This window comes from Mesoplodon mirus (assembly GCF_964341445.2).
Source record: "Mesoplodon mirus genome assembly, chromosome: 5".
Classification (NCBI taxonomy): domain Eukaryota; kingdom Metazoa; phylum Chordata; class Mammalia; order Artiodactyla; family Ziphiidae; genus Mesoplodon; species Mesoplodon mirus.
The window spans coordinates 148,297,152-148,441,330 of NC_138980.1; the positions used below are offsets into that span (position 1 = coordinate 148,297,152).

General features: G+C 39.6%; 5 protein-coding genes across 11 annotated transcripts; 4 read left to right on the top strand and 1 right to left on the bottom strand.

The window, feature by feature from the left end:
• Positions 1-4,686: 4,686 nt before the first annotated feature.
• On the top strand, positions 4,687-33,433 carry PAIP1 (poly(A) binding protein interacting protein 1). Of its 2 annotated transcripts, none has more exons than XM_082623132.1 (11): positions 4,687-5,099; positions 5,676-5,845; positions 12,454-12,639; positions 16,080-16,192; positions 19,914-20,025; positions 21,667-21,792; positions 22,941-23,047; positions 25,944-26,061; positions 26,815-26,869; positions 31,477-31,570; positions 33,024-33,433. In XM_082623132.1, exons 1-11 carry the CDS (start codon positions 4,826-4,828, stop codon positions 33,115-33,117), a joined length of 1,449 nt encoding a protein of 482 aa, XP_082479258.1. In that variant the 5' UTR covers positions 4,687-4,825; the 3' UTR covers positions 33,118-33,433. The 2 variants fall into 2 exon arrangements, with proteins under 2 accessions (XP_082479258.1, XP_082479259.1); XM_082623133.1 differs by having other exon boundaries at positions 4,687-4,853; positions 33,024-33,404.
• A 5,416-nt stretch (positions 33,434-38,849) lies between these two features.
• On the top strand, positions 38,850-72,576 carry LOC309804778 (uncharacterized protein C5orf34 homolog). Of its 2 annotated transcripts, none has more exons than XM_082622358.1 (13): positions 38,850-39,199; positions 42,731-42,964; positions 43,117-43,206; positions 48,088-48,731; positions 50,822-50,923; positions 54,023-54,146; positions 59,616-59,707; positions 61,309-61,378; positions 62,036-62,206; positions 62,640-62,734; positions 64,091-64,189; positions 67,224-67,264; positions 72,258-72,576. In XM_082622358.1, the coding sequence occupies exons 2-13, from the start codon at positions 42,770-42,772 to the stop codon at positions 72,449-72,451; spliced, it is 1,917 nt and encodes a 638-aa protein (XP_082478484.1). In that variant the 5' UTR covers positions 38,850-39,199; positions 42,731-42,769; the 3' UTR covers positions 72,452-72,576. The 2 variants fall into 2 exon arrangements, with proteins under 2 accessions (XP_082478484.1, XP_082478485.1); XM_082622359.1 differs by having other exon boundaries at positions 38,850-39,050.
• Positions 72,577-74,322: 1,746 nt separating this feature from the next.
• TMEM267 (transmembrane protein 267) lies at positions 74,323-102,945 on the top strand. 5 transcript variants are annotated; one of them, XM_082622377.1, is made up of 3 exons: positions 74,323-74,448; positions 85,691-86,078; positions 102,033-102,945. In XM_082622377.1, the coding sequence occupies exons 2-3, from the start codon at positions 85,767-85,769 to the stop codon at positions 102,366-102,368; spliced, it is 648 nt and encodes a 215-aa protein (XP_082478503.1). In that variant the 5' UTR covers positions 74,323-74,448; positions 85,691-85,766; the 3' UTR covers positions 102,369-102,945. The 5 variants fall into 5 exon arrangements, with proteins under 5 accessions (XP_082478503.1, XP_082478502.1, XP_082478505.1 ...); XM_082622376.1 differs by lacking the exon at positions 74,323-74,448 and adding an exon at positions 74,781-74,832; XM_082622379.1 differs by lacking the exon at positions 74,323-74,448 and adding an exon at positions 75,688-77,517.
• On the bottom strand, positions 80,462-82,301 carry LOC309804241 (kinetochore protein Spc25-like). Its single transcript, XM_082621474.1, has one exon. The coding sequence runs from the start codon at positions 81,771-81,773 to the stop codon at positions 81,093-81,095; it is 681 nt and encodes a 226-aa protein (XP_082477600.1). The 5' UTR covers positions 81,774-82,301; the 3' UTR covers positions 80,462-81,092.
• A 16,478-nt stretch (positions 102,946-119,423) lies between the features above and the next one.
• Positions 119,424-140,908, top strand: CCL28 (C-C motif chemokine ligand 28). The gene is made up of 3 exons (XM_082622381.1): positions 119,424-119,488; positions 134,493-134,619; positions 140,368-140,908. Exons 1-3 carry the CDS (start codon positions 119,425-119,427, stop codon positions 140,558-140,560), a joined length of 384 nt encoding a protein of 127 aa, XP_082478507.1. The 5' UTR covers position 119,424; the 3' UTR covers positions 140,561-140,908.
• Positions 140,909-144,179: the final 3,271 nt, after the last annotated feature.

Consider the following 144,179-nt stretch of genomic DNA (forward strand, 5'->3'; position numbering starts at 1 on the left):
CCAGATAGTCAAATTATAGTCAGAAGATGGCTTGGTGAAGGAGGGTGTGGTTCCCAGAGGCGGTTGTTCATTCAGCTCTGTAATGACCTCGAACAGCACACAGCTGCCTAAGTGACTTCGGGGCTCAAACTCAGGGAATGGGTGTGCTTTCCTGGATTCTTTAGAATCCTACTTTTATTTGACATCTCCACACAGTTTGACACTCTTGGGCTTTCCCTCTTTAATCTTCTATTCCTCGCTGTCTTCTCTCAGTTTTTGTCCTATGTAAACAGAGTAAACAGATTCCTCTTCTTCAACCTAGCCATTCAGTTTGATGCTTCTCTTTCCTCTTCTGCCTCTATATACTTTTTCCTAAGTTATCTCATTTCTTCCTGTGGCTTCAGCTATCAAATCTCTAACTCTAGGCAACATCCCTCTGAACTCCAAGTCCATGACTTAACTGTTGACTGAACAATTCCACTTGGACGCTCTGGGTGCCAAGTGAAATGTACAAAATGGAATTAGTACGAGGCCCCTGTTTGGTGAGAGTGTGCTTTCCTCTGGTTTTCTCACTCTTTGGGACTGAGGCACCAAAGCCAGAAACCTGGGAGTCATCCTTATCTCTGGCCTCTCATTAATGCTTTATACACATCTGTCAGCTTCTTTAACACCTCTTGCATTTGGTCCTTCTCACCAACCCCACAACCATTACCTTAGTAGCCATTATCACTTCTCACCGGAATTTCTGCTACAGCCATCAAACAGGCCTTCCTGCTTCTAGTTTCATACACTTCACAGCTACTAATCTCACACCTCTGAGGATCCTCACACCTAGAACAGTGTCTGGCATTTAGTAGACGTGCAATAAATATTTCCTGAAGGAACAAATAAATGAATTCCTATCCTCATGGAGTTATAGTCCAGCTAAGAGATCAACATTAAACCAATGTGTGCACTAGATGTTGGGGAAATCCCAGGCAGTTTCCTGGCTTTTGAAGATGGATTGGAGCCCTGATCCAGATGGGAGTCAAGTGCTGACTGGCTGGGGCTACATTTCATAGCAGGCCCAAGAGACTAGGAGAGGAAGATAATTCACACAAATGAGACCCAAGAGAACAAACACATCAGCTAATTCTTCTCTCTGTTAATGAGGCCCCCATTAATTTAAAATGATATATAAGTTGCCATGATGATTTGGGCAGGGAAAAGTGAACAGAATTAGCTAGGAAAGAGTTGGGAGTGATGGAATAAAATGAAATAAGGCTTATTTTTAAAACTTTTTACTTGGAGACAATTGTACATTTACAGCAGTTGTAAGAAACAATACAGAGAGATTTCATTTCCCCTTTACCCAGTTCCCTCTGATGGTAATATCTTACATAACTGTGCATTACTATAATACAATATCACATCCAGGAAACTGACAACATACAATACACCCACCTTAGTTTTACATGCACTCATTTGTGTATGTGTGTGTGCACACATGTAGTTAGTTCTATGCAGTTTAATCACATGTATAGATTCGTGTGATCACCACCAGTTAAGACCGGAATAGTTCCATCGCAAGGATTCTTCATAGTACCTACTTTTAATAGCTGCACCTACTTCTCTCCAAACTCCACCCCCTCCTTAATCCCTGGTAACCACTAAATTGTTCTCCATCTTTATAATTTTGTCACCTTTATAATTTTGTCATGTATAAATGGAATCATACAATAACCTTTCGAGATTACTTTCTTTTAACTCAGCATAATTCCCTTGAGAGCCATCAAAGCTGCATTTATCAGTGGTTTTCTTGCTGAGTAGTATTTTATGGTATGAATACTACAGTTAAACCATTCACCCGTTAAAGAATTTATGTTGTTCCCCATTTGGGCTATTATGAACAAACCTGTTATAAAAATTGGGGTACAGATTTTTGTGTGAACATAAATCTTCATTTCTCTAAAATAAATGCCTAATTTGGGCTGCTTTAACAAAAATACCACAGACTGGGTGGAAGCACATCACTTAGCTGGTTTCACAGGTTCACAGCTGGAGAGGATCTTCGCCACTTTATAATAAGGATTGCCTTTTCTCCGTGGTCCAAAAACATCTTCATTTCTGTCTGATACCTCATCAGAATCAGCTTTAGTGTCCATATTTCTAACAACATTCTGTACATGATTATTTGTATACTCCAAGAAGATGGAAGCTTTCTCTACAGCTCTCCTCTTTCCCTTTCTCAGCCCTGACCAGCATTACCATTAACAACCCCTTCATGGCAATGTCGACTTTTTCTAGCACGCCTCAAAAACCACTACCAGCCTATACCCATTAACCAGCTCAAAAGCCTCTTCCACATTTTTAAGGTATTTGTTACAGCTGCACCCCACTTCTGAGCATCAGATTCTTTCTTAGGGTTCTTCAGAGAAAGAGAACTAATATATATAATATATATATATAATATATATATATTATATATATATTATATACATATATGATTTACTATGAGGAATTGGCTTATGTGCTCAAGGAGGCTGCGAAGTTCCATGATTTAATGTCTGCAAGCTGGAAACCCAGGAAAGCTAGTAGTGTAGTTCTAGTCTGAATCTGAAGGCCTGAGAATCAGAGCAACAGTGTAAAAAAATCCATCCATGTTGTCCGCAAGTCCACTTTTCATATGTCATGAGAATAGGGCTAAAGTTATATAACAGTTAATAGGGAGAGGCAAAGGACAAGATCTCAATTATCTAACTTATCTAACAAAAGGGACTGTAAGGATACCCTGATGTCACCATGGATGCAGAATAGCTTCATCCTCAGATAAGAAAGTCTTAGGTAAGGAAAAGGAGTTAGCCATCATAAAAGTTCTAAGGGGAAATAAAGGGTGGTGAATGCAAACAAAAGCCTGGGACAGGACTGGAGCATCTGCTTTAGTGGCACATATAGGATAACTGCTGTTGAGCGTACAGTTTGTGGGGCTTTCCTATGCAACAGAAAAGACTGGGCAAGAAGTGACTGACGACTACCTAAAAAAATGGATTTTTATGTTATTGGCATTACCTCATCTAATTTTTAAATTGTCATCTTGTCTTGTCTTTGTAATATATGCTCAGTGCTACAACATACTTGCTTTATACATGAGGAAACTGAGGCCCAGAGAAGCTAAATCCCTTACTTACCCAAGACCGCACAGGCATTAAGGGTCTAGGCCAGGATCCAAACCAAAGCTCTGGCCTACTTTGAACCCTACATTCTTTCTCAACACCAAGGAACCACACTTTTTGCTGGCTTCCTTCCCTGACTTCATTATTTTTGCCAACAATCAACAGCATGAATCATTTATTCACGATTGCCTTCATTAGAGCCATTTTCCTCTTTCATTTGGGTGAAGATGTCAGTGTTTTCTTCATTAGCAAGAAGAGAAAATGGTTAAAAAGAGTTTTCTTAACTGAAATGATTCTCAAGATGACAATGGTGAAAAACATTAAGGCTTGCTTAAAATACAGGGTTACCATTAATTTGTGGAGATGTTTCAATCTAACAATAAAGAAATCATTTCCCCCCCTCCTTTTCATTACTTATATTCATCCTTCATTTGGCTTTAGCACCGTCAGGACTGATTAAAACAATAATTTACACGTAAATAATGTCTAGAACTTTGTTGTGCAATGCGGTAGCCACTAGCCACAGGGGGCTACTGAGCACCTGAAATGTGCCTAATCCCAAGTGAGATATGCAGAAAATGTAAAATACACTTTGGATTTTGATTAGTATGAAAAAAGAGAAACTCTCATTAATATCTTTATATTAATTACATGTTGGAATGATACCATTTGGGATCTACTGGGTTAAGTAAACTATATTATGAAAATTAATTTCACCTGTTTCTTTTCACTCGCGTAATGTGCCTTCTAGAAAATTTATAATTACATAAGTGGCTTGCATTTGTGGTTCGCATTATATTTTGATTGGACAGCACTGGTAGAAGATGAAAAGGAGGAGAGTTTCATTGAAAGGTAGGGTATTTTCTTAAAATTTCTGGAGGGGAAGAGAAAAGGGAAGAGAGTAAAGCTTGGTCACAGTGTGACCTGCTGTGATAAATATCTACAGTGAATTGAGATGGGCCGGGGTGGGGGGCATTTTTGATTCTGTTCCTACTCTCCTCCCTGCGGCTAACGTAGCAGGTGGCAGAGCAGCTTCCAGAGCCCCCTTCCCAACCAGTCCTCCGGTCTCGCCGGCGCCGGGTCATTGAACACACCTGCGCGCCCACGGAGGTGCGCGTCCGCGAACTCTGGCTCTGGCTCCACGCCCCCTCCTCTCGTATTTTTATTTTCCTGGCATCAACCATCACTGTCTGACTTCTCTCCATAGAACCTCGTGTAGGCCGGGCCCGCCAGGGGTAAGCGCCCCCCTCTGCCCCGAGCCCGGCCCCGGGAACCGACATGCCCTCGCCCGACCCGAGGCGAGCAGGGCTGTCCAGCGTTCTAGCTACCCCTCTCCCGGCGGCCGGCAGGACCGCGGCTGCCGGCCCGCCGCGAACGGGGCCTCCGGGCCGCGGGGGGCCGCTGTGACCCGCCTTCGCCCCCGACGCGCCGAAGGCGGGGGAGCTGGGTTTTGGGGGAGAATCAGAAAGCGGAGGGTAGCCGTGGGGGCCGGGCGCTCCGGTGCGGCGGCTTTGGCGGGTGCTCCAGCTGCCGTCCGCTCCGCCGAAGCGCGGAGGAGCCGAGCAGGGGCCCGCCGCCCTCCTCCTCCATGAGGCCCCAGTGAGCTCGGCGGCGAGAGCCGGCCTGCGACGCCTCTCCCGGCGTCCTCTTCCGAGCGCAGCGGCGGTGGCCCCCGCAGGAGGAGGAGGAGGAGCATGTCGGACGGTTTCGATCGGGCCCCAGGTGCTGGTCGGGGCCGGAGCCGGGGCCTGGGCCTGGGCCGCGGAGGGGGCGGGCCTGAGGGCGGCGGTTTCCCAAGCGGAGCTGGGCCTGCTGAGCGGCCGCGGCACCCGCCGCCGCCGCAGCCCAAAGCCCCGGGCTTCCTGCAGCCGCCGCCGCTGCGCCAGCCCAGGACGGCCCCGCCGCCAGGGGCCCAGTGCGAGGTCCCCGCCGGCCCCCAGAGGCCTCCCCGGCCCGGGGCGCTCCCAGGTACGGAGCCGCTCTAGGGGACCCCGTCCTCCTGGGCCAAACGCTTCCCCACGGCCCTCCGCGCGCGCGCGCGGGCGGCGCTCTGTCTCCTCTTTCCTCCCGGTTCCCCGAAAGCATTCCCCGAGGGGCCCGGTTGTTACGGGGTGGGGACGCGCCCGGAACGGGGTTTGGAAGGTGGCCGCTGGAATCCTTTGTGCGCCCGGGCTGGGGGAGGGGTCCGGTGCGCGGTCTCCCGAGTTCTGTTGTCCCGGGAGGAAGTAAAAATCGCCTCCCCCTCCCCAGTCCCCGAGAGGGAGGCCTTAGGCGGGCAACCATTTCTTTTTAACCGGCTTTAAAAAATAAAATTAAATTAAAAAGTGTTTATTCAGGAAACAGGTCTGTTCATAAATGAGCTAAAGCAAGTCTATTGTTCCTTTTTGTAGGCTCTCTGCGCATATCCTGGCGATAACCTTAAATTTCGTGAGGGTTCTTGTTTGACTTAAAAACCATCCCTGCTCAGACGGCTTCTCAGTGTACAGTAAGTTGTTATACAAGGGAATGAATGCATCTAACACCGATATTTTTTTCCTTTCTCAGAACAAACGAGGCCCCTGAGAGCTCCACCTAGTTCGCAGGATAATAGCCCACAGCAGAATTCGGAGTCAACAATGGCTAAACCCCAGGTGGTTGCAGCTCCTGTGTTAATGTCTAAACTGTCTGTGAACGCCCCTGAATTTTACCCATCAAGTTATTCTTCTAATTATACAGTAAGTACACTTTTATTGCAACCCTAGGTTAATATTATTGGAATAATATGGTTATTGCATCATTTATCAGGATACTGGTGTGCTTTCTGTACCACACATAAAACATTTTATGAATTTATTGAAATCATGAAACAAAATTGATTCAAGAATGTATTTCGTAGTTATTAAATTCAAGATATCATAATGTAAGCTTGAGAGCAGACAGTCTTGTCTATTTTGTTCACTGCTGTATTTCCAGCATCTATAGACTGTCTCTAGGCTAATAAATTTAAGGTGGTCAAGGACATCTTCAGTCTATAAAACTAAAGTCCGTGTCCTGACTTTATGGACAACCTATAGAATAGTGGCCTGGCAAAGTTAATTTTTGATTTTAGCAGGACAGCTGAATACTCATTGGTAGCTTTAGGGTAAATTATCAGTGGTTTTGCTGCAGACTAATTCAGGTAGGTTTTTGAATGTTGAGAAATACACATCTGGGCTCTGTTATGTTAAAATAGAAGTGTTTCTGGTTCTAATGAACAGTTATGTAAAAATGTAGGGAGTTTCGATGAAGTGTTTTAAACTTTTGATAAAGTGTTTTAAACTTTCAGAGTCATCTTTGTCAATAATGTAAGAATTTTAGAAATCGATCACGCTTAAATGGCAGGAAAAAATGCCAAGCACGATTGGGATATATAGAAAAGAATTTGTTGTGATATGTAAATGCATAGTAATTAATTGTAGATCAGTAGGGCAGGGACCATTCTGGATTGAAGAAATGATAATACTTCAGCATAAGTCCTATTTTTCCTGGCTTCATTTTTTGACATGTAATATACAGGATAGTGTACATTAAGTTATCAACATCCCCAAAGCCCGCTCTGTCCCCTTCTAATCATTACTGCTCTCCAAAGGTAACCGCTATTTTGCTTGAACAATAGTTTTGCCTCTGTTCAAAGTTCATATAAATGGAGTCATATAAAATATATTTTTCTTTCATTCAATATCAAAATTAATCCATATTGTAGCATGTAATTGGAGGTGACTAATTCTCATAACATTCCATTGTGAATATTTGTCTGTTGATGGGCACTTGGGTAGCTTTCACGTTTGGGCTTTTACGATTAGGGCTGCTATTCTTGTCCATGCCTTGGTGAACATTTGCCCTTGTTTCTGTTTGGTATATACCTAGGAGTGGAGTTGTTGGGACTTAAGTTAGCCAGCTTTAGTAGAGACTGCCAAATATTTTTCCAAAGAGACTGTTCCAATGTATGAGTTGAGTACTGTTTGGTTTCCAGTTGCTTTAATTCCTGGTCAGCACTAGGTATTTGCTATTTAAGTTTAACCGTTCTGGTGGATGGGTGTTAGTTTTTTAATTTGAATGTACCTGATCAACTAATGGTGGCACACCTTTTTTTGTTACTTTTGGGGCGAGAATGGGGCGACTTGACTTTCATATTTGATAGAAAGCATGGGAAAGCTTTATTCCATATTTTAGAAACTTCATGCATCTTAGACTGCATTAAGAAGAACTTTGGGGCTGGAGAGGGGAAAATATAGGCATGGTAGGAAGAGCAATTGATTTGGGGTGGAATGGGCCATCAATCAGGTAAAGTAGAAATGAGAGCAGCTGGATTCTTGCCCCAAAACTGTATTTGGCTTAGAGAAGACAGGAACCATTGGAGAGCTGTGAGTAGTTGACTAACTCTTAAGGATACTTACCTTAAGAACCACAAATGGTTCCTCATTTGTTTGTCTTCGTATTGATTTGGGCTATCTTATGGTGGGAGGGATGCAATTTTTTTTTTTTTGCAGTTCTTTACCAGCTAGTTTTATACATAGTTCAAGTGATTCCTGAGAGCAGTGTGTTGAGCCATGTTAGTCCACCTCCTTTGAGCCACGGCAGTCTTTTAGGCGCTCCTTGGTCTCCTCAGCTCCTGCTGCACTCATTTTGCCAGAAAAGATTGCAAACTGGAAGCCTGTGGCTCACGTGTACCCTGCAGGTGTGTCTTTTCTGGCCCTGAGTTTTTTTAAAAGGGGCTTTATAATTTACCAGTACTTAAATTAGATATTGCAAATCTGAATTTTTTGGTTTCTCTTGAAATCCATAAGATCTGGCCATACTGGACTGCTGTTTTGATAGAGCAGAGTTGGCTGGAGCTGAATAGAGGCAGCCCCTTTACATGGAATGTGTAAGCTCTAATTTGCTCACTGGCGTACTTCATTTGCCTGTAATCCACCTGGATTCTAGGCATTCAAGCTTGCTACCCCTGCCCTGATATATTTTCGGGCCTTACCCTTTTACCCTCTGTCAAAGCTAGGAGTTGTTCTCAATCCAGTTAGTCACAGAACAGCAAAATCCTTGTTTTTCCTGAGTCTTGGGATAAAATCTGGTTATGAGAGAAACTTTTCCTTGTAGTAACCATAATCCAAAGTCACTCACTCATTAAGAAATAGTTGAGGGCCTCCCTGTGGCGCAGTGGTTAAGAATCTGCCTGCCAATGCAGGGGATGCGGGTTTGAGCCCTGGTCCGGGAAGATGCGCGGAGCAACTAAGCCCGTGCTCCACAACTACTGAGCCTGCGCTCCAGAGCCCGTGAGCCACAACTACTGAGCCCGCGTGCCTAGAGCCCGTGCTGGTAAACAAAGAGAAGCCTCCACAATGAGAAGCCCACGCACTGCAACGAAGAGTAATCCCCGCTCGCCGCAACTAGAGAAAGCCTGCATGCAGCAATGAAGACCCAACGCAGCCAAAAATAAAATAAAATAAAATAAAAAGAAGTCGAATGCTTGCCACGAGTCAAGGGCTGGGGATACAGCCGTGGATAAAATGGACAAAAATTCTTGTCTTTGTAGAGCCTCTATTCTAGTGGTCTTCTAGCTGGGTTTCCAGAAATTCTTTGAGTCTGCTTTTGTTATACACATGAGAAGCTATTGCCTGGTATCATTGAGCTGGATCTGCTCTCAAGAATGCACGCTTTTTAACTTTTTTCTGATAGTCTTTTGCTGTGTTTTCATAACCCTTTTAAAACTCCAAGCCCTTTTATCTTCAATCCTTCCTCTAATCCCACTGCTAGGATTTTACTGCTTAACATGCCTTCTTACCAATGAGTTGTTGTATCCATCTATTCCTGGCCATTGCATCTTCTCAGGTAAGCCATTACATCTTGAATATTTAATCACGGTTCACTTATGAGAACCAAAAATTCCACATAGGAGTTGATAAAGCATTTATTAAGAGACAACCCCCCCACCCCACCCCCACGTGCACAAAAAAATCCCAGCTTTTGCTAAGAACATCCTCCTTCAACTTACTGCCCAGTTTTTCTTCTGCCTTTCGATAGTGATGTTCTCCAAAATGAAAAATTACTCACTGCTGGCACTACTTTACTTCTCACTGACCGTTCAGACCTCTGCAGACTGATCCTCTTAATTGTACTGATACTATTTTTGTGACAGATGCTGATGTTGTTTGGCTTTTAAAATCTATCGTCCTCTTAAACCTCATCTAAATAGACTTTGTTGACCACAGTATGATCTGTAAGGTTTAATTCCCAGTGTGGGTCCTGTTCTAGGTACCAAGGGTACCTTTTCAGTCTTTCAGGATTTCCTCCTTTTTATAAAAACTGAATATTTAAGATACTAATTTTCTCAGTTGTTTTCTCTGTGTGCACAGTTCTGATTCTTAAGACTCTGCAACCATCATTCTCTCAGATTTTAACCAATGAAATTATTCTGTAGCATTTGCTATTATGAGCACCTCTCCTCATTTACCTTTTCCTTTGGCTTCTGTGGCAGTACTTCATCCTCCCGACTCTGAGACCATTCCTCCTTCCCTCAGACTGCAGGCTCTGAGGTTCTGTCTTCTGTCTGTTTTATTACCTCCCTTAGTGATAATAGAATCCCCTAGAATCTGACCATCACCAACCTGCCTGTTGATAACTCTGGAATCTAATTCTTCAGGCTTGTGTCTCCATTTGTCTTGACCTCTTCTGAGGATCTCACATTCAAACTCAAGAACGAAAAAGAATTTATCTTTTGCAAACCTCTTCTTATACTTTTATATTCTAACTAGCTGCTCAGGCTAAAAGCTTGTGGTGTATTGACTCACTTTCCTCTTTCACACTCTTGCCCGCTTTCAATCAAGTTAACTGAAATAGTCTCGACTGTTCCACCTAAGTGTTCATTTCCTTTTATCCCCACTGCTTTGGATTAGGTTCTCATCTCTTGACAGTGTATTCAAAGTACCTACTGGGGGGCTTCCCTGGTGGCGCAGTGGCTGAGAGTCTGCCTGCCAATGCAGGGGACACGGGTTCGTGCCCCGGTCCGGGAAGATCCCACATGCCGCGGAGCCCCTGGGCCGTGAGCCATGGCCGCTGAGCCTGTGCGTCCGGAGCCTGTGCTCCGCAAAGGGAGAGGCCACAACAGTGAGAGGCCCATGTACCGCAAAAAAAAAAAAAAAAGGTACCTACTGGGAAGTGAGTTTTCTTTTTTGTTGTTGTTTTGTTTTTTGGGGTTTTTTTAAATTAATAGACTATTTTTTAGAGCAGCTTTAGATTCACAGCGCAGCTGATTGGAGAGTACAGAGAGTTCCCATATACCCCTATCCCCCCATATGTACCACCTCCCCCCAAAGTGAGTTTTCTAGTTGCTGTCCCTCCTAACCTCTTGTCACAGAACTCTTTCTAAGAAAAATAAAACTTAAATATTCCTCTGCTTGGAAGCCATTTGACTTCACATTGAAGACTGAAGAAATGTATACTTTAAAGAATCTGCGACTAGAGAACTAATACAAGCTTTAATTCAAACACATTGGAGTGCTCATCTGTTCAGAATACTCTGTCTCCCTTTTTGCTTGAAACAACAGGCCCTGAATCCCCTTTTTAGCTTTTTTCAGAACAGCTCTACTTTCCTCTTTTACTTTCACACTTCAGATTCTCTTAAAAGAGTTATGCTTATTTGGGGAAAAAAAAGACTGAAATCAGTGTTCTAAACTGCATTTTGCCACAATGAATGACGTTTGCTAGGAACAGTTAGGAAATCAGTGCCATCAACTGGGACCTGTAGACTTCCTGCTTTTCATTGTCATTAATAGTAGGATACTACAAATCTGTAAAACTCTAAACTGTATATCAGAAACTTAAACTAGTTTTTAATTGTAAAACTCACACATGTTTGTGGTTAACATTAAGTAATTATTTAATATACACACATTTATAATGCTTAGCTGCTTTCACAATTTCATAATAAGGGGTCCGTATTTATAACATAAATGTTTCCTCACTCCAGATGTAACTACTATTATCCCTTGTCTATCTTCCCAGAAATTTTTATTGGCTGTAAGTCTCTCTAAAAATTAAATAATACTAAAATATGGTTCTGTGTTCTTTTAATTAAAAGGTTGGGAACTACTTAAAGGTGATAGTGGTATATTTTTTAAAAAATTTTATTGGAGTATAGTTAATTTACAATGTTGTGTTAGTTTCAGCAAAGTGAATCAGTTATACATATATCCACTCTTTTTTAGATTCTTTTCCCATATAGGTCATTACAGAGTATTGAGTAGAGTTCCTTTTGCTATACAGTAGGTCCTTATTAGTTATCTTTTTTATATACAGTAGTGTGTATATGTCAGTCCCATTCTCCCAGTTTATCCCTTCTCCCTCCTTTCCCCCCGGTAGCCATAAGTTTGTTTTCTACATCTGTGACTCCATTTCTGTTTTGTAAATAAGTTCATTTGTGTCATTTTTTTAGATTCCACATGTAAGTGATATCATATGATCTTTGTCTTTCTCTGTCTGACTGACTTCACTTAGTATGATAATCTCTAGGTCCATCCATGTTGCTGCAAATAGCATTATTTCATTCTTTTTTATGACTGAGTAATATTCCATTGTATATAAGTACCACATCTTCTTTATCCATTCATCTGTCGATGGACATTTAGGTTGCTTCCGTACCTTGGCTATTGTAAAATAATGTTGCTATGAACATTGGGGTGATAGTGATAGATATTAATTGGAAACTGTTGCTACTATCAAGATTGGCTGGAAACTTGGACATAGAAAGTCTCCTACCACTGTACACTATGATATTTTATAGTCACTTAACTGTATATTTATTTCCATGTCCTTGGGGATTGACAGATGACAAACTTCTTTTTTCAATATAGAAATTGTCAAATGTCTACAAGGATAGAGAGTGGTGAAATGAATGCCCATGGCCTCAATAGTTAGCTACAGGTGGCCATTCTTGTTTCTATATCTCTGGTCCCTCTCCCTCTCCCATTTTGAAACAAATCCTGGATATTATTGTATCTATAAATATTAATTTTGATCTTGGTATTATAATGAAATATTGGTTTAAACTTTATTTCTCAGCCATCTTGTAAATCTACCAGAGGTGAGAAGACAATTCTCTACCCAGCTAGATGAAGCCCTTCTATTATAACATTTTGGCTATTGGGCAAGGAAGAAGTGGACTTAACTTTTTGAAGAAAATAACACATTTTATCAGGTTAAGGATTCTTAAAAATATAATTTGAGCTAGAGACATCCCAACTCAAAGCTGCTTCATGTTTTTTTTAGCCAGTTTCATGGATTAATTTTTTTTTAACCTTTTGATCTATAGGAATCCTATGAGGATGGTTGTGAGGATTTTCCCACTTTGTCAGAATATGTTCAGGATTTTTTGAATCATCTTACAGAGCAGCCTGGCAGTTTTGAAACTGAAATTGAACAGTTTGCAGAGACACTGAATGGCTGGGTTACAACAGATGATGCTTTGCAAGAACTTGTGGAACTCATCTATCAACAGGTAGGTTGGCTAATAGCATGGGGCAATCACTGGATAGCTTCCTTGCTGCCCGAAGGTGGTGGCTGCTCCTTGAGGAGGGCCAGGTACGTGTTCACCAGCCTCCACACTCCTTGACTCTTTATGGTTCATGAGAGCTTTTAAGTCTCTGTTGTACAGAATTTCTGTAGTTAGGGATCCAGGACTAGAGCCAGACTGCAAATTTTCCTGTGTAGCCAAGGCTCTGTACAGGCAGTTGGAAGGAGCTTTGGACATTTCTGAGGACACTACATGAGTATTATGCCTTTTATCCAAACCCCTGTTTTATAAGGATCTGCCATTATTGGAGTAGGGGAGAAAAAAAGTCATGGGAGAACTTTTTTGCCTCATAAATGATTCTTTTTTTTTTTTTTTTTAAAAAAAGGACCACAAAACACCTTGATTTGAGTCTTAACATTTCTGCTTGTCTTTAAAAATTTCAAGGATTTACATCTCAATTCCTTTAAAAAATCTAATGTCAATCTAGGTTGTTCACACAAAGTTTAGTTTTAATTCTAGCATATTGGTCATTGACACATTAATGCTATTTTAAGGGGGAAAAAATAGACAACACTCAATTCTGAAGACAAATTTGAGGTCAGTGAGGAGACTGGCCAAAAACAGAGTAGGAGATAAATGCCACCAAAGGTTGTATTTCTGTTTCAGTCATTGCTGAAAGAGCAGTTCAAACTTGAAATATATGTAAGGGTGACTTATGATAGCAGGTTGTTTTTTTTGTGTGTTTTCTTAATCCTACCTAGTGTTTCATTTGACTACTTTTCCAGTTTGTTCTGGATTGTTACTGGACCCCAGTATTACCTGGCCAACTCTTAGATTTCTGAAAATGCCTGAGGTTTTAAGAAGATAGATCTGCTCTATTTGTCCTGATTCCTACTTTTGCCATCTAAATGGATTAAAAAGGAATGTTAGATAAGAAAATGGAAGAATTTTACTTTTTTCTTTTTGCTTTTCTGGCTCTATTTAGTTTCAGCTCTTCAATAGGCTGCTTGATTATAGTTCTTATATCAGAATTATATTATTATAGTTCTTATTATGCTCGTATTATATCAGGGTTGGTTAGAAGGGCTCTAACCTAACAAACTACAATTTCTGTGATTGTCTCAAAGCCAATGCTTCAAATATGTACTTAGTATTATTTTAAGTTCTAACATTCTATGGTCAGTGATATAGATTTACCAACAGTTCTTAAGTTTCATTGAGGGAGTTTAATCATAGCAACTAACGAGAGGAGACCTATTGTTTAAAAAAAAAAAAAAGGCAGATTAAACGTACATATTCAGTTTTGATTCCTCACCAAATACTACTAAAATGACAGTGTGGGGATTTTAGAACACCAAAAGCCCATAAGGACTTATACGGTGAAAGGAGATAGAAGTACCCATTTTGGAGACTAGAACGCAGATGGGTGAGTGGTAACTGACCTGGCGGATTTTTTAAAAAGTTGAATTCCAAGCCAGTGGGGAAAGTCGAGAATCGCCCTGATTTATGATGCAGCATCTCCAAAAAGGTTCTAGGATAAGGATGGAATGAGGCTAAAAAGACTGCTTGAAAATCTAAAAAAATTAGACTGTCTAGATCTTTTTGCACTGAGTAACCAGTTTGAAGTTTTATCATAATCCTTCTTGAAGTTACTGAAGGAGGTACTCCACCAAAAGGATGATTTAAGGATGAAGACATGGGAACTAGGACACAGGGAGTTTTACAGGAGAGGCTAAGTGAATCATCCAGATGGTGGTGAAGGGAGATCCCAAGATAGTAGCCATGCACATAGTAGGCCTAGACGTACAAGGCTTCACTGGAATCGGGCAGAATGCTCCAGGAAAGACTTCCCTGGAGCACACTCCCTTATGTTTGAAGATATTAAGAAGAACAAACTAATGAGAAGTCAGTGAGCAATATATTTAAAAAGTAGAAAATTTAAGTCTAGGGAAAACAAGGTTGTGCAAGAGAGGAGAAATCAGCATAATACATGGTACAGCTGTAAAGGGAACACAAAACTAATTTTAAAAATCACGGTGTATCTACAGTTATACCACAGTGGAATGAAGTAAGGTTAAACAGGGTGAAAAGTAAATGCTCATCTTCCTTCGTGGGGAGCTAGTAAGAAATGGCTAAACTCAAATCATGGAGCATGGAGATACGGAGGTTAAAACCTTTTCAGCTGGAAGAATTGAAAGTGGTTGTCTATGGAAGTAAAATTGTGGTATAGCAGGGAAGCAGGAAACTTTAATGACCAGCCTTGTTGTCTTTAAATTTACTTTAAATTTTAAAAGTAAAGGAAAACAGGCAATGCCAATAATGGGAAAAGTATAAATTTTGAATTTCAAGTCTTTTGGGGTACCAGATACACATACATGAATGTCAGGAGAAATCAGTCTTTCTTCCTTGCTGAGAAATGTACAGAGTCCTGTGTAAGCAAGGAAATAATTAGAAATAAAAAGTTCTAACTATAAAGTACTTACGCCATGCCAGGCAATGCTAAACACTTGACCTGTAGTTAACTCATTTAATCCTCAGTGGTTGCAAGGTATTGCTCTTATCCCCATTTTATACGTAGCTTAACAGAGGTTAAATGACTTGTCTAAGGTTGCACATGAGTAACTAGACCCAACATAGGATTGGAGGGGCATCAGGCCATTTGTTAGATCTAGACTCTGGTTAACTACTACCTTTGTGAGATTGGCCAAGTCCCTTAACCTCGTAATGTGTGTGTTCTATTGTTCTTTAAAAACTGCAGTGAAAGTTAAACTTCCTGAGTACTTCTTTGGCTGTGTCACACAGTCTTTGATACTCAGTGTTTTTCCACTATCTTCTTATTAAAAATAGCTTATTTCTTTTGATTTCCTCTTTTATTACCCCAAGTGTTTGGAGTGTTGTTGAAGTGTTAGTCTTTTGCATCAGGTACCATTAATTATCCCTTTAGGAATCAAGAAACTGAAGCTCAGGGAGGTTTAGAGATACCAGGGTCACAGAACAGGCCTGGGATTCTTGTTCTGGACTGCTAGATGCCAAAGTTGGTGCCATCCTATTCCTGAGAAATGCCACAGATCATTAGTTTGGCAAATATACTTCATAATTGGCACTATGCAGCTGGGTACATGTACATATTTTGTGCAAAAATTAGTTGGTGTAAAGAGAGATTTATCTCTTTGCTTTCTGCTAACCTCGGGTAAATGGTGGGGAGAGCTTACCTTAATGTTTTTCTTTGTACTTATTCTGGTTCTTGGTGTAAGGTTGGGAGGGAGAGTTAATATCCTTATGCTTAACAATTACAAATGACTTGTACATTTTTCTGTACAGTTTTGGGGGCAGGAATGTTTTTCCTCTTTAGAATATTGCTGTTAAGTGTTTGCATTAATAACTTGATGTGTCTGTGTCATATAAAACTTTTTTCTTTTTGAAAGGCCACATCTATCCCAAATTTCTCTTACATGGGAGCTCGCCTCTGTAATTACCTGTCCCATCATCTGACAATTAGCCCACAGAGTGGCAACTTCCGCCAATTGCTACTTCAAAGGTTAGTGTGTATATGAAATTAAAGGAGAACTACTTCTAAATGTACTAGAATTTGACCATTCTTCTTTGCTTTCTTTATAGAAAGTTGCAGGGGAGAATAGAGCAAACCATTCTCTTTTTTTTCTGTCTTTTTTTAATTAATTAATTTATTGTTTTTGGCTGCATTGGTTCTTCGTTGCTGTGCAGGGGCTTTCTCTAGTTGCAGTGAGCAGGGGCTACTCTTTGTTGTGGTGCACAGGCTTCTCATTGCGGTGGCTTCTCTTGTTGTGGAGCACAGGCTCTAGGCACGCAGGCTTCAGTAGTTGTGGCTCGCGGGCTCTAGAGCACAGGCTCAGTAGTTGTGGTGCACAGGCTTAGTTGCTCCGTGACGTGGGATCTTCCTGGACCAGGGCTCGAACCCGTGTCCCTTGCATTGGCAGGTGGATTCTTAACCACTGTGCCACCAGGGAAGCCTGGCAGGTGGATTCTTAACTGCTGCGCCACCGGGAAAGTCCAGGGCAGACCATTCTTATTTGTATAGTATTAAGTTTATAGTCATATATATGCCTTTTTCTTATGATGGTGTCTGCCTTCGGTTTTGTGCCTAGAAAGGCCTTTTCCTTTTCCAAGATCTTAAAAATGGTTACTTTACATATTTTTTAGTACTTTTGTACTTTTGGCTTGAGTAAGGATCTAATTTCATTTATTGCCACATGTTTAACCAACTTTTCCCATACCACTTTTTTGAATGATCCATTCCTTATTAGAACTGGTGCCTTTATCACACTACATACATCCTTATATTTGCGTTGATTCTGGACTTTCATTCTATTCCATTCATTACTTGTTCTCTTCCTGTTTTATTACCAGGCTATTAAAAAACTCTCTCATTTTTTCACAACTAGTCTAGTTAGTTCCCCATTTGTGTGTGTGTGTGTGTGTAGTCTTCTTTGCTATTCTTGCATGCTTATTTTCTCTGAACTTTAGAATCAGCATGTGAAATTACACAAATGTTGTTGTTATTTATTTATGTTTTGGGATGACATTGAATTAATGAGCTAATGTAGGGAAGTGAATTTTCTTATAATCTGAGTTCTTTTATTCAATAACAAGCTTGTCTTTGAGTTTATTAGAGTTTGCCTGTTAGTTCTTTAAAGATACTTTTAATGGTTGCAAAGTATTCCATCGTGTGGTTAAACTGCACTGGAACAGAATAAAGACTCCAAAAGTACACTCCAGAGACACTTGAAAATTAAGCTTTTAACAAAGGTGACACTTCAGATACATAAATAAAAGACAAATTGTGCTGCTGACATAACTGGCTAGTTGTTTGGGGGGAAAAAAAACAAAGATGGGTTCCTGTCTCATTCTTTACACCAAAATATATTTCAAATATAAAATTGAAACAGTAAATACTAGGGGAAAAAATGACAAACAAAAATATTAGGTTGGTAAAGCCTTTTTAAGCAAGACATGATACCTACAGGCCCTAAAACAAGAGATTAAACTTAATTTCATATAGATTATAATATTGGAGGGGTCATAAATTTATAAGAAGTGAAGTAAAAATAGGGACATTTGTAACACATGGCAGTGAGCTCATTTATTTAATAAGAAAAGAGGGGCCTCTTAGGAATGAGTAAGAAAAAGGCCAGAAATATTTCTATTTTTAGTAGAAGTATTTGGAATGACTCTGGATAGGTGCAGTTTGGAAAAATATAAATGACAAAGTTACAGAAATATCTAACCTTACCTAATAATTAAAGTACAAATTACAGCTTTTGGAAAGACGTGAAAGTTGGCACTTTGAGGAGGTAGGATGGTAGAAAGGCTTGCTTATCCTCCCTTGTGCTGCTCACCCTGGCTCTGCCTTACAGTTACCTGGAGACTTAAAATGGGGCTAAGCCCCGAGTCTTGGAAACTCTGATATAATTAGACTGAAGGAGAGCGTGGGCATGGTTTATAAATCTCCCCAAGTGATTCTACTGTGTAGTCATGGTTGAGACTCACTCTTCTGGCTCTTTTGACTCTGTATCCCCTGTGTGTGCTTCTCTAGTACTAGGATACTGTCAAAGCTATCAACATGGAAAAACACTAATCATATAACAAGTGAAAAGGTCATAATTCTGTTAACTTAAAAATGTAGAATACTTTGAAACAGATAGAAGTTACCTTCACAGCAGTTATTTTTGGGCTGCAGTGTCTTTATTCTTTATATTTTTCTGTTTTAACCTTTTTGAAATAGCCATGTATTGCTTTTATAAGTGAAAATCTTTAACTTAAAGTTTTAGAGTCTTTCCTCTCACCTAGATAATCAACCCTGTACAAGGGTAGGGATTTGCATTTGTACATACATTAACATATATTAATATATAATCTAATAGTAATGGCGTTGATAAAACAAAAAGGTCATTTCATCGAAGCTCTTACCTGAAAAGTCATAAAAGGAAAGACAGAAAGGAAAGCAGCCAACAAGGTGCCTGGATAACTGCATTGGCATTAATTAACTGATCCTTTCCATTATTAACTAGTGTTCTATTTATAGATATCCCAACTTTTTTTCTGATGAGGAATTAACTTAATATGTATGAGAAGGTAACCAGTATCTTTCCATGTCTGACTCAAACAGCAGATGTTGCTCATTTAATATAGCTTGTAAGCATTGGCACATTAATCTAAGCTGGGTTTACATACATAAACTGAACCAAGGTAAATTCTTGGACAAGAAATGACTTTTTTCTTTAGGTTCTTTTTGAAAATTTTTTTAAATTGGTACCTCAGGTATGAAAGCCATTAAGCCTTCATAAGCTGCTCCCTTGGTCTTTAATAGGAGAACTATCAAAATCATTTTTATAAAACACATGACTTTTCTAGAATGTTCTTACACCTTATCAATAAAAATTTTTAAATCTTCAACACCAAAATGGTGAACATTAAAAGTACATTTTAAAAATCCATTTTAGTAACAGTAGCTGACACCATAATTCATTGGTATAGACAATGACAGGCTTATTGTGATTATTTTAGATAATAAGAACTATGTAAGCTCTAAGGTGAATGCACCAAGTCAGGGAGAAATCAAACAAGGGAAAATAAATTGACTCCTTTAGTCTCTATTAGAAACAAAGACCCAAACAAAGACCAGATTAATTGCCTTCTATGTTTCTGTGTGGTTTCAATTGGGGACTTCTCTTACTTCACTTCCCTGATTTGTATAATAGAAGTTCTAAGAATAATGGGCTTAATAAGAATTCATTTTCAGCTTAGTTGGATGTCGTCTGTATTTATATATATATATTTTAAAGCTTTGTTCAAAGTTTGTATTTCAGCAGGAGCAGAATATTTTAGAGATACTTCGCATGAAAACAGTGCTCTCTTAAAAAGCCTATGAGACAATAAATAAGGTGAGGCAGTGAGGTTTTTTGTTTTGTTTTTAGTGCCAATATACCACGAACCTCATGAAATCTATGTAGCTGTAACTTGTTACAATTTGTTCTAGTAATAGGTTTATTTTCAACTATTCTTATCAGTTTCTTAAAACTAGGAATCTTTGTATGAAAAGATAATACATATTCTGATCGCTACAATAGACAGGAACACTTTTTATTACAGAAAATCAGAGTGTTGGTGCATTGTACTTGCCTCTGTACTGCTTGTGAACAACCAAACTGACAAATGGTCATCTTGTTTGACTATTTAAAAAACAAAGCAATGTGAGATTACAAAAGGTATGTCTTTATTAGATGTCGGACTGAATATGAAGTTAAAGATCAAGCTGCAAAAGGGGATGAAGTGACTCGAAAACGATTCCATGCATTTGTACTCTTTCTGGGAGAACTTTATCTTAACCTGGAGGTGAGGAGAAATTTTTCTTCTTAGTACTGACAATGCCTGAGAATATAAATTGATCTCAATAAGGGATTTGTGTTTACTCTTTTATAACATTAAGAGTGAAATGGGAGATAAAGAAAATAGTCTCAGTACCTACTCATGGTAGTATCTGTCCTCAAATGGAACATATGTACCATTTTGTCTTCCTGTTCATGGGCAGTGTTGGGAGATAGTTACTAAGCATTTTAAAGTCTTATGTACTTTTGGAAAGCCATGATTTACATGTGATTTCAAGCTTTTGGAGTACAGACAGTCACACCTTTTTGAATCCTTGTATCATAAATATTAGCACATTTAGTATGTTGACTTTCAGATGGTGACCCAAAAGCAGCTTGCCTACAGAGCATAAAACTTTGAAGAGGGGAGAGACTAGAGTTTCTGTGTTTTTTGTTTGTTTGTTTTTCACCTAATTCACCTACAGTAGTTCTTTTTGGTCCTATTTTATATATTAATCTTCTATATAGAATGTATTTATGCAAAGTCTACAGCTAAATTGGTAGTATACTTGAGTATATGCTTGTTGGTAGGCAACATAAGTGCTGAATATTACTTTGTAATGGATTTACTTGATTTTTTTTTTTGACTAGTTAGTCCCAGATATCGGTATACCTTCTTAAACTCTGATTTGAGGACTTAGTATTGTAAATACCACTGAAAAGACACATGAATCCACCGTCAAATGTACATCTCAGTCAGTGCATCTAAAAGGTCTTTGTCCAGTCTCGTGCCTAATTTACTATCCCTTTTTACCACAGATGGCCTTAATTTTTAAAAAAAATCTCATGCCTTAATCTTTCTCAGTTTATTTTTGTATAAGCCAAATAAGAGCACCAATATAAAATGTACCTTAAATGAATTGTCACTTTAAGAACGCTGTTGAACTTCCTATGTAGAAGTCATGATGATATGTGTGGTGGGAGTTATAAAGATAAGGCATGGCTCCTGAACCTACAGTTCTTCAAGCCAGAGAGCTGAGGTACATATTCTATTCTGATGCAAGTTAGAGTATTTTTAAATAGTATAAAAAGCAGAAAAAAGCTCTGTGTTCCCAAAAAGGTGTTAATAGGCTAGAGACTGCTTTATGAAGCAGTAATATTAAAGGAGGCTTAAATTATCCTGACCATATGTTTTTTTTATATATATAAATTTATTTATTTATTTTGGGCTGTGTTGGGTCTTTGTTGCTGTGCGTGGGCTTTCTCTAGTTGCGGCGAGCGGGGGCTAGTCTTCGTTGTGGTGCGTGGGCTTCTCATTGTCGTGGCTTCTCTTGTTGCAGAGCACAGGCTCTAGGCGTGCGGGCTTCAGTAGCTGTGGTACGTGGGCTCAGTGGTTGTGGCTTGCGGGCTCTAGAGCACAGGCTCAGTAGTTGTGGAGCACGAGCTTAGTTGCTCCACGGCATGTGGGATCTTCCCCAGCCAGGGCTCGAACCTGTGTCCCTTGCATTGGCAGGCAGATTCTTAACCACTGCGCCACCAGGGAAGACCCTGACCATATGTTTTGTATTGTTTAACTTAAAACAGTTATTTTGCCAGCACTTTGTTAGACCACTTGTATATCTGTGTTATATTTTGGCATAGTTGCTTTTCATTTTCTTTTCCCCAAAAGATCAAAGGAACAAATGGACAGGTTACAAGGGCAGACATTCTTCAGGTCGGTCTTCGGGAGTTGCTGAATGCCCTCTTTTCTAATCCTATGGATGACAACTTAATTTGTGCAGTAAAATTATTGAAGGTAGGTTTTAATTATTTTTTTCTTAAAATGTAACTGTTTCATCCCTTTAGTGTATAATTTAAAGGAAGGAAAGTACATATAATACACAAATAGATCCAAGAGTAAGTTATTTAAGTTAAATATTGACATTTTACTTTACTCTTGAATTTAATATTGGAAAGGCAATATATACTTATTGTTTAATATAAGAAGCAAAATTTAAAAGTGAAAAATGGAAGTCCTTCACTCTACCCCATACGTCAAGTCCCTTTCCTTCCCTTCCTCTGTCTGCATGTGTGCTCTCGTAAGATCTTACTCGTTGTGGCTTGCTTTTTTACCACCAAATGAAGATCTTGGATTTTTGCATGGCGCTTTCTTCAGTAGCTTCCCAGTGTTCCATTGTTTATCCATTCCATCCTTGAATAGTTATTTTCAGTTTAGCCACTGTGGCACTGTCAGTAATCTTTCACTGTATCTTTATATATGCAGTTGTTTATGTAACTTAAATTCTTACCTATAGATTTGGTGGCTCAGTGAGCATGTATACCTTAATTTGATAAGTAATGCCAAATTTCCCTTCCAAATGCTGAACCAGAGTGTGTTCCCACCAACAGTGAATGAGTATATCTCTTTTCCTATATCCTTATCAGTGATGGATAGAATCAATCCTAGGTTTTATTTTGTCATCGTGATGAGTAAAAACAAAAAGCTCATTTTAATTTGCATTTCTGTGACTAAAATCACTAGTGAATTAAAGCCTTTTTTTGTTTGTAAGCCATTTTTTTAGTTTCTGTGAATTACCTGCTTATATCTTTAACTCATTTTTTCCTGATTGTGTTTTTTAAATTCTGAGTTTCTATACTTGTTGGATGTTGCATATTTCAAAAAGTGATATGTTGATTAAAATTTTATAGCCTTGGTCATATAGCAAACATGCCTTACAGTCATTGGTGTATAAAGCCTATGATTAAACTTCTGCTATAGTTCATTCCTTTTCCCTGTCAAGAAAAAGTATAGCGATTCCTGAATATTAGATGGTAGAAAATAATTAGGAATATTTAACTTGCTAAATTCATCTTGTTTAAAGAATGCTTGAACTGCTACTAATATCTTTTTAGAATTTCTGTACTTTATTGAATTCTTTATTTTACTGATACTTGCTTTTTTAGTTGACAGGGTCAGTTTTAGAAGATGCCTGGAAGGAAAAAGGAAAGACTGATATGGAAGAAGTTATTCAGAGAATTGAAAATGTTGTCCTAGACGCAAATTGCAGCAGGTAAGAAAAGAAGTAATATAGATAACCAGTAGATCTCAATTCCTTGCTTTTTCTTTGGGGTTGTTTTTAATCTGTTGTGCTTCATCAGAATACTCTTTATAGATCTACAGAAATTTTTTTTTTTTACCTATGGCTTCTGCTCACCTAGGCACTTTTCTTCAATTATGCTTATGAATGGAAGAAGTTAAGATATTCCTGTGGGAATATGAGCCCATTAAAAAATAAAATGATTAATACTTTTAAGCTCAATAAATATTTGGGTAAAGTACTACTATAAGTCCAGTTGGAGGTATAAAAGTGTTATTAGCAGGATCGCACTGCCTTTAAGAACCATATATAGCCACAGTTACATGGAATAAATTTCAAGCCTGTCTTAAAAAAAAAAAAAAAAAAGACAGCAGGAGCCAGGCAGTGGGGCGCGAGCATGTAGACTTCACCTCAGTGCGTAAGAGAGCACTTCAGACCCTCTGGACAGTGCTGGGTGCCGTTGACCAAGTGTGGCTCTCAGAGGCGAGGACTGGCTCCTCAGTGGGTGGCAGTGAGGGGTCTGGCCTCAGTAAAGCAGAAACCGCTGCCAAGCACAGCGAGGCCCAGTGCAGATCTGAAGGCGCTCCTCTGAAGTCCCACTGCCTCCAGTGGAGCCCAGCCGTCCCTTCCACAGCAACATCGGTGAGAATCGAAGGCATGGAGAACTCACTGGAGATTGGCTACCCTCCTGTGAGAGTCTGAAGGATACTATTACCAGAGCTCTGCCCTTTTGGAAGGAAGAAATAGTTTTCCAGATCAAGGAGGGGAAAGGGCCATTAGCTGTAGCCCATGGCACCAGCCTCCAGGGGCATTGTCAGGCAGAGGGGGTCTCTGAAGAGGTTGTCATGGAGCTGAGCCTGCTGACTATGAATTGGACGAGAACATGAAGCCCATCAAGCCTGTGCAGTTCCTGGGGGACTGAGGAGACTGTGTGTAAAGCCATGGATGCTGTGGCTGCCCAGGGCAAGGCCAAGAGGGAGGGCGAGCAGCAGACAAACTACTCCCAAGGACACCCTCCCTGCCCATCCCATTCCTCTGCACTTCTCCCCTACACGTATCAAACTGACCACATCTGTAAGTTGTAGCTCCAGATGGGGACCAGTGGCTCCCAATTTCCTATTAGCCATTTTTTTCTCTTGCACCCACTCCCTTCATGCAGTCTAGTCAGAATGGCACCTCTGGGGCAGGGTTGTCGGTCCAAGCAAGGGAAGACTTGTCCAAGAGGGTGGACAGGAAGTAATTCAGGGGGGTTTGCTAATGCTTTGTCTATTACTAAGGACCTGCTTGAGTAAGGGATTGGGGGGAACCATGTTAAGGCGTGACCAATGAGGGAAAACAAGAGGCCTATTTATGTTCCCAGGGGCTGGTCCTGTATTATTCTGTGGTCAGGTGACTGGGTGGCTGTAGTCATTCCAGTGGAGAATGAGTGTAATATGCGTGGCAGTTCAAACAAATATTTCCTCCCTGGCTCCAGAAGATTGGGATCAATCCTGGATGTTTATGTGTTGTATTTACTTTTACAAAAAAGTATATAATTTTTTTAGCATCTTTATTGGAGTATAATTGCTTTACAATGGTGTGTTAGTTTCTGCTGTATTACAAAGTGAGTCAGCTATACGTATACATATACCCCCATAACCCCTCCCTCTTGCATCTCCCTCCCACCCTCCCTATCCCACCCCTCTAGGTGGTCACAAAGCACCGAGCTGATCTCCCTGTGCTATGCAGCTGCTTCCCACTAGCTATCTATTATTTTACATTTAGTAGTGTGTATATGTCAGTGTTACTTCTCACTTCATCCCAGCTCACCCTCCCCCCTCCCCCCTCCCCATGTCCTCAAGTCCATTCTTTACGTCTGCGTCTTTATTCCTGCCCTGCCCCTGGGTTCATCAGAACTTTTTTTTTCTTTTTTTTTTTTTTTAGGTTCCACATATATGTGTTAGCATATGGTATTTGTTTTTCTCTTTCTGACTTACTTCACTCTGTATGACAGACTCTAGGTCCATCCACCCCACTACAAATAACTCAGTTTCGTTTCTTTTTATGTCCGAGTAATATTCCATTGTATATATGTGCCACATCTTCTTTATCCATTCATCTGTCGACGGACACTTAGGTTGCTTCCATGTCCTGGCTATTGTAAATAGAGCTGCAGTGAACACTGTGGTACACGACTCTTTTTGAATTATGGTTTTCTCAGGGTATATGCCCAGTAGTGGGATTGCTGGGTCATATGGTAGTTCTATTTTTAGTTTTTTAAGGAACCTCCATACTGTTCTCCATAGTGGCTGTATCAATTTACATTCCCACCAGCAGTGCAGGAGGGTTCCTTTTTCTCCACACTTCTCCAGCATTTATTGTTTGTAGATTAAAAAATTATATAATTAAAAAAAACCTTCTGGGGTTTCTGATGACTGTTGAAATATTCCCACGTGTGGTCATCAGAAAATAAGCCATTCCTTACACCAACATGGGATAAGCTCCTTGACTTCTAAGGTGTAGGAGTTCATCCTCTCATGTGTGTTAGAATCCCTCCGCTGCCTTATTATTTTATGGCAGTGAAATGCCTCTTGATCACGTCCAAGTGTGTCTTTCACTGTGCCAGATTTCTGAATCATGTTCCAGTTGCTTGGCCTGCCACTTGGGCCCAGTACGCACTTGAGCATAACTGTACTAAATCCTTTTTTCCAGATCAGTATAGTAAAGGAGTGATGTATATTTTTTTAAAAAGATAAATTTGTGTTATTATAGGAAATGTCTAGAATATCAAAGCATGTTAAATTTTTGAAACAACGTTTTAGGCATCTGTGATATATTAGAGCACAGTAACACTTGCTCATTTTAACTCATTTTCAACTTTTGTCTGCAGAGATGTAAAACAGATGCTCTTGAAGCTTGTAGAACTCCGGTCAAGTAACTGGGGTAGAGTCCATGCAACTTCAACATACAGGGAAGCAACACCTGAAAATGATCCTAATTATTTTATGGTATGCCAGTGTTTGCATTTTAAATTTGGTTATTGCTTGAATTCAATTTTGGCAATTTGTAGATAAGTTACATAAACTTATCTCAGAATGTAATACCTAATAACTCTTTTCACTGGCTTAGAGTCACATGGCAGCCATGGAAGGAATCCTCAGTGAAAGGGTAGACTAGACAAAGAGCCATTCAATGGCAAGGGAAATGAATAAGGCTTGACTTGGACTTGGGTTAGTGTAGGGATTCCTCAAAGCAGTTTTTCCAGAGAATTCATGATCAAAGGCCTGCATTTCAAACTTTTACTTGGCATTTTGTAGTAAAGTAAATTAAGAAAATGAAAATGGTTACCAGGCCAGTGATGCCCTGAACCTCTCGACAGGATCAAACAGAAAGAAACTATGGAGGAATGCTCTTACAATCCAGTCTTGGAAATACTTAAAGAAAAAAATGGTTGCAGGGGGTGGGAACCACAACTAAAAATCAGCTGACACTAAATCACAGTGCACGATGCACCAAGTCACCAAGGGTGTGACAGGCGGCAGACGGTGGGGTTAGACCCACAAGAACTTGAGATAATAGAATAGTTATCTGAAGACCATAGACTTTCCCAGTGAAATGAAAATGGCTGCTAGGAATTTAGTTTTTTGTTTGTTTTTGTATTATCAGGTACAGATGAATGAAATCAGCCATGCTCAATTAATGTGCTTTAAAAAATCAATTCTGAAATGATAACATGTTTTAATCGCTCTGATTCCTCCTAGAATGAGCCAACATTTTATACATCTGATGGTGTTCCTTTCACTGCAGCTGATCCAGGTATGTTGTCTCAGTCATTTTCCGACCATTTTTTGGTAAGATAGTAAATTACAGAAAACCATACCCTCACGGGCACAAAGTTGTAGCTTTTTTGTGTGTGTGCTTTTTTTTTTTTTTTTTTTTGCGGTATGTGGGCCTTTCACTGTTGTGGCCTCTCCTGTTGCGGAGCACAGGCTCCAGACGTGCAGGCCCAGTGGCCATGGCTCACAGGCCCAACCGCTCCGCGGCATGTAGGATCTTCCCGGACCGGGGCACGAACCCATGTCCCCTGCATCGGCAGACGGACTCTCAACCACTGCGCCACCAGGGAAGCCCAAGTTGTAGCTTTTTGAAGAGTTCACATCATTCTAAAATATAGGGTAAAGGTTTGTCTCACTAGAATATTCTTATAGTTACCACTTGGAACCATTTCACGTCGAACATTTGATTCAGTATATAGTGTCTTGTCACCCTAACAATGAAGGATTGGAAGAATCCCTCAGTTAAATGCAAGCATTTTTATTTTATATTTCCTCTAATATTTTGTTTTTATACTCTAAACTTTCAGGTAGTTAAAGCGGAAGGGAAAGATGGTTGTAGTTCACTATATGGTCAGCAACTTTCATTGGTACAGGTTAATACTTGCAGATACTAAGAATTGTGGATCTTATTAATATTTGGTGGGTCAGTTAATTAAAATCTAAATCTCTGCACACTTCCCTTCCCAGAAAAGAGCCGTTTATAGAATGAGTGCTTTAATTGTGATAAACAGAACTGCACTGTGAGCAAGAGAACATTTCCCCACTTTGAACAAACTTACAACCAGCTTATCAGAATTTTCCCATTTGTTTCCTCTGGATAGCAGGCACTGACTGTCCTATGCCTCTAGCACAAAGGGGTAGGAAGAAGAACTGCTTAACTTTTCAATTTTAAATTATGAAATATTCAAATATATAAAAACACACAGAAAAGGGCATATTGATTCACTGTCAAGATTGAACCAATTTCACTTATCAATGTATACTTTGGGTCTTTTCAAAGAAATAAAACCCTTTATAGATAGTAATAACCATTCTCTGTTTCTATAATTGATACCTCACCTTCAAGTCCAGTCCTTCCATAACTTACCCCCCCAGAGGTAATTACTGTCCTGACATTGGTGTCCTTGTGCTGTCTTTTTACTTCATATATGGCTGTAAATGATAGGTATTACCATGCACAGCAGTATTAACCTAAATGGTGCCTTATTGTGCACATCTTTTTGCAACTTATTTTTTATTCAGTATTTTTCGTATTCATGTTGATTGATATATATGTAGCTTTAGTTCATTCATTTTAAATGCCAAATAATAACCTACTCAGAGTAGACCACAGTTTATAGATCCCCTCCCACTTGTGGATGGTTGGTTGGTTCACACTTGTTACTACCCACAGTGCTGTGCAAACATCTTTAAGAATCTTTGTGCACATGCAGGAATTTCTTTAGGGTAACCAAGTAGAATTGTTACATTATAGGCTATATGCATCTTCAGCTTCACTAAATGTTGCTAAACTGCTTTCCATCATGATTATACCACTTAATATTCCCACCAGCAACATGTGAAAGTTCCTATTTCCCATTGTTGGCAACACTTATTGTTACCAGACCTATTTTTCTGTCAGTCTGATTGTATGGAATTGTAAACTTTTATTTCCCTACTAGTGGTAGTGAATTTCTTTTCATGTTTCTATTGACCTCTTGATTTCTTTGTTTGAGAATCACCTGTTTGTGTCCTTTGCCTGTATTTCTGTTGGATCATTTGTCTTTCTTACTGATTTGTTAATTACTTACATGACCTGGAAAGTGATCCTTAGTTTCTCCCAGTATGTGCTGTCTTTCCATTTCATGTGTTGTCACATAGAAGCTTTGAGTGTTAAAGTCTTGTTTGTGCTCTCTGTGACTTAAGTTTCCTTACTATGATCAAATTCCATTGTCTTCTAAGCCTTGTTGCTTTTTATATTTAGGTGTTTAATCCATCTGGCTAGTTTTTATATGTGGTAAATGGTAGGACTTAAATATTCTGTAGTTACTCATCTCAGCAACAGGTCATCCTTCCTCTCTTGGACAAAACATCCCTCTGTGTACCATGTAACTCCCTATAGATTTGTGTCTTATTCCTGTGTCCATGAATGTGGATCTTTCTTCTTGTTTGTCTTGACACCAATACTGCATTCTTAATTATTCTTACCTACTGTAAATCTTGCTGTGTCTGGTGAGACAAATTTTCCTTCTTCCCTTATTCTTTGACGCTACCTTGACTCATTTTGGTTCTTCGATCTTCATCTTTGTTCAATCTGTTTTTCCTACTTATTTCTAGTGACTATTTTATTTACAGAAATTCAGTTTGGTTTTCAAACTGAATTTTGTTTCTGCATTTTGTTCAAAGTATCTTGATCTTAAAGTTTTGAGTCCTTTTCTTCTCATCATTCTAAACATGCTTATTTTTGCTTCATATTTTTGTTTTCTTTTAATTCTAACCCTACTGTTATTTCTAATTGTCATACACAAAATGATTTATGTTGTGATCTTTTTTTTCAATCTCATATTTAACTGTCTTTCTTAAACTTTTTTTGTGGAAGTGATTTCAAACTTACAGTAAGATTATAAAAGTAAAAACGGTGCAAAGAACATCCATCTACCTTTTACTCAGATGTACCTTCAACAGTTTACTCCATTTATCGTTTGTTCTCTCCACACTCACTTTTTTTCTAAATCGTTTGAAGTTAAGTTGCATATTCTATGGCCCTTCACGACTGCTCCAGCGTTTTAACTGCCTGTTTGTTTTTGTTTTTGAAAACTTGTGGCTTGGATTGTAGGAGCATCTCTCCAAATGGGGGGTTTATATTTGCTTGTGCCAGGAGCCACAGGGGTAATACTGGCTTGGAACAAGTTTCTATTTTCTTGTCGTAGGGATTCTTTACGTGGATAATAGAATTTGAAGTGCAGGCCCATTGTTAAAAATTCTCTGGGGAACCAGTTTCTTCAGAGTACTTCTGTCCTCACTCCAAACCCAGGCAGAGACAACCAAGCTTCTTTGCCATCTCCCTTTGCCACCGAGGTGTTTTTCATTTTTCCTTGGTTCACCTTTTGCTTGCAATACCAGTTCTTTGAATGTTCAGCCTTTGTGTTGGTGAGATGGACTTGGGGCATGAATTCCATCTCTCTGTTTCACATGGACTCAAGGCCTTGCTTTCTGACCTTCTGTGGGTTTTAAAATTGAAGCCCTTTGTTCATAAGACCACCTGGCCTGTCAGCCTCCCAGCTGCAGTAGTTATGTATGGCTTTCAGTTCCCTTCTCGTTTCTGTCATCTGGTGACTTGATTTTGTGTGTGTGTGTGTGTGTGAACTCATTCGTACATTTAAAAGAATGTTTTATCTGTTGCCTTAAGTATTTGTTGCAGGAAGGTTTTATAGTTCAAATTGTCTCCAAATTGCCAAGATTGGGTATCAAAATATCACTAGCCCTTTAAGCTAGAATTAGAGTTTTATGGAGACTGACAATCTTGGAAAAACATGGTCTCTATCGAATTAAATGTAATTACATCATCCTCTCGAAATTTGAGGTAGCTGTTGTTCACAAGAAACTAATTATAAGATAACTAGTTTTAATATACACTGACCCATTTTATTATTCAGAGGTAAGGACTTCATACACACATGCTAATCTTAAAAGATACTCGGTAACTCTGCTTAAGACAGTTGGCCAATGGAGAGCTATAATATCACCTGTTATTGCCTTAGAAGAGCCCAAGCAAGGGAAAGCTAGTATAGCTGAAACATTTATCAGGTATCTACGTTCCAGCTGTCTCTAAGGAGAGAGAAGAAAAGAAAATCTCCTGTGCTCAGAACATTTGCTAGGTTAGCCTCCTCTGATTGAGAAACTTCAAGCAATGATGGCTCTTACCTACTAGCCAGGTAGCTCACTTTAGCTCCTTGGGAAGGCTTAATGGGGGAGCCAGAAACTAGGAGGTTTGATTGAAATCCCTCCTTGTGGAAGGAAAAACAGTAGTATGGAAGAAACATGTTCTTCCCCAACAAGTTAGGACAATATCTTGTCTGATGGAAAGAAGCAGCAGAGAATGTAAACAGCATTCACACTGGGTGTGAAATGTACTCTGTTATGTTCATAGTGGCTTTGATTTCCATCTTACATTTAGAGGAATATTAAATATACAGTTGACCCCTGAACAACACAGGTTTGAACTGCACAGGTCTGTTTATATGTGGATTTTTTCACTAAATATGTGCTACAGTACTTACACAGGGTTGGTTGAATCGCAAATACAAAGGAAACGTGTGTAAGGAGGGCGGACTAAGTTATATGTGGATTTTCGATTGTGTGGAGGGTCAGTGACCCTCAAGGGCCAACTGTATAATTTATGAGCATATTTTGGGGGTGGGGAGAGATAAAGCAAGCCAATTAGAATATAAGTTTTGTAAAAGATATTCTTAAATATGTAATTGGAACCTTACTGTTATTTAAATGTATCTGCTTAAATGAAAAGCCATAATATTAAAAAAAATTTTAGGGATAACTGGCCATTTCATATGAATATTTTTCAGCATTAAAATTTTTTATTTTTTGTAGATTACCAAGAGAAATATCAAGAGTTACTTGAAAGAGAAGACTTTTTTCCAGATTATGAAGAAAATGGAACAGATTTATCAGGGGGTGGTGATCCGTAAGTTCTGTTTAGCTGCTTTCTTTTTTGGGTTTTTTGGGGTTTTTTGGTTTTTTGGGGAGGGGGTTGTTTTGCTTTGTTTGGCCATGCCACGTGGCTTGCCAGCATGATCTTAGTTCCCCAACCAGGGATTGAACCCGGCCCCCCTGCAGTGGAAGTGTGGAGTCCTAACCACTGGACTGCCAGGGAATTCTCATCTTAGCTGTTTTCTTTGTGAAATTTCTGTGGCCACAGTTTGTAGATGGAGTTTAGACTAGAAAAGATGATGAAAGAATGTGCATTTTGATTTAATGGTGTTAGAGTGGTATATATGTAGTAGTTATTTACCAAAAATTTTCAGAAAATCATATTAGAGAAAACACTATGGTTCTGAAAATTAAATATAGTTAAGGTGGAAAAACTATTAATGTAGCATATTCAAACAATTAGTTTTTATAAAATAAAAACTATTATTATACCTAAGACTTTAAATAAGTAACTCTAATGGTGTAAGATCTTAGGTAAGTTCTGTGCCTGTTTCTCCATCTATTAAATAGGAATAGTAGACCCCTCCTTGAGTTTTTTTTGAGAACTAAATGAGATACATAAATACTTGAAACAGCCCCCTGGCACGTAGTAAAAAAGGCTCAAAGCTTAGCTGTTAAACGATTAAAATTAAAACCAGATAATTATATAAAAATGTTTGGACTGATATATATAAATTATAAATTATAGTCCTGTTCTCATCTCTCAATCTTCATCTGCCATTCTTTGTAATAAAATAAACTTTTACTGTATTACTCATTTATCGTTAGATTGTACTGCATTTTGTATATGGAAGGACCAAGAACTTGTGAGGTTTAGTTCCAGTTCTGTTCACAATTCATGTGAATTTGGACAGGCTTCTTGGATTCTCCTCTTCATAAGTGGAGGGTGGAAATAAATTAAGTCTGTGATTTCAGTTTTTCTTATCCCATCTCATGTGTTGTAGGTTTAAAAAAAAAATGAACCACCTTTATTCTGTCTCTAAGTAGTAACATTTTAATTATAAGTCAGTGTAAGATTTTTTAATGTTAACATACTTTTATGTACTAGTTTAATAGAAAAAAATTACAGGGATGTGCTTCCAAGCACAGTTAGGAGGATTCAGCCCTGCCGAGAGTATACTACTGGAAATTAAAGTTGTCCTTGGCATTGAATTTCAGGTTATCCTCTAAAGTTTTGTTTGGTAAGCATTATATTCTCTTTGCCTTAATGAACTTGTGGCATTTCAACGTATGGCCTTGTACTAGAAATGGGGGAAGAAGGAGAAAGACCCATCAGCAATTGGTAGGATTGGCAAGAGAGTTTTGTCACATGTTGGTAGAAAGGGTCATGGGAGGTGGGGAGACACATACTTACTTTCATGGCGTAGTATCTTAGACATTTTCTGAATTAAAAAACATTAAACTTGTCATATATGCTTCTTTCACAGATACTTGGATGATATTGATGATGAGATGGACCCAGAGATAGAAGAAGCTTATGAAAAGTTTTGTTTGGAATCAGAGCGTAAGCGAAAACAGTAAAATTAAATTTCAGCATATCAATTTTATAAAGCAGTTTAGGTTATGGTGATTTAGCAGAACACAGGAAAGCAAGAAAATGTGTCACACTTATACCAAATTAAGGATGTTGAGTTATGTTACTAATGTATGCAACTTTAATTTTGTTTAACACTCTCTGCCAAAATAAACTTTATTCCCTATAACTTAAAATGTGTATATATATATAATAGTTTATTATGTACAGTTAATTCCACTGTTTTGGCTGCAATAAAATCGATTTTGAAAAAAATGAAAAATGTCGAAAGTAAATTTTGCTAGCTGGTTAGAAGCTTATCCTTTAAATTCTACTTTTCTTGAGGGAAAAATTCTTAGTCTGGAAATACATATTACTGCAAAATGTAGCATCCTTTTTTAGATATGAGTATTATAGCTTTCACTTAGTTTTACATTTAGTGTCTCAATGAATTGAGTTTCAAATATGAATCAGAATCATGAATATCTTTAGCACTGAAGTCTTAGAATATATCATTAACAACTGATTTACATATCCAGATGCTATTTGAGACCAAGGGCTTTTAAAATGGCATAAAACAAAAAGACTAAGAACTCCCAAGTAAACAACCAAGATTCTTCACTGAGGATTTATTGCAATTCTAGAATTGTTTTTTTCCACCTAACCTCACTACCCTAAAGCCTGGAACATTATTCTGCTTTATTTATATGACTTTCTCATTTTTGTTTTGTAGCATGAGTTGCATTGACTTTTTTACTAGAGAATTTTACTAGATCTTTGTCACTCAAGTTTTCATCTGCTTTATAATTGCTATACCTTGAGAATCACTTTTCTAATACTTTTATTACTATAATGTGGTACCACCTCAGCCCTACCTAATTAATATTTTTACCAATGTCAAAAATCTTTTTCCAACTAACTAAAACTTAATGTACAAAAGGATTGCTTGTAAATATGCATGTAAATAATTTTGTTAATAACCCACTGTTTTACATTTGGTACATCTGTGTCTGCCTATACAATCAGCTTTCTCACTTTTCTGCCTGTTTGTTTGGTCTGGATTAAAATTAGACTTTAAAAATAAAATTTAAATAGTTTTGTTTCCTCTAAGTTTTTGGAGTGGTATCCTGGTATTTTAAAGAGTTTCTGTTGAACTTTTTTACATGACATCATAAAGTTCAGATTTGAAATCAGAGAAACTATACTAGGATAGAAGATATTCTTTGAACAAGAGTTTCAATAACATATACATCTACTCGGAAAAAACCAGCAATTATAAAACATTAAAACTCTTTAGCGTCCTTTTTGTAAAAGGGAAATATATATGTAATTGGGGTTTTTGGAAATTGTAATAGTCAGAATTCTTCTTTTCAGAATGGCTCCTAACATGGTGGCTAGTACTTTAATCTGCAGTTCTCTAAAGATTGTGCTCACTGTAAGTCTGAGGGATAGGGGGGAGAGGTGTAGGGAAGGGGCCCAACATTAGACTGGGGCCAAGAATATGCTAACTGAATATACTTTAAACTTTGTCCAGTTGCTCTGTGCATAACCACCCAGTTTTATCTGCTAGCTCATTGTCACCAACTACTGTTGTACTCAAAACAGCTACCAACAAGATCAATATGTTCCAATTACTAGTGCTACTTAAGTAACCATCCAAACTTAGTGTCTTCAAACAATAAGCGTTTTATTATGCTCATGCTTCTGTGACTCAGGAATTTGGACAGGGTACAATAGGGGTGGCATTTCTCTATCCTGCAGTGTTTCGAGGCCTCAGCTGGGAAAACTAAGGACGAGGGGTGGCCCCAACAGCTGGTGGCTCTAATCATCTGGAGTCGTCTTCACTCACATGGCTGATGACCGGGCTGAGATGACTTGAAGCCATCACTTGACCAGACCCACCTACACAAGGCCTGTCCACATGGCTTGGGCTTCTTGCAACATGGCAGCTGGGTGTTGAGGGGGCATTGCAAAAAACCTGGAAGACGCTGCCTTGGGAGCTGCATGCAGCATTACTTCTGCTACAGTGTCTTCGTTCTAAGTGAGACGCTTGCTATAAAGCTGTATCAGATAGGAGGCCTTCAAAGAATGTGTGGACATGCTTTAAAACTGCAACGGTACATACTGAAAGGAAGAGTTGGCCGTGTGCCACGATAGTTGGCCTTTAGGATTGCCGTATCTTCAACAGAAATATGGATCAGTAAGTCTTTTGTAACAGGGACTATTAGTACAAATCTTTAATGAGCAAGGACACAAAGGTGCCAGTGAGTGTTAGTCTTGTGTCTGGTAACAAAGTGCAAATATTAGTCTGAACCTGGCAGTTGTGTCATCAACTCAGACCCTCTGTATTGTCAGTGCTCTTCAGCCAAAGACTACCAGGACCACACCTGTACCTGAATGTGCTGGGTTTAGTATACTTGTTGTCCTGAGGCAGAATATACCATGGGGAACTGTGGGGTATGTCAGTAAGAGGGTGTTCAACAGAACATAGCATTTGGGCTTTGGTCGGATAATTTGGGAGAGGGCCTAAGAAACTGGAGGTACACTCTAGCTTGGATGCTGTCAGAAAGCAGGGGCAATTCTATGATTAGGTTATTTCATTCAATCTTACCTATAGGGAGGACAGTAGAGTATGGATTAAGTTGTAATTTGTTTAATAAAAAAATCGTCACATTTATTGAGAGAGGATGCTTGGTGTAAAAGAGTAAAAACTGTCCAGGACTGAAGGACTGAAAATTAGCTCATACTGAAAAAGAAGGAAGTAGCCCTGCCTATTAATCAGTCTGGGAGGACAGACACAGGTAAAGCCAGCTGCAAATTTAACAGGAAACATTTTTCCCCAAGTCATGACCACCTCTTTGTGTGACCACTGCTCTGTTAACAATGATGCCTCCAGACCTGCTTTGCTATCCTCACCCATCTTCTACTGGGGATACCCAGTTGCTAAACTGCACTCACCTCATGATAACAGCCAGTCCCTCAGTTAAACCCTGCTTCGAATCCTGTGCAGAAACAGCATCCAACCAGGAAGTGGTCTCTCTTCCCTTTGAGCTTCCTCAGAATTCTTCAGCAGGAACCCAAACCTTACAACGATGTCGCCCTCCTCCCCCTGTGGAGAGCACCATTTGTGTTTCCTCTGAAGTGTGCTTCCTTGCTTACATGTCAAATGTTTTGTCAGACTACAGGCTTGAGCCTGGTGGTCTTTGGCTGACCAGACTTTAGCAGATGTAAATAATTTAAGGTCATGTATGCTACTGCTGTATTGTGTAAGCCTAGCAAAATGCCAGCCCTGGAGGAACTGGACACTGCTGCTGCATCCAAGCATCTGGAGGTCATGTTTCTGGTAGGTTTGTACTGCTATAAATTCATAGTCACCACCTTCATTTAGGCTGTCAGTGCTGCCTGTAATCATACTATTTCTTCATTCTCTTGTTTAATTCAAACCCTCTACTCTGCCCCTTTATTCCCTAAAGACTTGCTTCACTGGAAAAAAAAGCCACCAGACAAATGTACACAAATGCATCTGCATGTACATCATCCCTCCTCTTCCTGTATAAGAAGTATCCCTCCACCTATTAAAAACCAGTTATTCAACATGTGCTTGGATCCCACGCCCTCTCACTCTCATGAACTCTATTGTTACTTGGTCTGTAATTTTTAAAAAAATCTTTCTCCATCGGCCCTTTGCATGAGCTGTTGAACATGCCATTCCTCTCATCAAAAGAAATCTGGCCCTTACATTTCTCTCCAATTACAGTCCTATCTTTGCTTCCTAGTCAGACTTCTCAAGTGTTTTCCCATTTTTTTCCATTTCCTTACCCATTTGCTCTTCAAACCCACTATAGCTTCTGCCACCACTATATACAACAGACCTCATTAGTCAATAATGACGTCCATGTCATTAAGTTGAATAAACACTTCATTCTTTAGCTTGTTCTCTAGGCAAGACACCAAAATTCAATACACCCAGGCATCTAGAATACAATAGCTTGCTTTCTAGCTTTTGTGCTGTTTCTCAGTGTTTGGGGGGATTCTTTTCCCTTACCTAATCTGTAAGAACTGGTGTTCCTCAAAGCTCAGTCTTAAGCATTCTTTTCTCATGTCACAATATCCTTGGATTATTTCATCTTTTCCTGAAGCTTCAGTTAGCATCTATCAATCACCATTGACCTCCATATTTATTTCTAATCTCCTGATTCTAGACCTTTACTAACTTGTTTCCACTGGGAGGTCTCACAAAATTTGTCATACTGTTCCCTAAATTTACTCTTCTTACATTCCCCTCTCATTGATGGCACTGACACCTACTCACTTTCCCCAATCAGAAACCCCTGGAATTGTTTTTAACTCCTACTCTTAAATCATCCCCAAGACCAAAGAGTTGATCTCCTAAATATTTCTTGGAGCTATGCTCTCCATTCTCACCGTCCAGTCTTGAGTCTGAACTGCCGTCATCTCTCCTGTTGCTCTTTCAAAAGCCTTTTCCTGGACTCCACACGTCTGTTCTCATATCCTACAGTCCACTCTATTCAGCAGTTCCAGGAATTTTTCTAAAGTACAAAAAGCACCACAAAACCCCTCTGTGGTAGACAGAATTTATATATAGGAGGTTCTTATACACTGGAGGGGGAAAAGGTGGGAGCTGGATAGGACCTAAGTTAGCACTGTGTAATAAAACTGATGTTACAGATCAGTGAAAACACGGCTGTCTGAGGATGCCCTTATTACGCTACGTAAGATTGAGGTCAGTTTGCATATCAGACTTTTAAAAATGGAGATGAGTTTAAGGAGCTATATTTCAATCCCTTAGTGCTGCCACCTTTTGCTTAAAGCCCTTGTAATAGTTTACCACTGCTATTAAGATAAAGTCCGTAATTCATAAATCTGTATACCTCTATAGCCCAATTTCAGGCTTCTCTCCCCTAAGAAGAGCCTCTCTCTTCTCTTTAATCATTCTTAAACCAAACTGGCTTTTTTTTTTTCAGCCCTTTTAAGGGGCCAGATCTTTCCTTTGGGCCTCAGAGCCTTAACACAAGGCTGTTACCTCTGCTTGAAACACTTTTCCCCTCTACTTGGCTAACACCTACCTAGCCTTTGGATTTCAGTGAAAATATTTCTTCAGTCTAGGTTAGGTCTGCCCACTATATACTCCCACAGACCTCTGTATTTTATCTTAGGAACACTTATCACAACTGTGGTCAAATTATTGTCCAGTCGTTTCTTTCCAGTTAATCTCTAGACCCCATCCTCAACCCTGGGTCTCATTCACTGCTTTATCCTGAGCACGCCCAGCACATAAAAGGCTCTCCATAAATACTTGTTTTAATGGAAATAAATAAATATAGCAGACGCATCCACTTGCCATTGTAGAAAAAGATTTAAAAGGTGCAGAGAACTGTTGAAAGACATTTTCTGATACCAAACTAGGAAAAGAAGGTCTCTATCTTTGCCCAATTTTTTTAACGGCTTTATTGACGTATAATTGCTTAGATTATTTAAATAAGCATTACTCCACTAAATTACACCTCTGTAGCTATCTCAGATAGACCATCAGAATGCGAGTCCCAACCACGTTTGAAACAACCAGGTCAGACCAGTTCCTTGTGGGGTACCGGAAGTAAAAACCGGAGAGGAGCGGACCAGCTTCCGGACTGGGAGCCCCGCCTCCCCTACTTCCGGTCCCGCCCCCATGAGAGCGGAGGGCGAGGTCAGGTCGGGACTTCCGGTCTTCATTTGTAAAGTGGGGCGGCTTTTCTAGGGTGCGGGAAAGTTTGAATCGCAGCTGTTTGCCTTCGCTTTCTCTCCGGGGTCAGAGCTGTCGCTGCTGCTGCCGCTGCTCCTCCGCTCCTCGGACTCGACGAAAGACCGCCAAATACTCTCCCTGTGGCCTTACTCTTCTCGGTTATGATTGTTTTCTTTCATCGCGAAACATAACTTGCTGGTAATTTGTTAAACTCAAGACAAATTCCTCGAGAAGCAGTCGTGGGCAGGCGCAGACGTTTCTACTCCGACCATTTTGGCAAATTAAAAGCACAAGGGCCGTTGATTGTCCTCATTAACACGACTTTTCAGCTCAGAACTGCTTGCTGTGTGAGTTTAAGACGTTGGTTGTTGTTTTGATGAGGCTTTTTCTGTAACTAGATAGCGCATTTTGAAAAATGAGGTTCCCGTTTATGTCAAGAACAAACTTGTGGCTTTTTGATCGTTAAATATACTCGGACGTAATGTGCTGGGTAGTGAAAACACAAACAGGAATAAGACAGTAGAGATGAGGCTGGAAATTTAGGTTGGAGCTGGATTATTTTTTTTATGATGCCAGGAACTTTAGACACTTCTACTGTTTCTTGTGTGTGCTTGATTGTTTAAATAATCTAAACAACAATTATATCCCAATAAGCTGTTAAAAAAAAAAAAAGAAAACTTGGCTAAAGATAAAGACCTTTTTCCAATTGTTATCAGAAAATGTTTTCCAACTGTGTATCTGCACTTGATTTTTTCAGAAATAGCAAGTTGATATCATACATATATATGATACGTATAGCTGCAATATAAATGTATTTATTGCTATGAATATTTATTGCCGTTTAACAAGTATGTAGACAAGTGATGTAAAGCAGTTGGTATGGTCGGGTTGTGTAAAGTTACTTGTGAGGGCAGTACTGGAAATGGATTGGAGAGGGGAAAAATTGGAAAAAGTTCCCAGACAGTTTACAGGAATGGAGGGGAAAGTTGAGGCCTGAAATAGGAAAAGGAGGAGCCAGATTTATGGGAGAGACTGACAAAATCAACAGGACTTGTTACTTGGATGTAAAGGGAAACACTGAGAAATCAAATATTGCTAACATTGAGATGCCATTAACTCAAATTGCAAATTCAGGAGGAGCAAGAATTTTAAAATTCACTTATATATTCTTATATATTACTTATATATTTATCATTTCAAAAAATTTATTGCATCCTTATTATTGGTCAAGTATTGTTTTAGATGCTAGGGATAGAACTGTGAATAAGACAGATGAGGGCCCTGCTCTGATTGAGTTTATGTCCTAGTGGGAAAAGACTAAAAGCAAGTAAATAAATAGAATAGTTTTGATAGTAATAGATATTATGAAGAAAAACGATGAAATGGATAAAAAGTGATTGGGAGATGGTTGGGAACAACTTTAACTGGTCAAGTTAGGCCTTTGAGGAAGTTAGATATTTGTGCTGAGATATTAATGGTGCCAAAGAACCAGCCATGGAAAGGCTGGTGAGCCAGGGAAAGGACATGCTAGGCGGAAGGAACAGTGCAAAGGTTCTGACATGCAATACAGCTTCCTTAAAAAAACATTAAAAAGGCCAATGTAGCTAAGTTGTCCTGAACAAGGAGGAGAGGGTTAGGAGATGACACTGGAGAGGTAGAAGATGACATTGGAGAGATAGATGGGGGCAGGTTGTATGGCTTTTATAGGCTGTGGTTAAGAATTTGAGTTTTGGGCTTCCCTGGTGGTGCAGTGGTTAAGAATCCACCTGCCAATGCAGGGGACATGGGTTCGAGCCCTGGTTCGGGAAGATCCCACATGCCAAGGAGCAACTAAGCCCATGCACTGCAACTACTGAGCCTGTGCTCTAGAGCCCGTGAGCCGCAATTACTGAGCCGGTGTGCCACAACTGCTGAAGCCCGTGCTCCTAGAGCCTGTGCTCTGCAACAAGAGAAGCCACCGCAATGAGAAGCCTGCGCACCACAACGAAGAGTAACCCCCGCTCGCTGCAACTAGAGAAAGCCCGTGCACACCAAAGAAGACCCAATGCAGCCAAAAATAAATAAATAAAATAAATTAATTTTTAAAAAAAGAATTCGGGTTTTATCTAAGTGCAAATGTTGGGTTGTAAGTCAAGAAGGGTAAGATCTCATTTATTTTAAAAGGTCCCTCTAGCTACTGTTTGTAGACTGGCCTCCAGGGAGTTAAGAGTGAAAGTGAATTAGGGGGTGTTACAGAAGTCTGCTTTTGGTGGGAGTGATTAAGTTCCATTTTAGTCATGTGGAGTTTGATGTATCTGTGGAACAGGGACATGAAGAGAGGTCCTGCAGGCAACTGGAAGCTCTGGAGAGAGGTCAGGTAGATTTGGAAGTTCTCTAGAGGAAGAAAATGATTAAAGTTGTGTGAATCTTCTCAGGAGAGATCATTTAATATTGGTTTAATATTTACTTATATGCTGACATATTCTGCAAAAGATTATAGGCTATATCATATGTAGCTAATTATATACATTGAAAAGGGGTACGATTTTTTTTAAAAAGCAAGGGTGGGCATAAAAGCAACATGAGTGTATCTAGTAAGAGGAGATGAAATGGGGACTAAATAAGGTCAGGTGCTGATGAATCCTTGATTTGAGAGAATGGTGAAGAAAAGGAATGATTAAACTAAAAAAAAGCAATAGATATAGAGGGGGTGGTGGAGGAGGGACCATGGCGCACCCCCCACCCTTTTTTTTTTAAATAAAAGGCAGAGGAAAAGGAAGTTTGGTGCAAGGGAAGATAGACAACATTGTCACACGTTGACCAGTTTAGTAGGGTGAAGACTGAAGTCATTGGGTATAGGAAGATACTGGTGACCGCTGTGAAACAATTTCAGTAGAAAGGTGGAGGAGAAAGCTGGATTGCAATTCATCAAAGATTGTTGGGAGAGAAAGCTGACACTGAGTGGATACTATACCTGAGAAGTTTATTGGTAGGAAATAGAGGTAAACTGGGGAAAGTGGTATCTATGGAAAGTTTTTTTTTCTGACAGGTGAAACTTTATCACCTGAGTAACAGAAGGAGATGATGTCCTAGAAGGGGATGGAGTTAGTTTTAGAAAGAATCATAAAATTTACTGAGCTCCTACAAGGCAACATTCACACTCCTGGCACTGTCATACATGTTGTCTCATGTAATCCCCACAACGATCCTGTTTCCCCCATTTTACAAATAAGGAAACAACCAACCCAGCCAACCTGTGGTTTATAGCTATGAGCTAGTGGACTTGGAACCCAGCCCTCCATTCCCCTTGCGTCATACCTATATGGAAAGTGTAAGTGAAAATACAGAGACATTTCAGAGGTAAAGAAGAGGAAATTGAATTCAATGAAATAAGGATGAATCTAAGACACTAGGTGGTTAATTAGCTTTCTGAGTCGTGACATGGATCTACTTCCTTAATGCCAGGCTAGGGGCAAGAATCCAGGTGTTCTTTTCCCTTAGGCCTAATAGTTACTTTTGGCCTGCCTTTTACATGTCCTACAAATGATTTGCTGTATTCTTTTTGCAAAGATGGAATTTGCTTGTTGTTTGAAATGAGATACCGAGCATACAGTTTTCAGAAGTTAAACTTCAGAAGTAAAGCTACTAAAATGATAAGAGCATTTATAACTTGGTGGGCCATCTCCCTCTCAGTTATCTTCCACAATGAAGTAGAGCCCTTGGGGTTAATGAAGGCATTCAGATCACATAAGCGTGTATAGCAAGATAATCACTTTTCATTCAACAAAAGTAAATGCAATGGCAATTTTGTGTTTTGCTTATGTTCATCCACTTATTTTGATAGAACTTTTGTACATGAAGAGAACTATTTGGTGCTACTGTATTTCTTATTTCCTCAGCCTTTGCCTTGGAAGGATATTTTAGCCATAGTCACAATAATGGCGGCTGAAGTGCAAATAGTACTTTATGAAGATGACTCAGTGCAAGTACAATATGTTGATGGTTCCAGATTGCAGCTTTCTCCCTGTGGCTCTGAATTTTTATTTGAAAAAGCACCTCCTATTTCAGCACATCCTTTACAACAACCAGAAAGAATTCGCCAAAGGACACACTTTGTTATTAGCACGTACCGAGTAAGTAAAGATGACACAAAAACTACTCTTTTTAATACTAAAATATCGTTCAGGTGGCCAGAATATGGAAAGTAGTTAGTATTCCAGATTACTGTCATTCTAAGTTGATTTTCAAATCATTTTTTAAAACTACTTTGTATTTCTTTTTGTAGGAGCAGCTACAGCGAGCCCTGGATTTCCGTAACTCCTTTGCTACTTGCCCTTTTTTATCTGAAAGCATCATACCTTCTGAAAGGAAAAAGGTAATATTTTTTAAACTTCATTTTTAAAACAAATATTTGAGGACAAGTAATTACAAACAGGTAGTTTAATATTTAGTCTTTTTCTTCATGACACTTTGAGCATAGACATGTTGCTATAGAACACATAGGCCTATATATTTCCACAGACTAGGGTGTTTTGATATTTTGTACATTGAGACACAGAAGTTATATAGTTTATCTCTCTGCCTTTTTTTTTTCCTTTAACATCTTTATTGGAGTATAATTGCTTTACAATGTTGTGTTAGTTTCTGCCGTATAACAAAGTGAATCAGCTATACATATACATATATCCCCATATCCCCTCCCTCTTGCGTCTCCCTACCACCCTCCCTATCCCACCCCTCTAGGTGGTTGTAAAGCACCGAGCTGATCCCCCTGTGCTATGCAGCTGCTTCCCAGTAGCTATCTGTTTTACGTTTGGTAGTGTATATATGTCCATGCCGCTCTCTCACTTCGTCCCAGCTTACCGTTCCCCCTCCCTGCATCCTCAGGTCCATTCTCTATGTCTGTGTCTTCATTCCTGTCCTGCCCTAGGTTCTTCAGAACCATTTATATGTGTTAGCATATATATGTGTTAGATTCTATATATATTCCATATATATGTGTTAGCATATGGTATTTATTTTTCTCTTTCTGACTTCACTCTATATGACCGACTCTAGGTCCATCCACCCCACTACAGACAACTCAATTTTGTTTCTTTTTATGCCTGAGTAATAATATTCCATTGTATATATGTACCACATCTTCTTTATCCATTCGTCTGTCGATGGACACTTAGGTTGCTTCCATGTCCTGGCTATTGTAAATAGTGCTGCCATGAACCTTGGGGTACATGACTCTTTTTTTAAATTAATTTATATATTTAATTTATTTTATTTTTGGCTGCATTGGGTCTTCGTTGCTGCGTGCGGACTTTCTCTAGTTGTGGCAAGTGGGGGCTACTTGTTGTTGCGGTGTGCAGGCTTCTCATTGCAGTGGCTTCTCTTGTGGAGCATGGGCTCTAGGTGCATGGGCTTCAGTAGTTGTGGCATGCAGGCTCAGTAGTTGTGGCTCACGGGCTCTAGAGCACAGGCTCAGTAGTTATGGCACACGGGCTTAGTTGCTCCACGGCATGTGGGATCTTCCTGGACCAGGGCTTGAACCCGTGTCCCCTGTGTTGGCAGGCGGATTCTTAACCACTGCGCCACCAGGGAAGCCCACGTGACTCTTTTTGAATTATGGTTTTCTCAGGGTATATGCCCAGTAGTGGGATTGCTGGGTCATATGGTAGTTGTATTTTTAGTTTTTTAAGGAACCTCCATACTGTTCTCCATAGTGGCTGTATCAATTTACATTCCCACCAACAGTGCAAGAGGGTTCCCTTTTCTCCACACCCTCTCCAGCATTTATTGTTTGTAGATTTTTTGATGACTCTCTGCCTTTTTTTTTGTAGAAGAGGATTATACTCAGAACTTTACAGATTGGTGACTTTTTGATTCTCAGAGGTGTCAAAATTAACAAATTTTGTGGCCATTTTAAGTAGCTTATGTGTAGTTATTTGTTAATGTGTAGTAGAGATGTGTAATTATTTACGGGTATACACATTTTATTCTTTCATTCTATTTTGAACTTTTAGGAGTAATAATAACCATCATTTCTTGAGGGTTTACTATGTGCCAAGAACTAGGAATAGTATTAAAAATATTTAATAACACCAGTATGGCATGGGTACCTGTTGATCAAAGTGGATGTCCAAACAATCAAAACCAGGTGTATTGGCTACCTGCCAAACCCCTTTTTACAGGTGAGGGAACTAAATCTCAGAGAGTTTACCTAATATGTCCATGAAATTTTTCTAAGTGGAAAAGTCAGTATCTGAACCCAGTCTATCTGACTCTGAAGACTGTGTCTCTTAAGTACTTTCTGCTACAGTCATGATGCTTGCCTGCTTACTGAGTAATTTTCTGTTGTATTGTCTCATGGCAAAGGAGTCAAGAAAAATTGTAAGCTAATAACTTAGTTTACAAGGCCGTTTTTTTCCATTGTATCTTTTTTTTTTTTTTTTCCTGTCTGCATTGGGTCTTTGTTGCTGCACGCGGGCTTTCTCTAGTTGCGGTGAGCGGGGGCTACTGTTTGTTGCGGTGCACAGGCTTCTCATTGCGGTGGCTTCTCTTGTTGGGGAGCACGGGCTCTAGGCGCATGGGCTTCAGTAGTTGCGGCACGTGGCCTCAGTATTTGCAGTGCATGGGCTCTAGGGCATGCGGGCTTCAGTAGTTGTGGCGCACAGTAGTTGTGGCGCACGGGCTTCAGTAGTTGTTGCACACAGGCTCTACAGCGCAGGCTCAATAGTTGTGGCGCACAGGCTTAGTTGCTCCACGGCATGTGGGATATTCCCGGACCAGGGATCAAACCTGTGTCCCCTGTATTGGCAGGTGGATTCTTAACCACTGAGCCACCAAGGAAGTCCATCCACTGTATCTTTTGAGTGGTTACGTAGTATTCATTGAAACTACGTAACTCGCTGCTGATGCTGCAGTAGGATCATTAGGTTGTCTAATTCTAGAAAAAAGAATTGTCTGAACCATCCTTATAAAGCAGCTTTGCCATCAATGAATACTGCCCTTAACTTTTTAATAATTTTTTTAATTGAAGTATAGTTGATTTACAATGTCATGCCAATCTGCTGTACAGCAAAGTGACTCAGTTATACACATATAGACATTCTTTTTTTTTTTTTTTTTTTTTTTGCGGTACGTGGGCCTCTCACTGTTGTGGCCTCTCCCATTGCAGAGCACAGGCTCCGAACGTGCAGGCTCAGCGGCCATGACTCACGGGCCCAGCCACTCCGCGGCATGTGGGATCTTCCCGGACTGGGGCACGAACCCTTGTCCCCTGCATTGGCAGGCGGACTCTGAACCACTGCGCCACCAGGGAAGCCCGACATTCTTTTTTTTTAATATTCTTTTCCATTACGGTTTATCCCAGGAGATTGGATATAGTTCCCTGTGCTATACAGTAGACCTTGTTTATCCATTCTAAATGCAATAGTTTGCATCTACCAACCCCAAATTCCCAGTCCATCCCTCTCCCTTCCCCCCCCCACCCCCTTGGCAACCACAAGTCTGATCTCTATGTCTGTGAGTCTGTTTCTGTTTTGTAGATAGGTTCTTGTGCCACATTTTGTTTATTTATATTTATTTATTTATTTGTTTTATTTTTGGCTGCGTTGGGTCTTCATTGCTGCATACGGGCTTTCTCTAGTTGCAGTGAGCAGGGGCTACTCTTCGTTGTGGTGCATGGGCATCTCATTGTGGTGGCTTCTCTTGTTGCGGAGCACGGGCCCTAGGCATGCGGGCTTCAGTAGTTGTGGCGTACGGGCTTAGTTGCTCCGTGGCATGTGGGATCTTTCCAGACCAGGGCTCAAACCCGTGTCCCCTGCGTTGGCAGGTGGATTCTTAACCACTGCGCCACCTGGGAAGCCCTGTGCCACATTTTAGATTCCACATATATGTGATATCATATGGTATTTGTCTTTCCCTTTCTGACTTACTTCACTTAGTACGGTAATCTCTAGTTGTATCCATGTTGCTGCAAATGGTATGAATACTTCCCTTAATTTTAGCACACTAATATCTGTACACATAGATAGCACTGTAAATTTACGAGGCTTTCTTGACAGTAGTTTTCGTAAATCTAAGGTTTTATATAAATGGAAGGTGAAATGTGTAGTTTGGCAAGCCTAACTGATTAAAAGACTGTTATGTGACACTTGCCGTTTTTATCTTATATGAAAAGATGCAACAGGCACTGTTACCTATCATGAATCTGTTTGCTGTTGGTCCAGATCAGTTTACCTTTGAGTAATTCGATTTTTTTTTTTTTTTTTTTTTTTATGGCTGTGTTGGGTCTTCGTTTCTGTGCGAGGGCTTTCTCTAGTTGTGGCAAGTGGGGGCCACTCCTCATCGCGGTGCGCGGGCCTCTCACTATCGCGGCCTCTCTTGTTGCGGAGCACAGGCTCCAGACGCGCAGGCTCAGTAAATGTGGCTCATGGGGCCAGCTGCTCCGTGGCATGTGGGATCTTCCCAGACCAGGGCTCGAACCCGTGTGTCCTGCATTGGCAGGCGGACTCTCAACCACTGCGCCACCAGGGAAGCTCCAGTAATTCGATTTTTTAAAAAATATTACCCTTTAAGGCACCCGGAATTTATTTTAGTGTGTGCTGTACCTGGTGCTATGTAGGAAGAGTACCTTATACATGTTATCCTATTTAGTCCATGTGATAATCCTTTGAGATAGCATTTCCCAAATGCTGTTCAATAATTTCTGTACCATTTATTAAATATGTAATTCTCCCTTTCCCCCCTTGTTTTGAAAAACTTATGTTATCATATGTAACATTTTGAGATACGGTTGAGTCTGTTTCTGTGTTCTCTGAATTGTTCTGTCAGTGATTTTTATGCTGGTTCCATACCATTTAGGTTATGATTGCTTTTCATACTGGTGTTCCCTCATTTATATTTTTCAGAATAGACTTTTGGGGAGGGGCTGCAAATCTATTTATCTCTGATTCATTGTACACTTTAAATCAAAATACGTTTAACATTAAATATAACCAAGATGATTTTCCTTTTTCTTCTTTTCTGTCCTTTTTGTCAGAGAGTGTGTGTGTGTGTGTTTTATGTCTACTTTTCTAAGAAATAATCTTAACAGTATCAAGTGTTCTCTGGAAAACCATATATAGGCTGACATTTTTCATTCTTTCTAGGTAGTAGAACACACAACTTTAAGAGCTTTCTTAAGTAATATGTAAGTATCAAATGTATGGAAAAATTGGACTGTTAACAGAAAATACCATCCCTTTTTCTCCCGTCAACTCAGCATATATTCACTGACATCTCAGAAGTCAGATGGCCCGGTCTTGATACTGATGATGGCATGATATGTATGCAGAGTGGCACCGTGAAGATATCATCTTTAGATGGTCACGCATACCTTTGCCTGCCCAAATCTCAGCATGAATTTACAGTACATTTTTTGTGTAAAGTAAGCCAGAAGCCAGACTCATCTATAGTACTGTCAGAAAAAATTAATAAAGCCAAAAAGGACAAACTAGTTGAAAAAGCTGGCAAAATCTGTACATATGGAAGTTTATCAGGACAGAGACTGAAGAATAAAGAAAATGACCTTTATTATCAGATCACGAAACCCAAAGAACCTTTAGAGAAGAGTTGTGTAAATGGAACTGAAGTGAGGGAGGCACTGTCTTCACCTGGGACAAAAGACACATGTGTATACACGTGGGTGAAGCAGTGCTGGTCTGTGGCCTCCTGTCCAGAGCAATGGGAATATCCTTTGTCTTTAGCACTTCGTTTTCATAATAAAATCAGCAATATATCTGGAACTGATGCAGATATCACCCAGAAGAGAATTTTAACTTCTGACGTTTCTGAGGAAAGAGGAAAAGAAGTTTCTATTCTTCCCAGGGCCCTGTTACTAAGCTGTCCTGTCCCACACCTGCACAGGTAATGGAAGAATGACTTATTTGTCCTAATGCTTTTGTCAGAACCAGACCTTACCTAAGGATCATATTTCTTTCTGAATCATCTGATACCATGCATAAGGAAAGTTCAGTTGATCTAAAACTTTGCTTGTAACGGATAGTAAATAATGTCCCCAGCTAATGTGTTGCTTATATTTCTTACTTTACATCCATGCATTGGATGTTGGTGGAAGGCTGACTACACTAGGTACTTTGTTAAGCATGGAGACTGTAGAGATGATTAAGAGTCCCTGCTTTCTAAGAGCTTAGAGTCTAGTAAGGGTCACTATCACTGAAAAGATTGTTAAAGTGTGGTAAGTGACGGCACAGAGCTCTGTGGGAGCGAGCCCTGGGAAGCATCCACTGCTGCTTAGTGGAACCTGTTAGCTCTTTTGCTGGAGCATGGACCTGACAAGTGTGTGATCATGGGTTCTTTCTTTCATACATAGCCTCAGAGGACACCCTTGTCTTTGGTTAACTGACTGTAAATATGTCCGTCTTCAACAGGGATAGAGATGGAGAGGCTTCTGGATGGCTAGGTACAAACCTTTTACCTTCACTAAGAAATGAATAGCCTAATGGTTATAGATTTGTAACATGAACTCTGTATAAGTAGTGTAGTAATAATGATAATAGCTAACACAGAGCACTTACTTTGTGCCAGGCATGGTTATACTTTACCTATTTTGTCCTCATAGCAACCCCATGAGGTAGGTACTATTATCAGCCCCATTTTGTAGAGGAACTTGAGACACAGAAATGTTAAATAACCCAAGCACAGTCTCACACCTAGTGCTTGTAGAATTGGGATATGATCCCAGGTAGTCTGAGTACATATTTGTTATTGGAAACAAAAAATGGGAATGATTTTTAGCCTTGTCATGATTATGTAGTTAGAATTGGGAATTCCAGTATTATAAAGTACACATCAAAAGAGATTTATGCTTCTAAATTAACAGTTTTTCAATAACTGGCCCCTGGCCTTGATTGAAATCCATTATCCTCAGGCATGGCTTAACAGGCCTTCCGTTACATGGTCTCTTCGTGGGTCTGTAATCATCACCACTCTTGCCCTTGCTTTCTCTACTCTTGCTAAACTGGACTTCTTGCGGTCCATAGAATTCTCGCCCAAGCTTTCTTTTACCACGGCACCTACTCTTTCCATGCCAGGAACACTCCCTTTATCTCTCTCAGCTCGCTAACTTATGCTCATTTCCAGGTCTTAGCATAAATAAGCCTTTCTTCCTTAGGGTCATTATTCTGAAGTCCCTAGATTAGATTAGGCTCTATACAATCCCATAGCATACAGTAATTCTCTTTCCTTTATGTTCAGTATCTACTACTTTATGTCCCTGCTAGATAGAATCTCCATTGAGGCCAGGGACCATGTCTGCTTTCTTGGGTGTCATATCCATAGTGTGTATTGCACAGTGCCTGGCTCACCATAGATATTTCAGTAAATATTTATTCTTTGAATCCTAAATTTTAAAGGTTAGTGAAACTTAATTTATGTATTTATGCTGAGATTCAATAATGAGATTATTAGAAATACTAAGAAAAATACATGGAAAAATAAGATTACAGTTGACTCTTGGACAACACGGATTTGAACTGTGTGGGTCCACTTATACGCAGGGTTTTTTTAATAAATATAGTGCTTGTATTTTTATTTTTCAGATGTTTAAATGAACTAAGTATGGGGGGAAAGTTTGTGTTCGATTAGAGATCACAATTTGGGGAATCAACAGAACTAGGGTTTGAGTCCTGATTTTATCCAAACTGTTTCAGCTTCCTGCCCTTGGGTGAGTCATTTATAAACTCCTTTGTTTTTGAGGCAGAGATAACAGTACTCGGTTTTCTACTGCACTGGGGTTAGTGCCCCCAACCCCCATGTTGTTCAAGGGTCAACTGTAGTTTTAAATTTCATTAATGCACTTGCATATTAATTTTTACTTTTCTTTGATCTAATGACTTCGAGAAATAAATCTTACTACAGTAGCACTGTTCTGTTCACTTCTAAAGGTAATTATGTTAGGCAACCAGAATTAATAGCTTGTATTTTGTCCTTCACAGGTGGAATTTTTGTGATTCACTTTCACAGAGACAGTTTGGTGAAGAAGAATATTCCTATCCTGAACTAGTGAAAGTGGTTTGGTTCAAGGGTATTACCTATAGGTAAGGCACTTGTGTTGCATTCGGAGCTATTTAGCAATGTCACAGAGGGTATAGGACTAGCCTTGTGGATAGACTCCCCCGTGAGTACAGTTTTGCCTGGGGCCACCATTCTCCTGTGTTTGGCCCTGAGTTTTACAGATCTCTATGTGTACTAATAAAATTTAATTTAAATTAAATTTAATTAAAACTGAATAAAATTTAATTAATAATTTTATTAGTCCACATAGATGTCTTGTGACTAATTCACATTAACCGTATTCACAAGATTTTTGTGACAACTCCAAAGCCAATGAGGGATTAGTTTTGCTTGTGAATGAAGTGTTTTGCCAGTTATTTAGGATACCCCTTCCAAGCAATAGGGGATCTAGTCATCTGAATTAGTCACATCAGAAGGATGCCTGTTGATCATGGAATTAGAGGAGAAGTTAGCTAGCCTAGGAGAGATTTCAGCCACCATTCATGCCACAAATATTCACTGAATGTCTCCTCTGTGTCTGAACTATTCTATTGAATTATCCCTATTCTACCACAAAGTACACCTCTCTAGTGACTAGTGTTTACTTTTATTTTAAAAAATTTTTTGTTGAAGTATAGTTGATTTACAATGTTGTATTAGGTTCAGGTGTACAGCAAAGTGATTCAGTTATACATATATATGTATGTGTGTGTGTATGTATATACATATATTCTTTTTCAGATTCTTTTCCCTTATAGATTATTACACAATATTGAGTATAGTTCTCTGTGCTACAGTAGGTCCCTGTTGGTTATCTATTTTATATATAGTAGTGTGTATATGTTAATCCCAAACTCCCAATTTATCCCTCCTCCCCTTTCCCCTTTGGTAACCACAAGTTTGTTTTCTATGTCTGTGGGTCTATTTCCGTTTTACAAATAAGTTCATTTGTTTTGTTTTGTTTTGTTTTTTAAGATTCCACATGTAAGTGATATCATACAATACTTGTCTTTCTCTGTCTGGCTTACTTCACTTAGCATGATAATCTCTGGGTCCATCCATGTTGCTGCAAATGGCATTATTTCATTCTTTTTTAAGGCCAAGTGGTATTCCATTGTATATTATACCACATCTTCTTTATCCATTCATCTGTCAATGGACATTTAGGTTGCTTCTGTGTCTTGGCTATTGTAAATAGTGCTGCTATGAACATTGGGGTGCATGTATCTTTTCGAATTAGAGATTTCATCTTTTCTGGATATGTACCCAGGAGTGGGACTGCTGGATCATATGATAACTCTATTTTTAGTTTTTTAAGGAACCTCCATACTCTTCTCCATAGTGGCTACACCAATTTACATTCCCACCAACAGTGTAGGAGGGTTCCCTTTTCTCCACATCCTCACCAACATTTGTTATTTGTGATCTTTTTGATGATGGCCATTCTGACTGGTGTGAGGTGATACCTCATCGTAGTTTTGATTTGCATTTCTCTAATAATTAGCAACATTGAGCAGTTTTTCATGTTCCTGTTGGCCATCTGTATGTCTTCTTTGGAGAAATGTCTATTTAGATCTTCTGCCCAGTTTTTAATTGGGTTGTTTGTTTTTTTGATATTGAGCTGTATGAGCTGTTTATATATTTTGGAAATTAATCCCTGGTCAGTAGCATCATTTGCAGATATATTCTACCGGTCCATAGGTTGCCTTTTCGTTTTGTTTATGGTTTCCTTTGCTGTGCAAAAGCTTTTAAGTTTAATTAGGTTTAGAGAAACTTAGAGAAATTAAAGAAACAATTCCACTTACCATCACATCAAAAAGAATGAAATACCTAGGAATAAACCTACCTAAGGAGACAAAAGACCTGTACTCTGAAAACTGTAAGACACTGATGAAAGAAATTGAAGACGACACAAACAGGTGGAAAGATATACCGTGTTCTTAGATTGGAAACATCGACATTGTTAAAATGACTGTACTACCCAAGGCAATCTACAGATTCATTGCAATCCCTATCAAATTACCAATGGCATTTTTCATAGAACTTGAACAAAAAAATCTTAAAATTTGTATGGAGACACAAAAGACCCCAAATAGCCAAAGTAATCTTGAGAAAGAAAAATGGAGCTGGAAGAATCAGGCTCCCTGACTTCAGACTATACTACAAAGCTACAGTAATCAGAGTAGTATGGTACTGGCACAAAAACAGACATATAGATCAATGGAATAGGATAGAAAGTGCAGAAATAAATCCACGCACCTCTGGTCAATTAATCTATGACAAAGGAGGCAAGACTATACAATGGAGAAAAAACAGTCTCTTCAATAAGTGGTGCTGGGAAGACTGGAGAGCTACATGTAAAAGAATGAAATTAGAACATTCTCTAACACTATATACAAAAATAAACTCAAAATGGATTAAAGACTTAAATGTAATACTGGGAACCATAAAACTCCTAGAGGAAAATATGGGCAGAACACTCCAAAGAGTGTTCAAAAGATAAGTTGCAGCAATATCTTTTTGGATCTGTCTCCTAGAGTAATGGAAATAAAAACAAAAATAAACAAATGAGACCTAAACCCACCCCCTTCTGACAATATGTTCTTCATATACGTTTCGATAAAATTGACTTGGCTTAAGTTTTTATAAATTATATACCCAATACCTTGACTGTACTTGGCTGCTCCAGGTACAGTCACCTTCTCTTAGGGGTGGCTCCTCTTACACATGGCTAACCTCATCCATCAGGTATTGATTCTACTAGTTTCATTTTTACAGAATAATATTATTTTTAGGTTCTGGAGTTGCCATATTTAACTCCTATGCAGTGGGCATTGCTTTGATGACTATAATGTACCAGCCACTGTGAGTGGCAGTGGGATACCAGGATGATAAGACAAGATGCCTGACTTCTAGATGTTGAGCTTAGTTGAAATAGATACATTAACCAATTCTGGGTGTTCTGTTTATTTTTTGCAAAAAAATTAATTTAGCTGGTTGATGTGCAGAGTATGAAATTATCCATTTTTTTAGATAGGCAAAAAAAACCTTCATACTACCTTTTTTTTTAATATGATTGCCATCATCTATATGTTAATCTCAATGAGAAAAATATTTTTTTAATGATTATTTCTTTTCCTTAGACTTACCCACAAAAATATGAACTCAATAGAGGTTTATCCTGGAGATGGATCTGTTTTCAAATCAGAAGGAGCTTATTTGGGAAACTATTTTACATATTATTCCATTCAAGAAGGATCAGAAGAGGTAAGTTGACAACGAGGTCTCAGCTCAAGAAGATTTTTAGTACATAGCTGTTTCTAAATAATTCTGAATATATATATATATATATGGGAAATTTGATCTTTTATAAAATTTCTTGCTACTACTTCTTAGTCTAGAGAATTAATATAATCTTACTGCCAGCATTGGCACAGTAATTACTAACTGCCTTATTTTTGCTGTATTCTCATCCAGTATTCTGTCATCCATTTGCCTAAGCAGTTTGTGTTTAAATCAGAAGTTAAATTTCTTCTGTCATAGAATTTATCAATAGGAAACACTGAAACCAGCAATATTATTTTGAATCAGTATACTTCTTTGAATTAATATTTGCATATTAAAAAGCACATTCTTTTCTCTCCACATACAGTTGCTTGCATATTTAAAACACCTCTTAACTCCTAAATCTTCATATACAATTAGAACACTGAACAGGATTGTTCTGTTGTTGAAAACAGTGAAACATAACATGATCTATTTAATATATCAGACCAAAATGTAATCATGTGGAAATTTTGTTAATAGTCTAAATTTGCTTGTTCCCAGTCTGATACTTGAAATCCACCCTTTTATAGGGATTACTATAGTATCACACAGCTTTGCTTTGCAGGATGGAACATAATACGTTTTTTTTCTCTATTACAGAGTATTTGAGTGATAAGATTATCAGGGTTGCTAGGAAGGAGACTTAAAACTAGAGCAGTTTTTTTTTAACTAGGGAAAATTTCAAACATATGCAAAAGCAGAAAGACTAGCGTAACAGACCTTCATGTACCCATTACCCAGCTTGTTCCATCTATACTTCCCACTGCCCCCTCCACTCCCTATTTATTTTTAAGTAAGTCCCAAGTATCATTTTATTCATAAATATTTTAGTATATATTAGAGCAGATTCCCTGCTGAAGTCTATTTGTAGGAAAGTATTTATTCAATAAATATTAATTGAACATTCGTAGGCAGGCACTCTGTTAAGCACTGGGTAAAGATGAAGCGTTCTTGCAGTCAAGAGTTCACAGTCTAGTAGTCAGTCAGGCAGGCAAACAGGCAAATGAGATGAAAGCATGACCAGTAGTGTGTGTGTGTGTGTGTGTGCGTGCACGCACATGTGTAGTGCATGAGATGATTCAGTAAACAGGCAAATAGAGTGGGTATGCATATACATCCACACTACTGACTGCTATGTATCGAGAGTTCAAAAAACTATAAGGCAAATACGGAACATCTTCCTGGAGCTTCAGTTCTACTCAAAGGTGTCATCGGGAGGGGGTGATAATTTTTATACTGAAGCAAACATATCACATGTGCTTTGGAGATAAAACTTCCAGACAAGTTAGTTGTGCCTTTGTGGTGGACTGCTTTGGGCTTTACACACTCAGACCCCAGTGAGCAACACATTCATTCTCCTCTGTCTACTTGAGTGAAAAGATTTAGAAACAATTGGCTTTCTTTTGGGAGTAAAATTGTTTGCTCCTTACTTTAACCCATATTCCAAAATAAATTCCAGGTGGATTAAAGGGCTAAATGTAAGAAACCAAACTTTATATGTATTAAAAGAAAATAGAAGGACAGTGTTTATAGTGTTGTGATAGGGAAGGCCTTCTTAAGTACAATACAAAAAAACAGAAGGCATAAAGAAAAGTTTGATCAGCTTGAAATTTTTAAATGTATGTTAAAGTTTAAATATTTAACTTCTGTTAAATTAGATAAAGTAAAAAAGACAAAGGCCTGGAAGAAAATATTGTACACTATAAATCATTAATAAAAAGACCAAAAAAAAAACCTAATAGAAAAATGAGCAAAGGATAAGAATGAGTATGCCATATAACCCATAGTATTTGAAAACATGTTCAACTTTACTACTTGCATCAAAGAAATGCAGATTAAAATAACAATGATATAATATTTTTCACTCATCAAATTGTCAAAAGGTTGATAATATCTACTGCCAGCAAGTGTATGGGGAAAAGGGGTGCTTTCATAGTGTTGATTGGAGTGTAAATTGATTCATGAAGGCCAACTTGATAATATGAAGTAAAATTGGCTAGAAATTCTGCTTCTAAGGTATCTATCCTAGAAAAATATGAGCACACATATACAAAGAAGCATGGCCAAGGATGTGGACTGTGGTCTTGTTTGTAGTAGCGAAAAACTGGAAGCAATCTAAATGTTCATCAGTAGAAAATGGTGAAATAAGCTGTGGTGATCGGGTCGTGGGAATGTTAGAAGCAGTTTAAAAGAATGAGGAAGATGTAGACGCATAGAAAGACAGATATTGAAAGATCTCCAAAATGCTGTTGAGTGAAAAAAAAGTTGCATGAGAAGATGTACAGTGATATCTTCTGTGTAAAGAACAAAAAACAAACCCCAAACCCAATTATATCACTGTATATAATACATGTGTAAATGCACAGGGAAAGATCTGGGCAGATAAAAACTAAACTGAAGTGGTTACTTTGGGGGAGGAATCTGGGATTTTGTGAGGGAGGAAGAGTTGGGAGGGACTGAAATCTTATATTTTTGAACTCTTGCCCCCCCCCAAAAAAGTAGTAATGTATCATTGCTTGTATAATTAAAAATTTAAAGAGGAAAGATTGACAGGGACTGACAGTGTAAGTGCTTCCATAGAGATAAACACTTGGTGCTTTGGGTCCACATAAGGAAGGGTACCTGACCCTGTTTGGGAGGCTCCAGGAAAGCCTTCTGGAGAAAGACATGGCAGGAGGAGTTATGCAAGAGAGGGTTGGATGTTAGAGGAGCATATAGCTAAGGGAACACTGTTCTTGCTCAACTCTTTGCATGGCTGGCCTTTTGTCATTAGAATTTCTATTTAAATGTCACCTCCTCAAGGAAGCTTTTCCTGACTATCCAGATTAAAGAAGCTACCCATGACACTCCCTATCAAGGTACCCTCCTCTTTTTTTCTTCTTGGCATTTAGTACTTTGTGACATTTTCATATTGATCAATGTTTGTTTACTAACTAACCCACCTAGAGGTAAGCCTTGTCTTGTTCAACACACTATTTTGCTAGTGCATAGAACAGTAGATAAATGTCATCTAACTGGAGGCAAGAGTCTGGGGCCAGTATGGAATGTTGAAGGAAATGAAAATGCTGTGGTAGGCTGTAGTAGACTAAAACAGAGGTAGAATGGTGGGGGAAATGTCCACAGAAGAGATTAGACCAAGTTGAGCCAGTTCATTAATGGAGCATGAGAAACCCTATTGCTTTTGGAGAGCCACTGCAGGATCTAAGTAGGGAAGTGACATCATATTTTTGTTAGGTCGTTTCAGAGGAAGATGAACTGAGATGGGGAAGCACTGGCACTTCAAGCTGTAGAACCAGTTAGAAGACATGTATAGTAGTGCAGAGAAGGAAGTATGAGGGCCAGGCAGTGGTAATGAGAATGGAAAGATAAGAATGGACCCAAGAAATATTAAGGAGACAGAGCTAATGACTGAACGGGATAGTGGGGATGAGGAAGGAGTTGAAAATGATGCCAAGTTATGGAATTAATCAGTGAGTGGTGGTACCAGGCACTGGATTAAACCAAAAATTTTTTAAACCTAAACTGTATTGATGATGGCATTTTTTTAACTTACCAAGAGATTTCCAGAAAAGATTTAAATTCTATTATAGTTCAGTCCCATCTGCCTGATAGTAATTGAAAGAAACTCTTAATTGTAAGATGCATCTTTATTTCAGAGAGGTTAAATTGTGAAAAATAAGCATTTTAGAATTGATGAAATTAGGCAGTGGAAAAAGACAAGAACCTTCGAGGGACTCAGTATCCAATAGAGAAAGACATAAATAATTAAGGTGCGATATTTTGAGTGCCTACCATGTGACTTAGCCCACTGTGCTAATAAATGCTGAGGATACAGAGGTCAGCAAAACAGATTCAGCCCCTACCTTCACGAAGCTCCATTCTAGCAGAGAAGACCAACATTAAGTATAAAACATTAAATTGAAATTGTAATGGAAACCAAGAAGCAGGAATAGAGGTTTTCTGTGCTTGTAGACATAACTAGGGGATTTCACCTAGCGTATGGAACCTCCTTAATGACTTCCCTGATGCTGAAGGAAAAGTAGGAGTTAGTCAGACAAAGGGAGGTGATGGAGGGAGGGAGCTGAGTTCTAGGAAGAGGGAATAACATGTAATGATTGACATACCAGAGGTAAATATGAAGTAGGAGAGAGGGGAAAAAAAATGCAGATTTTGAAGGGAAGGTAATTTCATTTTGACATGTTGAAGTTGAAATGTCTTTGTGATATCCGGTAGAGATTTAGATATTCAAGTCTACAGTCCAGGATAAAAGAGGAGAGACTATTTTTTGAGTACCATACTATAGACTAAATTCTGTCCCAACTGCTTTATATATGTATTATTTCATTAATCCTCGGGACAATCTGGATGGTAGGTAGTATCCCCATTTCATAGGTTGTAGGCACTGAAACTTAACACAAGTTTGTATAACCTGCCCATCATTATAGTAGTGAAAGGCACACCTGTGATTTGAATCCAGCTCCGACTTTGAAGCTTATTTTCTCTCACTGATGGTAGAGTATGGGCAACACTCTCTTGTGGTTCAATTCAGACCTCTACTACTACTTAGCCCTCAAGCTTCAGCTTCCTTATCTAAAAAATAGACATTAATAGTTCATATCTCTCAGGATTATTTTGAGGAGTAAATGAGATAATCCTTTGTAAACTACATAGCATAGCACCTAGCACATAGTATCATCTGTTTAATAAATGTTAGTTGTTGCTGTTTTGATATTTATTATGAACACAGTTTTGGACCCTCCTGGGATTACCCAGGAAGAAACCAGGAAATAAGAAGAGAAGGCTGGAGACAGAGTCCTGGTAAACACTAGCATGAAAGAGTCTGAGAAAGAGGAAATTCAGAGGGAATAACAAAACAATATTTTTTTCTAATTCAAGAAGTTGAGCTTGTAAATAATAATATTGTCTTACACAAACTAGCAATTGTTCTTCCATTAATAAAATATAACAAAATGATATAGTCATTCAATTAAAATAGTAATTAAAACAGTTTTTTAAGCCTATTTAGCTGCCTTCTTTTTTTTTTTTTTTTTCTGTCTAAAGGGAAAAAGGGGCTTATGGTAGGTTTCCTGTTAATGCACAGGGAAATTAGTTTGTTAATTTGAGTACAGCCAAGATTTAAATTGAGCAGTAAGTTATAGGCTATTAGAATGTAATTTTTGAGTAGGATAACTTTTGATAGGAGGAATTCTAGACTTTTAAAAAAAAAGGGAAAATGGAAAAGCATCATAAAATACCTTCTAAAGTTACCTTTTATGAGCTGTTGATTAACTTAAGATAACTGCTTGCCTTTTCACTGTATAAATACATATTTTAAGGAAAAAAATAGCAAAGTAATAATGGCCAAAATTTATTATTGAATCTTTTTAAAATTTTTAAACTAATTTTCAGAGAGAAGAGAAAACTTATTCAGTAAATAACCTTCCTCCAGATAGACCAGGAAGTCCATTTTCTGTTTGTTCTCTAATTAAACAGGCAACCAGGTAAGTGCTTCACGTTCAACTGAATCAAGTGTTATGTGTCTGAGAAACTTGATACATTTTCTAGTGGTTAGGATAAGATTAAGAATTGGCGGGTACAGTGGAAATGTCTTTAGTAAAATCTGTCAACTTTTCTGGTCTCATCATTTATAAAATAAAGTGATCACAATGTCATTATAAGAGTACTTCTTGGCACTTCCCTGGTGGTCCAGTGGCTACCACACTCCCAATGCAGGGGGGCCCAGGTTCGATCCCTGGTCAGGGAACTAGATCCCACGTGTTGCAACTAAGAGTTCGCATGCCACAACTAAAAGGTCCTGCATGCCGCAGCTAAAGATCCCACATACCACAACGAAAATCCCTTGTGCCACAACTAAGACCCGGCACAGCCAAATAAATAAATAAAGATTAAAACAACAACAACAGCAACAACAAAATCCCAATTATTTAAAAAAAAAAGTACTTCTGGCTTTGAAATTTGAAGTTAAATATGGAGAAACATCCGCATATGGCAAGCAACTGCTGGAAGGAAGGAAGTGCCCTTTCTCTAGGTACGTGTGGCATCATTATTGTTCCTTGTAATCAAGTTGAAGATTTGATGATACATTTGAATTTTCATACTTCTTTATTATCCTAGGAGTAATAACGATTTCTGAGAATGAACAGAAGGTGAACTGTAGTTTGGTTCTTTGGTTCATATGTTTTTTAATTCATTAATCAGTCTGTGGCACCGAGAGGAATGAAAGTGGATTGTTGAATTAAATTATTTGTTTTATAAACTTATGTTTAAGCAACTTCTTTTTTTTTAAATATATTTTGCGTGTATTTGTTTATATTTCACCTCCAGAAATTGATTGGTTTTAGGTGCTTCTTTTTGGGTTTTTTTTGTTGTTTTTTTTTTAAGATGTTGGGGGTAGGAGTTTTATTAATTAATTTATTTATTTTTGCTGTGTTGGATCTTCGTTTCTGTGCGGGGGCTATCTCCAGTTGTGGCAAGCGGGGGCCACTCTTCATCACGGTGCGCGGGCCTCTCACTATCACGGCCTCTCTTGTTGAGTAGCACAGGCTCCAGACGCGCAGGATCAGTAGTTGTGGCTCACGGGCCTAGTTGCTCCACGGCATGTGGGATCCTCCCAGACCAGGGCTCGAACCCGTGTCCCCTGCATTAGTAGGCAGATTCTCAACCACTGTGCCACCAGGGAAGCCCTAAGCAACTTCTAAAGTAGATTTGAAGGAGCAGAACTGGTCATTTGATTTTCTAGGGACAGTTGATTCACATCCCCACCACTCTTAGACTATGCTAAACCTTTCAGGTGCTGTGAATCTGTCACTTCTTAAAAAGGAGCAAATTCTGAAAATCCTCTCCATTTGGAGTCATTTCATTGCTAAAAATTAGAGGAATAACCTTAACTATGTAAGATTAGCACAAAGGGAAGCAACAGTAGTAGTTCCCTTCTAGGGGCTTAAGGAAGAAAGAGGTCCAAACGTATTTTTGTGGAAATGAGTTACTTGCCTAAAGTGTTGTATAGCAGTGAGAATGGGTTGCTAGAATTGGAAAATGACATTATTTACAAATGGTTAAGTAGTATTTTTCTTGTTCACAGAATTCTTCAGCATTGTGCCAAGATGAAGCTTTCTTTAAGCCATAACTATCATATATGCTGCTGGAAAATGGTATCTTAAATTATTTTAAAGCAAGATATTTTTAATTGTTTTATTATTTGTATACATACATATAAGTTCAAATTACTTTCATCTAAGTCATGCGAGAAAGTCTTTGTAATATTAATACTGGTTTATTTAAAAAATCCATTTAATAGATAAACACTGAAAAATTGGGCTTTTATGTTATACTTTTACTGTATATAGTTTGTTTTTTCTTTTTTCTTAGAGGGGGAGGGCAGGGGAATTGATTGGATTTGAAGTATGTGAAAAATAGTTATTTTGAAACATATTACAGTATTCATTCTATTTCCATAACTGTAAAAGTAAATTTTTTTTAATGCTGACTTGGAGGAAGTGATTCTCAGACATTGATTTCTGTATCTATACTGCTTTGATTATAAACCTATATGTTGCTGTAGTTCCTAATCTTTGTCTATTTTCTATGTAAAGTTCAGCAGAATGGTGACTTTCCAAAGGTATTAGTACTTAATCTGCTTACAATAGACTCTTTTGGGTAGCCACTTCTGGAAAAGTCAAAACATCCATAAGGGTTCTACAATATTCGACTTCTGAATGAGAATCTGAAGTTGCCTCAGTGTTCATTAATCATTTCAGTCTTATTAGTGGATAACTCTCTTTCCTGCTATTTATATTTTCTGGTTTTAGGTACCTGGGATAAATGATAGCAATATACTGCCTTTGCTTTTGAGAGAATCATTCATACCCAACGTGGGAAGATTTCTTGCATACTCTGATGACAAAGTACATGCTGTCTTTTTAGATGGCATTACTCTAACCCTGAATTGGAATTTCAGCTCTCTTATTGAAAAGAGACAGGTAATTATACTTCAGACTGAAATCTATTATTTACTTATTTATTTTTAATCTGTGGAAATAGTACAAAGAAAATGAAGTACCACAGTATCTCTATTTTTTGAAGTATAAAATCCGTCAAGAGGCTTTACTGATCTCATTGGATTTCCTAGCAGAAATCAGAAAGGTGTGACAAATCATCATTTTTATAAAGGTAACTCATTATAGAGAGAGGGACTAGTATTTTGTTCTTTTGATAACTATCTATATAAGGGTGGTGGTTGAATAATACCCATATCCCATGTAAAATAAAACTTTTAAGTTAGTCAAAATAAAGTTTTAATGATTCATCTACTTCTTTTTTTTTTTTTTTACTGAAAATTAATTAAAAAGAAGGTGTTGTTTTTCAGTTCTAGAATACTTCTAGAAAACTTACCTTTCCTCCTTGCTTCTTAAGGTAAATCGAGGTCTCAATTTAGGTTGGTGTAAGTTAACTTTTCCTGATGGACGAAATCAGTTAATTCAGATTCAACACCCTGGACCATATGAAAGGTACTGGAAAGCAATTAAAAAAATAATTTCATGTTAGTAAACAACTTCCTTTTAGACAGAGAGGAAGAATAAAAACATTATTTAAATGTTGTATATATTTTTAGTTTTTCCATGTGGAAAATGTGCATAAAGTCATTTCAGTGGGTTTTAGTAGCTGCAGTGTTTTTGTTTTTGTTTTTGTTTTTTTGGCCACACCGCGTGGCTTGTGGGATCTTAGTTCCCCGACTGGGGATCGAACTCGCGCCCCCTGTAGTGGAAGCGCAGAGTCTTAACCACTGGACCTCCAGGGAATTCCTCAGCAGTTTTCAGGGTTTACAGTTATATTGGTCTCTAGCATAACTAAATAGATCAGGTCAGCTTTAATCATTTCCATTTGTATTCTAGTGATTTTTCAAAAGAAATGTGTTATAGATATAACTGGCTTGCTGTGGAGGTTGGACTGTGGTCAGCTGTGTTAACCAGTTAACTAATTAATCCCCTAACCAATTTAAACTAAGGCTTACAGCCACAAATAACTAAATTTATGTATATTTCTGTAAAGTGAAATAAAACAAACTAGCTAATGATTTTTCTTAAAATGGAGAAGATTCTTGAAATCAGCTTTTTATGAATATGCTTTTTCTCTTTTGGCTTATGTAATTTGTTATAATAATCATTCTCCTTGTGATGTTCTTGACATGTTAGTGATTTTACTTGAGGATGTTCACAAAACAGTTGCTTTTCTTACCTCTTGAATTTATTTTTCTGTTGGGATTTATTGCATTTTGGTTTAAATGCTTCAACATTCATTGCTAGTTTGAATAATTTGCCTCAAAAGATAGTGTCTATTTAGCAAACATTAACTATTTATTTCAGCCAGTCACTCCAAATCATTCATTTTACTGAACTTGATACTTGTTTTGTGTGTTTGATGAGTTATATGTAATTCTGGATGTGTGTGTGTGCATTAATAGGTGTGTTCTGGTTTAAATTTTAGAAAGCAAATGCTCACTTAGTCTTGTGTGTAAAGACATTTTCATGATAAAATTTAATGAAATTCATTTTACTTTGAAAAACTAAAAGGAGAATTTAGACATTAGAACTTTGAATGAAATCCAAGTGTTAACCTGTGTTCTGATTCTTAAATCTCATCTTTATTAATCATATATGTGAGTAAATCATTTTATTCCTGATGAATGAGAAAAACTTGCTTTTTCTTTTTCCAATGAAAACGATTTAAAAACTTGCCCTACTTTAGAATTTTTTCTTCATTCTTTTTTCCCAAACCGTCTTAATGATTTTTCCAATTTTTAAATGCTTTTATAAATATTCTACAAGTTTGTTTTTCAAATATCTGTCTTAATGTATTCAATCTAGATATGTGACAACAGTAATATCATGGTGCAGAAGACTGACCCAGACTAGTCAGAAAGAAATGCCTACGCAGCCTTCATCTTCTGTTCCGGAAGAAAACTGGTATTTGTATTTATTTTAAACTTAATCTGTGTAGAAGAGCCAAGTAATCCTCAAAAATTAAAATGTTAAAAGGTAAACTGACTCTTTTTCCCAAAAAAACTTTCTCTTAGTTAAATATATTTAACTCCTATGATCTTTTGATAGCTTAAATCTTGAAAGTAATTTATCTTTAATTGGATATCTCATTTATTACATCTCATCATAGTATATTTCATCTGAAGATGTGAAAACTTCATATCAAAATGGGTGACTCTTTTAGTGTAATAAATTCATCCTGAAAACTTTATGGAAAAATTTAGAGTATATATATATATTTTTTATCTTAGTAATATTAAAGGAAATAAAATGTTGACTAACATAACAAGCTTTCAGAAAAAGTTGATTTTTAAATAATTTCTATTATATTAATTGCCTCCCCCAAATTAATTGATAATCAACAAATAAAGCAAGATTTCAGTCCCTCCTGCGTTCCTTTCAGTGTGTAGGGGACTAGAACTGGGCTCCGAAGGAATATTTAGGGAAATTAAGACATTTTAGGGAGGAAGCAAGGGCAGAGGTAAAAAAGGGTATTTTGGCTTGTGGAGATAGTAAGAAGTTAATTTTTATGCAGCAGACACTTACCTGCTTGGGTGTAGTGTGACTTTGATGGATAGGAATAGACCTTGTAATCAATAGAGGAATTCAGACTTCATAGAATTACAAGTTCCTATATGGAAAAATGACAGGAAGAAAGAGCCTTAGGAAGGTTAGTGTCACTGCAAGAGTATAATCTGATTATATTGGAAAAGAAGGATATCAGGAACAATTTAGGAAGCTTTAAATTAAAGTAAGTTGTAAGAGGACTTACCTGGTGGTCCAGCTGTTAAGACTCCGAACTCTCAATGCAGGGGGCCCAGATTGGATCCCTGGTCAGGGAACTAGATCCCACATGCCGTAACTAAGAGCCCACATGCTGCAACTAAAGATCCTGCGTGCCGCAACTAAGACCTGGCACAGCCAAATAAATAAATAAAAAGAATAAGCTGTAAGGTGTCTTAGTGCATGGTGCATGATGAAAAATATATATAAACAGTAAGCTTGATTCTTATCACCTTTTCCTAAGTTACTTAGAGAAAGGTACAATCAAATCAGTAGATGTTATTTGAATATCCAGATATCTTAAGGATTCAGCTTTCCAGGTCCCTCTCTTCAGCTACAGTTTGGGAGCAGAAAAGTTGCCTTAATAGCTAGCAAAAAACATAGTTGGGAAGAAAGGGAAATTGTACATGGCTATAAAACTGGTTACTTCATCATTGCTCAGCTGGCAAAGTTTGTAAAATGCTAGCCTTTTTATATGAAAGCTTAGAGGAGGATAACTGTCAAGACAAACTGAGAAGTGAGGGGGTAAGAGAAGTACAGATTGGTGAAAGCAACTATGGGTGGAAGCAATGCGGAGCGGAGGGGAGACAAAGGAATTGAGTGGGGAGGAGAGATACAGCACTTGAACAGCTCCATTCCCCTCTCAAAGCCTAAGACATCTCCACAAGAATCAGATGATTCTTGTTTTCTTGTCAAAGTGGATAGGTTGAAGGGAGAGAAGAGATCGCATACTAAACAGCTACCTAAATTGTATTTCAGCTATAAACATAATATACAGCTACCTAAATTGTATTTCAATATTTTATTTCCAACTCACCTTATATTATTAGCTTACTCGTTCAACTTTTTAGTAGGAATGCTTGTCAAAAAATAGTACAGGAGATATTTCATAAGACGTTGGTTTATCATATGAGTGACAGCATTAAAGGTAGTTTGTATGGTTCTGGGTGTACCCAGAAAATGTGTCTCATGTTTAAAAAAGGCAGGGGGAGTGTGTTTTGCAATGATGAAGAGTCGGCGGGTTTTGGAGTAAGTCACATCCAGGTTTTTAGTACAGATGCTTAAAATGATGAAAGATCTCTTTTATTCTCCGTTCATAGGCTAGAGTACAAGGAAAGAGTGCAGGCTGATGAGGTGCATGTGGTCCATTGCGTATGGTCCCTTGTCTGCCAGTAAAGCAGACAAGTCGTATACCCTATTGTGAGCTGTGAAAAGACTTTTCTAGTGACTTGACTAAAGAGATGTTCTAGCATGAATGTCCTCATTATTTTTGCAGAGCTAGTCCAGTTACACTATTTTCTAGTTGTGTGCCACTGCTCATATTTCATCTAGTGATGAGGGAAAACACAAAGAGCACACACACATAAGAGGTTCTGCTGGATTTGTGTACATTTAGCCTTCTATCCCACACCAGTTGCCCCAATATCTGTTTCTGTGGAACATGGTAAGGGCTAATGTTCATATATTAACCCTTCAAGTCAAAAAGAGAATGTTTAGCATACTGTGCTTAAGCAAACAATGAAATGATTAGGTAGTCTATTCCAGAGAAATTTAATAGAAAGTAGTTATTATGTTTTGACACCTAATTCAGTCATATAAAAAGTTGGCCCTGGAGACCATCCATTCCCTAAGAGTTCCATATAAATGAGGTCTTACTATATGTGTAAGATCCCTTCTCCTCCAAAGAAACTATCTAGGTATGAAGATCAGAAAATTAAATAGTTCAAGAGAAAGCATTACAAAGAAGTTTATGATTAATTAACATACTGCTGTAGGAATTCAAAGAAGAGAGTATTTCTTTCATAGAAGTGATGAGATTTTAGTAGGTTTTTAAAGTTTTAGTAAACCTTGAGGAGGAAAGTAGAAGATATGCCACATCAGTACTGAGTTGTAGCAGGAAGGCCCATTACCTTCAAACCTCAATACTTAATTCAAAAGTCCTGGAGGTGGAGGACTTTTATTCACTTGCCTTACTCATGAAAGGCACTCAGTAAGCATCAGTTGAGTCAAGGTGATTTGTTGCTCAATAAAGCCAATATAAAGAGAATTCTTAACCTCTAGGTTCTTATGTCAAAAATTCTAATCTTTATGAAAAAAAAATTAAGTATGCTCATTTGAAATATTGTGGATATAAAAGAATCAGACAACTAGCATGAGTTTTTTTTTTTTTGCACAGGTCTGTGGCTTCTGAACTTGAAAAGATACAGAAGTTTAACTGTATCCTTTAAACAGAATCTATTGTCCTGCGTAATTTTTCCCTTTCCATTGTAGGCTTAATTCATGACTCTGTACTTTATATTAATCCATTACTTATATATTACAGAGCTTTATTGAATAATATTTAAGATTGTAATTTAAGATGTATCTTGTTTATAGGAGGTACATCATGTTAGCATTTGTACTTTTCATTGGGTTTAACTCAGCAAAGGACAGTGAACTAGGGTTAAGATATCCTATGGAGACTTTCACACTTATATAATTATATTCTAAATTATAACTGAGAACTATCTCTGACTTCTTTCTTTTGTAAAATTTGTAGGATTTTTATATACTATTATTTGTAAAAAATTTCAGCTTTATTGAGATATAATTGAAAAAATTATAAGATACTTAAATAGTATATCATAGTGACCTGACACACATACACATTGTGAAAGGATCACCCTATCTTGTTAATTAACACATATATCACTTTACATATCTATCTTCCTCCTCTCCTCTATCTCACCACCCCTCCCGGGGGAGGTGGTGGTCTGATTTCCACCCTCCCAACAAACCTCAGTCATACAACACAGTGTTATCAACTACAGTCACCATGTTATACATTAGATCCTCAGACCTTATTCATCTTATAGCTGAAAGTTCATATGCTTTTACCAACCTCTCCCTCTTTCCCCACCCCCAGCCCCTGGCAACTACCAGTCTACATTCTGTTTCCATGAGTTTGACTTTTTAAAAAATTCCACATATGAGTGACACCATGTAGTATTTGTCTTTCTCTGTCTAGCTTAGTTCACTTAGCAAAATGCCCTCAAGGTCCATCTGTGTTGTTGCAAATGGCAGAATTTCCTTCTTTCTCATGGCTGAGTAGTGTTCCATTGTGTGTATGTATATGTACCACATCTTCTTTATCCATTCATCCAACAGTGGACACTTAGGTTGTCTCCATATCTTGGCTATTGTGAAAAATGCTGCAGTGAACGTAAGAGTACAGCTATCTCTTCAACAGACTGTTTTCATTTCTTTTGTTTTGTTTTGGTTTGGGTTTTTTTGCGGTATGTTGGCCTCTCACTGTTGTGGCCTCTCCCGTTGCGGAGCACAGGCTCCGGACACGCAGGTTCAGCGGCCATGGCTCACCGGCCCAGCCACTCCGCAGCATGTGGGATCTTCCCGGACCGGGGCATGAACCCATGTCCCCTGCATTGGCAGGCAGAGTCTCAACCACTGTGCCACCAGGGAAGCCCCAACTGTTTTCTTTTCTTTTGGATATATACCCAGAAGTAAGATTGCTGGATCCTATGGTAGTTCTATTTGTAATTTTTTGAGGAAACTTCCATACTGTTTTCCACAGTGGCTGTACTAATTTATATTTCTACCAAGGTACACAAGGGTTCTCTTCTCTCCATATCCTTACCAACACTTGCTATGTCTTTTTTTTTTTTTTTTTTTTTTGCAGTATGCGGGCCTCTCACTGCTGTGGCCTCTTCCATTGCAGAGCACAGGCTCTGGACGCGCAGGCTCAGCAGGCTCAGTGGCCGTGGCTCACGGGTCCAGCCGCTCCGCGGCATGTGGGATCTTCCCGGACCGGGGCACAAACCCATGTCCCCTGCATTGGCAGGCGGACCCTCAACCACTGCGCCACCAGGGAAGCCCTGTCTTTTTTTTTTTTTTTTTTCTGTACGCGGGCCTCTCACTGTTGTGGCCTCTCCCATTGCGGAGCACAGGCTCCCGACGCGCAGGCTCAGTGGCCATGGCTCACGGGCCCAGCCGCTCCGCGGCATGCAGGATCTTCCCAGACCGGGGCACGAACCCGTGTCCCCCTGCATCGGCAGGTGGACTCTCAACCACTGCGCCACCAGGGAAGCCCCAACCTGTCTTAATTTTTTGATGATAGCCATTCTAATAGGTGTGAGGTGATAACTCATTGGTTTTGATTTGCATTTCCCATAATGATTAGTGATGTTGAGCACCTTTTCATGTACCTGTTGGCCATCTGTATGTCTTTGGAAAAGTACCTATTCAGTTCCTCTGCTCATTTTTAAATTTTTTTTTTTTTTTTTTTTTTGCTATTGAGTTGTAGTAGTTGCTTGAATATCTTGGATATTAACCTCTTACCAGAAGTATAATTTGCAATATTTTCTTCCATTCCATAGGTTGCCTTTTCATTTTGTTGAAGGTGTCCTTGGCTGTGCAAAAGATTTTTAGTTTGACAAGTACCGCTTGTTTATTTTTGCTTTTGTTTTCTTTGCTTTTGGTGTCAAAAAGTCATTGCCAAGACTGATGTCAAGGAGTTTATTACACCCTATGTTTTCTTCTAGGGGTTTTATGGTCTCAGGTCTTACATTCAAGTCTTTAATCCATTTTGAGTTGATTTTTGTGTATGGTGTAAGGTAGAGGTCCAGTTTTCCTGACATCGTTTATTGAAGAGTCTATCCTTTCTCCATTGTATATTTTTGACTGTTGGTTGTAAATTAATTGACCATTACAGACGTACGTGACTTTATTTCTGGACTTTTTATTCTGTTCCATTGATCTATATTTCTGGTTTTTGCCATACTGTTTTGTCATACTGTTTTGATTACTATAGTTTGAAATCAGAAAACTTCCAGCATTGTTCTTCTTTCTCAAGTTTGCTTTGGCTATTTGAGGTCTTTTTTGGTTCCATACAAATTTCAGTAGTTTGTTCTATTTCTGTGAAAAATGCCATTGGAATTTTGTATTGTTCAATACATTGAATATTGTATTGAATCTGTAGATTGCTTTGCATAGTATGGACATTTTAACAATATTAATTCTTCCAGTTCATGAGTACAGAATATCTTTCCATTTATTTGTGTCTTATTCTGTTTCATCTAATGTCTTATAGTTTTCAATGTACAGATCTTTCACCTTTTTGCTTAAATTTATTCCTAGGTATTTTATTCTTTTCGATGTAATTGTAAATGGAATTGTTTTCCTAATTTCTTTTTCTGGTAATTCATAATTTATTTATTTTTATAAATTTTATTTATTTATTTATTTATTTTTGGCTGTGTTGGGTCTTCGTTGCTGCGTGCAGGCTTTCTCTAGTTGCATCAAGTGGGGGTTGCTCTTCGTTGTGGTGTGCGGGCTTCTCGCTGCAGTGGCTTCTCTTGTTGCAGAGCATGGGCTCTAGGCGTGCAGGCTTCAGTAGTTGTGGCACGTGCACTCAGTAGTTGTGGTTCATGTCCTCTAGAGCTCAGGCTCAGTAGTTGTGGTACATGGGCGTAGTTGCTCCATGGCATGTGGGATCTTCCCGAACCAGGGCTCAAACCCACATACCCTGCATTGGCAGGCGGATTCTTTTTTTTTTTTTTTTTTTTTTGCGGTACACGGGCCTCTCACTGTTGTGGCCTCTCCCATTGTGGAGCACAGGCTCCGGACACGCAGGCTTAGCGGCGATGGCTCACGGGCCCAGCTGCTCCGCGGCATGTGGGATCTTCCCAGACCAGGGCACGAACCCGTGTCCCCTGCATCGGCAGGTGGACTCTCAACCACTGCGCCACCAGGGAAGCCCTGGTATTAATTCTTGTTTAAAGATTTAGTAGAATTCACCAATGAAACCATTTATGTTGGGAGGTATTTGATTACTACTGATTCAATTTCCTTACTAGTAATCAGCCTGGATTCAGTATGTTTCTAGGAATCTAACCATTTCTTTTAGGGTGTCCAATATGTTGGCCTATAATTGTTCATAGTAGTCTCTTATGATCCTTTGTATTGTGTGGTATTGGTTGTGATTTCTCCTCTTTCATTTCTAATTTTATTTGTTTGAGTTCTCTTTTTTTCTTGATAAGTCTAGCTAAAGGTTTGTCTATTTTATCTTTGCAAAAACACCCCAGCTCTTTGTTTCACTGATATTTTCTTTTGTGTATAAGCTCCTTCCAGGGAGATAGCACCAACCTTGAGTAGGCCAGAGAAAGAATGTGGAGATATCATCTGCCAGCCTCCTGAGTCTCCAGGGAGGATCACATTCAGCCCCGAGGCACATGCTAAATTAGAAGCTTTTAAAACATGCAAATAGGCATACCTCAGGCAGCAGCTTTTAAAGTATGCAAATAGCCCTCTTTGAGGGAAAGACTGGGAGATGGGTGTTTCTGTCTGCTCAGAGCTAGGAGTTTTAGGGGCCTTTTCCACACTTAGAAGTCTTAAAAGTTGGAGCATTAGATCTTGGGTCAAACCGTTTACTCCTCAGGGAGAAGCTGGGAATTGTGAGTTCCCCCCTATTGTGGTAAGGGTGGGGTTTATAGTGAAAGTGTGTCTCAACCTTTCTTACCCATTTAATTGTGGATATTTTCTTATTCACTCAGTGTATAGGAGTCACTCTGGTAGTTCCTGGATTTCTGACAGCAAGAATTTCTCCGTGTGTAGCTGTAGATTCAGTGTCACATTTGTGGGAGGAGGTGAGTTCAGGAACCTCCTACATCATCAGCTTGGACTGGACTCTTACTTCTTTTTCTTATTAAACCTTTTGTTCTGTACATTCCTATCCCACTCATCTAAATTTCTTTTATCCTGTTATTTTTCCATAATCCTATTCAAATAATAAAAGTAGCTCTGCAACAGAGGACAGATTCTTTTCACTCTAGATGTTTTAAGTTAAAAATACCCTACACAGATTGTTTATATTCCTCTCACCCCTACTTTGGTTCCCTTTTATTCCCATATCACTTCTTCATTTAAAGAAATGTTACTGAGGTTTTAATTCTTTTATTTCCTCCCTGTCACCAAACTTCCATCCAAATACGGACATACATACTCTCTTTTCCTTTCCCCCTCTTATAGTCTTAACTTGTTTCTTCATCTATAAGGGATAGACTTGATAAATTCTTAAGTCCCAACTCTATTATGAATCCAAGAGATCTTCCTCCCAATGGAGAAATAATATTTTAATATGAAGGCTAGGCTTTCTGAATTAAAAACAATTACAATGAAAAATATGGGGGAAAAGCTCCTTAACTAAGCAACTTAGTATTATTGGAGAACAGTGGTGTCCTAAGCCAGATTTCTAACAAGAAAAATGAACAGTCTTTGGATCACTGTAAACCAGAATCTCCAGAAACCTTGCTAAAGGAAGTTAATGAAAAGAGTGTATCAGTGGCATTGAAAAAAACCTCTGAAATCCTTCAGGATATTGACTGTCTTCTATCAAACTCTAAAAGGTGAAATATGGAGTTATTACAATATATTATTAAACCTTGAGGATGTTATTTCAAGTGACTGGTAGAAAATTACTAGAAATTATATATATGACTTCTGTACAATGATTATATGAGAAATGACATTTAACTTTGGAGGTATTTTACCTAACTTGTAAATTTTAAAATATGTATTTTATTAATAAAGAACTATTTTAAAAATTTGAACAATTTCTTATCTCAGATTTGAGAAAAAAATTTATAAAACTGTAGTTGCTGTTTTGTCTAGTGGAGCATTCACTATTAATCACGTTTTTTTCATTTTACTTATGCAGAATTGTATACATTGATCATTTGCTATTTAGTCTCTCCAAGTATTTTTCAGTAGAACCATGAAAAGAGAATTAGATCTTAAAAAAACAAAATGAAAAACCTTAATGTGGGCAATATTGCTTCAAGCTAAGAATCGAGCACTTTAGCTAAGACTAAATTTTATCTGGACTATCTCATGTACCAGATATTTTCATTTGTTTTGAACATCTCCAAACATTTATGCTACAAAGTGTATGAAACCAAAAGAGAAATGAGCTCACCAAAAGTGCTATATATTACACCTGTCTCTTGGGAAAGAACAAAACCATACTTCTAAAAAGACTTCAAGGTTATACCAGACATAATCAGAAATGTTCAAATTAACTTATGATTTCTTGAAAAGACCAGTCTCTTCACATAAAAGAGAAGAAGCAACAGAGGAAAACGGGAAAAATAGAGCAAAGCCAGCAGAGTGTAGTAGGTTAGGAGAGATAATGTAAGCAGTTTGAATGGGCACAATGCTCTCTTTAGCTCCTCTCACAATGGGCTCCCTGCCACCTTCAGGTCTCAGCACAAATATCCCTGCCTCAGAGGGGCCTCCCCCAGTTACTATTACACCACCATGTTTACTTCCTTTAGAGCACATATTTCAATCATCCAACTTCTTTGTGGTCTATATCCTCCACTAGAACTTGAGCTCCATAAAGTTATTTTATAGTCTTATTACCAAGCATAGTGCCTGGCATATTGAGAGCACTCAGTATGTATTGTGTAATGAACAGTCCCTTTGGGCAGCAGACTGCCCACAGAGAAAATAACTAAGTTCTGTTTTGGTTGCAGTAAACCACCTATGTTGTCCCTAAATAACTCTAGAAAGCCTAGACTATAAGAAATGCACCCATGCTGCCATAAGGGTAATGTCATACTGTTACTGCATTCAGACAGAAAAAATTTGTTCTTAACATGACTAAAAGCACCCAATATTGTGGTTAATGTGTTCAGTAATATTTTTAATAAGCTTTTAAGCTTTTTAAGCTGTGCAGGTAAAATATGTATAATTTCCTCCCTCAGTTGAGTCTTTCCCGTTGGCTAAGAACCAAGAGTGTGACAAACAATGAAAAGTTCTGTAACTGAAACTCAGCCACACTTTAAGATTCCGTGAAAGACCTAGAAGTTTGCTTGGGATTGAAGATTCGGATTCTCTATGGTCTCCTTCAACTATGTACTTAATATAATCCCATTGCCGCCCCTGCATTACATCCAACACTTGTTTTGAGAAACCAGGTAGGAAGGAGAAAGAAATTTTCCTCTTTGAGCCCCCGCTTTTCGCCCAGTGCTTACTAGAGCCACATGTCAAGCTCGATGTCTCCTTGGTGCTCACAGAGCAGCCACCACTAGGTTGTCTCTTTTTTCGACTCTTGGGCATTCAGTAGTCATGATTAAGCGTTCTAGCCTTCTCACCGCTGTCCACAAGAAAAAGCTGCCCCCAACGTATACCGCACAGCGCCAAAGAGTAATTATCAAGAGCTCCCCAAGGGGGCGGTGGAGCGCCACAGAGGAGCGTCAGGTCCGCAAAGTCGCCCGGTCTTGCGGAGTGAAAAACTCTCTCCTACGCCCACCCTAAAGGATCCTGTGCAGGAAGTCGGAAACATCTCTACATCTCCGGGACAGCCGGCGGCACCTCTGGGCAGAAACCCGCGCGTCCCATATTCGGTGAGGTTAATTCGCGTCCCTGGCTTCCCGCCGCCGCGTGGGTGCGCTGTGGACGGCGCCGGCTAAGCAGAGAATGAATCCCCAGGGTCGAGAGAGGGGAACCAACAAGGCACTTTTCACTTCCCACCCGTCGTCCCAAATGTGTCCTTTTGGGGAGCACGACGGTACGGGAACTCGAGGTACCCAACCCCTCGGCTTAAGAGCCCTCAAGCCGCGTTCCTGGCCGCTCAGAGTGGAACCAGTATCCCGGCGTCCTCTCGGCCGGCGTCGCGGGCTGCAGCCGCTCAGGCCCGCGGCCGGCGTCTCTATGGTACCGACGGAAGAGGGTATAAGGGCGGGGCCGCCGTTCGCGCGGCCGGCTTGTTTCAGCCGGGGGAGCAGACGGTGGGTGCGGCTGATCCTCAGCGAGGGACCGGGCGGGAGGGGACTGTATGGACGCCGCGAAACTGCGTCCTGAGGTGGCAAGCCGGAGGCGGGGACCACCTGAACCTGAAGTCTAGAAGATCCAGGTTCCCGATGGGGAAGGCGTGGAGGGGCGGCAGTCGCGTGGGACCCGAGAGCAGGCGGGGTGTGCTCGACAGACACTGGCCGGTGTCTCCGGGATCTGCGCGATCCCTGCACGGCCCTCCTGCTTCGTCGCGCCTTATAGATCCCATGGGCATCGAGCCCTCGCCTAGGCTTCGCGCCCCTGGCGTTTCCCTGGCTCTGGGAGGGCTGCCGGGGATCTTGCCAGAGTTGCCCATTGCCATCTTACCAGCCACGAGGGCCCTTAAGGCGCCCAGGCTCCCGGGAGGCGTGATTGTGGAGACTGTAACTTGTTCCCTTCCCTGCAGACGCCAGGGCTTTCCACCTATTTTCTTAATCGACATTTTAAAAATTATTGAATCATGCCAACCTTAGGAAAGAATGACTTCGGGAATTTGCTAAGACTTGAAACATGTTGAAATTCAGAATCGTATGTATTTGTAATGGTCATAGGAAAGAAACATTTTATATGCAGGTTACGAAAAGTATCCGTGAAAGTGAGCAAGATTTGTGTTTCCTTTCTTTGCAAATTAGCTGAATTAGATTTGGCATCTGCTTTGAGTACTATAGCATTAAAGAAAGTAAATATATATTAAGTTTCACAGCAACTACAGTTCATTGAAGAGGACTTATTTGTAAAGCATAATAAAGGCAGTTTTCGGATTTTAGACGGTGCTTTTTCCTCAGGTGTTTGTAAATATTTGTGATGGGGTTTGTGGGGGGGAGAAGGGGGTGAAGCAGAAAAGGACATTTCTGTTGGGAATTTGCTACCTCTTATTTTTTTGGTAGAAATAACGTCAGAGATTATTAACAAACAGTGCACAACAGTGTGTAAAGTAACTGGCTAAGTATGTGTTTGTCGGGTTAAGGAAAGGGAGGATTACTACTAGGTATACTTTGAAGACCCCATAGTTGATGGCATAGTACTCTTATGGGAATGGTGCGTGGCAGAGTTTGGCCATTGCCGAAAATGGCTCCCGCAAGTCATAGAGAGACATTTATGATCTGGGTAACTGGCTGTTATGGCAGAAATCATTCCAAATAATATCTTCAGTTCACAGGCTGAGGATTGCTAACCTGCTCACCCCCTGTATTAGTATAATGAAATATTAAACACCTTGAGCACATTAACTTCATGCGTGACAAGTTTAAGAAAATTATAATTACTGCTCTTAATGAACTTGCCAACAAAAGTGAATATGTAAAATAAAGGTATTTTACAGTTTAAGATGTTCTGGAGTCCATTCTATTTATGAGGGAGGAGCAGGAAGTGGAAAGAGGAAGCAGAGAGAAGAAAAATGGGACACTTAGGTGTTCTAGTCAGAGACAATAAATAAGAGGAAGTACACCTATTAAATTACTTTCTCATACTCAGAATCTACTCTAAATATCTGCACCAGTAGTTGGAGTGGAATAGATGTCGGAACTGTGTGTTTCTGGGACAATAATTATACCTTTCTTGAAAAGAGAAACTACTGTTTTAGCTATCCATGCTGCATAACAAATTACTGTACCCCAAAACTTAGAGGCTTAAAACAGTAAACAGTTATTATCTCACTGTACCTTTGGGCCAGAACTTTTGGAAGAGACTTAGCTGGAAGGTTCTGCTCAGGGTCTCATGAAGTTGTAGTCCAGATGTTGGCAGTGCTGCAGGCATCTGCAGGCTTGACTAGGGCTGAAAGGATCTGCTTCTGAGTTCGCTCAGGTGAGCTTTTTGTTCCTCTCTCATCAAGCAAGCTGTTTAAGCTTTCCATTTAAAATGCATTTTGTGCTGCCCCATTATGTGTATCTGTTCCTATTCATAAAGTACTACAGTATATAGACATTTGGAAAACAGTAAGTTTTTCTTTTTCACGTTGCTTTAAATTTGGATCATCATTTAAATACTTTAAGTGATCTTCTCATGTTTCACTTTGCTCATGACACTTCATTAGCTACTCGATCCTTTTTGTATCTGAACTCATCGAGTAAAACATTAGGTGAGTACATTTAAATATATTTAGTGATGACAAAAATTGTTTAGTGAGTAAAAGAAGATGGATGTAATGAAATGGCTTTATAGAGACATCATGCAATTTGCAATTAGGTGTATAATGACCTTTTGTCTGCTTTCTAGGATGAGACTTGACAATAAATTTGCAATTAAATGCATATAGAAGCATAGTTTGAGCGGCAGAAGAGCTTTTCTGTTAGGCCTCTGTGTATACTGTGCCCAGCCTACGTTCTCCTCACAACTCATCCACCTGACTGGCCTTCTTTCTTCTTAGGGCTAATTTACAGGCCACGGCTCACCGAAGGAGGGGGATATTGCTCTGCGGCTATACCTCTCTGGCTTGGTCATTAATTCCAGCTTTCTGTGTCCCAGTTCCCATCCAGCTAAGTGGATAATGATATTATCTTTGGTTCAAAGGAATATTTTATAAACTTTAAAATTATATGCACTGAGCCTTTAAACACATTGACTTCTTTATCCATTCAGGTGTCAGATGTTTACTTTGCAAAGCAGAGACCTGATTCATGATGTGTGGAACTATAAATCCTAAGGTATATGGAAAGGATTCATAACCTTGGAGGTTTCTTTTGCATTTTGGTCATATCTCTTGGTTGAAAGTATCTTGAAATCATTATTTCCTAATCCTGGAAGAATCTGTGGACTATAACTCAATCTTAGTGCTTTAGAGAACAATTTTCATTTTTCCAAATGACTAAGAATTTGAGGATGGTTTTAGATTCCATTGTCATTAACAAACTAGTTGTTCTCTGCAAAGCAAGTATTCTTCACACTAATAAAAAAACTTAAAGGAACCTGCATAAGTTTATTTCATCTGGAGATACAGAAATCTTTCATACAGGCTTTTCATGTACCAACCAATACATAAATGTAAATACATTATTTTTATATTATACTATAAATTTGACTTGTGAGATTTGCATACAATTTTATTAATGTTTATTAATGTTATATATTCTAATATTTTATTAATATTTATAATGTTATAAATATGTTTCTACATTTTTAAAAATTATACTTTTAAGAAGCTGAGTTTAGCATCATGGTCTGAGTTATTAATTATTTCTAACTTTTCAAAGGAGCTTTACTGGTTTTGTTTTCATGATAGTAATACATTAAAAATTTTTATGAAATCAAAGAAAAGGGAAAAAAAGTAATGATCACATGTAAGCCCACCAGTGAGAGACAAGCCAAATGAACAGCCTTCCAGATTTTTTATGCATATGCACATATTTTTAACAAAAATGTAATATTTTACATATTATTTTTAGGCTACCTTTTAAATTTTAATATCTATTGAGCATTTCCTATGTCAACAAATATGGGAATAAGTATTTTTTTAATGACTGCATAATTGTATGGAATTTATTTCACTAGTCCTGTATTTTGGACACAGTTTCTAATTTTTCCTTATTATAAACAATGCTGTGCTGAACATCCATGTGTAACTCTTTGTATTTATCTAATTAGTTTCTTAGGATAATTTCCTAGAATTGGAAATCCTGAGTCAAGTGTTTGCTCATTTATTAATCATTTTTGATACATATTGTCAAATTGTCTGCTAGAAGAGTTATACCAATTTATACAACTGCTAACACTCTGATCGTTTCCCCACCACAAACAAATCATTAGCAATCTTTCGTCGATCTTATGTTGAAATCTCATTGTTTTAAATTCAATTGATTACCAATAAAGTTGAAATCTTTTAATAGTTTTCTTTGACCGTTTGTATTTATTCCTTTTCCAAATTCCCTTTTCATAGACATTGCCATGTTATTATTGGGATATGTATTTTTTCTTCTTGTTAGTTTTAAAAGCCCTTAGTAAAGTAGGGCTTCTAATCTTTCTCCGTCATAAATGTTCAAATTTTCCTCCATTTATTAGTCTTTAATTTTGACAGGCAGAAGTCTACATTTTTATATAGTCATGTCTATCAGTATTTTTTTTTTTTTTTTTTTTTTTTTTGCGGTACGCGGGCCTCTCACAGCTGCGGCCTCTCCCGTTGCGGAGCACAGGCTCCGGACGCACAGGCTCAGCGGCCATGGCTCACGGGCCCAGCCGCTCCGCAGCATGTGGGATCTTCCCGGACCGGGGCACGAACCCGTGTCCCCTGCATCGGCAGGTGGACTCTCAACCACTGCGCCGCCAGGGAAGCCCCGCAGCCACATTTTTTAACTCTAAAGTTTGGTGCCGGACGCACCATGGAGCTCGCACGTCTTTCTGCTGATCTGTCAGCTCACCTTGCTGGCATGAGCAAGCAACTAGGCCTGCAGCTCCTTCAGCCTTCACCATATCTTCCTTCAGCTTCTCCAAATCCTGGGCCTGCAAGTGCAGCCCCAAGGTCAAAGAGTGCCAGCCTCTCCTGCAGATCACCCACAGCATCAAAACTGGATTTGGTGGGCTTCCCTGGTGGCGCAGTGGTTGGGAGTCCGCCTGTCGATGCAGGGTAAATGGGTTCGTGCCCCTGTCCGGGAAGATCCCACGTGCCGCGGGGCCGCTGGGCCCGTGAGCCATGGCCGCTGAGCCTGTGCATCCGGAGCCTGTGCTCCGCAACCGGAGAGGCCGCTACAGTGACAGGCCCGCGTACCACAAATCAAAACAAAACAAAACAAAAAACTGCCAAAACAATATTATAGTAGCTGTACTATTTTTGACTTTAAAGGTAATGTTTCTTGGTTTTCATTCATTTTGGTTTCTTATAACCTAGCAGTTCTTAATGTTTAGTGAACATAAGAATTACCTGGTATTTGCACTTGCTAAAAATGGAGATTTCCAGGAACACATGCTACATTTTACTAAATGCCATTTAATCATTTAATAGGCAATACCTGGTGGATAACAGATACAATGTATGATGATTTTTATTTAATTCATTCAATAAATACTTGTTGAGCATCCACTGTGTGCTAAAAGATAGTGGTGAACAGACAGACAAAGTCTGCTCTCTGAGCTTTTGTTTCCTTTCCTGAAATGTTTACAGAGCATAAACACTTGAAAAGTAAGCAAGTCTTTTGGCTCTAACAGAATTATTTGCACCACCATTTAAGCTTAGTTTCTTCGAGCTAATTAGGTCACTATTTTTCTTTTAAGCAGTTTAAAAGTGATAAATTATATATTGCATTGAGGTCAGAGAATTTGGCCTGAACATTTCCACTTTTTAGATTTTGTTGAAGTTTTTCTAGTGGATGAGTAAATGTGTAATTAAATTTTATAAATGAGCCAGAGACATTTGGAAATAGTGTGTATTCTATGTAATATACAGTTTTAGACCTGTATATGAAATAAAATTTATAATTAAATTATTCAGACTATCTATATCTTTTTTTTTGCTACTTGACCTAATTCATGTAAGCACGATTTGACATGTAAGCATCTTCTTATATAACTTTACTATGACTTGAATATTTTATCCCTTTTAGTCCCACTAAGTCTTTTGCCATAAATTGTGTTTGATGGTAGTATTACCACAGCTGCTTAATTTTGTTTGTGTTTTCTAGGTATGTATTTTCTCATCTCTTTATTTTCTATATTGCTGAGACTTTTTGTTTGAGATATTTTCTTATGAACAGTAACTTGGGAGATGTTTACTTCTGTTCCAATCTGTCTCTTTATAGAGAAATTTAATACATTCACATGTATTATAGTATTTGTGTTTAATGTGTTTGTTTCCTTTTTTATTTTTTTGGTGGGTGGGGGTGGGAGTAAAATTTTCTTCTTCATTTTTTTCCTTTTCTGTTTTGCTATATTGAGCAAGTTTTCTGTATTCCTCTCCTTCCCCTAGAAATTTAGAAGTGCTGCTCCTTATTTTTTCCCCAGAAATCATATATAAAAGTGTTATAATTTCTAAGGCAAAAATCTTAAAATTTGCAGTTGTCACATAGGGGCCACAATTTAGTTGTTTAGAACCCTATTGTCATAGTCCTGTTCTCCCAGAGCTCTGTAATTGTTGTCCCGCAATATTTGGTGCTGGTGTTAATCACATTCTCTTTCTTTTGCAGATAACCATTGTTGTTGATGATGATGTTTATTTTTGGACGTGGAAACTCTTAAGGATTTTCTCTTTATTTTTATTTTTATTTTTTAACGGTTTTTATATACTATTTATACATTAATTATAAACAATAGCAGTAAAAGCTTTCTGAACATTGGCAAGAAAAGCCGAAAAATTATTGGTCTTCCTTACATTTTCTTGAAATTCTGCTAGGCACTCAAGATGAGGAGCACTATCTGACACTTCATAGTCCCTTGTTTCATTTAGGCTCAGGGAAAACATAAATGGGCTCTCAGGATGCTTAGGGTCAATATTAGTGAATATAAACTGCAACTTATCACCATAAATTTTTCGAATTTCTAGTCCAAGTCGATCTGTATACAGGTCTGCAGATTTCTGTAGCCTTTTCAACCTCTCTTCATTAGCTTTGTTAGTAGTGGAAATAGTTTCCCTCTTCCTAGCATATTCTTCCTTAAGATCCTGGATATTTGCAGTCAGTGTGTCCAATTCCTGCTTTTTGTCTTTTACTTTAGCAATCAACTTCAACAAATTCTCTTTCTTTTCTTGAATGAGCTTATTCTGCCTGCAGATCTGATTTTGATATTCCAGAAACATCTCAACCATTCGTTCTTCTTCCTTTAATTTCACAGACAGCTTTTCTGCAAATGCTTTAATGGAATCCTTGTAGGTATCTCTTAGGCCCACCATCTGACAGGAGGTGCCACTGACAGTGCTTTTGAATTTTTTCCAAAATTCATTTATGCTTTTATCGAATAGTGCCAGTTCATCCTCTACCATTTTGTAAGACAATGCGATACCAGCCAACAGTGGGTCTCCAGAATCAGATCCTGCAGCTGCGCCAACTTTCCTATTTCAAAACTCTCTTTATTTTTTGAATTTGTTTTTTCTTTCAATGCCCAAATCTTTGTCCTTTTTTTCTCCCTCAAGCTTTGGGAAAACTCTTTGAAAGTATTTTTACTCACTAATTGTGTTTTTTGAAGCATTCATTTTACTATACATTGCTTCTATTGACTTTTATTTGGGCCATCAGGTTTTTTATCCTCATAATCTCTTTCTTGTTTTCAGATGCTCCTTTTACATGAAAGGCTGCTACTGTTACTGACAATAAAATATTTTCCCTAACTTTTTAACATCTTTATTGGAGTATAATTGACATGTAATAAACTGTACATATTTAAAATGTGTGATTTGATATGTTTTGATGTGGGTATGAGACTGAACCGTGAAACTGTTACCACAATCAAGATAATGAATGTATCTGTCCCTCCAGTTTCCTTATGCTCCTTTTTAATCCTTCCTGCCCCTCCGGTCTCCATGCAATCACTGATCTGCTTTCTGTCACTTAGATTAGTTTGTATTTTCTAGAATTGTATATAAATGGAATCATACTATGTATTCTTTTAAAAAAATATTTCTAAATGAAAATTTCAAACATAAAAGGAGTATAATGAACTAAAGTATATCCATTACCTAAATTTAACAATTATAACATTTTCACATACTTGCTTCAATTATTTACTTTTTAAAAATAGACTTTTTTTTAAAATTTTTTTATTTTTATTTTTTTTCTTTTTGCGGTATGCAGGCTTCTCACTGTTGTGGCCTCTCCCGTTGCGGAGCACAGGCTCCGGATGCGCAGGCCCAGCGGCCATGGCTCACGGGCCCAGCCGCTCCGCGGCATATGGGATCCTCCCAGACCGGGGCACGAACCCGTATCCCCTGCATCGGCAGGCAGACTCTCAACCACTGCGCCACCAGGGAGGCCCGACTTTTTTTTTTTTAATATAGCAGTTTTAGGTTTACGGAAAAATGGAGCAGAGTAGAGAGTGTTCCCGTATATTCCTTCTACCTCTGCACACATTTCTCCCTATTAACTTTTTGCATGAGTGTGGCACATTTGTTACAATTAATGAACCAATATTGGTACATTATTATTGACTAAAGTCCATAGTTTACATTAGGGTTCATTCTTTGTGTTATACAGTTCTATGGGTTTTGACTATGTAATCTTTTTTGTTTTTTGGTCTGGTTTAGTGTTATTTTAAGGTTCATTCATGTTTTTGTATGATTCACGTTTTGGTTTCTTTTTATTTCTTTTTTTCCACATTTTGTTTATCCAGTTGGTTTCTTTCCAGTTTAGAGCTAATGTAAAGAAAGCTGCTATGAGCATTGATGTGCACGTCTTTGATGTGCAAGTCTCTGTGCAGATGTTTGCTCTCATTTCTCATAGGTAAATACCTAGGAATGGAATGACTGAGTCATATGGTAGGAGTATGTTCAACTTTTTCAGAAACTGGAAAGTTGTTGCATCATTTTACATTTCCACCAGCAGTGTATGAGAGTTCTGGTTGCTCCACATCTTGTCAACATTTGGAATGGTCAGTCTTAAATTTTAGCAGTTCTAATACTTATGTTTGGAGTCTCATTGTGGTTTTAGTTTCCATTTCCCTAGTCATGAATGATGTTGAACATATTTCATGTGCTTCTTGACCACCTGTATATCATCTTTGTAAAGTACCTTTTCAGATCTTTCACCCAACTTTGTATCAGTCTGTTTTTCTGTTATCATGTTTTGAGAATTCTTTGTTTTGTGTACAAATCCTTTATCAAATATGAGATATGCAAATATTTTCTCCCAGTCTGTGTCTTGTCTTTTCACTCTCTTAACATTGTCTTTCAAAGAGCAGAAGTTCTTAACTTTGATGAAGTTCAGTATATCAACTTTTTAAAACAGATGGAGCTTTTGATACTGACACTAAGAACTCTTGGTATAACCCAAGGACAAAAATATTCTCCTGTGTTTTCTTCCAGAAGTTTTACAGTTTTGTTTTACTTTTAGGTCTGTGATCCATTTTGAGTTAATTTTTGTATAGGGAGGAAGGTATGGATTGAGGTTCATTATTTTTGCATATGGCTATCCAATATTTCCAGCACCATTTGTTGAAAGGAATATCTTTTCTCCATTGACTTTCCTTTGCATGTTTGTCAAATAATCAATTGACCATTATGTGTGGATCTATTTGTGATCCCACTCTCTAGTCTGTTGCATTGATATATTTGTCCATCTTCATAACGATACCACATTCTTCATTACTGTAGCTTTATAATAAGACTTGAAATCAGATGGTGTAAGTCCTTCAACTTAGTTGTTTTTTAAAGATGTTTTCCTATTCTAGGTCTTTTGCATTTCCCTATAAATTTTAGAATATATACAATGAGGGCTTCCCTGGTGGCGCAGTGGTTGAGAGTCTGCCTGTCGATGCAGGGGACACGGGTTCGTGCCCTGGTCCGGGAAGATCCCACATGCCATGGAGCGGCTGGGCCTGTGCGACATGGCCACTGAGCCTGTGCGTCTGGAGCCTGTGCTCCGCAACGGGAGAGGCCACAACAGTGAGAGGCCCGCGTACCGCAAAAAAAAAAAAAAAAAAAAAAAAAAAATAGAATATATACAATGAGCTATGTATAGTTTTTATTACAGAATGGAGGTTGAATCTTTCTCAATAAATCATTTAGTTATTCTTTAAGTCTCAGAACTAAAACAAAACAATACAAAAACTTCAGGTATCACACAATGTTGATAACTTTAACTAGATAAGTGATTTCAATATTCTATGCCAGGCAAGCACTCAGAATTATGATTGCCTTTTTATGTCAGTTAAGGTTCTTTGGTTAGAGGTAACAGAAAGGAAAAGGGGACTTATTGGGAAAATCCTGAGGTAGCTCATGGAAGGTGAAAGGTGAGCTGCAGGAACCAGGGCAGCTCTGAGAACCTTAGAGATTGGACCTGAGGACTTGATGTCCTTATGATTCTTTTTTCCTAGGCTGTTCCATGTAGTGGAGTCCATGGTCTGTAAGAAGAAAAAGAACTTTCCCCATCAGCTCCACTAGGAAAAATTCTGGAAAGGAGTCTGATTGGCCCAGCTGGGGTCACCTTCATAAGCAGAGTAATCATTACTAATCACTACTATAAAATTATTACTAATTAGTAATTGCTTGTTAATCACTACTATTAATAAGGGATACAGGGAATTCTAATTGGTCAGCTCCAGAGTTTGGGTATTTTGATGAGCAGTTTTCCCAAAGGAAGTGGATGCTGTTATCAGAAAAAGTATGGAAAGCCGTTGCTGGGTACACAGACACAATGGATCCCCACTACTGTGTAGTACACATTGCTGAAAGAAAGAACTATTTGATGACCTCAAAGTAGTAGATTAGTCAGTGGGCTTTCTTAAATTTCCCTTGACACATGCTACCATCTAAACTGTTGTTCCTACAAAGCTAATCTGTTCTCTTTGGGCCACGTGGCATGTTATATATAAATGTAAGAAATACTATTTCTTTTAATACAAAAGTTGCTAAGAGAGTATATCGTAAATGTTCTCATCACACTCACACAAAGGTAACCATGTAAAGTCATGACTGTGTTGACTAACCTTATTGTGGTGATCATTTAACAATACATATGTATATCAAATCATCATGTTGTGTTAGATAAACTTACACAGTGCTATGTACCAGTTATATCTCAATAAAGCTGGAAAAAATAAAAGGAAATTACTGATAACTGTTAAAGAAAAAAAGAAATACCAGTTTTTACAACTTGGTTTTATACTTGTAAAATTATTCTCGATATTGTTTTGTTTATATATTATATGGCAGCCCATCATCTTCATTTTCTCTGCTTTCTATTTTAGGGTGACTGGGAATGTAAACAAGAATAAGCTGTTTGTTTCCTGATGGCTTTTAGCATATACTGACATACCATTTGTGATGGCATCCGAGACTGAGAAGACCCATGCTTTACTCCAGTCTTGTAGCACTGAATCTCTTATTTCCAGCCTTGGTCTGGGCATTTTCTGCCTAGTAGCTGACAGACTTCTTCAGTTTTCCATAATTCAACAAAATGACTGGCTTCGTGCACTCTCAGATAATTCAGTACATTGTGTGATTGGCATGTGGTCATGGGCAATAGTCATTGGAATCAAGAAGAAGATTGACATTGGAGAAATCATTTTAGCTGGATTTTTAGCCTCTGTTATTGATATAGACCACTTTTTTCTAGCTGGATCCCTATCTTTAAAGGTAAGAAACCTATATGTTTAATTTTTCTGGTCTTTCATTTTTTTAACATCATTTTATTTTTCTTCACAGCATCATTCTACTTAGAGCTAGAGAAGATTAGCCTTATTTTAAAACAGGAAAGCCCATTCTTCCAACTTTTTTGAGCACTGAGTACTTCCCTGAGGGCACAGACATGTTGCTGACCACATTATATGGCATCACAAAGTGCCGTGGATGCACCCAGAGTAAGGGCTCACTAATTGTACCTAAGGAGTTCCATTCTGGCTTTACAGAGGATGTGTTTAGCCAAGTCTTTTTTTTTTTTTATTGAAGTATAGTTAATTTACAGTGTTGTGTTAATTTCTGCTGTACAGCAAAGTGGTTCAGTTACATGTATATATACATTCTTTTTTCTAATATTTTTTTCCATTATGGTTTATCATAGGATATTGAATAGAGTTCCCTGTGCTATATAGTAGGATATTGTTGTTTATCCATTACCCACGTCTTTAAGGAAAGATTAGCTAACTGCTCTAAAGTAATGGGAGTCATTCTCAAGGCCATCCTAGTCCTTTTTGTATCAAGGTTCTTTCTTTAGGACCACACTTAAAATTTTCCCCTATTCTTCATGTTTTACAGTTAATATGGAGCTCCTATGTGCTCCATAACAGCTGAATAGCTTTAAGATGATTCCTAGGCCTGGGGAATGACTGTAATGGATTCATTCATTCCTCAAGTCCCTCTTGAGGCCAAGGTGTGCATTTCAGCAGGCTGATCAGGACACAGTCCCTGGTGGAAAAATTGAGGAATTTCATTGCAGCTTTAGGGGTATAGCTTATACAGTGACCTATTAGTATTGAAAATGCACTAAGCCTAAAATGGCAGTTCAGATAATATTTTCTAAGTGTCAACAGATTTACCTACTGTTTGTGTAGTTATGATCTATAAACACTTCAGGAAAGAAATACAAACTTGTAGAGCAAGGACTTAGCTTTGTTCACCACTGGCTAGAACACTGTCTGGCTTACCTAGTAGGTGTTCAGTAAACATGTGTTGAATGAATAAGAAATGATCTTTTGTTCTTCCTAGTATGTGTCAAGTCCCACACCAGGTACTTCTCAGAGGTTGTCTCACTTATTTAGAAATTTAATCAGTAAGGAATCAGTAATTCCTGATTAAAGACAAATTTTAACTTTTTTTTTTTTTTTTTTTTTTTGCTATAAGTGGAGATAGCATAACATTGCTGTTTAAGATTGGAATCAGAAGACCAGAGTTTAAATCCTAGTATATGGTCTCAGCAGAGCACTTTTCTTCCTTAAGTCTCAATTTTGTCATCTCTAAAATGTGGATTGTAACGTTACTTCCCTCATAGGGTTGTGAGGATTAAATGAGTATGTTAAGTGACACACCCTGGCAAATAGTTGGTAAAAAGTGTGATTTAGGAGAGCTGCCAAGATGGTGGAGTAGAAAGACCCCGAGCTCACCTCCTCTCACGAGCACACCAAAATCACAACTATCTGCAGAACAACCATCAGCGAAAAAGACTGGAACTTACCAGAAAAGATCTTCTACGGCTAAAGACATACAGAAGGAACCACAACGAGGTGGGCAGGAGGGGCAGACTCGTGATACAATCAAATCCCATACCCACTGGGTGGGTGACCCACAAACTGGAGAATAGTTATACTGCAGAGGTTCTCCCACAGGAGTAAGAGTTCTGAACCCCATGGCAGGCTTCCCAGCCTGGAGGTCTGGCACCAGGAAGACAAGCCCCCGGAGGATTTGGCTTTGACGCCAGCAGGGTTTAATTGCAGAAGCCTCACAAGACTGGGAGAAAGAGACTTCATGCTTAAAGGGTGCACACAAAATCCCATGTACACTGGGACCCAGAGCAAAAACGTTAATTTGATAGGAGCCTGGGCCAGACCTACTTGCTGGTCTTAGAGAGTCTCCTGGAGAGCTGGGACAGCTATGGCTCAACCTGGAGACATAGACATTGGTGGCAGAGATATTGGGAAATATTCAAATGCATAAATACTGCTGCTGGGGGCTGCGATCTTAGCTCATTAGTGCCAAAACCTGGCCCCACCCAACAGCCTGTAGGCGCCAATGATGCCTCAGGCCAAACAACTAACTGGGTGGGGAATAGCCCCACCCATTAGTAGAAAGTCTGCCTAAAGATTTCTGACCCAGACACACCGCTAGACATGGCCCTTCCCACCAGAGAGCCAAGACCCACCTTTAGCCACCAGTGGGCAGGCACCAGCCCTTCCCACCAGGAAGCCTATACTAGTCTCTAGAGTAGCCTCACCCACCAGGGGGCAGACGCCAGTAGCAGAAAAATACAGTCCTTCAGCCTGCAGACCAAGCCTGCCAACAGCAAGCCAGACCTGACCCTGAGACAAGCTGGGCCCTGGCCCTGCCCACTAGCATGCCAACGCAATCTTTGGGACACTCCACACACTATACCCAACTGTGTCAGGAACTGCCCCCCACACCCGCGCCAGCCAGTGATATGAAAGGAGCTTTGGGATCCCTGGGCCCTGCAGTCAGACCAGGAATGAGCTCTGCCTACCAGTAGTCCAGCACTAACCCCAGGATCTAGCTTCACCTGCCAGTGGGTAGGCAATAGCCCCAGAGTCTTTGGGACCCTGACTCCGCTCAGCAGTAAGCCAACACTAGCTGCGGGGCCCCAGAGTTCTGTAACCAGCTGCCTCATGACCAGGCCCCACTAAATAGCAGCCAGCAGCATCTGCACAAGACAGGGCCTGGCAACCAACTGGACTAAGAGCCAACCAAGCCTACCAGGCCACCCACATAGCCCAACACAAAAGAAGGACACACACAGCCCTCTTAGGGGGATCCCTAGACCATATAGCTTGGGTGATGAGAGGGGAGTGCACTGCTGGGACGCATAGGATGTCTCCTACAAAAGGCTACTTCTCCAAAGTTGAGAAATGTAACTAACCTACCACATACACAAAAATACAAATAGCAACCTATGACAGAATGAAGCAGCAGAGGAATATGTTTCAGATGAAGGAACAAGATAAAAACCCAGAAGAACTAAGTGAAGTGGAGTAGGCTATCTACCTGAGAAAGTTCAGAGTAATGATTGTAAAGATGATCAAAGAACTCAGGAGGAGAATGGATGCACAGAGTGAAAAGTTAGAAGTTTTTAACAGAGTTAGAAAATATAAAGAAAAACCAAACAGAAATGAAGAATACAATAACTGAAATGAAAAATGCACTAGAAGGGATCAATAGTAGACTAAATGATACAGAAGAATGGATCAGTGAGCTGAAAGACAGAGTACTGGAAATCACTGCTGCTGAACAGAAAAAAAGAATGAAAAGAAATAAGGACAGTTTAAGAGACCTCTGGGACAACATCAAATGCACTAATATTCACATTGTAGTGGTCCCAGAAGGGGAAGAGAGAGACAAAGGGCCTGAGAAAATATTGAAGAGATAACAGCTGAAAACTTCCCTAACGTGGGAAAAGAAATAGTTACCCAAGTCCAGGAATTGCAGAGTCCCATGCAGGATTAACCCAAAGAGGAAGACACCAAGACACACTGTAATCAAAATGACAAAAATTAAAGATAAAGAGAGAATACTAAAAGTAGCAAGGGAAAAGCAACAAATAACATACACAGGAACTCCCGTAAGGCTATCAGCTGATTTTTCAGCAGAAAATTCTGCAGACCAGAAGGGAGTGGCAGGATATATTTAAAGTGATGAAAGGGGAAAACCTATAACCAAGAACACTCCACCCAGCAAGGCTCTTGTTCAGATTTCAGGGAGAAAGCAAAAGCTTTATAGACAAGCAAAAGCTAAAAGAATTCAGCACCACCAACCCAGCTTTACAACAAATGTTAAAGGAAATTCTCTAGGCCAAAAAGAAAAGTCTGCAACTAGCAACAAGAAAATTATGAAAGGAAAAACTCATGGTAAAGGCAAACCTACAGTAAAGGTAGGAAATCATACAAACATAAAGCTAGTAGGGAGGTTAAAAGACAAAAGTAGTAAAAATCATCTGTATCCGTAATAAGCGGTTAAGAGATACACAGAACAATTAGATGTAAAATATGACATCAAAAGTAGTAATTGTGAGGGCAGGAGAGTACAAATGCAGGGTATCTAAAATGCATTTGAAATTAAGAGATCAACAACTTAAAACAATCATATATATACATACATACATATATATATACACATACATATATATATGTATGTGTGTATATATATATATATAGAGAGAGAGAGAGAGAGAGAGACTCTGTTACAAAAACCTCATGGTAATTGCAAACCAAAAACCTCTAATAGATATACACACAAAAAGAAAAAGGAATCCAAATATAACACCAAAGATAGTCATCAAATCACAAGAGAACAAAAGAAGAAAGGGGGGAAAACACATACAAAAACAAATCCAAAACAGTTAACAAAATGAGAATAAGAACATACATATAGATAATTACCTTAAATGTAAATGGACTAAATGCTCCAAACAAAAGACATAGAGTGGCTGAATGGATACAAAAATAAGACCCATATATATTCTGCCTACAAGTGACTCACTTCAGATCCAGAGACACATACAGACTGAAAGCAAGAGTATAGAAAAGGGTATTCCATGCAAATAGAAATCAAAAGAAAGCCAGAATAGCAATATTTATATCAAACAAAATAGACGTTAAAATAAAGACTGTTACCAGAGACGAAGGACACTACACAATGATCAAGGGATGAATCCAAGAAGAAGATATAACAATTATAAATATATGCACCCAATTTAGAAGCACCTCAATATATAAGGCAAATATTAACAGCTACAAAAGGAGAAATCAACAATAACACAATAATAGTAGGGGACTTTAACACCCCACTTACATCAATGGACAAATCATCCAGACAGAAATCAATAAGGAAAAAAGCCTTAAATAACACGTTAGACCAAATGAACTTAATTGATATATAGAGAGCATTCCATCCTAAAGCAGCAGAATACACATTCTTTTCAAGTTGGAACATTCTCCAGGACAGATCACATGCTAGGCCACAAAACAAGCCTCGGTAAATTTAAGAAAACTGAAATCATATCAAGCATCTTTTCCAACCAAAACACTGTGAGACTAGAAATCAACTACAAGGAAAAAAGCTGCAAGAAACACAAACATGTGGAGGCTAAACAGTATGCTACTAAACAACAAATGAATCACTGAAGAAATAGAGGAAATTAAACAATACCTAGAAACAAATGATAAAAACATGATGAGCCAAAACTTATAGGATGCAGTAAAAGCTGTTCTAAGAGGGATGTTTATAGCGATATAAGCTTACCTTCGGAAACAAGAAAAATCTCAAATAAATAACCTAACTTTACACCTAAAGGAACTAGAGAAAGAAGAAAAAACAAAACCCAAAGTTAGTAGAAGGGAAAAAATCATAAAGATCAGAGCAGAAATCAATGAAATAGACATGAAGAAAACAATAGAAATGATCAATGAAACTAAAAGCTGGTTCTTTGAAAAGGTAAACAAAATTGATAAACCTTTAGCCAGACTCATCAAGAAAAAAAGAGAGAGGGCCCAAATCAATAAAATTAGAAATGAAAAATGAGAAGTTACAACCGACACCAGAGAAATACAAAGGATCATAAGACACTACTATGAGGAACTATATGCAAATAAAATGGACAACCTCTAAGAGATGGACAAATTCTTGGATAGGTACAGTCTCCCAAGACTGAACCAGGAAGAAATAGAAATTATGAACAGACCAATTACCAGTACTGAAATTTAATCAGTAATTTAAAAACTCCCAACAAGGGACTTCCCTGGTGGTCCAGTGGGTAAGTCTCCATACTCCCAATGCATGGGGCCCAGGTTCGATCCCTAGTAGGGGAACTAGATCCCGCATGCATGCCACAACTAAAAGTTCGCATGTTGCAACTAAGTCTGCATGCCACAACTAAGAGTCCGTGTGCTGCAACTAAGAAGGCCACATGCTGCAACTAATAAGGCTGCATGCCACAACTAAGAAGCCCGAGCCTGCATGCTGCAACTAAAATATCCCACATGCCGCAACTAAAGATCCCGCATGCTGCAGTAAAGATCGGATGTGCTGCAATTATGACCCAGCGCAGCCTAAATAAATAAATAAATTAATTAATTAAAAAAAACCTCCCAACAAACAAAAGTCCAGGATTAGTTGGCTTCACAGGTTAATTCTACCAAACAAATAGAGAAAAGTTAACACCTGTCCTTCTGAAACTGTTCCAAAAAATTGGAGAGGAAGGAATACTTCCAAACTCATTCTATGAGGACACCATCACCCTGATACCAAAACCAGACAAAGATATCACAAAAAAAGAAAATTACAGGCCAGTATCACTGATGAACATAGATGCAAAAATCCTCAACAAAATACTAGCAAACTGACTCCAACAATACATTAGAAGGACCATACACCATGATCAAGTGGATTTATCCTAGGGATGCAATGATTTTTCAATATCCACAAATCAATGAGTATGATACACCACATTAACAAACTGAAAAATAAAAACCATATGATCATCTCAATAGATGCAGAATAAGCTTTTGATAAAATTCTATATATATTATAAAAAAATTCTCCAGAAAGTGGGAGGGAACATACCTCAACATAATAAAGGCCATATATGACAAACCCACAGCTAACATCATAGTCAATGCTGAAAAGCTGAAAGCATTTCCTTTAAGATCAGGAACAAGACAAGGATGTCCACTCTTGCTACTTTTATTCAACATAGTTTTGGAAATCCTAACCACAGCAATCAGATAAGAAAAGGAAATAAAATGAATCCAAATTGGAAAGAAGTAAAACTGTCAGTGTTTTCAGATGACATGATACTATATATAGAAATTCCTAAACATGCCACCAGAAAACTACTAAAGCTCGTCAATGAATTCAGTAAAGTTGCAGGATACAAAATTAATATACAGAAAGATGTTGCATTTCTATACACAGTGAAATATAAAAAAGAGAAATAAAAGAAAAAATTCCATTTACCATCACATCAAAAAGAATAAAATACCTAGGAATAAACCTACCTAAAGAGGCAAAAGACCTGTACTCAGAAAATTATGAGACCCTGATGAAATAAACTGAAGATGACACAAACAGATGGAAAGATATGCCATGTTCTTGGATTACAAAATCAATATTGTTAAAATGACCATACTATCCAAGGCAATCTACAGATTCAATGCAATCCCTATAAAATACCAATGGCATTTTTCACATAACTAGAACAAATAATTTTAAAATTTGTCTGGAAACACAAAAGACCCCAATTAGCCAAGACAGTCTTGAGAAAGAACAGAGCTGGAGGCATCAGGCTCCATGACTTTGGCCTATACTACAAACTACAGTAATCAAAAGAGTATGGTACTGGCACAAAAACAAACACATAGATCAATGGAACAGGATAGCAAGCCCAGAAATAAACCCATGCACTTATGCTCAATTAATCCACCACAAAGGAGACAAGAATATACAGTGGAGAAAACGCAGTCTTTTCAGTAAGTGGTGCTGGGAAAACTTGGCAGGTACATGTGAAACAATGAAATTAGAACATTTTCTAACACCATATACAAAAATAAACCCAAAATGGATCAAAGACCTAAATATAAGACCAAATACTATAAAACTCCTAGAGGGAAACATAGGCAGAACACTCTTTGACATTAAATCACACCACTATTTTTTTGGATCTGTCTCCTAGAGTAGTGGAAATAAAAGCAAAGATAAACAAATTGGACCTAATTAAACTTAAAAACTTTCAGACAGCAAAGGAAATTGTAAACAAAATGAAAAAACAACCTATGGAATAAGAGAAAATATTTGCAAAGGATGCAACCGACAAGGGATTAATTTCCAAAATGTACAAATAGCTCATATAGCTCAATATCAAAAAAACAAACAACCCAATCAAAACATGAGCAGAAGAACTGAATAGACACTTTTCCAAAGAGGAAATGCAGATGGCCAACAGGCACATGAAAAGATGCTCAACATTGCTAACCATCAGGGAAATGCAAATCAAAACCACAGTGAGATATCACCTCACACCTGTTAGAATGAATATCATGAAAAAGATTACGAATAACAAATGTTGGCGATGATGTGGAGAAAAGGGAACGCTCATACACTGTTGGTGAGAATGTAAATTGTGTAGCCACTATGGAGAACAGTATGAAGGTTCCATTAAAAACTAAAAATAGAGCTACCACATGATCCTGCAATCCCACTCCTGGGCATATATCCAGAAAAGATGAAAACTCTAATTTGAAAAGATATATGCACCTCAGTGTTCATAGTAGCAGTATTTACAAGAGCCAAGACATGGAAGCAACCTAAATGTCCGTCGACAGAAAAATGGGTAAAGAAGATGCAGTGTATGTATATGTGTGTGTATATATATATACACAATGGAATATGTCATTTGCAGCAGTATGGATGGACCTAGAGATTATCATACTAAGTGAAGTCAGACAGCGAAAGGCAAATATATGACATCACTTATATGTGGAATCTTAAAAAAATGATATGATCTTATTTACAAAACAGAAATAGACTCAGACATAGAAAACCAACTTATGGTTAGCAAAGGGGAAAGGTGGGGGAGGAGGGGGTAAATTAGGAGTTTGGGATTAACAGATACACACTACTATATAGAAAATATTAAATAGACAACAAAGACCTACTGTATAGCACAGGGAACTATATCCAATATCTTGTAATAAACTATAATGGAAAATAATCTGAAAATGAATAAATATATGTGTATAACTGAATCACTTTCCTGTATACCTGAAGCTAATACAACATTATAAGTCAACTGTACTTCAATTAGAAACAAAAACAAAAAAGAAAAAGTGTAATTTATAAATGCATTCATCTAGAATTTAAGTATTTCTATTGTAATTCTTAAAAAACATTTAGGCTGTATACTGTATTTATTCCCTGATTCATTGATAAGCAATAGTGTTAAGAATATGAGCCATAGAGTCAGGCAGATCCAGTATTAGATTCCAACTCTGCCACTTGATAACTGCACACTGTGGGGAAGTTATTTAGTCTCTCTAAGTCCCAGTTTCCTCCTCTATAAAATAATCCCTAACTCATAGGGCTATTTCTAGGATTAAATGAGATACTGTACATAAAGTATAGCATAGTGCATGTATTGATCCTTATATTTTCTTTTAACATCTTTATTGGAGTATAATTGCTTTACAATGTTGTGTTAGTTTCTGCTGCATTACAAAATGAATCAGCTATATGTATACACATATCCCCATATCCCCTCCCTCCTGTGTCTCCCTCCCACCCTCCCTATCCCACCCCTCTAGGTGGTCACAAAGCGCTGTGCTGATCTCCCTGTGCTATGCAGCTGCTTCCCACTAGGTATCTATTTTACATTTCGTAGTGTATATATGTCAATGCCACTCTCTCACTTCGTCCCAGCTTACCCATGTCCTCAAGTCCATTCTCTACATCTGCGTCTTTATTCCTGTCCTGCCCCAGGGTTCTTCAGAACTTTTTTTTTTTTAGATTCAAAATATATATGTTAGCATACGGTATTTGTCTTTCTCTTTCTGACTTACTTCACTCTGTATGACAGACTCCAGGTCCATCCACCTCACTACAAATAACTCAATTTCGTTTCTTTTCATGGCTGAGTAATATTCCATTGTATATATGTGCCACATCTTCTTTATCCATTCATCTGTTGATGGACACTTAGGTTGCTTCCATGTCCTGGCTATTGTAAATAGAGTGCAAATGAACATTGTGCTACTGTCACTTTTTGAATTATGGTTTCTCAGGGTATATGCCCAGTAGTGGGATTGCTGGGTCGTATGGTAGTTCTATTTTTAGTTTTTAAAGGAACCTCCATACTGTTTTCCATAGAGGCTGTATCACTTTACATTCCCACCAACAGTGCAAGAGGGTTCCCTTTTCTCCACACCCTCTCCAGCATTGTTTGTAGATTTTCTGATGATGGCCATTCTGATCAGTGTGAAGTAATACCTCATTGTAGTTTTGATTTGCATTTCTCTAATAATTAGTGCTGTTGAGCAGATATTCATGTGCTTCTTGGCCATCTGTGTGTCTTCTTTGGAGAAATGTCTATTTAGGTCTTCTGCCCATTTTTTGATTGTTTTTTTTTTAATATTGAGCTGCATGAGCTGTTTATATATTTTGGAGAATAATCCTTTGTCCGTTGATTCATTTGCAAATACTTTCTCTCATTCTGAGGGTTGTCTTTTTCCCTTGTTTGCAGTTTCCTTTGCTTTGCAAAAGCTTTTAAGTTTCATTAGGTCCCATTTGTTTATTTTTGTTTTTATTTCCATTACTCTAGGAGGTGGATAAAAAAAAAGATCCTGAGGTGATTTATGTCAAAGAGTGTTCTTCCTATATTTTCCTCTAAGAGTTTCATAGTGTCCACTCTTACATTTAGGTCTCTAATCCATTTTGAGTTTATTTTTGAGTGTGGTGTTAGGGAATGTTCTAATTTCATTTTTTTACATGTAGCTGTCCAGTTTTCCCAGCACCACTTATTGAAGAGACTGTCTTTTCTCCATTTCATATCCTTGCCTCCTTTGTCATAGATTAGTTGACCATAGGTGCGTGGGTTTATCTCTGGGCTTTCTATCCTGTTCCATTGATCTATATTTCTGTTCTTGTGCCAGTACCATACTGTCTTGATTACTGTAGCTTTGTAGTATAGTCTGAAGTCAGGGAGTCTGATTCCTCCAGCTCTGTTTTTTTTCCCTCAAGACTGCTTTGGCTATTCGGGGTCTTTTGTGTCTCCATACAAATTTTAAGATTTTTTGTTCTAGTTCTGTAAAATATGCCATTGGTAACTTGATAGGGATTGCATTGGATCTGTAGATTGCTTCGAGTAGTATAGTCATTTTCACAATATTGATTCTTCCAATCCAAGAATATGGTATAACTCTCCATCTGTTTGTGTCATCTTTAATTTCTTTCATCAGTGTCTTATAGTTTTCTGAGTACAGGTCTTTTACCTCCTTAGGTAGGTTTATTCCTAGGTATTTTATTCTTTTTGTTGCAATGGTGAATGGATTGTTTCCTTAATTTCTCTTTCTGATCCTTCATTGTTAGTGTATAGGAATGCAACAGATTTCTGTGCATTAATTTTGTATCCTGCAACTTTACCAGATTCATTGATTAGCTCTAGTAGTTTTCTGGTGGCATCTGTAGGATTCTCTAGGTACCGTTTCATGTCATCTGCAAACAGTGACAGTTTTACTTCTTCTTTTCCAATTTGGATTCCTTTTATTTCTTTTTCTTCTCTGATTGCCGTGGCTAGGACTTCCAAAACTATGTTGAATAAGAGTGGCAAGAGTGGACATCCTTGTCTTGTTCCTGATATTAGAGGAAATGCTTTCAGTTTCTCACCATTGAGAATGATGTTTGCTGTGGGTTTGTCATATATGGCCTTTATTATGTTGAGGTAGTTTCCCTCCATGCCCACTTTCTGGAGGGTTTTTATCATAAATCGGTGTTCCATTTTGTCAAAAGCTTTTTCTGCATCTATTGAGATGATCATATGGTTTTTATCCTTCAGTTTGTTAATATGGTGTATCACACTGATTGATTTGCGTGTATTGAAGAATCCTTGCATTCCTGGGATAAACCCTACTTGATCATGGTGTATAATCCTTTTAATGTGTTGTTGGATTCTGTTTGCTAGTATTCTGTTGAGGATTTTTGCATCTATATTCATCAGTGATATTGGTCTGTAATTTTCTTTTTTTGTAGTATCTCTGTCTGGTTTTGCTATCAGGGTGATGGTGGCCTCATAGAATGAGTTTGGGAGTGTTCCTTTCTCTGCAATTTTTTGGAAGGTTTGAGAAGGATGGGTGTTAGCTCTTCTCTAAGTGTTTGATAGAATTCACCAGTGAAGCCATCTGGTCCTGGAATGTTGTTTGTTGGAAGAATTTTAATCACGGTTTCAATTTCATTACTTGTGATTGATCTGTTCATATTTTCTATTTCTTCCTGGGTCAGTCTTAGAAGGTTTTACCTTTCTAAGGATTTGTCCATTTTTTCCACATTGTCCATTTTATTGGCATAGAGTTGCTTGTAGTAGTCTCTTATGCTGCTTTGTATTTCTGCGGTGTCTGTTGTAAATTCTTTTTCATTTCTCATTTTATTGATTTGAATCCTCTCCTTCTTTTTCTTGATGAGTCTGGCTAAAAGTTTTAAATTTTGTTTATATTCTCAAAGAACCAGCTTTTAGTTTTATTTATCTTTGGTATTGTTTTCTTTGTTTCTATTTCATTTCTTTTATTTATTTATGTATTTGTTTGTTTGTTTGTTCTTCCTTCTCTAGTTCCTTTAGGTGTAAGGTTAGATTGTTTAGCTGAGATTTTTCTTGTTTCTTGAGGTAGGCTTGTATTGCTATAAACTTACCTCTTAGAACAGCTTTTGCTGCACCCCATAGGTTTTGGATCCTCGTGTTTTCATTGTCATTTGTCTCTAGGTATTTTTTGATTTCCTCTTTGATTTCTTCAGTAATCTCTTGGTTATTTAGTAACGTATTGTTTAGCCTCCATATGTGTGTGTTTTTTACGTTTTTTTCCCCTGTAATTGATTTCTAATCTCATAGCGTTGTAGTCAGAAAGATGCGTGATATGATTTCAATTTTCTTAAATATACTGAGGCTTGATTCGTGACCCAAGATGTGATCAATCCTGGAGAATATTCTGTGTGCACTTGAGAAGAAAGTGTAATCTGCTGTTTTTGGATGGAATGTCCTATAAATATCAATTAAATCTATCTGGTCTATTGTGTCATTTAAAGCTTCTTATTAATTTTCTGTCTGGATGATCTGTCCATTGGTGTAAGTGAGATGTTGAAGTCCCCCACTATTATTGTGTTACTGTCGATTTCCTCTTTTATAGCTGTTAGTAGTTACCTTATGTATTGAGGTGCTTCTATGTTGGGTGCATATATATTTATAATTGTTATATCTTCTTCTTGGATTGATCCCTTGATCATTATGTAGTGTCCTTCCTTGTCTCTTGTAACATCCTTTATTTTAAAGTCTATTTTATCTGATATGAGTATTGTACTCAGCTTTCTTTTGATTTCTATTTGCATGGAATATCTTTTTCCATCCCCTCACTTTCAGTTTGTATGTGTCCCTAGGTCTGAAGTGGGTCTCTTGTAGACAGCATATATATGGGTCTTGTTTTTGTATCCATTCAGCGAGCCTGTGTCTTTTGGTTGGAGCATTTAATCCATTTACGTTTAAGGTAATTATTGATAGGTATGTTCCTTTTACCATTTTCTTAATTGTCACGGGTTTGTTTTTGTAGGTCCTTTTCTTCTCTTGTGTTTCCCACTTAGAGAAGTTCCTTTAGCATTTGTTGTAGAGCTGGTTTGGTGGTGTTGAATTCTCTTAGCTCTTGCTTGTCTGTAAAGCTTTTGATTTCTCTGTCAAATCTGAATGAGATCCTTGCCAGTTAGAGTATTGTTGGTTGTAGGTTCTTCCCTTTCATCACTTTAAATATATTGTGCCACTCCCTTCTGGCTTGTAGAGTTTCTGCTGAGAAATCAGCTGTTAACTTTATGGGAGTTCCCTTGTATGTTATTTGTCATTTTTCCCTTTTTGCTTTTAATAATTTTTGTCAATTTGATTACTATGTGTCTCAGCATGTTTCTCCTTGGGTTTATATTGCCTGGGACTCTCTGTGCTTCTTGGACTTGGGTGGCTATTTCCTTTCCCATGTTAGGGAAGTTTTCGACAATAATCTCTTCAAATATTTTCTCAAGTCCTTTCTCTCTTCTCCTCTGGGACCCCTATAATGTGAATGTTGTTGCATTTAATGTTGTCCCAGAGGTCTCTTAGGCTGTCTTCATTTCTTTTCATTCTTATTTTCTTTATTCTGTTCTGCAGCAGTGAATTCTACCATTCTGTCTTCCAGGTCACTTATCCGTTCTTCTGCCTCAGTTATGCTGCTATTGATTCCTTCTAGTGTATCTTTCACTTCAGTTATTGTATTGTTCATCTCTGTTTGTTCTTTAATTCTTCTAGGTGTTTATTGTTTAATTCTTCTAGATCTTTGTTAAACATTTCTTGCACCCTCTCAATCTTTGCCTCCATTCTTTTTCTGAGGTCCTGGATCATCTTCAGTGTCATTATTCTGAATTCTTTTTCTGGGAGTTTGCCTATCTCCGTATCATTTAGTTGTTTTTCTGCCATTTCATGTTGTTCCTTCACCTGGTACAAAGTTCTCTGCCTTTTCATTTTGTCTGTCTTTCTGTGAATGTGGCTTTCCTTCCACAGGCTGCAGAATTGTAGTTCTCCTTGCTTCTGCTGCCTGCCCTCTGGTGGATGATGCTATCTAAGAGGCTTGTGCAAGCTTCCTGATGGGAGGGACTGGTGGTGGGTTGCTACTTCTATTTTTAAGATATCTATTTTTACTTGTATAATTTTATGGTATGTCTTTATTATTTATGTATGAATGAAAAATTTGCATGAATATTTTAGAAATTAGGCAAGCAACAGAAACGTCTTGTTTTTTCCTTAACAACTATTATTATAAATAGACTTCACAAATGAAATTGTGAAGAGTCAGTATCCCTCCACACATCCAGAGCACAACTACTAATCATGTCAACATGAGGCTATTGCTCTCCTCCAAGTACTGACTACTGTAGCCCATCCCACCCCACATCCCAAGCTGCTATTGAGGAGCATGATATATTGTGGGTATATAACTTAAAAACAAAGATGGAGGCTAAAATGGCATAATACAGAAATGTTATGTGTTCTGACAAAGTAAAAATAAAACAACTAAAAATGTGGAGGAGTACGGAGAGGAAATTAGGAATGTAGAATAAATAAACTCTTTGATGTTCAGGGGATAGGTGGGAATTAAAGAATACTGGTTTAAGGAGTGGCTTTACAAGATACCCAGTTTAAGGTTGGTCTGATTTGACAGTGTTGCAAGGTACAGTCTCTTTAATGGATGATTTTTTTTTAATGTGGTGGGAAGGTTGTGTCCTCTATTTTTAAAAAAATAGGAACCTTTTTGTCTTTACTACTTCTTTTTTCCCTTTACTACTTATTTTTTCCCTTTACCACCCCAGTCTCCAAAGGCTATCTCTCCCTTCCTCTGTACCATCTTCTCCTGGAAAACTAATGCCTTTCAGAGTCTTGAATCATGCCCACTTTTAAGTCCTTTCTGTGTAGTTAGTGCTCTTATGTACCAGGACCCCACACTAGGGTTGAACTTTCTCTTTCTAGTGGTAACTTTAGATCAATCTTAGATTTCCCCTCATCTTTCTTCAATGCAGTTTTTTTCTGGCTTGAGGGGGGAGTGTGAGAGAGCGCTCACTGACTTGGGTGTTTAATACTTTAGAGTAACTGAAGTTTAGGCATTCTCTGACTTCTGGCTATGCTAAGTGGGGCTTGGTATAGTTTTATTTGTCGTTGTTCTGTAGTGTTTTTGAAGATGTGTGGGGAGATTTCAAATCAGGCAATCTTCTCTATCTTTAGCTTTATTTTTATTAGAAATTATCTAGTTGGAAATTAGCCTTTAGAATGTGTGAGGATGAAACCTTACTCATGGATCATTCAGGTGCTAAGCCTGAAATTTTCATTTGTTTAGACATTGATTACATTTTTTACAATGGTTTAGAAATGCTATTGGTTTATTTAACTCAACTTTCAAATAATTGTTTAAAATAATATACTGCCTCTAAATGTTGTTATAAATAAATTCTGAAAGTATTCAAGGCTAATATAAATTAAAATAAAATTAAAATAAATTAAAATTGCATTTCCAATAGCCTGCAGGAAAACAGATGGTTACAATATTAGGAAGCAGCTATAAAATTTTGTTTGCCAAGAAGGAAATACTAGCTACCGCTTTCCCTGTGCAGGCTGCTATGACTCTCCCACGAAGACCTTTCCTTCACTGTTCTACTGTGATACCCGCTGTGGTTCTGACCCTGAAGTTTACGATGCACCTTTTCAAGCTCAAAGATTCATGGTGCTTTCTTCCCTGGATGTTATTTATATCCTGGACATCACACCATGTTCGAGATGGAATTCGCCATGGCTTGTGGATATGCCCATTTGGAGAAACTTCTCCTTTGCCATTTTGGCTTTATGTAATAATCACATCATCTTTACCTCACATCTGTTCATTCGTTATGTATTTCACAGGGACCAGCCAAGTGATGTCTTCAAAACATGGAATTCATATTGATGTCTGAGATAACCATATGGCAGTCTTAAAGAACCAATGGTTGAGAAAATGACAGCCAACATTAAAGTGAATTTTAAAAACATGTTAGGTACTTAATTATAAGATATATAATGAATGCTAACATTTATTTATTTCATATATTTTGATCCTGACTGAAGTTTAATTTGCCAAGTGCTTTAGTGAGTTGTGATTACTGGCAGAAACTGCTTTCGTGCACTTATGTTATAATATTCTTAAAAGACAGTAACATTAGACCTAGGTTATTGTTTCAGAAATAACTTTAGGAAATAATTATTATAATATGTTGACTGTAGTAACATTCTATCAAAGTAGTATTTTTTAATTATCTTTGCCCTCAAATCTCATGTGTTGGAGTTTTAACTGTTTTGAAAAACGTAACTAAATTTAACAAAATATTTGTTTAAAATTAACATTAACAAAATATTGAGGCTTGACTCATAACCATAAAATTCACAAAAAAGGACCTAACCAATAATGTCATTTCAAATGTAAACTCCTGAATGTGCCATTAAAATTGTTTTAGTTGCTATCAATTTGTTTACATACTATTCTAAAATATTATACCAATTAAATCATTTTTTAAAAATTTGCCTGATACTAAGAGACAAAACAATTTTTTTTCAAAAAAGTAATTTTAGGAAATTGGCTTTTTCCTTTTTCAGGTTGATCTTCTGTTAAAAATGATTAACCTTTATTAGAGAAGGAAAATTGAGTTGCTGTAAGTTTTACATTTGCACAGTTTAATATACTTTGATATAACAATCAGTGCCCCAAAGGCACCTGTTTTTTTGTAGCATTTGTACCAGCCACTGTCTTCAGATTTTCTTACACATTTGTGTTTGTAATGCTGGTGATTGTGTGCCTTAATCTCTGAGAAGTGACGAAACAGTGCCTTATCCAAAGCAGATTTTTCTCATTAAGTTAAACAGAGTTCTGTAAATTGTTATAAAGGGTCGGCCTCTTTACTTTTTGTTGTTAACCAACTGATTGCAATCTGTTATATTTTATAATTTATTAGCTCTTACAATGTGTTATTGTCTTTTGAGAGCAATTATTGTCAATTTAGTTGGTTTAATAGTAAACATTATATAGTGGGGGTAAATTTGATTAAGGTAGAGATTTTTAAAAAGCATATGATTTTAGAAATCCCTGGAAATAAAGCATATATGTTGTGTAACTCTTTCTGACTAAATCACAAAACTCTCCCCTTTTTTCTTTCTCTGTATTAAACAAATGAATATCATAAAAATATAAGGCCTTATTTAAGAATGTCACATTGACATTTTGGGGGTTGTCCTAACTTTATTAGAATGGGAACTCACTTTGACCATGAGTCCTTGCTTAAACAATAACTGCAAATTTTAAGTATGGGTTTATCTTTATCTTTGTTCCTACCTCATCAGAAATGTTCCTTGTCCTCTAAGTGGTCTCTGAAAGCTGTAGTTGTAACCTCTAGAGATATAGTAACCAACTTCCCATGCTGCCATTTTGTCCCTTTTCTTAGAGAAAGTTTGCTTCAATACAACTTATGTTGAAAGTTGGATTGTATCTTCTTTGCACGTGTGTGTTTTCTTCATTCTCCAGACGTCCTCCTTTCACTTAGTGTTCTCTCTTGGCTGTTTCACTGCTCTGACCTCCCGATCTACTGTTTTCTTGAGCCACGTTCATTATGCTGGCTACTCAGGAGAACTTCCACCACTGAACTATTTTCTACTCATCCCAAGCCTACTTTCTTTTAGTGGTGGGCTAAGAACCCCAGTTGTGTATGGGTTAAAACTCCCATTTACCCTCACCTCTTTTCTTTAACTTAGACCTCTCTTCTCCCAGGCAGCCACCCTCTTTCTCCCAATCAGACACATACTTCTTGGCTCCTTTCTCTTTTGGCTGGTGGAACAATTACTTGGTTTTTCCCAACTGAAGGGGAGAGGAATAGGGGCTATTCTGGTACTTGCTCACCACTGTCACAGCTAAACCATTTATCCATCACAATTCTGTCTTCTTCCTTTGATATCTCATTATTCATTCCAAATCCTCCTCACCCTCACTTACTACCCTCTAAGACTCAGTTTCACCTTCTTTGATGATATGAGCAACTGGATCACTTTTTTCCTTTTATTCTAACCCTTGATTTTATCCTCAGTCATCAGATGACTCACCTGAAATCGGGACTTCAGTATCCCCTCTTCTTCTGTACCACTAACTCTCATCACATCATATCAGCCATCCACCAGCACAGTAGGCCTCTGTACCTCCTTTTTAGATGACACTGCTCATCTGGGAGAGCTCCAACTTTGTTTCCTTTTTCTAAACCAGTAGTTCTCACACTGACATACATCAGAATCACCTATAAGTCTTGTTAAAACAGAGATTGCTTGAGGCCCACCCCAGAATTTTGACTTGGTACGTCCTGAGAATTTGCATTTCCAGCAAGGTCCCAATTGATATTGATGCTGCTGTTCAGGAACCATCCTTTAAGAGCTACTGCTCTAGACCCATCCTGTTTAACTTCATTTTTCTCCCCTCCCTTCTCTTCATTGAGCCAACTCTTTGCCTTACTGACATGTTTAATTTTTCTTAACCTTCCTTTGTCAGCAGGTCCACCAGCCCACTGCTGGGTACATTTAATTCTGTCCTGGCTCCACATATGCAGTGCGTTAAGTTACTATGTCAATACCCTAATACCCCAGACTTCCTTGTGTGCTATCCAATTAGCCAACCCAGAATAATCCCTAGCCTGCTTTCCCCAGTTCTCCTTTAGATCACATGTCTTTTAAGTAGTTATGGATCCATGCTGACTTGGCCTACTACAATTCATACTATCTAACTTTGACTGGGTACTTAATAATACTTTGCTCGCTGCCAAACAATTTTTTCCCAAATACTGTACTAGACAAGCCGAGCCTCAGAATATCTGCCCATGTTAGATCCAGCCACAAGCCAGGAAGCTCACAGCATTCCACTGACCTGAGAAACTCTTGTTAATAATCAATCTCCACAGTTACCTTGCACTTTGCATAAATCCAAAGCATTGCCACATGCGTCCCTTGGCATTTCTTTACTTCCCAGGGATCACGATAATAATCAAAGGGTTTCTGAAGCATATTACCCTTTTGACTGACCTTGCAAGGAGTTATTTGGCTTATATACCCAGCAGCACTAATTAACGCTGCTTCAAGGTTTGGGCAGCCTTCCAATTCCATCGGCCCCATGATTGCCTGAACAGGAGGGGAATGTCAGATTAGGGCTCTAACACTCTGATATTCCTCAAATACCTGTGTGAGCTCGCAAGGAAAGCACCCATCTGAATTCACACATCCTTACTCATTCAATATTCATTTGACTTAATTTAAGCACTGTCCAGGTTCTCAGATTAGCAATATTGATACCATGCACATAAAGTGGAAGTCAGAGAAAATTTTCCATAAATGTCTGGGTGATGTTAAATAAAGTGTAAAAATGTGGTATAGTGGTTACATAACAGACCGCATACAGGGGTGGCATATGCTACCCTGAGCTATTTCATGCAATCGCAGGGAGTAATTGGAGCTTTTTAAAGTTTCATAAGAGATCCTATCGGGACCACAATGTATGCGGCAGAGGCCCTGCTCTTGGAAAGCCATGTGTAAATACCATACTTCCCTCTTCCTGGAGCTCAGTGGCTGCTTGCCCAGAGTCAATAACAATAGTCTCTCAGTGTTAGGCCTGTTCCATGGCCAGCAAAGACTGTGTCGTTTCTCTAGATTCTAAACTGATTGGCACAAGGCTGCCTTTGGTCAATCTGGACTCACAAAAGGTTGCACGAGCCCCAGGCCAATCTTTCTGGAAAGGGCTCTGCCATTTCTAGGGTGTGAGACCCAGAGCAAATCACTCCGCAAGCCCTCTGCTCTCACCTCGACACATCAACCCAAGTGAGATGGGATTAGATAACCCCCACAAGATCTCTAAAGGGTAAGAACACTACAGAAGAGTGAGAAGAAATTACGGACAAGAGATGAGAAGCCTGCCTATTTGACCTGCTTATGATGTGTGTAGCCTACATTACTCTTCTCTTGATGCTGTAACAAATTACTGTAACTCAGTGGTTTGAAACAAATGTATTATCTTACTGTTGTGTATGTCAGAAATCCCACACAGGTCTCACTGGGCTAAAATCAAGACATCAGCAGGGATGCCTTCCACGTGGAGGCTCTAGGGGAGGATCAGCTTCCTTGCCTCTTTCAGCTTCTAGTTGCCACCTGCACTCCTTGGTTCGTGGTGCCCTTATTCCATCTTCAAAGCCAGCAATGGCAGGTCAGCTTCCTTTTCACATTGCATCTTTCTGATCCTCCATCCATAGTCACGTCTCCCTCTGACCACAGCTGGGGAAGATTCTCCGCTCTAAGGGCCCATGTGATTAGATTGGGTCCATCTGAATAATACAGGATAAACTTCTCATCTCAAGGTTCTTAATCACATTTGCAAAGCCTCTTTTACTGTGTAAGGTAACATTCACAGGTTCTGGGGATTAGGATGTAGAGATCTTTGGGGCCATTATTCTGCTTACCCTTTGATTCTAGCCCTGGTGTCTTTGAACAAGTCATTCGTCTCTTTTAAGCCAATCAGGAATAAGCCAGGTGCTTTCCAAGACTCCCTTCCTGCTCTTTCTATAAGCTTCATCTCCTTGTCCTAGTAATGGGGATCCTCAGTTTCTGGGGAAATGATCTCCAACTTGTCAGAGTTAAGTTTAACCTTGGGATAATAATGTCCTTTTCTCCCCCGCTATTAACACCTTTGGTTGTTATTTCTCTTTATTTTTTACATGTGGAACTACTGAATCTTCATACATACCCTTTCTCTATTCTCCGTGGGAAAAAAATAAGATTTAAATTCATAAAATTCTTAGCCAGTAAAACACTCAGCATTCCTTTGGGTGAAAATGAACACAATACCTACCCTCACATAACACCGGTTCAGTCAGCTCTGAAACAAATGTTTAATGTATTCCTGCTGTGTTGCAGGCTTTCAATTAAAAACTGATGTCCTAATGGTGAAAATGACAATCTCTACATTAAAAGAACAGCTAGGCTAGTAGTGGAGACATACAAGAGACAGCACATTTCAGTACAGCGTGTAAGTGCTGCAATAAGCAAGCGCAGGGCCTCTGAGGTCCCACTACAGAAGAAAGGGGGGGTTCCCTGAAACTAAAAGAAAAGCAGGAGAGCTCCAGTGAAGGTGAGAATGAGGTGATGGGAGGTGGGTGGGAAGATCCCCACAGGCAGAGGGCACAGTGTTTACAAAAGCCTGGAGAGACTCCAGATTGTAGGTAATTCAGCATTGCTGGAGCAGGGTGTTTGAAGTGGGAGAGTGGTGAGGGTTGATGGCAGTCAGCTGACCATGACTAGGGCCTGGAAAACCTTGTTTACCTGTTAAGAAGTTGGGAATTTCTGCTGAGGGCAATGTGGAAGCACTGAAAGGTTTAAGCCTGAGGTTGGCATGATCAGGTTTGCCTTTTTTCCTGGAGACTCTAACTGGGGACTCAGTCCAAGAGCTCCTGCGTTGTAACTGCTGTCACGTAATCATGCAGCCTTCCCGTGAAGAACTCTGGAGCTTAGAGGCACAGCAGCAATAAGAAGCCTGTGTTCTCGCTGCCACTTGCCTCTGAATCCGGCTGCTCATAATCTAAGAATAAAACACTAGAAATACTATGTAAGCAAAATCACCCTTACCTTAAGCAAACCAGGATGTGGTCCCTCTCCCGCTGATTGCAGCTGTTTGGTTCGGGTCTGGCCCCTTTACGTGGCACACCGGACTCTCTGCGGTGCCTGGAATGAACCGTGCTCCACAGCACCTCTGTGCACATGCTGGACTGGAAGCCATTTCCTTCCCCACTTAGGCATCAGGGTAGCTCCTACTCTCCCTTCAAGACTCACCACAAGTGTGTCCTGTCAGTAAATCATTTAAATCCTCTCAATTCAGCCTCCAAGGTTGAGCTAGGGCTCCACTTCAGTAAGGTGTTCTGCATCCCTCTGTTTTGTGGCCATCACACTATGATGCAGGCTAAATGCTTCTCTTGTCCTACCCTTATTCAGCTACTCCCCTCACCACCACCACTACAAAGTCCAAAGGAGAAGTCTTGTAACTAGAACAGATCCGGATGTGCACCCTTTGTTACCAATGCAGGATGCTTGGCAAGGCGAATGCTATCTTAGTATAGCAGCCCCAGGATATTAATTGACAAGAAACCAGTTCAGAGATAGGTTAATGAAAGGGTTAGGACTTTATCATCTCACCAGGGGTTCGCATGGGAATTAATCTTGGGGTGTTGAACCAACCCTAACCCTACATAACTTCTCCCCCACACTCACCTTTGCTGGGCAGCAGTAACTGGGCAGAGGAGGAAAGGACAGGGATGCAAAATCTGCAAGTCTCAAGGCACTGGTGAGGACAGAGACTTATTATTTCCATAGGGAAGTGCCAGCACCTGTGCAGAGGACCGTGAAATGGCAGAGCGCTGAGGGGAGAGGGCTGCTGGGAGGGAAACGGGGCACTGAGGTGGGAAATGAGGATGCCCTCTGAAGGCCCAGGGAGAAGGCCCTGAAGGAGGCCCAGGTGATAAGCCTTGCCCCTGAGAAGGAATGGCTCAAACAATGTGTTCACTGTGGAGAAAAATATCAGGAAGTATCAGGAAAATTGATAGATGAGGTACTCGAGGTTCCCAAACTTTCTTGGTTTACAGTTGATGTTCTTAATGTCTCAGTAATTTTTTTCAACATACCAGTAGGCCAAAAGAGATACCAAATAATGCCTGTTATTTGACTTAACACTGGTAGTTGTGTGGTGTCCGACAGTTGTCCTTGTATGTCTCTCAATCATTTAGAATATCCCACAGCACCTCTAAGAGTTCGTTTCAGCACCTGGGGGGACCTCAGCACACAGTTTGGGAACTACATTACCAATGCAATAGCAGCCTCCTTTTTGAGGACTTGGGTTCTAGGAAGCATCAATCCCAGACAAGATAAAGATTCACCAAAGACCTGTAAGGGTGCTTGTTTTGATTTTCCCCACTTCAGAGTAACCTAGGGCTCACCCTGAGGAACAGAATAGGACAGAACCTATCACAGGAATTAACATTGTAATTTTTTATTTTCTTTCACTCTCCCTCCACCAGCAAGGATTCCTTGAGGGCAAACACACTGTCTGCACCTCTTACTCTTTCCCTAGAGCTGTGCTCAACACAAGGTGGGGACTCAATACAGGCACACCTCCCTTTATTGCACTTTGCAGATGTGTACTGCATTTTTTACAGATTGAAGATTTTGGCAACCCTGCGTTGAGCATGTCCATTGGTGCCATTTTCCCACAAGCATTTGCTCACTCTATGTGTCTCTATGTCACATTTTGGTAATTCTCGCAATATTTCAAACTTTTTCATCATTATTATATGTTATGGTGGCCTGTGATCTGTGATCTTTGTTGTTACCATGACTCCCTGAATGCTCCGATAATGGTTCGCATTTTTTAGCAATAAAGTATTTTAAAATTAAGGTATGTACATTGTTTTTTTAGACATAATGCTACTGCACACTTAATAGACTATAGTATAGTTTAAACATAACTTTTATATGCACTGGGAAGCCAAAGAATTCGCTTGACTCACCTTATTGTTGTATTTGCTCTATTGTGGAGTCTGGAACAGAACCCACAGTGTCTCCAAGGTATGCCTGTACATTTTTGTTGAATGAATGACTGAATGGTTATATCTATTTCACCCTTTCCTATTTTCTTAGAAGATAAGCGCTGACATGTCCTTGACAGTCCTAACTCAGGACTCTTTCCTGAAATGTCAGCCATAAAAGGGAAAATATAATTATCCAGGTTCAAAGACAGCAGCAAAGACCTGGTGGGAGCTTCAAATTTCATTTGTTCTCCACTCTAAGGGAAATGCAAGGGGAAAGGTGAACTGGGAGCACAAACACAGGAAAAAGAAAGATGGACATTACTTTGATGTTTTATTATTTAAGATTGTGGGGCCTTTGTTTTGATGCTTTTAAAGAACTGCTAAATTATTGAGGTGCTTTGGGTACAAGCTAGCTCTGAGATAGAGGAATACATTAATCACCCGTTTAGAGGCAGTTCACAGCAATATTTCAGGTTCTCATGCTTTTCCAGAGCCTTGCCACTTTCCATTGAGAGGTAAAGTCTATTTCTCCTTCCTTTCAACCTGTGCAGAACTTTGTGGCTGCCCCAGCTAATCGAATGCAATAGAAATGAACCTGCATAAGTTTCCAAAGCAAGTCATAGGAGGCCATATACCTTCCACCTAGCTCACTCTCTCGCTCATGGGTTACTCCTTGGAAGCCAGCCACCAGGCTGTGAGGAAGACAAACTATTCACATGGAGAGGCCCATGCAGAGACCAGCCAAGGTCCCCAGCTGACAGCCAGCATGAACTGCCAGACATGGGAATAAGCTCTCCAGATGATTCAGGCTCCCAGCCTTCAAATTACTCCAGGTGATGCTGAGTGGAGCAGATGTGAGTCATCCACTGCCTCAAGTGCAGATTCATGAGCAAAATAAACACTGATTTTTTTTTTTCCACCCCACGTGGCATGCAGGAGATCTTAGTTTCCCGACCAGGGATCGAACCCGTGCCCCTGCAGTGGAAGCATGGAGTCCTGACCACTGGTCCACCAGGGAATTCCCCAATGTTGTGGTTGTTTAAGCCACAAGTGTTGGCATATTTGTTATGCAGCCTCAGTCAAAAAAATTTTTTTACCACTGTATTTGAAAAATGTATACATAGTGTAGTAAGGAACACAGAACTCTGAACATAGAATGCCTGGGTTCCAGTGCTAGCTCCAATACTCACTAGCTTTCAACCTTGGGTAAATCACTTAACCTCATGCCTGTTTCCTTATCTATAAAATGAAGGTAACAATAGTTCCTACTTCATAGGATGGCGCTAATCATTAAGTGACTTAATAGGTGCAAAGTGTTTGGAACTGTGCCCACTACGAAATAAGCTCTACATAAGGATTGGATATTGCTGTGGTGGTGATGGTGGTCTTATAGTTGGTAATCTTGGTGTGGTCGGCAGAATTCTAAAACCCCAGTGACTCCTGCTTCATGGAATACTGTCACTTGCTTCTAGTCAATAGATGTAATTAAAGTCCCTAAAACTAACTTTAAGTGAATCAAAAGGGAGATTATCCTGGGTGGACCTCACCTAATCAGGTAAGCTCTTTAAAAAGAGCTCTTTAAAAGAGGATCTAGAGATCAGACTCTCTTGCTGGCCTGAAGAAGCCAGCCACCAGGAGTTCAACAACTGTGAGGAAATGAAAGCTAACTACCACAGGAACTTGGAAAGGACCCCCAACCTCAGGAGAAACTGCAACCCTGGCTGACACTTTGACTGCAGCTGGTGAGATGCTGAGCAGAGGATCCAGGTCAGAAATCATACTTGACTCCTGACCCGTGGAAACTGTGAGCCAATAAATAAACAGATGTTGTTTTAAGTCACTAAGTTTGTGCTAATGTTATTCAGCAATAAAAACAAATATAATTAGTAAAAATTCAAACCATAAAAAAGTATATACAATGAAAAGTAGATTTTTCTACCACCCTAGACATTCACCCTCCTCAGAGGCAACCACTAGGAAAAACCTGTGTCCCATCATTCCAGAAATTTTCTATGCATATGAAAACATTTACATGCATCTGTATTTCCTTCATACACACACACACAAGGATATATATATAGTTGTACATATATATATAAAATATGGATATATATCTTGAAACATGGGCCAAGGGCAGTGAGTGAGAGTGTTATCTCAGAAATCTGTATTCTTTAGAAACAATATAGAACATCTTCCAGCTGAAATGGCTTTTAGGAGAGACAGGATAGGTCCTCTTAAGTGCTTAGGTGGTTTCATGATTTACACTCTGTAATTAAATGTGTGATGGGGTTGGGCATTAGTGTGCCAAAGTAGAGAAGAAAGACTATTTTACCACTGCTTTCCACTTTTTTTTTTTCCTTTCACTTACAGACCAGAGAGCTTTTCTTACAACACCTTATCTTTACTGCTACAGTAAAATCCATCGTGTTGTGTGCCATGATTTATTTTCTAGCACCCTACTGATAGGTATGCAGGTTGTCTTTAATAGTTTGCTATTAAAAAATGCTACAATGAGATTCTTATGCTTACATCTTTGCATACATGTGTCTGTAGTATAAACTCCAATAGTCAAACTCTTACATCTTCATTTTACTTTATTTTATTTTTATTATTATTTTAAATAAATTTATTTATTTATTTTTGGCTGAGTTGGGCCTTTCTCTACTTGTGGCGAGTGGGGGCCACTCTTTGTTGCGGTGCATGCGCTTCTCATTGTGGTGGCATCTCTTGTTGTGGAGCACGGGCTCCAGGTGTGCAGGCTTCAGTAGTTGTGGCTAGTGGGCTTAGTCGCTCCGTGGCATGTGGGATCTTCCCGGACAAGGGCTTGAACACGTGTCCCCTGCATTGGCAGGCAGATTCCCAACCACTGTGCCACCAGGGAAGTCCCACGTCTTCATTTTAAATTGATAGGTATTGTCAAACTAATGTCCTAAGACTTTGCACCAAATCACACTCCTTCTAACCACTTGTGATAAATAGATACTTGCTAACACACTTTGACCTTTGCCACTCTCATAGGTGAAAAATGTATCTCACTTTGTTTTCTTTTTATTTATTTACATAGTTTTGAATGTTGAATAATGTTGAATAATGTTTGTAAGCCTTATTTTTGTGAACTACATGTTCATATCCATAGCCAAATTTTCCACTAAGTCACTGGCCTCGTACTTATTGATATACAAGATCTCTTTATATAATAGCCCTTTGTCTGTGGTCTTACCAATGTCACCCCCCTCCACATGCAACTTTATGCCATTTGTCTTTAATAGAGTTTTATTTTTCCATGACAGAATTTCACTTTTTTGTACAGTCAAATTTTTCATTCTTTTCCTTATGACTTCTGAGTCTTGTTTTTTGCTTAAAAAGTTGTTTCCTGCTCTATTTTTTAAAGTTCATATTTCCTTTGGATACCTTTATATTTTATTTACATTAAATATGTAATACATCTGGAATTCAAAGCCTCAACTTTTTTTTCACATGGTTAACCAGTTGTTTCAAACAATTCATTGAATAATCCAGTTTTTCCTGATGTAAAATGCTAACTTTACTATGTAGTAAATTCACACATTATATTTTCTGGATTTATGCACTGGTGTCTTGTGTCTACTGTAACTCTTTTAATGATAGTAGATTTACAATATATTTTAACATCCAGAAAGACTAGTCATCACTCACAGCTCTTCTTTTTCAGATTTTCCTGAGGAGATTCTTTTTGTTTTTATTAGCTTGAGGTACTATTCTGCTTTGATTCCCAATTTATTGACTAATCTTAGGCAAGTCACTATATTTCTGTACCTCACCATCATAAAAGACTGATGATACTGGACTGAATCTGGATTATTTATATATATGGAAAGCATGAATGCTAAAAAAGAAAAGTTATAAATTTAAGTCTGGAACAGAAACTACAGTGTTAACCAGGAATAAGAAATCCAGTGAGAGGGAAATTCCCTACTGAGGCTCTCAGGTTATACTGTTTCCAGTTAGTCCTGCATTCTTTGCTCTGTTTACTTTGGCATACCTGATACCCAGCCCCATCAAACATTTAGTTAAGAGTATAAATCAGAAACTGTGGCACTGAAGGAGACCTAGCATGGCTCTCCTAAAAGCCATCTCAGCTGAAAGATGTTCTAACTCATTTCTAAAGAATACAAATTTCTGAAATATCACATACTCACTCTCTCACTCACTCAATCACCCACCCTTGACCCTTGTTTCAAGCCTACAAATTCCCTGGTGATATATATTTTTACAACTAACCGTCCTCCATGCTTTAAGGAAAACTCAATGCATAATTTTTTTTGTTTTCTGTGTGGTATAGAAAACAACTCCTTCTGAGAAATGAACATTTGAAATATTATTACCAATTAGACTATAGATATTCAGAAGAGGCCACAAGTACCAACCGTGGACATCTGTGACCACATTGGCAAGATTTTGCCCATATAGTGAAGGCTTGTTCGAATAATCCAATTTCTTGTTCATTCAACACTAAGCCTCTAGTATTTGCTGAGCACCGAGTGAGGCACTGGGGGTATAATGATGAGTAAGATACAGGCCCTGTCCTCACTGAGCCCCACTCTATTGGAGGGCAGAGGCACACACGTATATACGACAGTGTGAGATAAGTTGGCAATATACATTAAAAAGTGACTTAAATGGGCATACCCTTTGAGAAGTTCCATTTCTAAGAACTTATTTAAGAAAATTTTGAGATGAATGAAGAAAGTGTATAGAACTGATTATCATAGCATTTCTGTAATAGTAATAAATACCAGAAAAGGAAAAAACCAAACTACCTAAATATCCAGCAACTGAGTAGAATCTAGTAAATAAACTATGGCAAAACCATGCGATTGAATACTATTAAACCCTTGCAAGATAAAAAAACAATACAGGGCTTCCCTGGTGGCGCAGTGTTTGGGAACCCACCTGCCAATGCAGGGGACACGGGTTCGAGCCCTGGTCTGGGAAGATCCCACATGCCGTGGAGCAAGTAAGCCCGTGCACCACAACTACTGAGCCTGCGCTCTAGAGCCCGCGAGCCACAACTACTGAAGTCCGTGGGCCTATAGCCCACGCTCTGCAATGAGAAGCCACCTCAATGAGAAGCCTGCGCACCGAAACGAAGAGTAGCCCCCTTTCTCTGCAACGAGAGAAAGCCCGCACGCAGCAACAAAGACCCAGCTTAGACATAAATAAATAAATAAATTTATTTTTTAAAAAAACAACAATACAGATCCATAGGTTTGGCTATGGAGAGCTATTCCTGATTAATATAAAGTCACAAAACAGAGTGGGGAGGGGCAAAATAGGGGTGTGGGATTAATAGATACAAACTACTATGTATAAAATAGATAAGCAACAAGGGAATATTGCATAGCACAGGGAATTATAGCCATTATCTAGTAATAACTTTTAATGGAGAGTAATCTGTAAAAATGCTGAATCACTATACTGTATACCTGAAACTACTATAATATTCTAAATCAACTACACTTCAATTTTTTAAAAAAGTCACAAAACAGAAAGTGTTATATGACTCTATTTTTGTAAGAATAAACTATACTTACAGATAAAAAAGCAAAAAGATAAACATCCAAATGTTGGGCTTCCCTGGTGGCGCAGTGGTTGAGAGTCTGCCTGCCGATGCAGGGGACACGGGTTCGTGCCCCGGTCCGGGAAGATCCCACATGCCGCGGAGCGGCTAGGCCCGTGAGCCATGGCCGCTGAGCCTGTGCGTCCGGAGCCTGTGCTCCACAACGGGAAAGGCCACAACAGTGAGAGGCCCGCGTACCGCAAAAAAAAAAAAAAAAAAAAAAAAGAGTAGATCCCTAATAAAGGTTTATTCAGTGAATGAATATGCACAGAAATAAGACTGGAGGAATATGCACCAAAAGTTAAGAAACTTTATTTCTGGATATTTAAACATTTTCCTTTATATTTTTTTACATATTCCAATTTTTTTACAGTGGACCTAATATAATTTTATAATCAGAAGACAACAACATACTATATTCAAAAATGGTAACTCAGAGCCTACCATAAAGTATTTGAAGCTCAGTTTTGAAACAGAGACCCCTGTTTGGCTCTTCACATCACAGAAGTTAAAAGGTGATTATTCTCATCACCAAAAGATTAATGGAGGAGCCCATTAAATTGTAAATTCTTCTAGGACATTTAAAAGTTGACATGGGGACTTCTCTGGCAGTCCAGTGGTTAGAACTCCACGCTTCTACTGCAGGGGACAGGGGTTCGATCCCTGGTCAGGGAACTAAGATCCTGCATGCCATGTGACGTGGCCAAAAAATAAAAATAAAAAACAAAACAAAAATAAAAGTTGACATGATTTTCAAAATATCAGTCTATATACTTATTTCAAGACAAATCTTCAAGGGAAATTAATTTTATTTTGTGAAAGCTACTGTTTAGAAATCTTCATCCCCCTAACCCAAACTGGCCATTTTACCTAGGGCCTGGATGGCATCAAGTATTTTTATGACAGTCGGAGGTTCACACTTTACTTCTCTTTAAAGTGAAAACGATTTGGTTTTTCCGGGTAAAGTAAAATATATGTATGTGCGTGTGTGTGTGTGTGTGTGTGTGTGTGTGTGTGTAATTTTTTTTTTAAGTTTGCAGCCTGGTATTCTTTGCCAAGGACAATGGAAAACACAAAACCATACAGTTTTAGATTGTACTCAAACTGTTTCATTCTATTGCTCTACCCTCCAACTATCTTTCCCCTAGGTCCTAAAGGCATATGTTTCCCAGGCTCCTCCTCATTTGGTTTTGTAGAAGCCCTGAGCCCAAATAACAATATTTAAATAATCAAAGTTGTTCTGATACCACTCAGTTTTTTATTTTTGTTTTTGCAGTACGCGGGCCTCTCGCTGTTGTGGCCTCTCCCGCTGCAGAGCACAGGCTCTGGATGCGCAGGCTCAGCGGCCATGGCTCACAGGCCCAGCCGCTCCGCGGCATGTGGGATCTTCCCGGACCAGGGCACGAACCTGTGTCCCCTGCATCGGCAGGCGGACTCTCAACCACTGCGCCACCAGGGAAGCCCTGATACCACTCTTGAAGCTCCTTCACAGTTAATTCTGGTCCACATCTGCCTAGTGAACACCCTGTCACACACAGACATACACACCCCATAATTACAGCTTGCACCATGTTCTCTCCAGACAAAGTCCCATCCCAATTTTGCCCTCACCCCAGTCAAACTGATCTGCTGGTAGATGTCAGGTTTGCTTTTTAACACCAGGCTGACTTAATGCCTTGCCCCAAGGCTGCCATTCTAAACGTGGTAATTTCACAAGTGCAAGCTTTAATGCTTTTGGTTCCACGAGCCACTCCAACTGTCTTCAGGTTACCACTACCCAAGCCACCATCTCAGCAGTGACCCCCAGGAAGGAGAGGGAAAGTACTAATAACCTGTGGCACTCAAGGAGGGGCCCCTGTGCTCTCCAAGTCTGGATTCTGTCCCTAGGCCTTTTCCCTGGAAGGCCCATGGTGACATTTCCTAGCAGAGGAGACAGGCACACAGTGAAAGGGAAGCTTTCCTGTTAAACAGAGAAACAAGTAAGAGTTCTCGAAAAAGTACACAGGGTCTGTCTAATCCCAGGTTCATCAAAACCGAGCCCAGCCTTCCTGTTTGATTAAAAGCACTCCTATTACCCAATAGTCATCCTTCATTTCATCTGAACAGAGGATTTTTTCTACTGCACAGAAGCCACCCTCAAGAAGGCCTCTTAGGGCAGGAACTTCAGGCACAGTGGCAGGCTGGTGAATGAATGTTTATGTACCTGTGTTGTTTCTGTAAATCAAAAGAATTTCTTAACTGTGGCTGTTCCAGAACGTAACTTTTGTGCAGCTTCCCTGACTCACCTTCAGAGCACTTGGTCCTCTGCTAGGTCCAGAGGCTGTGCAGTTGTGGTGGGCGCATATAGCTTCATGGGCCTTGACAGTCACCTCTGCAAGCTCTCTATGCTCTATTTCCGAGACCTTCGGCAAGAGTCTTAAGACCTTTGCTTAGTGGCAGAGTCTGGAACGGCTGCTCTGCATGACTAGGTCTTCCCATTCTTGGCCTAGCCCTGTGCCCACAAAGCTCCCGTTTCCTATTTTATTATAACTCCAGTTCTTGATAGTGAAACTAGAGCTTGGTTAAGTACCACAACTTGACAGCTGGGGGACAGTTCTGACCTTGAGCTCTTGACCTTATAAAGTAGCACTGCCCAATGCAAGTATAGTGTAAGCTACATAAGTAATTTAGAATTTTCTGAGTAGTCACATTAAAACAAGTTAAAAAGCAGGTGAATAATTTTAATAATATAGCTTATGAAACTCAATATATCCAAATATTATCATTTCAGCATATAATCAATACAAAAATTATTAACGAGATATTTTATATTTCTTTGTACCAAGTCTTTGAAATTCGGTGTGTATTTTACACTTTTAGCACATGTGAATTTGGACTAGCACATTTCAAATGCTAAAGGACCACGTATGGACAAGAAGCTACTGCATGAGGCAGTGCAGTTAGAGGAAGCATGGCAGGACTTTGGAGGTCATCCAGCCTGACTTCTTATTTAAAGTTAAGAACATTTGCTAAGGTTATGTAACCAGTTAGTAGAAAAGGCAGGATTAGAACCCAACTACCCTCAGCCTACCCTATAGTTTTATTCACAAAGCTGATTAGTGACAAAGCTGGACTAGAGTCCACACCTCCTCATGCCTGCTCACACCTGCTCTGGGGCTCTTTCTTACCAGGCACAGCCCCTCTACCTGTCTTATTACCTTTCTCCTAAATCAACTAACAACCTCACTGGAAACACTTTGGCTGCAGACCAAGACCAGAATGGGGTTGAATTTTCCCATCTTTCCACCAGATAATGTTTTTTATGACTTGCCACCTTTGTCCCTAGAAACTCAGTTTCAGTAAGCTACTAAACAACTGATTCCTTTCTGCGATGGTTCTCAACAGAGGTGTCCATCAGAATCACCTACGGAGCTTTTTAAAACTTCAAATAACTGGCCCTCTACTCCAGAATTCGGATTTCTAACTGTGTAGGAATTCATGGAGGTAGCTAGTTTTAATGGTCCCCAAATTCTGATGCACACCTCCAAACTCACAGCAATCTCACCAGAGGTCAGATCATCACAGACATCACCTGATCCCTCGGGTGGCTGAACACAGGTCTGGTCTTAAGAAAGAGCCTGGTTTCAAAGAAACATGAGAAAGAGGTACCCTAGCACCTACCAGGGTGGAGCTTTCTGGCTTGCTTTCCTCCACGCTCTTTCTCTGCACCCAAGGGCACTTTTGGCCTCATTTCCTGATCTTAACAGGCTCACCTGCAGTGCTGTCGAGCTGCTGGGGCAGGCAGGAATGCAGCAGACAGGACTCGCTCTCGTGGCCTTGGCTGCCTGGGTGGCTCTTCAGCCTTCGGAAGGTGAGTGGCCGCCAGCCTCCAGGGGAAGGAGGGGGGCTGCCTTCCAAGATGGAGCTGGAAGGAGTGAGGTATTCCTGCAATTAGGGGTCGGATTTCCAATTATCTACCTGAGAGTGGCATAGGTTTAAATTCCTCATCTCCAAGAGGCAATTTCAGGAAGGAACCTTATTTGCACTTAAAAATCAGTAATTTGCCACCAGCGCAACTTTGAGCAGTGCTTTCTTTTCTGATGATAGTATCTTAAGAGAATTCCTGGGTAGAGGCTGGAGGAAAGCCCCTGTTATTCAACCTTCTTCCCCCTTACTCTGACCTGCTGAACTGTCTGAATACAAGTGTGCATATTCCTGGAAGAAAGATAGACTTGACCTCTGGTTTATGTTTTGGTAAGTGGCAAGCTTTCTGATCAAAGTCAGCCCTGTGGTTACTGAAAACCAAAACTTCAGTCTGATCTTTAAAAAGGGACACAGGATAAAGGAGATGATTGAACCACACAAATTATATCAAAGAGAACTTCTGTTGTGATTTGCTAGCATACATATGGAGATTATAACTGCGTCTGGACTGGAGGCAATCATTTCTACTGTATTTAGGAAACCCTAAATATAGGTATTTAATACCTGACTGATTTGACTCTTTTCCACTGTCTTCTTTTCTGAAATTTTACCCTGAATAGTCTCTAAGTTCAGAAGAGGTGAGATGTAAGTTTTGTTTGGTCTGCTTTTTGAAAAATTAAGCCAACATTTTTATTATTTTTTTTAATTAAAAAAAAGTTTATTTATTTATTTTGGCCGCACCGGGCGGCCTGTGGGATCTTAGTTCCCTGACCAGGGATGAGCGGGTGCCCCCTGCAGTGGAAGTGCGGAGTCTTAACCCCCTGGACCACCAGGGAAGTCCCGAGCCAACGTTTTTAAACTGACAGATTTCAAACACACATACTCATATATACACACATACGAATTAGATTTTAGAGCTTCTCTTGAAAAATCAGATCTGCCAACAATGGTTCCACATTCCCCGGCAAGAACTAGCTAGAGCAGACCAGCCTCTGTCCTACTCTGGAGTTGGCTATCACTCTATTAACTGCCTGGTTCCTGGAGGCATTTGCTTAGGGACGCCCAATAGAGTGCCCCAATCTACTGAGCTTTATTACTGAGCACAGTTCTTCATCTCTAGTCGCTTATCTTAGCAAAACAAAAAGGTTTTCACTTTATATGTTTCTGTTAATTTTTCAGAAAATTTCACCATTGAAATTTTAGGACTCACCCCCATTGTTAAACAAAAGTCTACCAGCTAAGGCTTTATTCCTAGTCTTGGCAATGCAATTTTTTTTCTCACATAAAGCTTTGAAATAAAAGTGTATACAACTCCCCCTTCGGCTTCCGGGCCTGTTTCTAGCCTTCCCCCAGCCGCAGGAGCAGCAGCAGCCCTCCTCCAGGAGAGGAAGGAGGGAGGGGCCGGCAGAGGGGGCAGGGTAAATGGGGGAAGCCCTGCCAGACCCAAGGCCAAGGTCTGCATGGGACTGAGCTCTGGCAGAGAGGGTGGGACCACAAAACACAGAGGTGTTTGAAAAGGAACAGTTGGTGATGATAAGAAAGAGCTGAGGAGACCCAACGGTAACTTTGTGGGTTAGTCTTGGGGCTTTTTCCTAAGGCAGTTTGGGTCACAGGAAAATCACATTGTCTGAGAAGCTCCAGCTTTCTGCAATTTAAAAATAAGTGATGTCGGGGTTAAAATACATGAGAGTAGGCCTGAGAACAGTTGTGGAACTGAGGGGCAAGCCCACTGCTTTCCGTGCCAAACGTCCATTCAAGTGTCTGTGTGTCTGAGGTGCCCTGTGGGAGGTTGTAATGAATTCAGGCTGGGAGGAAGGTCAGGCTGGGAGGGAGAGAGGGAGGCGGGTAGGGAGGGAGGAAAGTGAATACTGAGCAGCGCAGGGAAGGAGGTATACGTGGCCCTGGCAATTGTCTCAGGCTGAGGGAGGGGATAGGGAAGTGGCCCGTGCCAGTGTGGGACTTTGGGAAATACATTTTGTTTTTTGAGGCATTAAATGTTCCATCATCTTAATGGTGCCTGAAGTGTCCATCTTGATGTGATGGCTCAGTAACTGGCATCCCCAAAATATTCTGCATAAATCAGGGAGCAGTTGACTTACCCATAATTAGAAGCCCTGGATTCTCCTCAAAGATAGGGCATAGGGCTTCCCTGGTGGCACAGTGGTTGAGAGTCCGCCTGCCGATGCAGGGGACACGGGTTCGTGCCCTGGTCCGGGAAGATCCCACATGCCGCAGAGCGGCTGGGCCCGTGAGCCATGGCCTCTGAGACTGCGCGTCCGGAGCCTGTGCTCCACAATGGGAGAGGCCACAACAGTGAGAGGCCCGCATACTGAAAAAAAAAAAAAAAAAAAAAAAAAGAATGGGCATACTCCACACCTGCTGACGTGGCTGCCGGCTCCCAGAACTCAATTCCGACTCCATAAAAATGTCTATCATCCAGTGGCCAAGAGCCAGATTATTTAAAGCCACAATCTAGGGCTTTGTGGGCCTTTATTGTGCGTTAAAGACTAAGGGTCCACTTTGTCCAGCAGACACAAGTTGGGGGATTTTGCTTAAGTCCCAAATTGGCTTTCTTCCAATTTCCTGTGACAACCTACTTTCTCAGTGTAGGATGGCTCCTGATTAGAGATACTTGCTAGGGACTTGCTGTTTGCATCCTAAAAGAAAACTTTATCTTTTGTTTGTTTTAATCATAGAAGACCCACTAAGGAGGGTTGGAAGAATATACATTTGTGCTTGAAAGTTGTTCTGAACAGTTGGGACTGTTTCACCAGGAGTGGTTCCTGAGAAGCCAGACAGGACGTGCCCAGTAAATCTGCCCTTCAGTTTCTCTCCAAGTGTGCCCTTTAGTTAAAACAATAGGTCCTGATTTCCCTGAGTTCAATAACTTTATTGGATTTAGCATCTAGATTTGGTTAAAAAAAATCCAATCATCATCTTTATAATGTAGTTCAGGTTTGTTTGTTTTTTTTAAATGTCCTTTTCTATATCTAGAGAAGCAGACTGGCTTCTTATAATAGCAGTCTTCTCAAATTTCAGTCACATATGGGCCCCTTTAAAGAAAAACATTCTCTTTATTCTCAATGATGACTTTTAAATTATTTTACTACATCACTTGATGTATAAACATATAACTAGGTATAAACCCCATATATATGTGTACATATATGTATCTTCTGCAATTGTAAAACCAAAATAAATTTAAAATTTAAATAAAAACACAACTACAAAGCCAAGAAGATTTAAATGTAACAATATTAATTTAACGTAATAGTTAATGTTTGGCCAAAACGAAAATCGCTATTCCAAACATGAATGTAGCACTGATACTCGAGGTGCAGGTTTTGAGTTTCATGTGCATAAACTACCCTGTTCAGAATAAGAAGTGTTTTTTTCCCCACCATCTTTTTCTGTTTGAACCCTGATGGTATAATTTGCCCCTCCCTTAGCATGAACCCATTTTGAAATTCCACTCTGTTCTCTTCTTATTGGCCTGGGACAATTAAGATAGTATCTGACTTGGTAACAACACTAACATAAACTTAAAGCAAAATTCAAATGTCCTGCAAGCGCTCCTTTAAGATGGTCTTCCAGAAGGTCCGGAACATGTCTATTTAAAGATTATCACTGAGATGAAATATTAAATTTAGGCATTGTCTGGAGAGCTCACGGACCCTGAGAACACATCCCCAGAGGTCTATGAAACCCAGTTTAAGAAATGCTGGCATACTGGGAAGAGTGTGAGCTTTGGACTCCAAAATGCCAGGTCAGAAGTCTAACTACATGAACTTGGGGAATTGCTTAACCATGCACAGCCACACAGATTTTAAAAAACATTAAATAGCACCATGAAAACGTTCCTGTACCCAATTCCAACATGTGTGTAGGTTTCCCCAGACCAACAAACAACACTGAACTCCTCTCAATTCTGACACTATGTACCCAGAGATAGAATCAGATTCCACATGCAAAGGGGTCAGCCCAAGGCTGCCCTGCACTTCAGGTGCCAATCGCAAGCCCACATTGTTACCTGTGCTCCTGACCAACTGGCTACAAATGGGTGGTTCCAATGATCTCCCTCCTTGGGTTTGATTAATTTGTTAGAGGGCTCACAGAACTTAGGAAAACCTGGTTACTCACCAGATTACTGATTTATTACAAAGGATATCAAAGGATACGAATCAACAGCTGGATGAAGAGATACATAGGGTGAGGTCCCGAACAAAGGAGCTTCTGTCCTTGTGGAGCTTTGGGCCCAGCATGGCGGCACATGGAAGCATTTTGGTTCCCCAACATAGCTCTCCAAACTCCCTCCTTTTTTTTGCTTTTATGGAGGCTTTATGACCTAGGCATGATTGATTAACTCACTGGCCACTGGTGATTTTTTTTTTTTTTTTTTTTTTTTTTTTTTTTTTTTTTTTTGCAGTACGCGGGCCTCTCACTGTTGTGGCCTCTCCCATTGCAGAGCACAGGCTCCGGATGCACAGGCTCAGCGGCCATGGCTCACGGGCCTAGCCGCTCCGCGGCATGTGGGATCTTCCCAGACGGGGGCACGAACCCATGCCCCCTGCATCGGCAGGCGGACTCTCAACCACTGCGCCACCAGGGAAGCCCATGGTGATTTTTATTTATTTATTTTTGGCCATGCTGTGCAGCTTGTGGTATCTTAGTTCTCCGACCTGGGATCGAACCCAAGCCCTCAGCAGTGAAAGCGAGGAGTCCTAACCACTGGACTGCCAGGGAATTCCCAGCCATTGGTGATTGATTCAACCTCCAGCCCCTCTCTCCTCCCTGTAAATCGGGGTGGAACAACCCTAACCAGCCCGCGTCCTTAGGTGCTTTGCAAAAGTTACCTTCATTAACATGAACCCAGTTGTGGTGGAAAGGGCTTATTATCAATAATGACCAGACACTCATTTCACCTTTATGGTTTGAAGCGTTTTTGGGAACTGAGGACAAGAAAACCAAATATTTTAACAAAAGATGCTCCCATTGCTCTTATTACAAGGCAATTCCAAGCGTTTTGGGAGTTGTGAGTCAGGAACTTACGTATATTTGAAGATCAAATATATCTGAGAAATATATTTTGGTCATGTGAATGACCTATATTTTGGTTGTCTGAATGTCCAAATATAAATATTTCTTATAAATCACAGAACACAATCTACATACTGCTTTATATTCTTTTTCCACTTAATCATAGGTAACAGCATATCTGTACAACACACACAGTCATTCTTAAAAGTTTGCATCATTCATCTTAACAGACAACAAACTTCTTGGAACATTAAAGTTTCATTCATTCATTATCAATCAAGAGTCCTATCAAGAGACAGAAACCAGACAATAATTTGAACAGCAAAAGTTTAATACAACAAATTATCAACTATAACAAGAGATAGGCTTGAAAGAGGACACTAAAGCATACAGGAATAGCAGATTTTCCCAGGACAAAATAGAGTACTCAAGGAAGAGATCCTGCACCCCTTCCCTGCCCAGCTGAGACCAAGACCTTGTTGGAGAGGGCACAGCCATGCTCACTGAATGGCAAAAAAAAATCACCAGGTCTGCCCTCCAGTTTGCAGGGGAAAGTTCTTCAAAGGGAGGTGTCTCACTGGAGGGAGAGGGGGCCAAGGATGGGGCAGTCTGGCTCTGTAGTTGTGCAGCTGACAATATGTTTATTCTGTGGATGCCTTTGAAATGGATGCCTTGGCAATCAAAAGCTTAATGTCAGGCACTTACATTACATCAAAAAAGGTGACTTTCAGGCACTTACACTACAAGGGCCCATCTTAATTTCACAGAATAGGCAATTAAGGGTGAATCTGAAGCTAAGGGGCAATACATTGACAATGGACACATTCCACAAACACTCAGACATCTGGATACCTACTATGGAGCTGGCACTGTGCTGTATATTGACCTCCAGATGATGTCTTTGTTTCCATTTATTGTTTACTATTTGTCACTTCTGTTCTAAGCACTTAAATGTATAAACTCATACAATCCTCACAACCCTATGAGGTAGGTGTATTACCATCTCCATATTGCAGATAAAGAAACTGAGACACAGAGTATTAAGTAACTCACCCAACATCAGCTAGTAAGTGGCAGAGCCCGGGCTTGAACCTGGTAGTCTGTCTCCACACACCCAATGACTGCGCAGTAATGCCTGTCAGCATGTCTCTGTGGCAAAAAATTATCTAACCCCCTTCAAGACTACCCCCTGAGCACTCCAGTGTCCATGATGTACGAAGTACTGGTGACCAAATCTGTTCAGATTAACTAAAGAAAAACCCCCATTCACTCTCCATTACACAAACATTATCTCAGGGCTCCAAGAAGTCTCTGGGAGAACTTTATTTGGGCACAGCAGTTTCATGCATCATATCTTCGTGACTCCTTCTTGCCTATATGGCGACAGCAGTGGACACCTCTGTCTGTAGGCATCCACAGTGTGATGTGGCTCCATCAAGGTGTGAAGTTCACTGGAAGGGGAAATGTGTCCCCAACCATATTTGGAACATTTCTTTAACTACTATCATTCTTTTTTTAATTAAAAAAATTTTTTTGTACCTATTGCCATTCTTAAGTTACACTTATAGACTTGAGATACTGACAGCAGTCAAGTGAATCTTTCTTATCATGTTTATCTTTATCCTGGGAGTATTTCTCTAACGATGGATGTACCTTTGCTCTGTTTCCTTTCTGCTGTGTTCCATAAAGTATTCTTTGTACTGGTGCTTTTCAAACTGCATTTCTAATAAGCCCCCAGGGGACAACCATACTGCAGCTCTGGGAACCGTACTTAGCCATCCATCTAAGGAAGAGATGAAACTGGGTCACCTCTGTATATTAACAGAATCCTTTCCTTAAAACCCAGAATCTAACCTTTATATCCAAATTTGATGTGCAGTGTTTTAGTGCTCGTCTTAAAAGGTCTTGAGCAGGGAAATCTTTAAAGCCTTCTAGTTAGTGACTAAAACTGGATCACAGACATAAAATCAAATCAGGGACAGACATTCCCATTAACCATCCGACTCTGACACTTAATACTGGAAACTGATGACAACCCAAAACCAACAGAATCAACGGCAATAACACTACAATAAGACAAGATAATGCTTTTAATGATACTAATAACATCATCTTTAAAATATTAAATATTTAATTATATAAAATTATATAATATTTAACTATATAAAATTAAATATAATGGACAAATGATTCATCATACTGAACTGACCCCTAATTACTTGAGGGTGGGGGGATGGTATGTTTCTGAAAAGCACTGTATAATTTTAGGACACTTGGGACATAAGACCTTGATCCAAAAAATGATAATCTTATTTTTTTAAAAAGGATAAATATTTAAAAGCCTTAAAACAAGATAAAATGAAACATGATATAAGACTACAACAGAGTTTAGATCAACTCAAGAGACGTTCAGCACTAATGCCAGGCACTGTGCTATGTGGTGTGGGTATAAAGATGTGCTGAGGGAGTTCACAGTCAAAAGACAGTCGTAGGGCTTCCCTGGTGGCGCAGTGGTTGAGAGTCTGCCTGCCGATGCAGAGGACAGGGGTTCGTGCCCCAGTCCGGGAAGATCCCACATGCCGCGGAGCGGCTGGGCCCGTGAGCCATGGCCGCTGAGCCTGCAGCGGCCTGTGAGTCCGGAGCCTGTGCGCCACAACAGTGAGAGGCCTGCATACCGCAAAAAAAAAAAAAAAAAAAAAAAGACAGTCGTATCAACGCTTACTTTTATATATGGTAAAGACAGAAAAGCACAGGGCGTAGTGAGACCTCAGATCCATGTGGGGAAAGAGCAAGACTGGGAAAACGGAGGCAACTGGGAGGGTCAGTTGGCCAGCAGCAAACTGATGAGGTTTGGAACTTGGGCAGTGGTAACAGGGACGAAAAGGGGGAGACAAATCTGAGAAATGTCCAGGGAGTAAAATTTACAGGTGTTTGTGACTGGCTGTGGAGTGCAGGAGGATGGAATGACACATGGGTTTCTGGCTTGGGTAACTGTAAACGATGGTTAAATGAGATGAGAAAATGAAAAGGAGTAAGTTTAAAGTGGCAGGAGATAACGTCCTCAGTTGGATACAGAGGAATGACTGTATTAGGGGAATGAGGAATTTAGTGTCTTGAAAATCAGGGATATGGAAAATTTCTAGGAAGGAAAGGGTAAAAGTGTCACATGCAGCAAGGAGGTCTTCTAAGATATTAGGAAATTGCTAGGGTAGGAACTCTGAGTTCAGGTACAGTGACTCACTAATTTTTGTATACTTAGTGCCTGGAACAATGACTGACACAAGGCAGGCGCTCAATACACGCTGCTGAATTGTACTGATGTGGCAATTACCTTCATTAGTAAAATAATACTTAAACGATTCAAACTCAAAAAGATTTGTATGAGATATTGCTGCTCTTCTCCCAGGGAAGTTTTTTCTTGACCTAACCAAACCTAAGTTTTCATTAAAAAAACTTTTGAAGGAAATGTATTAAACTTATCAATCCAACCGAAGGGGAAAAAAGCAAAGAAAAAAGATGACTGAAAATACAAAATAAGATGGATAAACAAATTTAACCAAAAGTTTAGTGTCATGCTATTAATATCAGAAAAACAGAATTTACGCAAAAGTCTGTAATAGCACTAGAGGAATCTTAGGGAAGGATAAATACAATCAATTCACCAAGAAGGTTCACCCAAGGCTGAGAAAAGGGTGGGGAAGTGATGTGACCGAGGTGAGTCGTGCAAGCGCAGGGTCGAATTTTGTTTTTATTTAAAAGTGCAGTATTTCATTCAACATATATGTCTTTGTATTAATGCTTATTTTTTAAAATGTTGCATTAAAATGTGACTTGTCTTCGTTACTGAGTTTTTTGGCGCCCCTTTAAATTTGGCAACCGAGGCTAGTGCTTCTACTCCAATCCCGGCTGCATACCGGAAGGGTACTTGTACGCGTTTGAAAATATAACCCCAAGCGATGCATTGTAAAAGCAGACAGACTGGCAAGGAAAAAAAAAATCTGACATAATCTCAACAACAGTGTAAGATTCCTTACTTATGTGCATCAGAAACGGATAGATCAAGCACCCAAAACATTAACGGAGGTAGGAAAGACGTGCCCAGCGCAACTGACTTTGCCCCACAGCTCCAGGAAGGACAGCCCGCGGTAGGCCAGGCTGGCCCTGCGCGCCCCGGCCAGGCTCTCCCGCGCCGCCAGAGGGCGTCCTCAGGAGCCGCCGGGCAGAGGCGGGACTCGCGCTACCGCTCGGGGAGGTCTGGGCGGCGGGCGCAGGTGCCTGCGGTTCCAGGGTCGCGGTGGGGGAGGCTCGCGCTGGCGGACGTCCGTGGGCGCGTGAGCAGCCCGGCCACCACGCCGGTCGCGTGATGTTACCCTCCCGGAGGCGCACTCCTCATACTTGCCCGCTTCTCCGCTCCCGCGCCCTCCCTGCGCCGCCCGCACCAAACACCCGCTGAGCGAAAAGCAGGCCCACCTTGCCTGTGGCGCCAAGCAGGTGGCACAGGCGCAGAGACCGGAAAAGCGGCGGGACGTGGCCCAGACAAGCGACGACAAGCACCACCCGCTGCCCGCGGCGGTCGCCCCGAACTCCTCCTCCGCCTCCCCTTCTTTGGGCCGGGGCTTCGGCTTCAGCACCTAGTCTCCCGATCCACGGCTGCCTTGCCTACAGATAGGTGTAGCGCGACAGCCGTAAAGCGCCGCAGCGTCGTGCTGGTGTCTTTTTCCCACCTTCATTTTAGTTTCCTCTGATTTTCCTTTTCTAGGGTCGCGAGTTGAACCCTTTATTTTATCGTGTTTGTGTTTTAAATAAATGTACTTAGGCTAAATTTAGCTGTATCCTACCTGTTATAATAAATAGCACCTCTGCTGGTTTCCAGAATAAATATTTCGTGATTTCACTTTTAACCAACGAGTCCAATGCATTTTTTAGTTTCTAAGCAAATGATTTTTGTAAATTTATAAATATATTTTCTTTATTATTTAGACCCAGATTTTTAAACGGTTACTTTGCACAGGAACTGCCTCTTCAAACACTATATACTAAAAAAGAACTCAACTATATATACGGTAAGATAGTGCTGTGATGTAGGGAAGGAAAAAAAAATGTTTCCTTCTACCCTTCTAGGTTCTGTACTAGGACCCCTGTAACAAAAGACAGATTAACAAGAGAAAAGCATACAAATTTATTTAATGGGTGCCTTTGAGGCGGGAGATAGATGGGCCCCAAACTAGGCATTTACAACTGGCCTACCGTTTACATTTCTCGGGGCAGGAAAAAAGTGGGCTTCAGGCGGGACCCTTACAACTAGCCTCCTGTTTGCATTTCCTGAGACAGAAGTTAGATGGGCTCCAGGTTAGACATTTAAAAGCAGCCTCCTGTTTACTTTCCAAAATGGAAACTATAACAGGGACAGGGTAAATAGCCAAGCTTTGTCTCTTGTGGATGCCTTAAGATAACAGTTATGGCAAGAACAAAGAGGGGCAAAACCTTGTTTGAGTAAAGGATCAAGGGATCTCCTCCCCCCCACCTCCTTGGGGCAAGGGAGACACTAAACATATACAGAAAGTCTCCTTGGGGGTCAAAAGTCAGGGAACAACGCCAGGCCATGATGAGTCTTGCTTCCCCCCTCCCCGAATCCTTTGTGTTGAGATCCATCTTAGCTGAGAAGTGCGTGCGCACCTACGGGGAGGGTCCTGAGACAAATTAGCCTTAGAGGGACAAAGCAAGATGATTGGCCAGAAGAGAGACAAGGACCCAGAAAACTGCCCCCTCATAAAGGATTTCAGCTTCCCAAAGGTGCGACTCTCTCTCTCTCGGAGTTTGCCTGTGCGTCTTTGCGCATGTACTCTGCTTTTGCAAAAAACTTTTTACTTTTCTCTTTACCTTCTGCCTCCTCGCCTGAATTCTTTCCTGACAAGGCAGGCAAGAACTGGGGGTTTAGGCCTTAGCCGCTGGCCTCTGTGGTCTAGCAGTTAGGACTCCCGGTCAGGGAACTAAGATCTTGCTTCCAGCTACTGCTCACTGCTGCTTGCTACAAGCTGCCGCTTACTGCTGTGTGCGTCCGAAATCACCTTCACGAGGAAATGAAGACCCAAAGAAGCAGTTTGAGTTACTGAAATGGAGCAGGACCCTATGGCCCTTCCCCCCACCCACCATGTCCTCAGCCTGCCTTTTATCTGTGGAAAAAATTGAGCCAAAGAATAAGTTTCATCAGAGAAGTGAGAAAATGCAGAAACAGGAAAACCGTCAAAGGAGACCAAATTATAATAGTTTAGTCATTAAGCAAAGTCAAGGACTTTTAGTTTCTCCTTAAGGTTTATAGATGATATTCTGAGCCATATCCTGTGAGCTGTACATAAGCTGCCACAGTTCCAAGAATTGGCCTCGAAAGAAATGGGAACAAACCAATCCCGGAACTGAAGATTAACTGTACCTAAAACAATCGATATGACGCTGGTCAGACCACCGATGACTGTCAGAGCTTCTGCACCACGTAGCCCCCTCCCTCTGTCTATACAAGCTCTTGCCCCCTGATTGTCAGGGGGGGAGTCGGCCTTTGGACAGGAGTCTGCCCTCCATACCCTGCCCCCACCCCGGTTGCCGGCATCCAAAACAAAGCAAACTTTCCACCAACCTGGCCTCTTTATTGGCTTTTGAGCGGTGAGCAGCTGGACCTGGGTTCGGTAACATTACGACTTATACATTAAGTTGGACAAAGAGTGGTAATTGTGAAAACGTGAGAAGACAAAGGAACTTGGGCTAAAGCAGTTAACCATGGAAAAGTGACTAGGAACGCAAGGCTTAGTTTAACAAGGTTCGTTTGTGGTTCGTTTGTGCAGATTTTCCTTGTCTTCAGCTTCCTGTGGGGTGGAGATACCATCTCACTTCACCCAGAAGGTGGGGTGGTACCACCCTCTGCTGCTAAAAATTTCTTTCTTCCCCAGATGTTGGGAGAGTACCTTTTACGTGGAAGTTTTCTATCTTGCTTTTAGGAAGGTCATTTCTGCATCTGTTGGTTTTTTAAGTGGCTTTAACTTAAAATAATCAACATGCCAGAGAGGCATATTTTGGGGTGGCGTGTTCTGAACTCTTTCAGTGACAAAACATTAGAAATTGTAGATGAAATGTACAATTTCTTAGAAAGCTAAGATATCAAAATTGACTGGAGAAGTTACAGAAAATCTAAATAAACATGTAACTACTAAGGAAGTTAAGTCAGAATTGAACATCTTTTCTTCAGACAGACAGCAGGCCTAAATGGTTTTAGAGGTTTTACCGAACATTGGAGGGACAGATAATCCTTGTCTTACACAAACTTTTTCAAATAATAGAAAAACAGAGAAAGCTACCCAATGCATTGTTGAGATTAATATAATGTTAACACTCAGAACATTCAAGGATGATATCAGGGGATAAAAGTATGGACTAATCTTTTTTATGAACATAGATGAAAAAATATAAAAATGAAAAAATAAAAATATGTTTTTATATTTGTCATCGAAATCAGAGGAAGTTCCTGGTGGTTCTTTAAAAATGGAAATATTGATAGGAAGCTGCTCTAGAAAACCTCTAGGGGGCAATGTTATCTAAAAGAATCTTACCTTTGCCCTAGTCCAAACCACCCTGTTAAGATTCTTCATTGCTTAACTCCTTGTGCACGCTTCAGAGGATTCCATCTTTCTTGGCCTTTTACATTTCCAGCTGCCTCACTAGGGCACCAGTCACATCTGTGAACATATGATAAATGCTGGCCTGCCTCTTGCCTTTCGATAGTTAATCTGTCTTAGGTTAAGTGATCTCCAGGTGAGCCCAGCCTACCTTTATATCTGAGAAGTATAATTCAGTTTATTAAGTACATATAGGTCCTGAGTGCTTTTCTGCCTTAAAACTGTGCTTTGAATTGATGTCAGCACTCCGAAAACTCAAATTCTTAAGCACATAGGTTTGCCTATGATTCTTAATTCCCACAATGCTTCTGAAAGTGTATTTCATATTTTATAGTTGCCTGGGTTACAACTAATAACAGAAGTATGTGTAGTAGTAACTCTTCATCTTTCTACCCCCAGGGCCCAGCATAGTGATTCACTGTAAAAGAGCTCATAGACATAGATATAGATAGTATTTCATTTATAAAAATTCACATAGTAATTCTTATATAGTAAGATGGGTGAATGAATGAATGGTTACATGAATAAACCCAAAACCTTGTTTGGGATAGTAAAACAGTTTGACTTGAAGAATGGGAAGCACAGCGTAGCTAAAGAAAGAAACAATTAGTTTAAGGAAATCAATGCATTAATAAATGTGAGGACAGCCAGTGTCCTTCTCCCATCGTACTTTTTAAAAAATTGAAATAAGGAATTCCCTGGTGGTCCAGTGGTTAGGACTTGGTGCTTTGCTGCTGTGGGCCTGGGTTCAAAGCTCAGCATGCCTCCACCCCCCCAAAAAAAGCATATAATTCGGGGAGTTCCCTAGTGGCCTAGTGGTTAGGATTCTGGGCTTTCACTGTCATGGCCCGGGTTCAATCCCTGGTCAGGGAATTGAGATCCTGCAAGCTGCGGGGTGTGGCTAAAAAAACCAAAAACAACCAAAAAAAGGGGTACAGTTCAGTGATTTTTAGTATATTCACAGAATTGTACAACCATTACCACTGTCTAATTTCAGCCTGTTTCATCAACCCAGAAAGAGACCCTGCACCTATTAGAAGTCATATCCCATCCCCTCCTACTCCCACCCCTGGCACCCACTAATCTGCTTTCTATCTTTATGGATTTGCCTATTCTGAACATTTCATATAAAGGGATCATACAATATGTGGCTTTTTGAATCTGGCTTCTTTCACTTATAATCTCTCCTTGTCCCAAGAGCAGGGACCTCTATGGCTTAGAGCTGACACCACTGAGGGGTTTTACTCGTTTCTTTTAACCTCTAATTCAGGGGCTAACTTCTGTCTGTTATTATGAGACTGCCACCTGCAGCCACTGTTGACTATAATTTCTAATTTTTTTAAAAAAAATGTATTACCCACTTGGAAGAATGGGGAGCATAGAATACTGTGTGCATGTGGCATGTAGGAATTTGCAGATACACATTTTAGTAGGAAATTAGGTTTCCTTGCATATTTGTGTTGCCCTTTTCTCCTTATATCTGGGTAACATAAGCTCCTTCTAACCTGACTTCCTGCCCCAGTCACTCCTCCCTTATCTTATCCCCACTTGCTCATCACTGCAAGACAAATTTTCCTAAAACCCTTCTCCTTTCTCAAATCTTTAATGGACTCCATTTCAAAAAAGATAAACCTCCTTAGACTGACCTTCAATGGGGTGTGACTTCAGTCTATGCTTTGAACATACCTCCCATTACTCAGCTTCCCAGCCACTCAGCTCAGACCAAGTGGTCTATTTTTCTCTATTCTCTAAATGTGCCCTGGGCTTTCCTATCTCAGAACTCTTGACCATGCACTTCCTTTGGCTTGGACAAGTTTTCTCCATTTTTCTCCACCCATCCAAGTCCTTAAAGATTCAGTTAAAAACTTCCCTGGTGGGTCCATTTCGAACCTGCTCCAGGGACCCATGTAGTTGCTCCCTTCTGAGCTCACGGGACACTTTGTCAACCTCACTTCTTTAAGCCAGCACGGTTACAAGCCCAGTAACATCATCTGAAGCTGTTTCTCAACTCTTGCCTTGTTGTGTGTCTTTGCTTGTGCTTAGTTTTATCTCCCCGCCCCCAATACAGTGTAAGTTCTGGAGGGTAGAGACGTGTCCTGCCCTGGAGTCTGCATGTACAAAGCCCCCAGTAAGTGTTTGCCTCTTGCTTCAGTGGGTTAGCATTCTGTTTCTCTAGAGTCTTCAAGATAAGAGCCCGGGCAGTGCTCGGTAAACTGTAAGAGCTCACATTTCTTTCTTCTCCTCTTTCAGCCATACTTCCCATTGCCTCCAGCTGCTGCACGGAGGTTTCACATCATATTTCCAGAAGGCTTCTGGAAAGAGTGACCACATGTAGCATTCAGAGAGCTGACGGGGACTGTGACTTGGCTGCTGTCATGTGAGTGTTCTTGGGCAGGGAGGTCTAGACCTGCAGCGTGGCCGTTTCTCGTCTAGCGAACAATAGGTTGGGGAGACTTTGCCTGATACACGGCATACAAATAATTATTTGAACAAGGGAGGGGAGGGTGGCGTGAATGCGCACTCTCTCTGTGCCAGGATGTCCAGAGGCACATGCTAACCCTCCGTTCCCTGCACTGCACCGCTGTGCTGAGAGGGAAATGCCTTTAGTCACCAAACAGTGTGCACGACTTTCCTCAGCCAAACAAGGGACATTCTGAGTGAAAACAAAAGCAAAAACAAAAATAAAAACAGAAGGTGACTCTATTCAATTTCATGGCTTTAACTATAATTTTTCCCTGCAAGTAATGGGCTGCTATCATTTTTCCTCTCTGAATTCATCAGAAATGTATGTAAGATTCAAACAGAAGCGTGGAGGTGTCCGTACCTGTCACAAGTGCTGCATGCAGTCAAGTTCAAATGCCCTTCTTTGCTTTTGGTTCTGGGCTATTGGTTCTTGGTGAATCTCTCACCCCTCGTACCTCCACCCGTGGCTCAGCTATTCAGAACTCTGGACTTACATATGTACTCAACATCTCCACAGAGACCTTAGAATCGAAATGCATTGGTACTTAGGAAATCTGGGTTCTGACAATAATGCTGTGAGGAAGGCGTAAATCATATCCATGTCACACAGGAGAACGCTGTCACTGAGCAGATGACATAGCTCACCTGGTGACAGATAGCTAGTGAACAGCAGAAATGGGATGAGAACCCAGGTCTCTTCATTCAGAAGACTATATTCCAAGGTCTCTCAAAACAACGGTGGGACTACCCATAAAATGTTCTCCGAAACTCCAAAGCATTTGGCACCTTTAAATCATAACAAGGGCACATTAGGCATCTCCCAGGAGTGCTGGTTTTAATACCACTTGTGGCTCCAGGTGACACAAAGAAGCCCAGTGCCGATGCCTGAGTTCCTGAGTCACTGGGGAACCTCTTTATTTTATTTATTTTTTTTTATTTTTTATTTTTTTGGCGGTTCGCCGGGCTCTCTCTGTTGTGGCCTCTCCCGCTGCGCAGCATAGGCTCCGGACGCGCAGGCTCAGCGGCCATGGCTCACGGGCCCAGCCGCTCCGCGGCATGTGGGATCCTCCCGGACCGGGGCATGAACCCATGTCCCCTGCATCGGCAGGCGGACTCTCAACCACTGCACGACCAGGGAAGCCCGAACCTCTTTATTAATTGAATGAATTCAACAAATATATATTGATTAGCGATTATGTACCAAGTACCCTTCTATGTGCAAAGATACAGCAGTAACAAAACAGACTCTGCCCTCCTGCAGTCCCCAGGAGACTCTATCCAACGGGGTCCTGCAGACCATTCTCTGAGGTTTAAGATACATTTTCCCCCCTTTCCAAGGAATCCATCCGTTACTCATCCTTGAGAAACACTTCTCCAAGAAAAGATTCTCAGAAGTTCAGAGGAAGAGTTTGTAAGCTGTCCATGGATAGACTTTTTTCTGGTCAGGGGGCTATGAATTCCCTGAAATTTGTGGGTCTGAATGTGTGAGCATTTTCTTAGGGAGAAGGTCCATAGAATTTACAAGCTCCTCAAAAGGATCTCATATCCAACAAAGTTTAAATATCACACTTGGGGTTAGATGTACAGAGGAAGACAATTCCTGACCCAAACTTTTAATAAGCGTGGGTGTCTGTGGGGGAGAAGCGAGAGGACCGGAAATTCTCTCAGTGTCTCCGCAGATCACACCCCCTCACTGGAGCTGTCAGCTCAGGAGGGTGGGTCGGCGGGAACCAGTGACTCCCATAGCAATCCGGGGAATACTATCTGACGAGCTGCCTTCTGAGGGGTTGCTTCACGTTCCCAACGGGCTTGAAAAGCTCCCATAGTATATGCCTGGCCAAGATCCTATCAGTTTTTATTTAATCTGAATAAATAGTGCTGGTAATAGTTGCAGAGTGAAAATTCATAGGCAGTTCACGGATAGGCAATGCTCTGGAAACACCTGGGTATTTGTGTCAGCCCTACCTAGCTGAAGTAAATCTGCCTGAGGCTGCTCTCAGAAATGGTAGATTCTCAGCTTTCAATTCCCTCCACCTCACTGGCATATGTCACCTCAGACTAAAAAAGCCTTCAGAACTTGTAAGGTCTCCCGTGGGACTCCCAGAAAGCCACAGAGAAAGAACCAGAGGAGGTGTCTGTGCGTATATGAGTTAGAGATAGATACCTGGGGACTCTCAGGGGACGCTATTCTCAGAATTTTCAGAGAAGGTTCTTTGGGTTAAGCAGGTGTGAGACAGAGATCTAAAAGGTATAGGTACAGGGACTTCCCTGGTGGTCCAGTGGGTAAGACTCCATGCTCCCAATGCAGGGGCCCTGGGTTTGATCCCTGGTCGGGGAACTAGATTCCCCACGCCGGAGCTAAGAAGCCTGCATGCCACACTAAAAAGTCCGCATGTCGCAACTAAGGATCCCACATGCCGCAACTAAGACCCAGTGCAGCCAAAATAAATAAATGAATAAAATAATAAATAAATATTAAAAAATAAAAGGTATAGGTACAGAAATATTGCAAATCCTCACTTCGATAAGGGAAAATATGATCAAAAACATGATTCTTCATTTTAAAAAGGACTCAATCCGCCTGCCGATGCAGGGGACATGGGTTCGTGCCCCGGTCCGGGAGGATCCCACATGCCGCAGAGCAGCTGGGCCCCTGAGCCATGGCCACTGAGCCTGCGCGTCTGGAGCCTGTGCTCCGCAACGGGAGAGGCCACAACAGTGAGAGGCCCGCGTACCGGAAAAAAATTTTTAAAAATAAAATAAATAAATAAAAAGGACTCAATTTTAATTAAAGGGAAACTCTGAAGCCAATCACTTGGATCTAAAAATACTTCATCCAAGTACAAGTTTTTTAATTGGCCCCTCTGTGCTGATAAGACAGCTGAAAAATATAGAGTAGTTATGACCTGGTCTCAAATAAGATGAAATTGGACTATGTAGTATTTTGTAATCATAAATTACAGGTCATCTCTGTTGTGTTTTCTGATTCGACATAAATAAATAAATGTTCTCTTGTTTTCAAATTGTTTTACTACAGACCATGTTTTTACTTATCCAAAATGTAGTCCCTTAACCTTGACTGTGTATAAAGACGTTAAGGTTTGAGACAAGTGTTTTAGATGTAGAAAATATTGCAAGCGTTGAAAATACAATTCCCCAAAAGCATGTATCAATATTATTAATCACAATTAACTAATATAAATGAACTTACATTGAACTCACTAGATTGATTTCCTTGTCCTTTCTGCCTAGGAATAGGTCCTTTGTTTCGCACCCTTTAAACAATCACTGGAATATTTGATGTCTGAGACAGCAGTTTGTTTAAAATTTCTCTCCAGTGACTTCATTAAAGAGCTTCTAGCTCTTTCTAAACATAAACACAAGGCAAAGTTGTATATCTTGAGAAGAGCACTGCATTTTTTGGTTTCTGTTTTTGTTGTCATCTTTTGGCCATGCCGTGCAGCATGTGGGATCTTATTTCCCAGACCAGGGATTGAACCCTTGACCCCTGCAGTGGAAGCGCAGAGTCTTAACCACTGGACCGCCAGGGAAGTCCCTGAGTTTTCTTGAATCATATAGACATTATCCGTTGGGAAGAAAATTTAGAGTTATTGAATAAAGATATTTGGGGATCTTTAGTACCTTTTCAAAAGTGGTGTTGAAGGGCTGTTGTGCTTAGAGGAATAGGTAAAGAAATAAAGTTTAGGGATCAAGTATAGGTATAGTCTATGGCAGGGCCACCCCTTTAAATCCACTGGACTGTCGCTAGCTACTCTCTTATTGGTAAAAAAAAAAAATCAAGGGATCAGCCTAATGGTTTCTTAGAGTCAAACCTCTTCACCTAGAAATTCACAACCAGGTGGGTCAGTGCCATCAAAATATCGGGGAGTTGGGGGGAGGGGAGGGAGTGTGAAATAGGCTACCTCCTTGCCCGACATTACCTCGTCTCTTTTTATCCTGATGGAGACACATGGGATACAAGTGGAAGTTTAAGCAGTCTTTAAATTTTAGGGTTTTAAAACATCAGAGCATCTTGGATTTTGGAGCTGTGTTCTGGCAGCTGATTTTTCCCTTTGTATTGCACTGAGAGTTTGAGGCCCCAATGGGTAGGCCTTTGAAAAGGGTCTCACATGGCTGGTGTTGCCTGTTTTCCTGTGGCTTTCTTCCTCCCTGGATCCTCTGTCTGTATTCCCCCATCCAGGTCTCTCCTGCAGTCCCAGAGCCAGTGCCCCTCCCTGAGGCTCCCCCAGGAATAGTGGTGTTGAGTCCTAGTTCTCTCCTGTGTAACCAAAGGGCTTATCTGGGTGTCGGTGGAGTCTTTCTACACTGGATGTCTACTCAGGTTCTTGCTGACACCACAGGGAGAGGAGAGAATTTAGTCCTTTGGAAAGGGTAGGAGCTTCAGCTCTTTCTTGTTTGTTGTTTTTTCCTCCACATTAATGCTATAGCCACGTTTTCTCCTATAATAGCTTAAGGCAAACCAACTGGCCATAGTGAGAAGTAGCTTCTCTTTTGAAGACCTCTCAATCTACTACACTTAGAGAATGTGTTGTCCTCCTACTAAGATGCCTCACTTCTTTCAAATTAACAATCCCACATGCTGGCTTTATCATGCTCAAGTGCATTCAAGCCTTTCCCAACTTTTCCTCCCATTTTAGGTGTCCCCACATTAGCTGATGATTCCTCTTGGGTCATTTGGAGAGATGGCAGCCTGCTCTCTATCACGGTTTTTTCCCCCAAAGAAAAGGGTAGGGGGTTTCAATTTATGCAGATACAGAAATATTGTATATGTAGAGCCAGCAGGATCTGCAACATTTAATAAAAAGATGGATGGCATCTGATGGGGTATTAAAAGTCACAATATCTTTTGTAACAAGAAATCCTTCTAGTTACCAGAAATTGTGAATGGTGCTCTAGGAGCCCCCCACCCCAATGTCAACATTTCATACAGAAAAATGAAAACGAAAACAAATTCTGAGACATGGTATAGATCTATATTACATTAAAATGTTAATAAATGTCTGGAACATTTTAGTTGATTGTTTTGTTGAAACAAAACCAGATTGTCCTTATTTTGGACAATTTTCACTTCATATCTACAACTAATTACTGGATTCCTTCTCTGAACAAGGCCTTTTCAAGACACTTCCAAACTATTCCTCCTTCGAGGCTCCACAGAAAAAGGAGAGAGTCTGAGACAAGTACTCAGATAAAAGGTGGAGTAAACTAAGTGTCAGAAGAGAGGTAACAAGCACCACGGAGATTCAAAGGAAAAAGGAGGACATTTAGCTGAGAGGATCTAGAAAAACCTTAAGGAGGAGGATGTGTTTAAGATGGGCAGTGAGGAAGGAATTGGTTTTGTTGGGTGCTTGGGGTCAGTAAAGAGAATTGTTTTCACATGGTTTCTCTCCTTCCTTCCCCCTCCCCCTCCCCTCCCCTCCCCCTCCAATTCCTTCTCCTTCTCCTTTTAGTATTTTCTGCAGGTGTCTGAGGAACCACAGGCAGCACCATAGTAAAGATTCATCCTTGTGGTCCTCAGCTTTAGGATTCAGTCTATGTCCAAAGATACACTGTCCCAAAGTGGGAACTGCCTATAAGTTCACTAAGTTTTTACTGACTTGTACTTTCTATCAGTGATTTTTTTTTCTTCCCTTCTTGGCAGCCTTCACATCAAGCGCAGAAGAATCTGTGTCAGCCCGCACAATCACGTTATTAAGCAATGGATGAAAGAACAAGCAGCCACGAAAGATGCTAAAGGCAACATTTGCCATAAGAAGAAACACCACGGCAGGAGGAAGAGTAAAGGGGCACATCAGGGGAGGCATCAAACACATGGCCATAAAACTCCTTATTAGAGAGAGTACAGATGAAGCTACACAGATGAGTCCTGAGTGAACTTGGCCATGGCTGGCTATAAATATATCATATGAATGTTCCAACAGGGAACAGGGCAAAGCAAAATATTTTTTTAAAGGAACAATTATACAGATGCAAATGTAGCCAATAATACACTCAACTGAAAAATGAAATGAAGAGAGAATACTTATCTTCACATAATATTTTAAGCGCAGCATACAAATCGAATTTCTCCAACTTTTTTATTATGATGTTTTCCAAACCTACAGAGAAGTGGAAAGAATGGTATGCCTTTACCTAGATTAATCCTTGGTAGTATTCTGCCACATTTGTTTTGTTCTCTTGCTTCTCTCCTTGTACATGTATATATAAAACATTATATACATAAAGATATAATTTTTTTCCTGAACCGTTAACCATTTGAAAATAAGTTACAAACATCATGACACTTCATTCCTAAACTGTTTTTAGTGTTACAACTTGGCATCCTTCAAGAATAAAGACATTCTCTATATAATCACATAATCAGCTTTATACCTAGAAACAATTTCATCATATATATGATACAATATATATGTTCATATTCCACATTTAAATTTCCCCAACGATCTCCAGAGCATAGATTTTTTTTCAACCAATTAATCAAGGTTCACATATTGCAATTGTTATATTTCTTTTTTTTGGAATTTTGGAATTTTATTTATTTTTTTATACAGCACGTTCTTATTAGCTATCCATTTTATACATATTAGTGTGTATATGTCAATCCCAATCTCCCAATTCGTCACAGCGTCACCCCCCGCCGCTTTCCCCCCTTGGTGTCCATACGTTCGTTCTCTGCATCTGTGTCTCAATTTCTGCCCTGCAAACCGGTTCATCTGTACCATTTTTCTAGGTTCCACATATATGCGTTAATATATGATATTTGTTTTTCTCTTTCTGACTTACTTCACTCTGTATGACCGTCTCTAGATCCACCCACATCTCTACATATTTCTTTAGTATCTTTTCATCTAAGAAAGTCCCTCTGCTTTTTTTCTTTCTTTCTCCCCATGGCATGAACTTTTTTAAAAAAAGAGTGTAGGCCAGAACCTGTTCTACATTCTGGGTTTGTCTGTTTCCTCAGGATCATGTTCAGATTTAACATTTTTTGGGAAGAATGCTTCCTTTGTGAATTAGTATATTTCTTATTGCACCATTTAGAGTTCATGAACAGTGGAGTTCATTTTCTACATAGAAAACTTTTAGCTGACTATCACCTTAAAACATGTACTAGTTTGAGTATTGCTGTTGTTTGGACTGACAAATTTGGATGCTGATAAAAACGCCTGCTTTGCTCTGGGGGCCATCTGCCTCCTAGAGTCAGTTCTTGGCGCTTGTAAGCGGTCCAGAGTTGGGTCCTGTGTGGGATGATTTTATGGTGTCCTAAACAAGGAGCCTACATCCTTTCATTCCTAACCCACCTCTCAAGGCTCTGCTGCTCTTTTGGCCTCCTTGCTCACAGAGGCTTCGGGATGTAGAGTAAGAGGTAGTTTTCATAAACAGCCACCAGATGGCAGCAGCACAGGGTCCACTCAGCCAAGTGTCAGGCGTCTGAGTCGCTGCCGGCCGCTCTCTGGCACTGGTGTTGCCAGCATGACTTTGGAGGTGTTAATGAAGCACACGGAGGTGCTGAACCTAATGTAGGTTAAAAATATCACCAGGGGCCTCCCTGGTGGCGCAGTGGTTGAGAGTCCGCCTGCCGATGCAGGGGATACGGGTTCGTGCCCCGGTCTGGGAGGATCCCATATGCCGCGGAGCGGCTGGGCCCGTGAGCCATGGCCGCTGGGCCTGCGCATCCGGAGCCTGTGCTCCGCAACGGGAGAGGCCACAACAGTGAGAGGCCCGCATACCGCAAAAAGAAAAAAAAAAAAAAAAAAAAATCACCAAATGACCGTGTGTCTAATACTCCTCATTGACACTAATTTAGCATGTGATTTATTTATTCTTACCGTCAATGCTGCGAGTTTTGTATTGATGTTTCCACTTTATGGATGAGGAAACCGGAAGCTCATGGGGTAAAATGACTTGCTCAAGGGCACACAGTAAATGGCAGAGACAGCCTTGTACCCAGGTCTCCAGACGCCTCCTGTTCTCCCATCAGCCCCAGCAGTCGAGCCTAGAAGGTGTGGACATGGAAGTGGGGTAGAAGAGGAGGAATTCAGGTAAAGATCTGGGCATCAGGTGCCCCACGAAGGGCCAGGGATGCCTGCTGACGGTTTTGCTTGGGTCGAGAATCAAGACATGTTGCTACTGGCATTGGTGCTGACACTGGCAAACAACGTCTTCATAGATTAGAACAGGCCCCAACATGATTCTATTGTCTTGCACTCTTAGGCAGTGAAGGAAATTGCACACTATTTATGGCCTTTGTTCTGCAAAATCTCCCTTACCAGCTGCTTCTTTTCAACTTAAAGACAGATTTTGTCAGAAAATGAGGCATGCTTCCACTCAACTCCATCATGCTTTTTAATATGCTAATATGATAAAGCAGGTAATCCTGAGGAAAATAATTCCTAAATGTCTTAGTCCGTTCCAACTGCAATAACAAAATCTAATACCGCAGATTGGGTGACTTATAAACAAACCTTTATGTCTCACAGTTCTGGAGGCTGGGAAGTCCAGGATCACAGTGTTGGCAGATTCGGTGTCTGGTGAGGGCCCTCTTCTGGGTTGGAGACTGCTGACTTCTCTCTATGTCTTCACAAGGTGGAAAGGACTAGAGAGCTCTCTGGAACCTCTGTCACAGGGCACTAACCCCATTCGTGAGGGTTCTATGCTCATGACACCTCCCAGAGACCCCGTCTGCTGATCAACTTTGGGGGTTAAGATATCAACATATGAGTTTTAGAGGGACACAAACATTCAGACCATAGTGCTAAATATTCCCTTTTGATCTTGTAGTCCTATCAACCAATGTCATCAACTTGCAAGTTCTAAAAGCTGAAGAAAGTGACATTGAATTAAAAATAATTAATAAAATAAGATAATAATATGGGAGTGACTTAAAGTCAATCACAAGTTTTAAAATTAATTAATCATAACAGACAACATTAATGAAAAATTAAAATAAAAACATTGGTCTCTAATCCTCTCAACCAACAACTTGAATTATTTTCAATTTTGTCTCCCTTCCAGTCCAGATCCAGAATTCTACACAATTTTTTGTAGCTATAAGGACAGTAAGTTGTATGCTATATTTTAAAATTTTGATTTTACTGCAATGCAAATAAATGAAGCTTTGTATAAGGACCACATGCCTGGGAGAACAGCTTCTTAAAGAAATTCCATTTTACAGGCCATCACATGTGCTTATTAAAACATTACTGTGTCACCAATACTGCACTATGAATATATCACACAGGTTAACCCTCTAAGTTTTTTTTTAGATTACATTTTTATTAAAATAATGCAAGTGTGTAGTAAAAAATAAAAGAAAAAGTGTAGCAGAATTTATCATGAAAAATAACATCCTCTCACTCTGCCCTCCCTCTTCCCAGACCTGCTTCTTTGAGGCACCCTCTTCACCTTTTTAAAAGTTTTCCCTCTTCTGGAGGTGTAGGGGAGGAAACAGTTTTT

What these genes read in the sequence shown, in the direction of transcription:
- PAIP1 (XM_082623132.1), top strand. Translation starts at nt 4,826, where the DNA reads ATGTCGGACGGTTTCGATCGGGCCCCAGGTGCTGGTCGGGGCCGGAGC. An exon ending in GTTATTCTTCTAATTATACA is followed by an intron (nt 5,846 to 12,453) that starts GTAAGTACACTT and finishes TTTGATCTATAG; the next exon opens with GAATCCTATGAGGATGGTTG. An exon ending in CGCCAATTGCTACTTCAAAG is followed by an intron (nt 16,193 to 19,913) that starts GTTAGTGTGTAT and finishes TGTCTTTATTAG; the next exon opens with ATGTCGGACTGAATATGAAG.
- LOC309804778 (XM_082622358.1), top strand. Translation starts at nt 42,770, where the DNA reads ATGGCGGCTGAAGTGCAAATAGTACTTTATGAAGATGACTCAGTGCAA. An exon ending in CCTGTCCCACACCTGCACAG is followed by an intron (nt 48,732 to 50,821) that starts GTAATGGAAGAA and finishes TGTCCTTCACAG; the next exon opens with GTGGAATTTTTGTGATTCAC. An exon ending in AAAGATACAGAAGTTTAACT is followed by an intron (nt 67,265 to 72,257) that starts GTATCCTTTAAA and finishes TAAGCAACTTAG; the next exon opens with TATTATTGGAGAACAGTGGT.
- LOC309804241 (XM_082621474.1), bottom strand. Translation starts at nt 81,773, where the DNA reads ATGGTAGAGGATGAACTGGCACTATTCGATAAAAGCATAAATGAATTT.
- TMEM267 (XM_082622377.1), top strand. Translation starts at nt 85,767, where the DNA reads ATGGCATCCGAGACTGAGAAGACCCATGCTTTACTCCAGTCTTGTAGC. An exon ending in CTGGATCCCTATCTTTAAAG is followed by an intron (nt 86,079 to 102,032) that starts GTAAGAAACCTA and finishes TTCCCTGTGCAG; the next exon opens with GCTGCTATGACTCTCCCACG.
- CCL28 (XM_082622381.1), top strand. Translation starts at nt 119,425, where the DNA reads ATGCAGCAGACAGGACTCGCTCTCGTGGCCTTGGCTGCCTGGGTGGCT. An exon ending in GGCTCTTCAGCCTTCGGAAG is followed by an intron (nt 119,489 to 134,492) that starts GTGAGTGGCCGC and finishes CTCCTCTTTCAG; the next exon opens with CCATACTTCCCATTGCCTCC. An exon ending in TGTGACTTGGCTGCTGTCAT is followed by an intron (nt 134,620 to 140,367) that starts GTGAGTGTTCTT and finishes CCTTCTTGGCAG; the next exon opens with CCTTCACATCAAGCGCAGAA.